At 35.1% G+C, this 144,179-nt stretch overlaps 7 protein-coding genes, 1 non-coding gene and 1 pseudogene across 10 annotated transcripts; 3 read left to right on the top strand and 6 right to left on the bottom strand.

Moving 5' to 3' along the window:
• Positions 1–25,590: 25,590 nt before the first annotated feature.
• Positions 25,591–27,622, top strand: LOC116116319 (probable cyclic nucleotide-gated ion channel 10). The gene is made up of 6 exons (XM_031402413.1): positions 25,591–25,667; positions 25,799–26,237; positions 26,324–26,458; positions 26,693–26,973; positions 27,359–27,470; positions 27,558–27,622. The coding sequence occupies exons 1-6, from the start codon at positions 25,591–25,593 to the stop codon at positions 27,573–27,575; spliced, it is 1,062 nt and encodes a 353-aa protein (XP_031258273.1). The 3' UTR covers positions 27,576–27,622.
• Positions 27,623–91,921: 64,299 nt separating this feature from the next.
• On the top strand, positions 91,922–93,862 carry LOC116116364 (protein ALUMINUM SENSITIVE 3-like). Of its 2 annotated transcripts, XM_031402451.1 has the most exons (4): positions 91,922–92,339; positions 92,857–93,102; positions 93,239–93,558; positions 93,647–93,862. In XM_031402451.1, the coding sequence occupies exons 1-3, from the start codon at positions 92,073–92,075 to the stop codon at positions 93,551–93,553; spliced, it is 828 nt and encodes a 275-aa protein (XP_031258311.1). In that variant the 5' UTR covers positions 91,922–92,072; the 3' UTR covers positions 93,554–93,558; positions 93,647–93,862. The 2 variants fall into 2 exon arrangements, with proteins under 2 accessions (XP_031258311.1, XP_031258310.1); XM_031402450.1 differs by lacking the exon at positions 93,647–93,862 and having other exon boundaries at positions 91,923–92,339; positions 93,239–93,627.
• Positions 93,863–97,769: 3,907 nt separating this feature from the next.
• Positions 97,770–98,291, bottom strand: LOC116116318 (pathogenesis-related protein 1A-like). The gene has a single exon (XM_031402412.1). It carries the CDS (start codon positions 98,289–98,291, stop codon positions 97,770–97,772), a length of 522 nt encoding a protein of 173 aa, XP_031258272.1.
• A 1,208-nt stretch (positions 98,292–99,499) lies between these two features.
• On the top strand, positions 99,500–101,698 carry LOC116116316. The gene is made up of 4 exons (XM_031402411.1): positions 99,500–99,773; positions 99,883–100,061; positions 100,382–100,580; positions 101,408–101,698. The coding sequence occupies exons 1-4, from the start codon at positions 99,677–99,679 to the stop codon at positions 101,611–101,613; spliced, it is 681 nt and encodes a 226-aa protein (XP_031258271.1). The 5' UTR covers positions 99,500–99,676; the 3' UTR covers positions 101,614–101,698.
• A 1,749-nt stretch (positions 101,699–103,447) lies between these two features.
• On the bottom strand, positions 103,448–105,795 carry LOC116116374. Of its 2 annotated transcripts, XR_004125798.1 has the most exons (5): positions 105,439–105,795; positions 105,258–105,336; positions 105,102–105,189; positions 104,863–105,026; positions 103,448–103,509 (listed from the first exon to the last, which is right to left on the bottom strand). XR_004125798.1 is itself a non-coding variant. In XM_031402458.1 (4 exons), the coding sequence occupies exons 1-4, from the start codon at positions 105,691–105,693 to the stop codon at positions 104,936–104,938; spliced, it is 513 nt and encodes a 170-aa protein (XP_031258318.1). In that variant the 5' UTR covers positions 105,694–105,795; the 3' UTR covers positions 104,807–104,935. The 2 variants fall into 2 exon arrangements, 1 of the variants encoding a protein (XP_031258318.1); XM_031402458.1 differs by lacking the exon at positions 103,448–103,509 and having other exon boundaries at positions 104,807–105,026.
• A 953-nt stretch (positions 105,796–106,748) lies between these two features.
• LOC116116315 (ABC transporter G family member 6-like) lies at positions 106,749–121,092 on the bottom strand. The gene is made up of 6 exons (XM_031402410.1): positions 119,851–121,092; positions 118,737–118,928; positions 118,415–118,484; positions 117,996–118,243; positions 113,503–113,791; positions 106,749–108,787 (listed from the first exon to the last, which is right to left on the bottom strand). The coding sequence occupies exons 1-6, from the start codon at positions 121,090–121,092 to the stop codon at positions 106,749–106,751; spliced, it is 4,080 nt and encodes a 1,359-aa protein (XP_031258270.1).
• On the bottom strand, positions 112,740–112,846 carry LOC116116390. The gene has a single exon (XR_004125806.1). It is a non-coding gene; the product is annotated as a small nucleolar RNA R71 (small nucleolar RNA).
• A 13,594-nt stretch (positions 121,093–134,686) lies between the features above and the next one.
• LOC116116314 lies at positions 134,687–135,385 on the bottom strand. The gene has a single exon (XM_031402409.1). It carries the CDS (start codon positions 135,383–135,385, stop codon positions 134,687–134,689), a length of 699 nt encoding a protein of 232 aa, XP_031258269.1.
• A 1,580-nt stretch (positions 135,386–136,965) lies between these two features.
• On the bottom strand, positions 136,966–137,791 carry LOC116116313 (annotated as a pseudogene).
• Positions 137,792–144,179: the final 6,388 nt, after the last annotated feature.

Genomic DNA, 144,179 nt, shown 5'->3' with positions numbered 1-144,179 from the left:
TTTTCGGGTTTATACTTAAATAAGAATGGCAGCATGGCGAGTACATCAATAATTTTCATAGATATTTCTTCTCACCAACTTTTATTCTCTCCATCTGCTGTTAGTCTGCAGTCAGATTAATAATTAAATCAGTCTATGCATCATCAAATGTCACCTTAATTGTTTGTCAATCGCATCAAATAACTTGATAACTGATTAATTATCTAGAGCACATCACAATGCCTCATCATACGAATATATCGATGCTTCTCTTATATTTGGATGATAGATATAATTTATATATAAACAGTGTCAAGTTTAGTTTTTCCGCATGGAATATTAAGAAGAGAGCTGGAAAATCTTGCAGAAAATGACATTAGCCAAAGAGATACAAAAGGAAAACTGTAGGTATGTAATGTGGGGTGGTGGGAAACTATGAAAAGTTTGAGCAGAAACCTCAACTCATATTAGTCTTATCCTTTGAATAAATGATTAGAATGTTATCTATGAATCAATGTTTGAAAGAATTAATCATTCATGATGTGGGTCCTTTTCTGATTGGACAATTTAGGGTTTAAACTCTCAGGAATAACATCAATGGATCAATCTTTGCGCACGCCTGAGAAAACATGTACATATTTATTAGAGCAAGAGCCTCGAATTTGGATTGCATTTAAAAACAAAAGTTTGACACTTAAAAAGAGTCGTAAAGTTGCTTGAAGGAAGATAATGTTATGATGCTGCTGCTGCTGCTGATGATGATCAAATTATTAATTTCCTCTTTAGACCCACATTTTTCATGCCGATGCAGACAAGATTCAAATTAATTAAATTTCTGTGATTATGATGTATGCCTAGTACTTTCTTTCTTCATCAGGGGGCCAGTGGATATATCTTGAGAATCAATGGGTGCTAGCATATGGTATGTAATACAAAATATTTCCTTATATTTCTAAAGTGATTGTGGTATTGGTATCTGTGCAATATCACGACTGATCGATCTTTCTAAGTGTGAGACTTTAGATATAGAATTTTGGAAACTTAAGTATATGCTTTAGATTGAAATGATGCATGCATGGTTTAGTCAATTCAATTTTCATAAATATTTGAAAGTAATAGGTTAACCTAACCTCCCAAATGTGTTCAAATTAACTTGATAATTCTGTATGAAATGACACATTCGAAAGAGCGGTTGATGTAGGAATACATATATTTACCCATCACCTTCAATTCCTTAGTTTGCCAATGAAGTTTATATATCTTCGATCAAGGAATTGAAACGATCAACTTATCATTCATACTTAATTAATCAATCATCTTGACTCTAGAGCAAGTCGATTTTTTTTTTTTTTTTTTTTTATCGAATCGGGATGAATAATGTAATGTCATTCTACGGTATCAATATTGACGTGTAAATGATAAGTTGATATGATAAAGGATGCATTAATACCGCATAAGATAACACATCTCTTGAACAATAAATTTGAAGTCTTATTTGATATGTATAGCATGACTTAATAATGATATATTTATCCACACACACGACATAAATTTTCTTTCTTACGTAATTGATCAAATCTTCTCTTATATTACTCATGACAACTCCATTCTTTCATTTGATATAATTTTTCTCCTAGATTGAAACGTGAACCAAATCCAGGCCAACCAAATCGGCCGACAATTTTGCTAATTATAAAGGCTATATAATTAGATTCACGTGCGAATACAATTACTATTGTGAGGAAGAGATGAATCAATTAAAAGATAAGCCAACAAGACGACTTGCATTCATATTGATGAACAAAATTATAAATACGAAGTGGATCGATCTACCAAGAAAATGAAAAAAAAAAAAAACCTATTTGGAAGGTGAGATTTCAGCATCATCACTGTTGTGCCTAAAAATAAGAGTTGACATGCATTTACGTCATCTCCACCAATCAGGATTCAATAGATCTCTCCACCAACCAGAATTCGACATGTACCCAAAAAAAAAAAAAAAAAAAATAATATTAGCTGTTAAAAATCACCTTAAGAATGAATTTGGTGTTTGAGTGAATTTGGTTCGCACACTTATCTAAAACCCATTTAATTTGAGGATATGCATGGAGGTTCTCAATGAATGGGAAGGCAGGAAAAATCTTCACGCCATTAGAACACTTGCAAAAACCATGTATTATCTTGAGCAAAACGGGTATAAATAGGCAACTCTCCTTCACAAAATAAAGGTTAGAGACACATAAATTACACAAAGCAAACAACAAACATATTATTAGAAAGAGACTGACTTAACATCATCTTAGAATACAAATACTTATAATCACATACCGCAAATCGTGACCCTATCGTAAACCTATGTAACGATTAAGAAAATAATACTTATAAATACAAATCACAATGGATGTAGGAGTCGTTTATAAGCATCCGAACCATTATACAAACTATCTAGCCAACTTTATTTTACGTACTTGTATACAACTGTTATCACAATACTTCATCCACTTTCTATAATCTATTCACGTATAATTTTTTGGCACTTTACATGTCCGAAATCGTTCATATCAAAATCAAACATCAACAATCACCAAAGTCTTCACCACCGATATTGAATCTCCATCTATTGGTAAGCAATATTCCAACGTTCATTTCTGCATGTTCACTGTCACACCGATTTGAAAATGTTTGCAGACTTTATTTTGTACTTTGAGAGTAACGAATAGGTAGTTCCCAGCGGCTTTTGGCTCACCTCCACCACTATTATCATACATTCTTTTCACATGAGCAGTAGCGTAGTGAGGAATTTTTCATAAAGATATATAGCACATGCATATATTACATGATATTTTATACATGTTTTATTGATCAAACACATATCGAATTATACATAAGAAGCAGTAGCGTGATCAAGAATTTTTTCGAACGATTTTTTTTGAAAAGCATTCAATTCAACGGTCGGTGTATCCTCTTGAGCAATATGTTTAAATTCAAAAGGCCATGAGTGTCAAATCAAATATGTAGCCTAACTTTCCTTCTTCAAGAAAGTGGTCTATCATTTACCAGAAATCGAAACTATGCAAAATATAAGACTAATAATAAGAAAAGTTTGAGCAGGAACCTGAACTAAATTTAGTCTTATCCTTTGAATAAATGATTAGATCGTGTTTGAAAATTTTAATCATTTGTGACGTGGGTCATTTTCTGATTGGAAAATTTAGGGTTTAAACTCTCAGGAATATCAATGTATGCAGTATGCCTAGCTCTTTCTCCAACAGGAGGCGAGTGGATATCTCTTGAGAGTCAATGGGTGCTAGGCTATAGGCTATATATAGCAAGGTTATGAAAATCGGACTAGGACTTGACTTGGTCAAGGGCGTGGTTCCCGGCTTAGCTAGTGTGGTTAGCTACAAAAATATTTTAAAAATTTTAATTAATCCCAAAAATTTTAATATATTACAAATTAGTCCATATAGGTTTGAAATCTAGTAGAAATCTCCTAGAATCAGAACCCCACTGGAGAGGCTGCGGTTCTCAGTCGGATCGGTCTGACCAACTGGTCTGGTCTGGGTTTTAGAACACTAATATATACTAGCTACGTTCTTCGCCAAAATATATATATTCATCTTTCTAATCGAGCCAATTCAAAATTTATAAGCTAATTCAATTTATGTTATTATTATTGTTTTCATAACATATAAAATCCCACAAGTTTTCGAACATTTCCATTTGCTTAGATAACAAGGAAAAATGATTTGAGATATCACATTTTTTACTTTTTATTTTAAAAATGGCCCGTCTAGCAAGTTCTTTTCGCTGTAAAAATCTAGAGTGTAAGCAGTTATTATATAATCACTTTATTCTTGCTTGTTTTCCACTGAACTATTTTCATCTGAAGTGCGTGCTTTGAGCGAGCTTGACTCCCCTTTGGGTTGATATGAGAACTCTAAAATGAAATCACCAATGCTGGCCTTTAATTGTTGTTCTTGGGAGTACTTAATGTCATGCTGACTTGTTCGTAGTCCACTGAATCAATCTCCTTGATGCTTCGGGCTTTTGCATTACCTTTTTTAGCAAAAAATTGGTGAGTACATGCACAACATCTATATCTGGAAGTAGGATTCAATTTCCAAGTGGCTATGATGATTGCATAAGCGCTCTTCCCATCTCTAGATGCCTTGTTTTAGCATCGAGTAACCACTTGCTCCACATAATAGACTGCCACTAAACTCCCCCTCCTCCTTACAAAAGTTGCATTGATCGCGACTTGAATACCGGTAAGTACAACAGGAGGGGCTCGCCTAGGATGGGCTTTAACAACAAATGAGGTTGCCCAAAGTGCCTCTTTAACTCCTAGAATGCTCTCTCGCACTCCTTGTCCATTTGAAACCCTTATTGCTTTTCAAGGTTCAAACAAGGGCAGACATCTATCAATTTCTCGGGAAACAAACCTGCTCAGTGCGGCCACTTGCCTTGTTAAACTCTAAAACTACATTATTTTGGTTGAACTCTACATGTTTAGTAGAGCTTGAATCTTATTTGGGTTGGCTTGAACCCTTGCTGGTTTACTAGGAAACCTAAGCACTTTCCCGAGCTTGCTCTGAAAGCACACTTCAAGGGATTCAGTTACGTTGATACTTTTTAAGGAACCAACATTTGTCCCAATGCTCGATGTTGTTTTAGGCGACCTTTGATTTGAGGAATATGTCATCAATATCAACCTCCATGATCTAGCACCAATTTGTCCAGGGAACATTTGATTTACCAAAAGTTGGTAGATCGCTTCAACATTCTTTAGTCCAAACACATAACCCTGTATTAGTAAATACCCCATTAGTATTAAAGGAAGTGTGTTTTTCATTGGGCTGATACATTAGGATTTGGTTGTTTCCCATATGCATCCATGAAGCTTAGTAGTGGTTTTCCCTACGTCACATCTTCTGCTGATCGATCTAGTATAGCGGAAAGTTGTCTTTGGGATAGCCTTCACTACAACAAAAATGGCCTACGGCAACACTGACAGTAGCACTTTTCCTTAAGTGTTATCGTAGACTATCTATGTAACAATTGATGTTAAAATGTTACGATAACAATTTTATATGTAATACTTTAACTCTTTGTAGCACATTTAATATCAATGGTAACTTTTCTTCTTAAATGTATGGAAACTATATCTACAGTAGCATTTTTAAAGTGTTACAATAAACCTATAATATAGTAACTTTTTTATAATGTTACCATATAATCAAAATACAATAACATTTTAAGTGTTACCATAAACCCAATTATTTAGCGGAAAACAAAATATTATTCCCGCCAATAAGAATGAGGTTAATTTTGTCTCATTTTTATTGTTTGGGGTCAAATTTACTATTTGGGCTTTACTTTGTTACATCTCATTCATGTAGGGACCAAACAAATGTTTTTACAAATAGTATAAAAGGAAGATGGAAGATTAATGCAAAGCCAAAAACGTCCCCCATCTTCATCCTTTTTCAGAGACCGTCCAACTTCCACCTTGGACGACCATTTTCCTTCTCCAATGGCTGGCCATCGTCACGTAACACCTCCTGGATTCTAACGACCATTAAGCTTCCTCCATCTGTGTCCATTCATCTCTTCAATGACTTTAATTTCATAGTTTTTTTAGCAACTTCTAGACATCCTAAGGCTGGTCCATACTCCCTAAGGTTAGATCCACATTCTGTAAGCTTGGTTGACTCGAAATCTCACTTGAAAAGCCATTTCACTGTCTTGACTCTTCACGTTAATTCTCGTGTGATTTCGTCACTTTTTGGTGTTGTTTCGTCTCCCAAGTGTTAGAGTTGTCCACCACTTCACAATAAGGGGTCACACATACGCACTCGGGAGTCTCATTGCCCAGTCAATGGGTAGAGGTGCAAGGGCAATGCGTCCCGGCCCGTAGGCAATTTGCGTGTATTGAATCATATTGATTTCATTAAATTAAAATTGTTAACACTAAAAGTGTTACAAATCAAAATATAATAACAAATTTATTTTTCTAAACTTTAACCTAGAAAAATTTTGTCTACCTGCCAAACAAATACCCCCAACCCACCCCCCATCCCCCCCCCCCCCCCCCCCCCCCCCCCGCCCAAAAAAAAAAAAAAACATACCTAATACCTTTATTCGCTCATCTTCCTCAATTCAGCCACTTTTTCATTTTACTTCTTTACTAAAATTTCAGCTCCAACCTTCTTTCTAACACAATTTTCGTTATGTCAATGAAGCCATTCTACCTTAAAGCATTCAACTCATCCAACCTACTCAGTCAAACAAAATACCCTACAGTTAATCATCTTCATTCAGAAAAATCTAGTAAAATCATTGGTTTCATCAAATTTTTAGCTTAAAATCTCCAATACCCATAACCTATTGAACCCTAAATGGAAGCCCTTATCCTTTAAGAGGCAAATCAATGAAGCTACAGTTCGAAAAATCATTTTCTTGCTTTTTTTTCTCTGCATTTTTGAGTAAGAGGGGAAAGAAAGCTGCTCAGTGAAGTAAGTAAATTATTAGTGTGATCTTAATTTTATTTTCTAATATTTCTAAGATGATCTCTTTCTTGCTTGTTATGTAAACATGCAAGGGGTCGCAGTTTTTAAGTTTTCTGTCTATGATTTGAATTCATTGTGTTAACTTTTACTATTGCTTGTGCAGAAATTTGATAATTTATTTGAGAGGAATGCCAAGATGGTAGCTTTTACCTTCAGTCAAAGGTTCCACAAAGCGGAATGTTTAGAAACGTGTATCAAGCAAAGTGGAGAATCCATCTTCAAGCTTAACCCACTGTGCGAACCATCCTCACCTTTGTACGATAAATGATTCTGGTATGGCAGATCTCCCTAAGCAAATGGCCTACGATCACCTGTTGGTGTGGTATGACTACAGTTTAGACTACATGTCATTACTCTTCATGCAGGAAATTCTGGGCAAGGTTAGACTACAGTTTGCAACTACAGCTAGTTGGCATACTGCAGTCTGCAATTTTCTTGCCACAATAATCCTTATGTTTCCTTCTATGGTTCTAACTTTGTCATCTTGCACTATGTAGTGAAGTAACTGCAGTTTCCAAGATAAAAAGCTTTTTGCTTTATACTCTTTCATTGGCTAGGAATGATTTTGTGATAACTTATTCTGAAGAACTAAAATTTGATGAGCCTCTGAACCTGGGGTTTGGTAAATGAACTTTGCTGTGGAAAACGTGTTAACTTTGTAATTTGTACCATTGTTTGTGCCATGATGACAGTATATCATTAACGGGCTTTAGGTTTGTTTCTTGTTTATTACAGTAAATATGTATTTCTCATGACCATTTTTTGTGCCTATGTTGACAATATTTCATTAACAAGGCTTTAGGTTTTTCTGCTGGAACTGTTATCATAGTATGTTCGTTATCATAGTATGCTTGTGAAGTTGGAGATTTAAGCTTGTTCTTTTCCTCTTGTGTTGTCATGTTTGAGAATATACATGGGATTTAAGATTTTTTTTTTTGTATTAATGGTTTTGTAGGTTTGTGAAAATGCAGAGTATTTTTTTTTGGTAAGCACAGTTTGGAATGAAAATGGTTTGCATGATGGTTTTTGTTTGTTAGAATTATTTTTAAATGATTGGAAGGTATTAACTATTGCTCATAGTTAATTTTCCAATCATCTAGTTATATAATGTAAAAATGATAGGTCATATTTGTTAGGCATATATAAAACTTTTTGTATATGAAGGTTTATATGTTACAAAATGTGATTGATGTATGAAGCATATTAGATTTTATGGATGTTGGGTGCCTATTTATTAGGCATATATGCAAACTTTTTGTATATGAAGGTTCACCATCATGAAATGTTCTTTGGAAAATTAGTGTATCTTGTTTATAATTTGTATTATTTAAATAACACTATAACAATTTTATATATGTTATAACAGACCACTTGTAACACTTTCAAAATATATGGAAAATAATTTTGTAACATTTACTAATGCAATGAATATACTTTGGTAGCACTTTTCATGTTATTAAAAAACTCTTATGTAGCATTTTAACAAATGTTACAGAAAACTAAACTATAATCGGTTAAGAATGTTACAAAAAACTTATTTAAATACTTTGAGATGTTACAAAAAACTAAACTGTAACATGTTAGAAAGTTACAGAAAACTTTATATATAGCATTTTGAGAATGTTACTTAAAACTAACCTGTAACAGGTTAAGAATGTTACAGAAAACTTATTTATACATTTTGAAATGTACAGAAAACTAACTGCAATAGGTTAAGAATGTTACAGAAAACTTATTTAAGCATTTTGAGAATGTTACAGAAAACTACTGTAACAGGTTGAGAATGTTACAGAAAACTTATTTATAGCATTTTGAGAATGTTACAGAAAACTAAACTGTAACAATTAGAATGTTACAGAGAACTTATTTATAGCATTTGTGCAATGTTACCAAAAATCATTCGTACTACGAATAAGTGCTACAATATACTTACAACAACATTTTATGACAGTTACTGAAATGATTAGTAACATGCAAAGTGTTACCAATGTCTGCTTTTAGTAACATGGCTATCATAGCATCCTTATAAATGCTATGAATTACCTATGGTAACACTTTTTGCATGTTACCATAGGCCATTTTTGTTGTAGTGTTGTTAGACCTATGAAATTGATGCAAGTCTGCCACTTGCCATTCGACTGCTCCACTAAGACCAAATTGGCAAGCCAATCCGAATACTTCACTTCCTTATAAAGTTGATGTTTAAGAGCTTATCAACTAATCTTTGAGTGCCCAGATTGCTCAGAGTTCTTAGGCCTTCTCTTATACCTTATCGGGGTGGGATTTTGGTTGACATTCATCTATGGCACATTACTTTGGGGCTAATCCCCATCATGTCCGTATGAACCCCAGTGAACACATCGAGGTTTTTCTTCAAAAACCTCACTAAAATGTCTGCCAACTCGCTGCTCAGATTACTCATGATTCTCAAACACGAGTTGGGTCTTTCTTATTGGCAGGCACTTCTCGTAGCTTTTTTGTTGGCCCCGCTGCGGGCTCCTCTTTATAAATACAAGGATCAATGGTATCTTTCAATAGTCTGGCTTTGGCTTGGACTTAGTAATGATCATGGTCTTCGGAGTGCCTATTTTTGTGTTCCATTTATTCCTCGTTGTAGCCCTCCCTTGAATATTTTTGCAACTCCTGATTACTTCGATTCCATTTGGAGTTGGGAATTTCATTGCCTAACATTGCACTGAAGTGACCACATCAGTCTTCCAAGAATGCCTTTTTAAGATGACGTTACAAGTGGTCAGGCAATCGCCACCAAGAACTTCTCCATCACTGTCATTATTAGAGGTTTCTCCCCAGAGTCCACAAGCAGCTCTATTGTTCCCTTAGGGACTAAGCTGTCTGTGGTGAATCCGTACAGTGGCAATGGGCATGATTTCAAATCCCGCTCGTGAACCTTATTTCTCGGATGCTCCCAGAAGATGATGTTTGTTGCACTCCATTGTCGACCCATTATCCGAGCCTTGGGCATTGCCAATCCTCGCTCGCAATTACAATCGTATCATGGTTGTGGTGAGAGAATTGGTCGCATTCTTCCTAGTGAAACTTGTCACCTTGCTTTCCATTTTGGGCTGCTTTGGTGGCTTTTCTTCGTAATTCATTACTCAGGGAACTACTTCGTCCTGGTTTCTTGTGCATATTGCCCGCGGCATGCCTAGAGCTTCCTACAACGTCGGTCCCCCATAGATCATACCCTTTAATACATCGTTGATCAACAGACTTGTTGGGTCTGATTATTATGTTCACTCGGATTGCACGAGCTTGATTTTCTCTTATGTCCTCTTTCAGATGCCCCTCTTTATCATGTCTTTAATGGAATCTTTCAAAGCGCGATACTCATTTGATTTGTGCTCGATATCCTTGTGGAACTTTTAGTATTTCTGGCGGTCCCTTCTCCTCGTTGCCCCTCTCATCCTCTCTGGTGGAGGTAGATTCCTACCCTCGTGGGAGACTTAGTAGATGTGAGCCACATCTTCTATCGGGGAATACCTTGCATACCAGGAAAAGGTTGTCTCTCCTAACGAGGACTTGTTTGTTGCCTTTTTTGGTACCTATTCTGATTCCTGTCACCTCGATCTTGGCCTCTCATTTTCTCTGATAGGTGGTCTTGTCGCTGGTCAGAGGCTCTTCTTGAGAGCTACCAACTAAGGCTGCCAGTGAGCTCTTAACTCGTTGATGTTTGGCCGCCATTGGTAAAATTTGACTAAACTTACATGGTCTCACTCTGGAGTTCTTTCTATAACTCTATCTACAAACTTATTTTAGTGATTTCATTCTAGAACCTTGTTAAATACAAGGTTAGAGATTCGTCTTTCTCTTGATGAATATTGCTCAGATAACTGATCGACATGGCGAACTATCTCCCGCTTGGAATTATTGAGATAAGCAAGGAGAAATGTCGCCCACGATTAGATTGAGTTCGCCTTCAGCCTTTTATACCACCTCTTGGCATCTACCACAAAAGTGACCACAAAACATCAGCACTTTGTCAAGTCGAGACTTGATGTAATTCCATCAAATTGTTGAAGGTATGCAAGTGGTCTCTAGGATCTCCTTTCCATCAACACTTATTCTCTAGCTCCCTAAATCCCTGGGGAAGCAATGCTGATAGCTTCCTCTATGAGGGAGACACTACTATCTCTTCTGCCGTTTTCTGGTGGCTCTTAGATCATCAAGCATTTTCTGCACATGATCCAAATTCCATTGTGAGGAATTCTAATTGCGAGCTCTGTTCATCCTTACCTTGAGTAGGTGAGACGAAGATAGTCCCTTGCGAGCCTACTTTATCTTGTGCACAGTGCGCAAGGTGAGTCATGGTGTTGGGATGGTAGGTATTATTATGCCCTCAATGTGTTGCTCCAACGTTGGTTAAAAGTAAAACATTGGTTATTGCCAGATTGGCGTGCATGGCTGATCTCGCGTGCTTACGAGGTTTGAGCTTGCCTTTGACATGGGTTAATTGGCATGTTGACGTTGGGCATTTCATGGATTAGGACGAGAATCCCTCTGGTGACCATTGTCTTCATTTCCCCCATGGGTTACCTGCTTAGTCGCCTTTGGATTAACCTGCCCCTCGGGATTCATGCTTGTGTACGGAATGTGCCCTACGATGTCAGGGGTGATGGTCGCTCTTTGCTTCTAACAAACCAGATTGGTCGTCAGTAAAGTTATGATTGTCCTGGTTGGTGTAACCTATGTAGTATGGTTGATCGAGGTTTTAGTTGGCCTACTGCTTGTTTCTCAATTCGGCCACATTCTGTTGCACTACCTGTACATCTAGCATTTTTTCATCTCCATCAGCTGACATTCTTGGGGTTAAGGGTCCTTGCCCTAGCTGATTTGCGACCTATTGCATTGTTTTACTGGGGTTCGGCCTTGAACAATGGTCTGATTCACCTCTTGGTGGGTGGCTTCCACTTGGTTGTGGTTTCTGGTGGGTGCTTTGGATCTCGTACGAGCCATTAGGAATCTGAGGTGATCGGTTGTTCACTGAAATTACTTGTTTCACACCGCAATAAGAAATAGGCGGAGGCCCTCCTTCTAGCGCCAAAATGTTGATACTAAATTTTGCACTAACTTGAGAGAATCGATTGACCTAGATGGAATCGAACGGATTTGTGCGTGATTTAATGAAAATCACCAATGGAATATAAAATACGGTAATAATGTAAAGAAAACACAAGGATTTTAAAGTGGTTCAACAAGTTAGAACTTGAGCTTATGTCCTTATTATCTTATTGCTTTTGAGAGCTATAATAACAATTATTTTATGCCTAAACAAATTGCTAACCTCTTCTCATCATTTGGTGGTTTTTATACAAGTTGTGATTAGTGGAAGAGAGATATTTTGGGATTGCAATCATAGTTGATTTACATCTCGTGATCTCGTGATTGAGCGTTGAGATTGCGCTGTCAGTGTGTTTATCTTATCCCTTCCGAAATATCCGAGATTGAACTTATTTTTATTTTGTTGAACATTTGTTTGGATGGGTCATGTGACAAGCTCACCTAGTGTGCTTACTCTGAGTTGAACTGATTTTGGGTCGAGTTGATTAATTGGGTCAAACTATCTCTCTACGAGCTTCCCAGATCTGCGAGCTATTATACAACTCCACACAACATAGGGAAATATCTTGAAAGATTTGAGGTTAATGTAATATTTATTTCCTTTTATTTTATAGTTTAAAGTGAGAAAATTAGAATTTCAAACAATCAAATATAAAAATTTAATTTTCAAGGAATTTTGACTTTTATTTCAGGCCGGACGGGCATGGGATTACCTTTATTTCGGGAAATTCTCGTAGGTCCTCGCTTAATGTTAAATGGGATATTCTATTTTAATAATTTTGATTTCATTATCTGAAAACAAAAACGAAAGATTTGAATGCTTTAAACCCAGCTGGTGTGCAAATAAAACCATGGCATCACCTTGGAATTGTGTCATTGATCACTTGGCTTCAATATTATCCATTTCTTTTGATAACATCTCTCCAACCTAAACTTTTTCCATTTAAATATTCTTCGCTTTTGTAACTATAATATAACACGAGTAAAGTGATTGACGGATATGGGGAATCACATAAAGACACTCATAATCACGTTTACTGTTGTGTACCGAAATGATATATAATTATCCCTTAAAAATAAAATTAATTGATGAACACAGCTCATGAAAGAGATAAATAGCTAGCAATTCATATTGGCTATATATACCAGTTGTCTGAAATTGGACCAGGACTTGAATTGGTCAAAGGCGGGCGTTCCGCCTTAATACAATATTTTAAAAATTTAATTAATAATCCCGAATTTTTCAATAATTATAAATACCCCTTAAAACTGCAATTAGTTCCTAAAATTATAAAACTGGTGCTCCAAACAAATACGAACAATACATATTGCAATAATAATGATTTACGCAATATAGAATAAAATGCCTTTTATTGATTAATGAACATTATTACAAAAAGTCAATTCTACAATAATTGATTGGCTCTAGGGCATCTACTCTAACAAAATCTAGCACTAGGTTAAACTTGATAGTGCCAGTCTTCTTGAATGTTGTTCTTTTTTTTTTTTTTTCCTTCTTTTTTGGTTTTTGTAATGTTCACCAATCAATCAATGAAAAGAAAAACTATCCAATCACTTTCTTCGATGTTTCGTTTACTGCTTTTATACTTCTTTCTGTGAAGTCATAGTAGTCTACCTTACCGAACTGGTTGATAAAGTCGAATTTTGCTCTTAAGTTATGAGTTGTCTGCTTTCTTAAGAACTTTTTGAACAGACTTTTTCTCGCAATGACGTCGAGCTAGGGTTAGTTAGTCGTCTCGATTTTTAGTCGACTAGTTATTTTGACTTTCCCTTTGACGTGCTTTTCTTAGTTGTTTTCTGAGTTGCTTTTCGTCAAGTTGGGAAATATACCCTTGAGCTCAAATTATGGCTCAGCTAGATAATTAGGCCATCTTTTTTAGCTTTAAACTTCGAATTTCTTCAATAGTAATTATTCTAACTATGATCTTAATGGACATAAAAATACAAAAAAGATACACTGAATAGTACTTATCATTTATTGGAAATTTTATCGACCATAAGTGGCCTTACAACTCATGATAATTAAAATAAAAAAGAAAACTTAAAATTAACAAACCAAAAATTCGAGCTATTCACCGATAGTACCTATGCAGGTGCTCGGCATTCCATGCTCACAAAACGGCTATGTCGTTTACATATTCCAGGTGAAAAGTTCCTTGTACAAGCTTTTCTAAGATCCAAAAAGGACCTTCCCACTTGGGCCCAAGTGCCCCCAAGTTTGTATTATGTGCTCCAGGAACGACCTTCCTTAGGACTAGATCGCCTACCCCAAAGTCCAATTTTTAACTTTTGAGTTGAAGTATCTCTTCACTTGCTGCTGGTTTAGGCTACTCCTAATTGAGACTTAGCCTAATATTCCTTGATCAAGTCTAGTTTTAACTGTAAGAGTTCTTCATTGTTATCTTTGTTGAAGATCTCTATCCGCTATGAACTTACTCTAACTTCAATTGGGGTCGTTGCTTTGCATCCATAGGCAAGTGAGAATGGGGTCTCGCCTGTCGAGCTTCTAGTCGTGGTTCTATATGACCATAGGACTTCCAGTAGCTTGTCTACCCGTCTCGCAGTCAAGCTTTTTCTTCATGGTATGCTTGATCACGTTGTTCACTGCTTCGACTTGTCTATTGTCTTGAGGTTGATAGACCGCTGAGAAACTCTTTTTCATGCTGAGCCTCTTGCAAAACGATTGGAAATCCTCACAAGCGAGCTACTTTCCATTATTAGTGATAATGGTATATGGGCTTCCAAACCTGCAGATGATGCTTTTGTAGACAAAATCCTTTAGCTTCTTTGATGTTATCATTGCCAAAGGTTCAGTTTCTGCTTATTTGGTGAAATAGTCCAAGGTGACCACTACAAACTTTACACCTCCCTTTCCTTGAGGTAACGGGCCTAGTAGATCGATCCCCTAGACTGCAAATGGCCACCGGCTTCTCAGAGTTGTTAATTCTTTAGGTAGAGCTCGTGAAATATATGTGAACCTCTGACACCTGTCATACTTCCGTACAAAGTCAGTCACATCATCAAAAACTATCGACCAATAATACCCCTGGCGGAGTACTTTGTACACCAAAGATCGGCCCCTAATGTTGTTTTCACAGATTCCCTCCTAGATTTCCCTCAGAATGTACTTTGCATCCTCATGATCTATGCACCGCAAAAGTGGAGTGCTATAGCCTCGCTTATACAACCTTTTGTTGATAGACGTATAGCGAGCTGATTTTGCTCGAAGGGTTTTAGCTTCATTTCTTCCCTAGGGGATTGTTCCATCTCTTAAGTATTCGTTATTGAGTCCATCCAACTAAATCTTTGCCTTTTTGCTAAACTGCTTCTTTAGATATGAGGATGCTTGGACTTGGCAGAAATTTGATTGGGATGGAGTCCATAGTTTCTTTGCTCATCGCTGAGGCCAAGCAAGCTAGAGCATCGACCACTGAATTCCATTCCTTAGGAATCTACTACACTGTATAAACTTTGAAATGTTCAAGCTCATATTTTACCTTCTAGAGATAGGATGTCATTCTCTCCTCTTTGGCTTGGTATTCCCCGAGACTTAATGGATGTCAAGCTAAGAATCACTGTAGATTCTGATTGATTCTGCCCCTATTTCTTTGGCCAGGCATATTCCTGCTAGCATGGCCTCATAGTCTGCCTCATAGTTCGAAACGGAAAAACTAAACCTAACTACAGCCTGGAATGGATCTCTCTTAGGACCTTTGAGCAGGAGCCTAACCTTTACCTTCTTTTCATTTGAGGACCTATCTACGTAAAAAGTCCATTGGCATAAGCTATTCAGCTTGTTTTCCACTGAACTATTTTCATCTGAAGTGCGTGCTTTGAGCGAGCTTGACTCCCCTTTGGGTTGATATGAGAACTCTAAAATGAAATCACCAATGCTTGGCCTTTAATTGTTGTTCTTGGGAAGTACTTAATGTCATGCTGACTTAGTTCTGTAGTCCACTGAATCAATCTCCTTGATGCTTCGGGCTTTTGCATTACCTTTTTTAGCAAAAAATTGGTGAGTACATGCACAAACTATATCTGGAAGTAGGATTCAATTTCCAAGTGGCTATGATGAGTGCATAAGCGAGCTTCTCCATCTCTAGATGCCTTGTTTTAGCATCGAGTAACCACTTGCTCACATAATAGACTGGCCACTAAACTCCCCCTTCCTCGCTTACAAAAGTTGCATTGATCGCAGACTTGAATACCGGTAAGTACAACAGGAGGGGCTCGCCTAGGATGGGCTTTAACAACAAATGAGGTTGCCCAAAGTGCCTCTTTAACTCCTAGAATGCTCTCTCGCACTCCTTTGTCCATTTGAAACCCTTATTGCTTTTCAAGGTTTCAAACAATGGCAGACATCTATCAATTTCTCGGGAAACAAACCTGCTCAGTGCGGCCACTTGCCTTGTTAAACTCTAAAACTACATTATTTTGGTTGAACTCTACATGTTTAGTAGAGCTTGAATCTTATTTGGGTTGGCTTGAACACCTTGCTGGTTTACTAGGAAACCTAAGCACTTTCCCGAGCTTGCTCTGAAAGCACACTTCAAGGGATTCAGTCACATCTGGTACTTCTTGAAGATAGTGAACATTTGTCCCAGATGCTCGATGTTGTTTTAGGCGACCTTTGATTTGACGAACATGTCATCAATATACACCTCCATGCTCTAGCCAATTTGTCCAGGGAACATTTGATTTACCAAAAGTTGGTAGATCGCTCCAGCATTCTTTAGTCCAAACAACATAATCCTGTAATAGTAAATACCCCAATTAGTATTAAAGGAAGTGTGTTTTTCATTGGGCTGATACATTAGGATTTGGTTGTTTCCCAAGTATGCATCCATGAAGCTTAGTAGTGTGTTCCCTACTGTCACATCTTCTAGCTGATCGATCCGGTATAGCGGAAAGTTGTCTTTGGGATAGGCTCTCACTACAACAAAAATGGCCTACGGCAACACTGGACAGTAGCACTTTTCCTTAAAGTGTTATCGTAGACTATCTATAGTAACAATTGATGTTAAAATGTTACGATAACAATTTTTATATGTAATACTTTAACTCTTTGTAGCACATTTTATATCAATGGTAACTTTTCTTCTTAAATGTTATGGAAACTATATCTACAGTAGCATTTTTAAAGTGTTACAATAAACCTAATAATATAGTAACTTTTTTATAATGTTACCATATAATCAAAATACAATAACATTTTATAAGTGTTACCATAAACCCAATTATTTAGCGGAAAACAAAATATTATTCCCGCCAATAAGAATGAGGTTAATTTTGTCTCATTTTTATTGTTTAGGGGTCAAATTTACTATTTGGGCTTTACTTTGTTACATCTCATTCATGTAGGGACCAAACAAATGTTTTTACAAATAGTATAAAAGGAAGATGGAAGATTAAATGCAAAGCCAAAAACGTCCACCCATCTTCATCCATTTTTCAGAGACCGTCCAACTTCCACCTTGGACGACCATTTTCCTTCTCCAATGGCTGGCCATCGTCACGTAACACCTTCCTGGATTCTAACGACCATTAAGCTTCCTCCATCTGTGTCCATTCATCTTCTCAATGACTTTAATTTCATAGTTTTTTTAGCAACTTCTAGACATCCTAAGGGCTGGTCCATACTCCCTAAGGTTAGATCCACATTCTGTAAGCTTGGTTGACTCGAAATCTCACTTGAAAAAGCCATTTCACTGTCTTGACTCTTCACGTTAATTCTCGGTGTGATTTCGTCACTTTTTGGTGTTGTTTCGTCTCCCAAGTGTTAGAGTTGTCCACCACTTCAACAATAAGGGGTCACACATACGCACTCGGGAGTCTCATTGCCCAGTCAATGGGTAGAGGTGCAAGGGGCAATGCGTCCCGGCCCGTAGGCAATTTGCGTGTATTGAAATCATATTGATTTCATTAAATTAAAATATTGTAACACTTAAAAGTGTTACTAAATCAAAATATAATAACAAATTTTATTTTTCTAAACTTTAACCTAGAAAAAAATTTGTCTACCTGCCAAACAAAATACCCCACCCCATCCCCCATCCCCCCTCCCCCCCCCCCCCCCCCCCCCCCCCGCCCAAAAAAAAAAAAAAAACATACCTAATACCTTTATTCGCTCATCTTCTCCAATTCACGCCACTTTTTCAATTTTACTTCTTTACTAAAATTTCAGCTCCAACCTTCTTTCTAACACAATTTTCGTTATGTCAATGAAGCCATTCTACACTTAAAGCATTTTCAACTCATCCAACCTACTCAGTCAAACAAAATACCCTACAGTTAATCATCTTCATTCAGAAAAATCTAGTGAAAATCATTGGTTTCATCAAATTTTTAGCTTAAAATCTCCAATACCCATAACCTATTGAACCCTAAATGGAAGCCCTTATCCTTTAAGAGGCAAATCAATGAAGCTACAGTTCAGAAAAATCATTTTCTTGCATTTTTTTCTCTGCATTTTTGAGTAAGAGGGGAAAGAAAGCTGCTCAAGTGAAGTAAGTAAATTATTAGTGTGATCTTAATTTTATTTTCTAATATTTCTAAGATGATCTCTTTCTTGCTTGTTATGTAAACATGCAAGGGGTCGCAGTTTTTAAGTGTTCTGTCTATGATTTGAATTCATTGTGTTAACTTTTACTATTGCTTGTGCAGAAATGTGATAATTTATTTGAGAGGAATGCCAAGAATGGTAGCTTTTACCTTCAGTCAAAGGTTCACAAAGCAAAGGAATGTTTAGAAGACGTGTATCGAAGCAAAGTGGAGAATCCATCTTCAAGCTTAACCCACTGTGCGAACCATCCTCACCTTTGTACGATAAATGATTCTGGTATGGCAGATCTCCCTAAGCAAATGGCCTACGATAACACTGTTGGTGTGGTATGACTACAGTTTAGACTACATGTCATTACTCTTCATGCAGGAAATTCTGGGCAAGGTTAGACTACAGTTTGCAAACTACAGCAGTTAGTTTGCATACTGCAGTCTGCAATTTTCTTGCCACAATAATCCTTATGTTTCCTTCTATGGTTCTAACTTTGGTCATCTTGCACTATGTAGTGAAGTAACTGCAGTTTCCAAAGATGAAAAAGCTTTTTGCTTTATACTCTTTCATTGGCTAGGAATGATTTTGTGATAACTTATTCTGAAGAACTAAAATTTGATGAGCCTCTGAACCTGGGGTTTGGTAAATGAGACTTTGCTGGTGGAGAAACGTGATTAACTTTGTAATTTGTACCATTGTTTGTGCCAATGATGACAGTATATCATTAACGAGGCTTTAGGTTTGTTTCTTGTTTATTACAGTAAAATATGTATTTCTCATGACCATTTTTTGTGCCTATGTTGACAATATTTCATTAACAAGGCTTTAGGTTTTTCTGCTGGAACTGTTATCATAGTATGTTCTGTTATCATAGTATGCTTGTGAAGTTGGAGATTTAAGCTTGTTCTTTTCCTCTTTGTGTTGTCATGTTTGAGAATATACATGGGATTTGAAGATTTTTTTTTTTTGTATTAATGGTTTTGTAGGTTGTGAAAATGCAAGAGTATTTTTTTTGGTAAAGCACAGTTTGGAATGAAAGATGGTTTGCATGATGGTTTTTGTTGTTAGAATTATTTTTAAATGATTGGAAGGTATTAACTATTGCTCATAGTTAATTTTCCAATCATCTAGGTATTATAATGTAAAAATGATAGGTGCATATTTGTTAGGCATATATAAAACTTTTTGTATATGAAGGTTTATATGTTACAAAATGTGATATGATGTATGAAGCATATTAGATTTTATGGATGTTGGGTGCCTATTTATTAGGCATATATGCAAACTTTTTGTATATGAAGGTTCACCATCAATGAAATGTTCTTTGGAAAATTAGTGTATCATTGTTTATAATTTGTATTATTTAAATAACAACTATAACAATTTTATATATGTTATAACAGACACATTGATAACACTTTCAAAATATTATGGAAAATAATTTTGTAACATTTACTAAATGCAATGAATGATACTTTGGTAGCACTTTTAACATGTTATTAAAAACTCTTATGTAGCATTTTAACAATGTTACAGAAAACTAAACTATAATCGGTTAAGAATGTTACAAAAAACTTATTTATAGCAATTTGAGATGTTACAAAAAACTAAACTGTAACATGTTAAGAAAGTTACAGAAAACTTATATATAGCATTTTGAGAATGTTACTTAAAACTAAACTGTAACAGGTTAAGAATGTTACAGAAAACTTATTTATAACATTTTGAGAATGTTACAGAAAACTAAACTGCAATAGGTTAAGAATGTTACAGAAAACTTATTTATAGCATTTTGAGAATGTTACAGAAAACTAAACTGTAACAGGTTGAGAATGTTACAGAAAACTTATTTATAGCATTTTGAGAATGTTACAGAAAACTAAACTGTAACAATTAAGAATGTTACAGAGAACTTATTTATAGCATTTGTGCAATGTTACCAAAAATCATTCGTAACTACGAATAAGTGCTACAATATACTTAACAACAACATTTTATGACAGTTACTGAAATGATTAGTAACATGCAAAAAGTGTTACCAATGTCTGCTTTTTAGTAACATGGGCTATCATAGCATCCTTATAAATGCTATGAATTACCTATGGTAACACTTTTTGCATGTTACCATAGGCCATTTTTGTTGTAGTGTTGTTGAGACCTATGAAATTGATGCAAGTCTGCCACTTGCCATTCGACTGCTCCACTAAGACCAAATTGGCAAGCCAATCCGAATACTTCACTTCTCTTATAAAGTTGATGTTTAAGAGCTTATCAACTAATCTTTGAGTGCTCCAGATTGCTCAGAGTTCTTAGGCCTTCTCTTATACCTTATCGGGTGGGATTTTGGGTTGACATTCAATCTATGGCACATTACTTTGGGGCTAATCCCCATCATGTCCGTATGAACCCAAGTGAACACATCGAGGTTTTTCTTCAAAAACCTCACTAAAATGTCTGCCAACTCGCTGCTCAGATTACTCATGATTCTCAAAACACGAGTTGGGTCTTTCTTATTGGCAGGCACTTCTCGTAGCTTTTTTGTTGGCCCCGCTGCGGGCTCCTCTTTATAAATACAAGGATCAATGGTATCTTTCAATAGTCTGGGCTTTGGCTTGGACTTAGTAATGATCATGGTCTTCGGGAGTGCCTATTTTTGTGTTGCATTTATTGCCTCGTTGTAGCCCTCCCTTGAATATTTTTGGCAACTCCTGATTACTTCGATTCCATTTGGAGTTGGGAATTTCATTGCCTAACATTGCACTGAAGTGACCACACTCAAGTCTTCCAAGAATGGCCTTTTTAAGATGACGTTACAAGTGGTCAGGCAATCGGCCACCAAGAACTTCTCCATCACTGTCATTATTAGAGGTTTCTCCCCAAGAGTCACAAGCAGCTCTATTGTTCCCTTAGGGACTAAGCTGTCTGTGGTGAATCCGTACAGTGGCAATGGGCATGATTTCAAATCCCGCTCGATGAACCTTATTTCTCGGATGCTCCCAAGAAGATGATGTTTGTTGCACTGCCATTGTCGACCATTATCCGAAGAACTTGGGCATTGCCAATCCTCGTCGCAATTACAATCGTATCATGGTTGTGGTGAGAGAATTGGTCGCATTCTTCCTTAGTGAAACTTGTCACCTTGCTTTCCATTTTGGGCTGCTTTGGTGGCTTTACTTCGTAATTCATTACTCAGGGAACTACGTCTGTCCTGGTTTCTTGTGCATATTGCCCGCGAGCATGCCTAGAGCTTCCTACAACGTCGAGTCCCCCATAGATCATACCCTTTAATACATCGTTGATCAACTAGACTTGTTGGGTCTGATTATTATGTTCACTCGGATTGTCACGAGCTTGATTTTCTCTTATGTCCTCTTTCAGATGCCCCCTCTTTATCATGTCTTTAATGGAATCTTTCAAAGCGCGATACTCATTTGAATTGTGCTCGATATCCTTGTGGAACTTGTAGTATTTCTGGCGGTCCCTTCTCCTCGTTGCCCCTCTCATCCTCTCTGGTGGAGGTAGATTCCTAGCCTCGTGGGAGACTTAGTAGATGTGAGCCACATCTTCTATCGGGGAATACCTTGCATACCAAGGAAAAGGTTGTCTCTCCTAACGAGGACTTGTTTGTTGCCTTTTTTGGTACCTATTCTGATTCCTGTCACCTCGATCTTGGCCTCTCATTTTCTCTGATAGGTGGTCTTGTCGCTGGTCAGAGGCTCTTCTTGAGGAGCTACCAACTAAGGCTGCCAGTGAGCTCTTAACTCGTTGATGTTTGGCCGCCATTTGGTAGAATTTGACTAAACTTACATGGTCTTCACTCTGGAGTTCTTTCTATAACTCTATCTACAAACTTATTTTAGTGATTTCATTCTAGAACCTTGTTAAATACAAGGTTAGAGATTCGTCTTTCTCTTGATGAATATTGCTCAGATAACTGATCGACATGGCGAACTATCTCCTCGCTTGGAATTATTGGAGATAGAGCAAGGAGAAATGCTGCCACGATTAGATTGAGTTCGCCTTCAGCCTTTTATACCACCTCTTGGCATCTACCACAAAAGTGACCACAAAACATCAGCACTTTGTCAAGTCGGAGACTTGATGTAATTCCATCAAATTGTTGAAGGTATGCAAGTGGTCTCTAGGATCTCCTTTCCTATCAAACTTATTCTCTAGCTCCCTAAATCCCTGGGGAAGCAATGCTGATAGACTTCCTCTATGAATGGAGAACTTACTATCTCTTCTGCCGAATTATTCTGGTGGGCTCTTAGATCATCAAGCATTTTCTGCACATGATCCAAATTCTCATTGTGAGGAGGATTCTAATTGCGAGCTCTGTTCATCCTTACCTTGAGTAGGTGAGACGAAGATTAGTCCCTTGCGAGCCTACTTTATCTTGTGCACTAGTGCGCAAGGTGGAGTCATGGTGGTTGGGATGGTAGGTATTATTATGCTCCTCAATGTGTTGCTCGCAACGTTGGTTAAAAGTAAAACATTGGTTATTGCCAGATTGGCGTGCATGGCTGATCTCGCGTGCTTACGAGGTTTGAGCTTGCCTTTGACATGGGTTAAATTGGCATGTTGACGTTGGGCATTTCATGGATTAGGACGAGAATCCCTCTGGTGACCATTGTCTTCATTTCCCCCATGGGTTACCTGCTTAGTCGCCTCTTAGGATTAACCTGCCCCTCGGGATTCATGCTTGTGTACGGAATGTGCCCTACGATGTCAGGGGTGATGGTCGCTCTTTGCTTCTAACAAACCAGATTGGTCGTCAGTAAAGTTATGATTTGCCTGGTTGGTGTAACCTATGTAAAGTATGGTTGATCGAGGTTTTAGTTGGCCTACTGCTTGTTTCTCAATTCGGCCACATTCTGTTGCACTACCTGTACATCTAGCATTTTTATCATCTCCATCAGCTGACCATTCTTGGGGTTAGAGGTCCTTGCCCCTAGCTGATTTGCGACCTATTGCATTGGTGGTACTGGTGGTCGGCCTTGAACAATGGTCTGATTCACCTCTTGGTGGGTGGCTTCCACTTGGTTGTGGTTTCTGGTGGGTGCTTTGGATCTCGTACGAGCCATTAGGAATCTGAGGTGATCGGTTGTTCACTGAAATTACTTGTTTTCACCGGCAATAAGAGAAATAGGCGGAGGCCCTCCTTCTAGCGCCAAAATGTTGATACTAAAATTTGCACTAACTTGAGAGAATCGATTGACCTAGATGGAATCGGAACGGATTTGTGCGTGATTTAATGAAAATCAGCAATGGAATATAAAATACGGTAATAATGTAAAGAAAACACAAGGATTTTTAAAGTGGTTCAACAAGTTAGAACTTGAGCTTATGTCCATTATTATCTTATTGCTTTTGAGAGCTTATAATAACAAGTATTTTATGCCTAAACAAATTTGCTAACCTCTTTCTCATCATTTGAGTGGTTTTTATACAAGTTGTGATTAGTGGAAAGAGAGATAATTTTGGGATTGCAATCATAGTTGATTTACAATCTCGTGATCTTCGTGATTGAGCGTTGAGATTGCGCTGTCAGTGGTGTTGATCTTATCCCTTCCGAAATATCCGAGATTGAAGCTTATTTTTTATTTGTTGAACAGTTGTTTGGATTGGTCATTGTGACAAGCTTCACCTAGGTTGAGCTTACTCTGAGTTGAACTGATTTTGGGTCGAGTTGATTAATTGGGTCAAACTATCTCTCTACGAGCTTCCCAGATCTGCGAGCTATTATGACAAACTCACACAACATAGGGAAATATCTTGAAAGATTTGAGGTTAATGTAATATTTATTTCCTTTTATGTTTATAGTTTAAAGTGAGAAAATTAGAATTTCAAAACAATCAAATATAAAAATTTAATTTTCAAGGAATTTTAGACTTTTAGTTCAGGCCGGGACGGGCATGGGATTACCTTTATTTTCGGGAAATTCTCGATTAGGTCCTCGCTTAATAGTTAAATTGGATATTTCTATTTTAATAATTTTGAGTTCATTATCTGAAAACAAAAACGAAAAGATTTTGAATGCTTTAAACCCAGCTGGTGTGCAAATAAAACCATGGCATCACCTTGGAATTGTGTCATTGATCACTTGGCTTCAATATTATCCATTTCTTTTGATAACATCTCTCCAACCTAAAACTTTTTCCATTTAAATATTCTTCTGCTTTTGTAACTTATAATATAACACGAGTAAAGATGATTGACGGATATGGGGAATCACATAAAGACACATCATAATCACGTGTTTACTGTTGTGTACCAGAAATGATATATAATTATCCCTTAAAAATAAAATTAATTGATGAACACAGCTCATGAAAGAGATAAATAGCTAGCAATTCATATTTGCTATATATACCAAGGTTCTGAAAATTGGACCAGGACTTGAATTGGTCAAAGGCGCGGTTCCGACTTAATACAAAAATATTTTAAAAAATTATAATTAATCCCGAAATTTTCAATATATTATAAAATACCCCTTAAAACTGCAAATTAGTTCCTAAAATTATAAGATACTGGTGCTCCAAACAAATTACGAACTAGTCCATATAGGTTTGAAATCTAGCAGAAATCCCCTGGAATCAGAACCCAACCAGAGAGGTCGTTGTTCCCGATTGGACCGATCTAACCGACCGGTCTAGTCTGGTCTGGGTTTTAGAACACTGATATATACTAGCTATGTTCTTCACCAAAATGTATATATTCATCTTTCTAATCGAGCCAATTTAAAATTTATAAGCTAATTTAATTTATGTTATTATAGTTGTTTTCATTACATATAAAATCCCACAAGTTTTCGAACATTTCCATTTGCTTAGACAACAAGGAAAAATGATTTGAGATATCACATTTTTTACCTTTTGTTTTAAAAATGGCCCGTCTAACAAGTTCTTTTTGCTGTAAAAATCTAGAGTCTAAGCAATTATTTTATGATCACTTTATTCTTGCTTTAATAATAATTGAATTGATTATAATAATAATATAGATCGAAAAGTAATAAGAGAAACAAACAAACAGTTATTCCTTTTGCCCGACTCATGCAATAAACAATAAATTCCAACAATCTTCTAAAGAGGTCCTACAAAAAGCATTAGTTTATCAAATTAAGGAAGTTCTCATATGCTGAGTTGTACCCTTTATTATACAGTGACTTCGGCTAAACATACAACATTTCTTTACTTTTCCTTTATACTATACTTCTTCCTAAAATTTCCGTTTCTTCTAGCTCAAATAACAAATAAAGCAACTAATTTAGCATCTATTTAATTGCATATAGTATAGTGAAAACATAAAGACAACTTTCGACTTTAATTAATGCTTCCGTCTAGGCTTCATATATATACTGACTCAGCATCCTCCAATCAATATTTATGTACTTACTGAATGGTCCAGTATTTGAAGAACAATTTCGCAAATCGAAATCCAAAGACTTTGCGTTATTCATCATGTAAGTGATGGTTGAGTATAATCTTTATATTGTCTTTGAAAACTTATCTAATTTAGTTTTACAACATTAAGTGCTTCTTTGCGGCTGGAACGTTTGAATTGTTTTGAACTACGTATTTATGTGTCGTTCAGGTCACACCAGTCTCAGCCCCAAGCTTCTGATCCAGAGATAGGGAGTGATCCAGACAGAGGGAGCATTTCGTATAAATTACGAGCTTGTTTACAAGCTTGTTATGACTGGCTACCCTCACCCTTGAAAAAAACTCTAAAATGGATGAGTAAGAAATTTGAAATAGGTTCCACTTGGGGATGCGGGCTATATATTGCGGCTTATATGATTGTTATCGTAATACATCCTTTGCATTACTACGCTTATGTGATCAAACAAGATCAAAATTGTCTCGAAATCGACAATGAATTATACGCCACGATTGCTCCTGTCCTCTTCTTTAATGCTTATATGCTGCTCTATACTCCCTATTTTTTTGAAAAAGTCATTGCACCTGGTAATTCTAAAACCGTGATCGGACATTTTATCTTTACTCAAATACTAGTATTGTTCATGACATTGGTAAGGTCATCAATTCTTCGACAGCGAATTTTGTTTTATAATCTCATCATAATTAGAGTTGTTTAAACTTGCTGTGGTTTGTGCAGACGGTACTTCCTGATTTGACAACGGGAACGGAAGACCGGATCTTTTTGACGACGGCTAACTTGTTTCTTTTCGGATATATCCTACTGGTTATTGGACTGTCGTTAACTATTAAAAATGCTACTGAGAGTAATGCCGTTATTGCCAAAGCTAAGTAGGTCAAAGCTGTATTCAATCTTTTTCTTTTCCTGCTTGGAGGTCATGTAGGTTACTTCAGTCACCACTTATTTTTGTTAATTTACTTGATGTCACGATTTATAAACAAAATTCAATATTTAATTTCTCATATTGTTGATGCGGTATTCCGTTGAAACTGTAATATTTAATGAATTAACAATCATTATGTCTTTATAATATGGTCCTGAATATAGGTATTTGGAGCGTTATGGTACTCTTTTGCTATCGATAGAATTTTGGCGTGTTGGAGGGAAGACTATTTTACAATGAATAACTTTAATCCTCATTCTTTCGTCTGTCGTGAAAAGCATAAGAATATAGAAGAGTTAAATTGTCATAAAATAAAAAAAATTGCTAGCGAGATCACAGAGTTTGGAATATTCAATGAAGCTCTTCGGTATCATATTGTGAGGAAGAAACGCCAATTTCTGAAGAAGATTTTATACTGTTTTAGATGGGGCCTGCAAGCTCTCAGGTTTGTGCATATGAGAATATAGTTACTTATCGTTTTTAATTTAACATTTTAAGCTATTTTTTAATAAATACAATTTAGAAGCTATTAACTTTTAATTCGATTTTTTAGTAATCTATTTTATAAAAAGACATTTTGAAAGTATCAGCTGATTTTTAAATGTATGATTCCTAAAATACCTTCATAAAATAATGTAAGTTAACCGAAAAAAAAAAATTATACTAATAATTAATTAATTAAATTAATAATTTAAGAAAAGAGCAAGTTTTTTATTTTTCTGACAATGCGATCTGATTTGGATATTAATTAGTTTTGAGTTGCTTGAAAGAGAACAGAAATTGCAAATTTTGAGCTTAATTGTTATATGGAATACAATCTTTGCTTGCAGTTGTTTCGGCCAAAACCTGACACCAAGTACATTTATCATGGAAAATATTTTTGTGGTTTCTGTAGTCATCTATTCCACGGTACTGTTTGTCTTTTTAATCGGAAATATGCAGGTTGGTACATGTTCTATTTATTCCAACATGCTTAAGATTGAAGCTCATTAAATTTAATTTCTACTAATGGTGCTTCCGGCAAAACAGGAATATCTGAAACCCTAAGATAAAAAGAAAGCAGAGTAGACGGAGCGTCAGAAAGAAGAAGAGATACCGTTTCTATTGCTTATTGATGAGGAGATGACGTCGTTTCAGGTACAAGAGCCGGAGCAGTCGACTTTAATATTGCAGAAACAAACGGCGGAGCAGTGCGTGTCCTTCCAGAAGCTCCCTCAAAAATTGCAAAAGGAGGTGATAAAAAATTTGCAGCTAAGCAGATGGCGAGAAATCAAAATTCTTCACAAAGAAACTCCTCAGAGACATAAAGATCGAACTTTGCTTACATCAGTTGAGGAATGTGAGTACCTTTGTTTCTATTGACTTTCAAATATTGAATATAAATCTTCCAGCTTTGGTTGGATAATGGATGTGTACTTCTCATCATGGTTTTAAGACGCGGACCGGCCCAGCCAGTTTAACCAGTTGGATCGAGACAAGGGCCTTCTCCAGGTTGGGTCATCTTTCAACTGTTTTTAAGTTTGAAATCTACAAACACACACCTGATTAATACGTCATAGTCCCTGAAGGTTTCAAATACAACAAACACACCCTCAAGCCAAATGCAAATTGGGGATGACCTCCCCTTTTCCGGCGACCTTCCACCTTCCCTTGCTATCAGAAACCACCTTCTCTTGCCGTTGCGCGATGTTTCATCGTCCAACAATTTTTCTTCTATTTTCTGGTGTTGATCAACCTTCTCCAACATCGATAGGCCTCCTCAACCACCGATCTACCTTCTCCCAAGCCCCCTTATCGTCGTTCATGAAGATCCACAGTCATCTCGCCAAAAAAAGCCACCGCAACCATTTGACTTCCACCATGGATCTACCATTTTTCGGCGATGCCTCAACTTGCCAATTGCCGATTCGTCCTCCCCATCACCTGATCTACCCTCCCTGGTGTGTCGTCACCGCTCTCCCAGTCAATCGCCGATTTGCATTTGGCTAGGGGTTGTGTTTGCTAGATTTCAAACCTATAGGGTCTGAGGGTATTTATCAGAGGTGTGTTTGCTAGATTTTAAACATATCAAACCATTGGTTAAACCCGTTAACCCGTGACCCAGTCACCTGAACCGGTCACCCTGGGGTCAGGTCTTAAAACCTTGCTTTTCATCCTTGTTTTTGAATGTATATCAAGGTAGAAGAGTTTCGAAACTTGGGGGAGCTAGCGTTGAAGGATCTGTGTTATTATGCCAAGCTAGTTTTCTGTCTTGACAGCACTCTGATTGTTCAGGAAGGAGACCCGATTAACGAGATGCTCTTCGTGCTACAAGGTGAACTACGGACACACAACTGCAGGGGCACTGATTATTTGAAAGATGGTGGATTCTTTGGGAAAGAACTTATCACCTGGGCTGAAGCCTACTCATCCAGCCTCCCAATCTCGCTAAGAACTTTTCAGGCGTTTACCAATGTGGAAGCCTTTGTTCTCATGGCTTATGCCTTGAAGAGAATATTTCTTAAGCACAATCAGCAGCAAGCAAATTAAATCCGGGATGATTTCAGAATGACAATAAATATATTGGTCAGATATTTTGATTAATTGATTTGTGATTTGTCAGGTATAAAATATAAAACATTCATCAACTGATCTTGTTTGAAAAGTTTTAGTAGTGGAGGCAGACATAAATGAATTACTGTTTGTGTTAAGTGCTATTTGTCTTTACAGTTCCTTGTTGACATGTGGAAATGTACTTTGTTGTGTAGCATTATTATAAGTTGTATTAATTTTATGTCACTTTAGGGCAATATCTCTAAAGATTTCACTTATACATAGTTGATGTGCATAAGGGCTGCAAATACATATATTTATTGCACTCGGCTGATCAGAGTAGCTTTCTTGGCAATCAATTTTATAATGTCATTGGAAGTATAATTGTTTCTCAGTTGGTCGTATGTGACCATAACAAGGCAACAAGTGATTAGCCGGTCTTTGAACATCAAGCTACATTTTGTTTTAGGCCATAGAAAGAGAAATTATTTGCTAGTAGAAACCTTTCGGAATTTACAGCACGGGTCATATTTGATTTTTCTTTTTGAATGTTATATTGATACAGATTGGGTTAGTAGTATTTAAGATTATAAGTATATCACTAGTTATTGTGTGTTCTTGGATTCTAATCTTATCAAATAAAGTTCTTGTAAGTAGAAAACTCGACCACATAAGCAAATATAGAACTCTAAGTCATGCTGATACAGTAAGTCTTTTATTGTATTACAATTAGTTCTTGTTGTCACACCAGTAATATGGTGTGATAATATTAGTGAAGTCTTACTAGCCACTAATCTTGTTAATCATGTTGGTATCAAACATAGATTGATGATTATTGAAGAGTTAAAAATCTGTTAAATCTGGTTTTGATTAGCTTTGACAGAAAATGTTACTTGAGTTTGTTAAAGTCAGTTTGTATTAACGGAATGCACTAAAAGTCGTTAAGTTAATGAGTTGAGCTTAAACGGTGCGTTTAGGAGCAAAGATAAAACTCTGCGTTTTGACTGAAGAAGAAGATTTCGCAATTGCAGAAGTTATGGTCTTCTTTTGTTTCTTAAATTCTACTTTTTTGTAAGCTAAATTTTATGTTTGTTTACATTCAATAATTTGTGTTTGTTTATGCTGATGTGTAAGAGTCACACGGATTGCCAAGCTGGCAATCAGCTTCATGTAAATAATCAATTGTTCTCTGGTTTGCAAGATAATGAAAATCAGTGATATTTTGCTTCCAATTCTAGTTTGCTCTTATTTCTCTCAAATTTCCTTCAAATCTCTTTAATGATCATTATGTTCGAGAGAAAGACACAGCTAAGAAGTTGCTTGTACAATACGTGCCTTCTGTTGTCCTCGGCTCAAATTCCAACACCTTCCATTGTTTAGTCTGAAGGGAAGTATAATTAATGAACCTAAGCAAGAGATGGTCTAAGATAGTTGGAGAATTCACCTTCCATTGTTTAGTCTGAAGGGAAGTATAATTAATGAACCTAAGCAAGAGATGGTCTAAGATAGTTGTAGAAATGATTTTGAAGAAATTGGAGCTACAGTAATGTAAATTGTGAAGAAGTTGGCATTACTGTAATGTAGTTTTTAAAAGAGGCCCATTGATTAATTCANACTGAATGCACTAAAAGTCGTTAAGTTAATGAGTTGAGCTTAAACGGTGCGTTTAGGAGCAAAGATAAAACTCTGCGTTTTGACTGAAGAAGAAGATTTCGCAATTGCAGAAGTTATGGTCTTCTTTTGTTTCTTAAATTCTACTTTTTTGTAAGCTAAATTTTATGTTTGTTTACATTCAATAATTTGTGTTTGTTTATGCTGATGTGTAAGAGTCACACGGATTGCCAAGCTGGCAATCAGCTTCATGTAAATAATCAATTGTTCTCTGGTTTGCAAGATAATGAAAATCTGTGGGTGCGTTTGTTTTATTATTTTGGATAGGATTTTAGGAATAATATTGGGTATTTAAATAATCAGCTTCATGTAAATAATCAATTGTTCTCTGGTTTGCAAGATAATGAAAATCAGTGATATTTTGCTTCCAATTCTAGTTTGCTCTTATTTCTCTCAAATTTCCTTCAAATCTCTTTAATGACCATTATGTTCGAGAGAAAGACACAGCTAAGAAGTTGCTTGTACAAATACGTGCCTTCTGTTGTCCTCGGCTCAAATTCCAACACCTTCCATTGTTTAGTCTGAAGGGAAGTATAATTAATGAACCTAAGCAAGAGATGGTCTAAGATAGTTGTAGAAATGATTGTGAAGAAATTGGAGCTACAGTAATGTAAATTGTGAAGAAGTTGGCATTACTGTAATGTAGTTTTTAAAAGAGGCTCATTGATTAATTCAGGGTGAAAATTAAACTTAGGATACATGAGCGTGTTTTCTTGTTTTTAACTTTTTATCTTCAGAATATATATATATATCCAGGGCATATTTTTGTTTAGTTGTTACTCCATTTCGTTTGATTTAAACTTTTCCTTCTTTTGTACAATCAATGTGTGATACACATGTCCAACTTAAAACCCTCTTTTTTTTTTTTTTTTTTTTGGTTCTTGACGTACATTGGTAAATAACTTATAAAAGAATAAAGACCTTACTTACAATTTTTTATTTAATTTTCTTATACACTCGATGGATATGGAGAATAAGAAAAGATACATCCAAGTGTTTAATTTGTACCAGGAGTGAAACGTGGTTTTCACTTACAACTAAAATTCATATAAACGTTTGATTAATTAATGAACTAAATATAGACCAACAGCAATTCATACAGTCTATATCCATTATCCTATATAGAAAGGCCTACAGTTAATTAATTAAGGAGGTATTTTGCTTAGATAACAAGAAAAATGATTTAAGAAATCACATTTTATGCTTTTTATTTTTAATATGGATTCTCCCTGGTTTACCTTCTTTTTGCTGTGGAAAACTAGAATCAGATCAATAATTATATAGCCACTTTAATAATAATGCTTTTACAGGGAATTTACCATATTTTTTCTTGTGAAAATAGGTTAAAAGGAAATTGAAGACTATGCACAGAAAGAGATTACGGGATATTTAATTAGATAATTAAAATTTTCAAAACAATTCAAACATTTTATAAATGTGATGAAAGTTGACCTGGAGCTGCAATGTCTAGCCCTATATGTAATATTGAACTCATTATAATAATGATAAAGATAAAAAGTGATAAGTGCAAATTACAAACACTTTGGTTCTTTAATTTTGCCCCATTCATGCAATAAATAATCAATTTTAACCATCTTCGAATTAAAGATTACCTAAGAAGGAAAAAAAGTATGAAATTAAAGTTCTCATAGGCTCAATTGTACTTTTAATTATTCGGTACCTTCGACTACACATGCAGCATTTGTTAATTTACTTTTCCTTCATACAATATATACTTATTTCTAAAGTTTCCGCTACTTCCAGCACAAAAAATGTAGAGAATAATTTCTGCAACTAATTAGCATCTAGGTGCAAAGTGTAAATGAAAAGATAAAGGCGGTTTTCGACTTTAAATTATGCTCCCCTCTAGGCTTTACATATTAACTTAGCATCCAGTATTTGAAGAACAATTTCGTAGATTGAAATCCAAAGACTTCCGCTTTGTTCATCATGTAAGTAATTGTTGAATGTAATTATTTTATTGTTTCTGAATTTCGCTACTTCTTTTTTAGAACATTACATGCTCTTTAATTTCCCAGAAGCGCTAACCAATTGAATAATAATTAATGACAAACCTTAGCTTGTAGTAATTATGTAATTATGTATTTTTCAGGCCGCCTCAGTCTCAGCCTCAGCCCCCCCATGGAGAGGAAGCTAATACAATAGTTCCAATTGAAAATAGAAATCCTCGACGCATTAAAAAATTATTTCGAGATTGTTGCGCTTGCTTCCCCGCTCCCTTGCGTGATTTTCTGGAATCGATGAGTGAAAAAAATTGACATAAAATCTCCCTGGGGGCGCTGGCTTTATATTGCCGCTTATCTAATTGTTATCTTTGTGCATCCTGTCTATTACTACGCTTACGTGATCAATCAAAAACTAAATTGCGTTGACATTATAAGCTGGGTTGAAGGGGACGATCTATATAGTCATTTTCTCTAACACTTATAAGCTGTTGTATTAGGGGGTGTTTGTCTGAACTTATGAAAATTAGCTTATAAGCATTTGAAATTTTAAGCAATTACGTATTTGGTTAAAGTATTTATAAGTGACTGATAAATAGATGACGTGTTTGATAGAATGTGACTTATAAATACATTTTATTATAAAATGATTAAAAAGGGTACTATATTAAGTAATGGTATACTATAGAATTTTAAAATTAAATAAGGATAATGTGGTAATACACTTAGTCAAACTAACTTATAAGCAGAGTTCTTATAAGCTAAAAAAAAAAAAAAAATTTTTTTTTTTTTTTTTGTTTATAAGCTCAACTTATAAGCTCAATATAAACAAACAGGTCAGCTTAATTTTAGAGTTTACAAATTAGTTTGACCAGCTTATAAGCTTAGAAAAACAGCCTCTAAATCCTTCCAAAAATTTCATCTAATTGATACGTAGTTAGTTTTTTTAAGTTCCTGCAGTTTTAGTCTACTTGCATTTAAGGACAATGGATTCCAATTTATTGAAAACTATTTTAGTCCTCTGACTTAATAAAAGGTTAATTGATTGTTAAATTTATCATGAAACTAGTCTTATAGCCCGCGCGTGTTGTGCACATCTTCTCTACCTTTTTACTTCTCCCAAACCCGTCAAAGTCCCTTTTCTTTCTTTCCCAAAATACCCTCATCACTTTTACAAAATACCTATCATGTCCCTCTCCCTCTCCCACTCCCACTCCCACTCCCACTCCCAATCCAATCTCCACTCTTTCGCCACCCCTCAATCTCTCTCTAATTGGCTCAATCCTCGCTTTCCCTCCAATTCCTTCGCCTCCTGAGGCATGAAACCTGACACTAAGAACATCCACAACCTCTGGCTCGAATTATCTGAAGGCAAGACTTGTCTTGCCGATTCCAACCCTCCAATTTGTATAGTTAACGTGGTTACTGTACGGATTCTTGAGAAGAATAATCAAATTCTGGTTGAATCCCGCCAAGAATTGTCTAATGGTAGTGAGGAATCAATGGCAACCCTTGACAGAGAAGATGAAGGCGAATGAAACCCATGAAGTGGTCATAGTTCATGCGGTGAAAGAAGAGTTAGGTTTTGATGGGAACACTGTGAGAATCGTTCTCATGTCGTATAATAAGAAGGTGGAGGAGGGGAGTTCGGCATTACCTTCGATAGCACATAATTCCCAATGACGGCAACAAATATTATGATTCGCCTAAAAGTATATACCTACATTATAGCAAAATAAAAATTTTAACAATATACTCGCAAAACCAAAAGAAAACAATTACAAATAACAATTAAAAAGTTGACTACCTCTCTTTCTTCAGAAAAATCACGTAACAAACTATTAACATATCCACATATATATGATTCAAAGTAACAAATCCTTTAAGTGATACAACACATCTCTTCAAATTCACGAAATTCAACAATACACCTTATCAATACACATTAATGTTTACATTTATTCATGCATATTAATGATAATGAATATTATCTGTATATCTACCCTTTCACATTCTGTATCCCTCCATATCCAATTAGACAAAAACAATGAAAGCTAACGTATAATCATAAAACATTTATCATGAATGTGAAGAGTTTCTCTTAATCTAATCTAATAATAATAAAACATTTAACATCCACAAAACATTGAATGCATCTGTTATTAATTATACAAAATAGTTTGAACTAATAACATGCATACACTTACAACAATTATAACCTAAACCAATAGCATGCTGACACTTACAACAATTATAAAGTCTTATGTAGCGTTCAAATAGCAAGTGCTTCAAGATTATATAGATATATAGATGACAAAAATAACACTAAATTAAATGAACACATTACACATTATATATCATGTTTATATAATTTTGATTTGCAAATGTGTTAGATATATACATATATATATTACACTTTCTTTAAAATACATTCTTATATCAAGGTCTAATCAATTTTAATTTAATTTTAAAAAAGGATATTTTTGTTATTTATATATAAATTTAACAGTGAATTAATCTCTTATTTAAGTCAAAGTACCAATTTTGTAGTATTTTGAAATGATAAGGACCAAAAATTAGTATTTGAAATGACTGCCCTTTAAAGTAGTAAACTGAAACCACAAGAACTAGCTTTTCTCTCAATAGTCTTGATAAAATTACAATATCTAATAATATATTTTTTTTTAATTTATTATATTTGCATAAAACAACTAATTGTATTCTTATACATTTAGGTAGAAACTTATCCCTCACTATAAATCTTTAGAATGTAAAAAATTAATAAATAAAAAATTAAGTAAGAGAGTTTGAATATGAATATATAAATAAATAAATTCTTTTAAGTATCCATAAAAACGTTATCGATCTATCAAAATTCTTTTATCTTCATGAACAGAATCAAATAATAAGATTATATTTATTTATTTCTTTATATATTTCATTTTTTTTTCATGCATATTAATCCTCTCCTTGTCAACCCCTTTCTTTATAATAATTAAAGAATATATATGCTAAAATCAACCACGAAAATTAAATAATTTGCATAGCAACTTCTTGTAATTACAAATGATCATAAAAATAGAGAAAAGGGAATTCTTATATAAGCAATGTCACATAGATCAGTATTAGCTCCCACCAAAATCCTCTTACTATCATTGATTGAAATTGAGTAAGCTTGACTGAAGGTAATGGAGACATCAAGAGTATCTAACTCCTCACCATCGAATATGTATCATTAAGCCCCATTAAGAACGCAATAGCCTTTTTGTTTAAGTGTTCAAGTATGCCTGGTTGATCACTATCTGGTGGTGGTAAACTGATCATAGAACTCAACTCATCCATAATGCTTCAGCTATTATAATAAATCGCCATTGACATAGTGCCTGTGTGAGATTGACAATCTCCTAGGCATTCCATAAATCCTAGTTCCACTCACCTTGTGGTATTGCTCCTACAAATCCGCCATACTTGATGTGCACTGGTGGAATACACAATTCCATAAAGATATCTTTCGAAACTATGTTAAAAAGCCAAGCTAAGACAAGAGAATTACATCTCTCCCATTAGCACCTAAAATCGAATCTGATGGCTTCTTGCTTGTTCCATACAAAACCTAATTTGTTTTTGGCTTGTAGTGAAGTGTCATAGCCTACTTCAGATACCATATTTTTGTACCTATGAGTTGCTCTGTCACTAGCATTGTACCAAGTGTGTCGAAGAGTGCATGTATAGTGGGGAATAGGATCATAAGAAAACTAGTATTTGCCATTTGAAGGAAAGAACCTTAAACTCACAATTTTAAGCTTCGGAAGAAACAAGAGGAGATTCCAATTGTAATTGACAATCAATTTGAAACAAAAAAACTTGCCGTAAAACAAATCCAACAAATTTGAATTGAAAACAAGCTATTTTACTTAGATTTCAACTTAATTTCAGCTTACTAACTTGGAGCATTTGATCAAAACAGATCGACCAAGATTGATGAACAAATTCAAACATCTTCTTCCTCTAATTTGAAGAAGAGCCATTCTTCCTTTGATTGAAGATCGAGACCTAGAGCTCTGATACCATATTAACTTCTATGGAGAGTTCAATGAAGAAGAATATCATTCAAGATCTGGAAAATAACAAATGAATGGAATACACTTTACTTAAGTACTAACTCAGCTCAACAACATATGGTTAACTGTAACAAACTATACACCGTAAGTAACACAACAACTTTAACCAATTCTACAAATACTAGGCTGAGCGGGAAGTCAAACTAATATGCTAGACTAGAGCTGACTGGAGCTGAAACTGATATATCTTCAATATATATACCTAGGTCTCTTCAAATTTTTTAAAATGAGAACTATTATACCTGCTTTGTGATTTATCTCCAAATTTTTTACTCTCTCTTCTCTCTCTCTTTCTCATTCAATTTGCTTTTAAAACTTTGAAGACTGAAATTGTTAAAGCTTTCTACTTAAGGTGCACAATTAGCTTCATTTTCTATTTTATCAGTTTAGGATTGTATATTGCTCATTTCAACTTAGTTTATTTTAGGGTGAATCATGTTCATTTTTTGGAGGTTTTTTATTCTAATTTGAGGGAAAAAAAACATAGATCTGTAAGTTATTTTGTGTTTTGTGTCTAAAAATGTTCCTAATTTCCCAAATTGAACTTACTATATTTAAATGACATTATTTTTCACTCTTCATCTACACTTCCTAAGTTCAAATGTCACTATCAACTACTCAAAATTATTAAAGAAATTGAGTATCTATTATATAAGAAAATTCTTCCCTTTTTTATTAATTCATATCAAAAGTCAACCTAATGTTGACTTAACTTAAATTTTGATTGACTTTAGCTTATTAGTTCTGATGAAGCGAATAGAGCTATGCCAAAAATAACAGTGAGATTGTCTGGATCCTTTGGTTACTAAGAAATTTGGAGGTACAAACAGGAAAACTTGTCAGCTTGTATGTGACAACAAAGCTGCCAATGACATTGTAGTAAACCCGTATTCATGAGAGCACGAAGTATATAGAGATTGACTATCATTTTGTTACAGAAAAAATTAGGAAGAGATCATCAAAACGTGCATTTTGGACTACAGAACAACTAGCAAACATCTTTACAAAACCATTATGCAGTCGTCAGCATTCATATTTACTTCACAAGCTTATAGTTTTTGACACTACAAACCATCAGTTGAGGGGGGAGTGATGAAATAGGAATATGGAATGCATATTGGAATCACGTCAGATTTATGCCTAATTGGAGATATTAGCATCATTGATCAACCGTGATTCAAGTAATGGATTGATGCTGAATCATGTATTGCTTTCCTTAATTGTATTTCCTTTGTTAACTCTTTAGTTTTTGTATAAATTCATCATTCGAAAAAGTTGACACAATTCATATACATAATACAATGAAAGTATTTCTTTAGTCTTTTCATTGGCATACTTCGGCAAATATTGCTCTCTCTTTCTGCCTGCTTCTTACAAAAAACAAAAGATTTTGATGCTTAAAGCAGCTGGTGTGCAGACAAAAACATTTTTTTTTTTTATTTTAACTTTTGCTTATTAGTAAATAAGGTGTGATAACACACTTCTCAACCTAAATATTTCTCCGTTTGTACATTATAATATAACACAAATAAAGATGATTGTGGATACGGAGAATCACATAAAGTCATTATAATCACGTGTTTTGTACCCGAAATGATATATAATTATCCCTTCAAAATAAAATTATAAGTGTCTAGTCACTAATAAATTGATGAACGTATCTCAAAGAGATGAATAGTTAGCAATTCATAGAGGCTATATTTCATACTCATTCTTCACCACAATAATATCATTATTATTTTCATAACATATTAAATCCCACATGTTTTCGTACATTTCCATTTGCTTAGATAACAAGGAAAAATGATTTGAGATATACATTTTTTACTTTTTGTTTTAAGTATGGCCCGTCCAACAAGTTCTTTTTGCTGTAAGAAATAGAATCGAAGCAATAATTATATAATCACTTTATTCTTGCTTACTATTACAATAGTAATAAAAATTGAAAAGTAATAGAGAAGAAACAAACAGTTTGGTAATCCTTTTGCCCCATTCAGCAATAAACAATGAATTCCAACAATCTTCCGAAAAGAGGTCCTACAAAAAACGTGTTTATCAAATTAAGGAAGTTCTCAATGCTCAGTTGTACCTTTATTATACAGTGACTTCGGCTAAACACACGTCTTTACTTTTCCTTATACTATACTTCTTCCTAAAATTTCCGTTACTCCGCTCAAATAACGAATAAAGCAACGATTTAGCATCTAATTAATTGCATATAGTGTAGTGAAAAGATAAAGGAGTTTTCGACTTTAATTATGCTTCTTAGGCTTATATGTATATTGACTCAGCATCCTCCAATCAGTTTTATATAACTTACTGAATGATCCATTATTTGAAGAACAATTTCGGATTATCGAATTCAAAGACTTTGCGTTATTCATCATGTAAGTGATTGTTGAGTGTAATCTTTATATTGTTTGAATTTTTTCTAGTTTAGGTTTACAAACTTAAGTGCTTGTTTGCGGCGGAACGTTTGAATTGTTTTGAACTATGTATTATGTGTCATTCAGGTCACAGCTGTCTCAGTCTCAGTCTCAGCTTCGAGCGTTTGATTCAGAGACAAGGAGTAATCCGGGCAAGGTGGAAATCGTCGAGCGTGTTGGATAAATTACGACTTGTTATGCCAGGCTACCCCTACCCTTGCAAAAAACTCTAAATGGATGAGTGAAAAATTTGAAATAGAATCCAACTTGGGACGCGGGCTATATTTTTCACTCTTCATCCACCACTTTCCTACATTCAAATGTCACTATCAAATACTCAAAATTATTAAAGAAATTTGAGGTATCTATGTTTATATAAGAATATTCTTCCCTTTTTTATTAATTCATACAAAAGTCAATATAGTTGACTTAACTTAATTTTGATTGACTTTAGCTTTATTAGTTCTGATGAAGCCGAATATAGAGCTATGCCAAAAATAACATGTGAGATTGTCTGGATCCTTGGGTACTAAGAATTTGGAGGTAAAAACAGGAAAACTTGTCAGCTTGTATTTTGACAACAAAGCTACCAATGACATGTAGTAAACCCTGGATTCAGAGAGCACGAAGATATAGAGATTGACTATCATTTTTTTACAGAAAAATAGGAAGAGATCATCCAAACCGTGCATATTTGGACTACAGAACAACTAGCAAACATCTTTACAAAACCATATGCAGTCGTCAGCATTCATATTACTCACAAGCTTATAGTTTTTGACATCTACAAACCATCAGCTTGAGGGCGGAGTGATGAAAATGGAATATGGAATGCATGCTGGAATCACGTCAGATTTATGACTAATTAGAGATATTTAGCATTATTGATCAACGCTGATTTCAAGTAATGGATGATGCTGAATTCATTTAATTGCTTTCCTTTTATGTATTTCCTTGTGTAACTCTTTAGTTTTTGTATAAATTCATCACTTGTAAAAAGTACGACACAGTTCAATATACAGAATACAATTGAAAGTATTTCTTTAGTCTTTTCCTTTGGATACTTCGGCAATTATATTGCCTCTCTTTCTGCCTTGCTTCTTACAAAAACACAAAAGATTTGATGCTTTAAAGCCAGTGGTGTGCAGACAAAACCATTTTTTTTTTAATTTAAACTTTTGCTTTATTAGTAAATTAAGGTGTGATAACACAACATCCTCCAACCTAAATATTCTTCGCTTTTAACTTATAATATAAACAAATAAAGATGATTGAGGATACGGAGGAATCACATAAAGTCGCATTATATCACGTGTTTGTTCCAGAAATGATATATAATTATCCCTTCAAAATAAATTTATAAGCTGTCGAGTCACTAATAAATTGATGAACGTATCTCAAAGATATGAATAGTTAGCAATTACTAGAGGCTATTTCCTAACTGCATTCTTACCACAATATATATTATATTATTTTCATAACATATTAAATCCCACATGTTTTGTACATTTCCATTGCTTAGATAACAAGGAAAAATGATTTGAGATATCACATTTTTTACTTTTGTTTTAAATATGGCCCGTCTAACAAGTTCTTTTTGCTGTAAGAATCTGAATCGAAGCAATAATTATATAATCACTTTATCTTGCTTTATTTACAATAGTAATAAAAATTGAAAAGTAATAAGAGAAGAAACAAACAGGTGGTTAATCCTTTTGCCCATTCATGCAATAAACAAGAATTCCAATAATCTTCCGAAAGAGGTCCTACAAAAAAGTGTAGTTTATCATATTAAGGAAGTTCTCATATGCTCAGTTGTAACCTTTATTATACAGTGACTTCGGCTAAAACACAGTCTTTACTTTTCCTTTATACTATACTTCTTCCTAAAATTTCCGTTACTTCTAGCTCAAATAACAAATAAAGCAACGAATTTGCATCTAATTAATTGCATATAGTGTAGTGAAAAGATAAAGGCAGTTTTCGACTTAATTTATGCTTCCCTCTAGGCTTTATATGTATATTGACTCAGCATCCTCAAATCAGTTTTTATATACTTACTGATGGTCCATTATTTGAAGAACAATTTCGGAATTATCGAAATTCAAAGACTTTGCGTTATTCATCATGTAAGTGATTGTTGGTGTAACTTTATATTGTCTTGAATTTTTTAGTTTAGGTTTCAAACATTAAGTGCTTGTTTGCCGCGGAACGTTGAATTGTTTTGAACTATGTATTATGTGTCGTTAGGTCACAACAGTCTCAGTCTCAACGCATTTTGGATAAATTACGACTTGTTATGCCAGGTACCCCTATCCTTGCAAAAAACTCTAAAAGGATGAGTAAAAATTTTGAAATAGAATCCAACTTGGGACGCGGGCTATATTGCGGCTTATATGATTGTTATCTTAATGTATCCTTTCCATTACTACGCTTATGTGATCAAACAAGATCAAAATTGTCTCGAAATCGACAATGAATTATACGCCACGATTGCTGCTGTCGTCTTCTTTAATGCTTATATGCTGCTCTATACTCCCAATTTTTTGAAAAAAGTCTTTGCACTGGTGATGGTCCTTATTCTAAAACCGCGATCCGACATTTTCTTTATCTCAATACCAGTATTGTGATGACATTGGTAAGGTCGTCAATTCTTCGACAGCTAATTTTGTTTTAATGTCATCATAATTAGAGTTGTTAAGTTAAACATGCTGTGTTTTGCAGACAGTATTCCTGATTTGACAACGGGAACGACAGACAAGATCTTTTGACGACAGCTAATTGTTTCTTTTCGGATATATTCTACTGGTTATTGGGTCATTAACTATTAAATATGCTTCTGAGGGGACTGGCTATCTTGCCCATGCTAAGTGGGCAATGCTGTATACAATCTTTTTCTTTACCACTTGGAGGCCACGTAAGTCATTCAGTCACCACCTATTTTGTAATTTACTGGGTACCGCAGATGTCACGATTTATCAACAAAATTCAACACATAAACACACATATGGTATTCAATTTAAAACTCATCGTATGATTCAGTCTGTTTGATATGGTTTTAAAACATCTAAAAAATGCATTTGATATTCTGTTTAAAAATTGTTTTCAAATTTAAAAATTTGGAAAATATGTTTGGCATGTATGGTATCTTAAAAGGTAAAACGGTGGAAAATTGTTTATCCTTTCTAATATGGTCTGTATAGGTATTTGGAGCGGTATGGTACTCTTTTGCTGTCGAAGAATTTTGGCGTGTTGGAGGGAAGACTATTTTGCAAGAATAAAGTAATCCTCGTTCTTTCGTCTGTCGTGATAAACATAAGAAATTAGGAGAGCTAAACTGTCTAGATTAACAAAAATTGTAGCGAGATCACAGAGTTTGGAATATTCAATGAGGCTCTTCGGTATCATATTGTGGAGAAGAACGCCAATTTCTGAAGAAGATTTTATACTGTTTTAGATGGGGCCTGCAAGCTCCAGGTTTGTGCATATGAAATATAATTACTTCGTTTTTAATTTAACATCTTAAGCTATTTTTTAATAAATACAATTTAGAAGCTATTAACTTTTAATTCGATTTTTAATAATCTATTTTATAAAAAGATATTTGAAAGATCAGCTGATTTTAAATGTATGATTCCTAAAATACCTTCATAAATAATGTAAGAACCGAAAAAAAAAAATTATACTAATAATTATAATTAAATTAATAATTTAAGAAAAGAGCAAGTTTTTATTTTCTGACAATGCGATTTGATTTGGAATAATTAGTTTTGAGTTGCTGAAAGAGACAGAAATTGCAAATTTTGAGCTTAATTGTTATATGGAATACAATCTTTGCTTGCAGTTGTTTCGGCCAAAACCTGACACCCAGACATTTATCATGGAAAATATTTTTGTGGTTTCTGTAGTCATCTATTCCACGGTACTGTTTGTCTTTTAATCGGAAATATGCAGGTTGGTACATGTTCTATTTATCCCAACATGCTTAAGATTGAAGCTCATTAAATTTAATTTACTAAATGGTGCTTCCGGCAAAACAGGAATATCTGAAACCCGAGATAAAAAAGAAAGCAGAGCAGACGGAGCGGCGAAGAAAGAAGAAGAGATACCGGTTCGAGTGCTGATTGATGAGGAGATGACGTCGTTTCAGGTACAAGAGCCGGAGCAGTCGACTTTAATATTGCAGAAACAACGGCGGAGCAGTGCGTGTCCTTCCAGAAGCTCCCTCAAAAATTGCAAAAGGAGGTGAGAAAAAATTTGCAGCTAAGCAGATGGCGAGAAACAAAATTCTTCACATAGAAACTTTGTTCAATATTCTTTCTGAAGATCTCCTCAGAGACATAAAGATCGAACTTTGCTTACATCAGTTGAGGAATGTGAGTACCTTTGTTTCTATTGACTTTCAAATATTGAATATAAATCTTCCAGCTTTGGTTGGATAATGGATGTGTACTTCTCATCATGGTTTTAAAGCAGACCGGCCCAGCCAGTTTAACCAGTTGGATAGAGACCGGGCCTTTCGGGTCGGGTTATTTTCAACTGTTTAAGTTTGAAATCTACAAACACACCCTTGAAATACGCAGTAGTCCCTGAAGGTTTCAAATCCAAACACACCCTCGGCCAAATGCAAATTGCGGATGACCTCCCTTTTCCGGGACCTTCCACTTCCCTTGTTGGAAACCATCTCTCTTGCGTTGGGCGATGTTTGTCGTCCAGCAATTTTCTTCTATTTCCGGCATCAATCGACCTTCTCGCATTGAGGCTCATCACCACCGATCTACCTTCTCCAAGCTCCCTTATCGTCCTTATGAAGATCCACAGTCATCTCCCAAAAAAAGCCATGCAACCATTTGACTCCACCACGGATCTGCCATTTTTCGGCGATGCCTCAACTTGCCAGTTGCAATTCGTCCTCCCCATCACTAATCTATCCTCCCTAGTGTGTCATCACTACCGTCCAATCAGCCATTTGCATTTGGCCAGGGGTGTGTTTGCTAGATTTCAAACCTATAGGGTCTGAGGGTATTTATCAGGGGTGTGTTTGCTAGATTTTAACTGTCAAACCATGGTTATTAAATGCGGTAAACGTTACCCGTGACCGGTCACCGAACGGGTCACCTCGGTCGGTTTTAAAACCTTGCTTTCATCCTTATTCTTGAATGTATATCAAGGTAGAAGAGTTTCGAAACTTGGGGGAACTAGCGTTGAAGGATCTGTGTTACAATGCCAAGCTAGTTTTCTATCTTGACGCACTCTAATTGTCGGGAAGGAGACCCATTAACGAGATGCTCTTCGTGCTACAAGGTGAACTACGGACATACAACTCCAGGGGCACTGTATTTGAAAGATGGTGGATTCTTTGGGAAAAACTTGTCACCTGGGCTGAAGCCTACTCATCCAGTCCCAATCTCGCTAAGAACTGTTCAGGCGTTTACCAATGTGGAAGCCTTTGTTCTCATGGCTTATGACTTGAAGAGAATATTTCTTAAGCACATCAGCAGCAAGCAAATTAAATCCGAGATGATTTCAGAATGACAATAAATATTGGTCAGATATTTTGATTAATTGATTTATGATTTGTCAGGTATAAAATATAAACATTCATCAACTATCTTGTTTGAAAAGTTTTAGTGCGGAGGCAGAAATAAATGAATTACTGTTGTGTTTAAGTGCTATTTGTCTTTACAGTTCTTGTTGACATGTGGACATGTACTTTGTTGTGTAGCATTATTATAAGTTGTATTAATTTCATGTCACTTAGAGCAATATCTCTAAAGATTTCACTTGTACATAGTTGTGAGCATAAGGGCTGCAAATACATATATTTATTGCACTCGGCTGATCAAAGTAGCTTTCTTGGCTATCAATTTTATAATGTCATTGGAAGTATATTGTTTCTCAATTGGTCATATGTGACCATAACAAGGCAACAAGTGATTAGCCGGTCTTTGAACATCAAGCTACATTTTGTTTTAGGCATAGAAGAGAATATTTTGCTAGAAGAAACCTTCGAATTTACAGCACGGGTCATATTTGATTTTTCTTTTTGAATGTTATATGATACAATTGAGTTAGTGTATTTAGATTGTAAGTCTACACTAGCTATTGTGTGTTCTTAGGTTCTAATCTTATCAAATAAAGTTCTTGTAAGCAGAAACTCGTTCACATAAGCAAAAATGGAACTCTCGGTCATGCTGATCATATGCTGTACAAGTCTTTTATTGAACAATTAGTTCTTCTTGTCACACCAGTAATATGATGTGATAATATTAGTGAAGTCTTACTAGCTACTAATCTTGTTAATCATGCTCGTATCAAACATATAAGATCGGTGATTATTGAAGAGTTAAAATCTGTTAAATCTGGTTTGATTAGCTTTGACAGAAAATGTTACTGGAGTTTGTTAAAGTCAGTTTTATTAACGGACTGCACTAAAAGTCGTTAAGTTAATGAGTTGAGCTTAAACGGTGCGTTTAGGAGCAAAGATAAACTCTGCGTTTTGACTGAAGAAGATTTTGGAATTGCAGAAGTTATCGTCTTCTTTGTTTCTTAATCTGCTAATTTGTAAGCTAAATTTTATGTTTGTTTACATTCAATAATTTGTGTTTGTTTATGCTGACGTGTAAGAGTCACACGGATTGCCAAGCTGGCAATCAGCTTCATGTAATAATCAATTGTTCTCTGGTTTGCAAGATAATGAAAATCACTGTGATATTTTGCTTCCAATTCTAGTTTGCTCTTATTTCTCTCAAATTTGCTTCAAATCTCTTATGATCATATGTTCGAGGAAAGACCAGCTAAGAAGTTGCTTGTGCAATACGTGCCTTCGTTGTCCTCGGCGCAATTCCAACACCTTCCATTGTTTAGTCTGAAGAGAAGTATAATTAACGAACCTAAGCAAGAGAGGTCTAAGATAGTGGAGAAATGATTGTGAAGAAATTGGAGCTACTGTAATGTAAATTGTGAAGAAGTTGGCATTACTGTAATGTAGTTTTTAAAAGAGGCTCTTGATTATTCAGGGTGCAAATTAAACTTAGGATACATGAGCGTGTTTTCTTGTTTTTAACTTTTATCTTCAGAATATAATATCCAGGGCATATTTTTGTTGTTGTTATCCCATTTCGTTTGATTTAAACTTTTCCTTCTTTGTAGAATCAATGTGTGATACACATGTCAACTTAAAACCTTTTTTTTTTTTTTTTTTTGTCTTGACGTACATTGGTAAATAACATAAAAGAATAAGACCTTACTTACAATTTTTCTTTAATTTTCTTATACACTCGATGGATATGGAGAATAAGAAAAGATACATCCAAGTGTTTAATTTACCAGGAGTGAAACGTGGTTTTCACTTACAAATAAAATTCATATAAACGTTTGATTAATTGATGAACTAAATATAGACCAACAGCAATCATACAGTCTATATCCATTATCTATATAGAAAGGCCTTCAATTAATTAATTAAGGAGGATTCTCACAAAAAAAAAAAAAAAAATCATCTCTAATTATTATTATTATTTTTCATTACATATAAATACTAAGAAGTCCTTGAAGATTCCCTTTGCAGATAACAAGAAAAATGATTTAAGAAATCACATTTTATGCTTTTATTTTTTAATATGGATTCTCCCTGGTTACCTTCTTTTTGCTGTGGAAAACTAGAATCAGATCAATAATTATATAGCCACTTAATAATAAGCTTTTACAGGGAATTTACCAATTTTTTCTTGTGAAAATAGGTTAAAAGGAAATTGAAGACTATGCAGAAAGAGATTACGGGATATTAATTAGATAATTAAAATTTTCAAAACAATTCAAACATTTTATAAATGTGATGAAAGTTGACCTGGAGCTGCAATGTCTAGCCCTATATGTAATATTGAACTCATTATAATAATGATAAAGATAAAAGTGATAAGTGCAAATTACAAACACTTTGGTTCTTTAATTTTGCCCCATTCATGCATAAATAATCAATTTAACCATTTCGAATTAAAGATTACTAAGAAGGAAAAAAGTATGAATTAAGTTCTCATAGGCTAATGTACTTTTAATTATTCGGTACCTTCGACTACACATGCAGCATTTCTTAATTTACTTTTCCTCATACAATATATACTTATTTAAAGTTTCCGCTACTTCAGCACAAAAAATGTAGAGAATAATTTCTGAACTAATTAGCATCTAGGTGCAAAGTGTAAATGAAAAGATAAAGCGGTTCGACTTTAAATTATGCTCCCTCTAGGCTTTACATATTAATAGCATCCAGTATTTGAAGAACAATTTCGTAGATTGAAATCCAAAGACTTCCGCTTTGTTCATCATGTAAGTAATTGTTGAATGTAATTATTTATTGTTTCTGAGTTTCGCTACTTCTTTTTTAGAACATTACATGCTCTTTAATTTCCCAGAAGCGCTAACCAATTGAATTAATTAATGACAAACCTTAGCTTGTAGTAATTATGTAATTATATATTTTCAGGCCGCCTCAGTCTCAGCCTCAGCCCCCCATGGAGAGGAAGCTAATACAATAGTTCCAATTGAAATAGAAATCCTCGACGCATTAAAAAATTATTTCGAGATTGTTACGCTTGCTTCCCCGCTCCCTGCGTGATTTTCTGGAATCGATGAGTGAAAAAATTGACAAAAATCTCCCTGGGGCGCTGGCTTTATATTGCCGCTTATCTATGTTATCTTTGTGCATCCTGTCTATTACTACGCTTACGTGATCAATCAAAAACTAAATTGCGTTGACATTATAAGCTGGGTTGAAGGGGACGATCTATATAGTCATTTTCTCAACATAAAGCTGTTGTATTAGGGGGTGTTTGTCTGAGCTTATGAAAATTAGCTTATAAGCATTTGAAATTTAAGTAATTACGTATTTGATTAAAGTATTTATAAATGACTGATAATAGATGTAAATGTCCTCAGTTAAATCCCGTTGTAAGAAAGCATTATCTATATCAAGATGATACAATGGCCAATAATATATGGAAGCAAGAGATAAAATAGTCCTCACTGTTACCATTTTCACAATAGGGGAAAATGTTTCCTCATAATCAATCCCTGCTTGTTGTGTATATCCTTTGGCTACTAATCTAGCCTTATACCTCTCTAAGGTTCCATCAGCATTGTATTTCAATTTGTACACCCATTTACATCCAATTGGATTCTTATCAAGAGGCAAAGGAACCAAGGACCAAGTGTGATTGTCTTCTAAGGCTTTGATCACCTTGGACATAGCTTCAATCCAATTAGGATCTTCGGAAGCCTAAAAAAAACTAGCAGGTTCAGTCAAAGTGGACATTTTGCGGAGATAAATGTGGTATTGAGTTGAAAGATGGTCATAGGAAAGGCAATCCGAAATTGGATACTTGACTATATGAGTTTGTGAGGAATAGGAAAGTGTAGGACAGTGAAAATCTGTAGTCCAAATGGGTGGTTTGGAGACTCCTTGTGATTTTCTTAAAGACATAGGAGGAGGTGCTCCTAGGTTGGTAGAATCAAGTGCAGGATTAGGGCTGGTTGGTGTAGCAGAGGAGTCTACTATAGGTGCAAAACTAGAGGACACATCTGGTTCTGTGATTGGAGTAGAGAACTGTCCAAATTGTGGATAGGGTTCAGATGAGTCAAGTTCTAAGAAAGTGTCTGATGAAAAAGCAATCTTATTAGTAGTGGGTAATTTGAATGGAAAGACATGCTCATAAAAGACAACATCTCTAGTAACTTGAATAGCATGTGTATCCAAATTGTATAGTAAATAACCTTTCTTTTCTAAAGAATATCCTACAAACACACATGGGATGGATCTTGGAGAAAATTTATCCTTAGGAGGAAGAATTGTAGAATAAGCTAAACAACCAAATACTTTCAAGTGTGCTAATGAAGGAGATTTGCCAACAAAAAAAAAAAAATTCAAAAGGAGAAAGACCTTGCAACACTGTGGTGGGAAATCTATTAATCAAATAAATGGTTGTTTTAACACAATGACCCCAAAGTGAATGTGGTAAATTTGATTGGAACTTCAATGCACTGGCCACTTGTAAGATATGTCTATGCTTTCTTTCCACAATACCATTTTGTTGTGGAGAGTAAGCACAAGAGCTTTGATGGTGAATACCTAACTTTTGCAACAACTCTTGGCAATTTTTATTGAAAAACTCTAACCCATTATATGATCTAAGACATTTGGGAGTCACATGATACTGATTTTGGACCATAGTTAAAAAATGTTCTAACACTTGAAAAAACAGCAGATTTGAACTGCATTAAAAACAACCAAGTAATCCTTGTGCAATCATCCACAATTGTGAAAAAGTATCTAGCATTGCCAAAAGTAGGTATTTTATAAGGTCCCCATACATCCAAATGTAAAAGATCAAAAGTATTGTTTGAAATATTTTTGCTTAATGGAAAAGGAATTTGAGTTTGTTTTGCTAATGGACAAACTGTACAATTAAAAGAATCATCAACTGGTAAGGTTTTCAACATTTGTTTAAAAACTAAATTTGGTACATGTCCCAACCTTTGATGCTAAACATGGAAATTTGTACATAAATTAAGAGAAACATTTTGCGAAGTAAAACTGGAAACATTATTCATTACTGAATTACAAACATTATTAGTAGAAATCATTTTGGCTAGTCTAGGACTGTCAGAGTTTTTTAGAATGGATTGTGTACAAGGAGCATAGAAATACAGGCCTTGGCTTTATTTACCAATCCTTTTCAACTTGCCACTCCAGAGGTCCTGGATTAAGCAAAAATCAGGGTAGAATGTAATAGCACAGTTATTAGAGGCAGTGAATTTGGAAACTGAAAACAGGTTATACTTGAAATTAGGCAAATGCGAAACATGATCCAAACTAATTTTTTCATCCAAATAAATAGAACCAATGTGCCTAATCCTAGTTTTTCTACCATTAGGTAGTCCAACATAAATGTGTGGGCTAGAATCCATGTCAACAGGAGATTTCAACCTACACAATCTACTAGTCATGTGGTTTATTGCCCCTGAGTCTATTATCCAATTTTTAGTTTCATTGTAACAAGAAAGAAGAGAAGTGGATGTGGCAATACCTGCTACATTTGCTGAGGTTGACACATTTTCTTTGTCGAGCAGCTGAAGAAGCTGTGAATATTGCTCAACTAAGAGGATTGTTCCAAGTGAATCCTTCTTAGAATCAGTAGAGACAGTAGGCACTTGGATAGTATACTGTGATTGTGCTTGATTAGCAGATGATTTTCCCTTAGATCCGTTCATCTTTCCTTTAAAGTCAGCTGGATACCCATGTATTTTATAATAGGTGTCTCGTTTGTGACTTGGCAAATGACAAAAGTCACATTCTATATAGGGTTTTTTGCCTTTGTACTTAGAATTCTTTTGTGTATGCTGTGCATATAAAACAGTTGTCAAATCTGATCCAGTATTAACTCCCACCAAAATCCTCTGACTCTCATCTTGATTGACAATCGAGTAAGCTTGTTTAACTAAAGGTAATGGAGACATCAAGAGTATCTGACTCCTCACCATCGAATATGTATCATTAAGCCCCATTAAGAACTGCAATAACCTTTTTTGTTTTAAGTGTTCCAAGTATGCCTTGGCTGATTCACTGTCCGGTGGTGGTAAACTGATCATAGAACTCAACTCATCCCATAATGCCTTCAACTTATTATAATAAATCGCCATTGACATAGTGCCCTGTGTGAGATTGACAATCTCCTAGTGAATTCCATAAATCCTAGTTCCACTCACCTTGTGGTATTGCTCCTACAAATCCTGCCATACTTGATTTGCACTGGTGGAATACACAATTCCATTGAAGATATCTTTCGAAACTATGTTAAAAAGCCAAGCTAAGACAAGAGAATTACATCTCTCCCATTATGCACCTAAAATCAAATCTGATGGCTTCTTGCTTGTTCCATCTACAAAACCTAATTTGTTTTTGACTTGTAGTGAAGCTGTCATAGCCCTACTCTAGATACCATAATTTTCTGTACCTATGAGTTGCTCTGTCACTAGCATTGTACCAGGTGTGTCTGAAGAGTGTATGTATAGTGGGCAATTTGGATCTATAAGAAAACTAGTATTTGCCATTTTGAAGAAAAGAACCTCTGTAACTCACAATTTTAAGCTTCGGAAGAAACAAGAGGAAGATTCCAATTTGTAATTGACAATCAATTTGAAACAAACAAAACTTACCGTAAAACAAATCCAACAAATTTCGACTTGAAAACAAGCTATTTTTGACTTAGATTTCAACTTAATTTCTAGCTTACTAACCTGGAGCATTTGAATCAAAACAAGGTCAACCAAGATTGATGAACAAATTCAACCATCTTTTTCCTCTGATTTGAAGATCAAGCCATCTTCTTCCTCTGATTTGAAGATCGAGACCTAGAGCTCTGATACCATATTAACTTTTCTACAGAGAGGTCAATGAAGAAGAATATCATTCAAGATCTGGAAAATAACAAATGAATGGAATACACTTTACTTAAGTACTAACTCAGCTCAACTAACTATGGTTAACCATAACAAACTATTACACCAGTAAACTAACACAACAACTTTAACCAATTCTACAAATTAGTATGTTGAGTTGGAAGTCAAACTGATGTGCTGGACTAGAGTTGACTGGAGCTGAAACTGATATATCTTCAATATATATACTTAGGTCTATTCTCAAATTTTTTAAAAATGAGAACTATTATACCTGCTTTGTGATTTTATCTCCAAAATTTTTTACTCTCTCATTCTCTCTCTCTTTCTCATTCTATTCGCTTTTAAAACTTTTGAAGACTGAAATTGTTAAAGCTTTCACTACTCAAGATGCCACAATTAGCTTCATTTTCTGTTTATCAGTTTTAGGTATGTATATTGCTCATTTCAACTTAGTTTATTTTAGGGTTGAATTATGTTCCTTTTTTGGAGGTTTTTTATTCTAATATGAGGGAAAAAGACAAAGATCTTGTAAGTTTATTTTATGTTTTGTGTCTAAAAATGTTCCTAATTTTCCCAAATTAGAACCTTAACTATATTTTAAATGACGTTATTTTTCACCCTTCATCCACCACTTTCTTACATTTCAAATGTCACTATTCAACTGCTCAAAATTATTAAAGAAATTTGAGTATCTATATTTATAACAAGAAAATTCCCCCATTTTTTATTAATTCATATTAAAAGCCAACGTAATGTTAACTTAACTTAAATTTTGATTGACTTTAGCTTATGTTAGTTCTGATTAAAGTCATGAAAATTTATATTATAATTTTTGAAAGCCAAAAAAAAAAAAAAAAAAAAAAAAAATTGAAAGGTTTTGCTCAAGGTTTACTCAAAACTTTGCTTCTCATAGATTTATTCAAATAAAAAAGTATTGCGTTATTACATTCTTTTTCCTTCAGGTTTTGATATTGTATTATTATTTTTGCTTAAGGTTTGGTATTTTTTTTTTAAATTTTCATTAGTTGTTTGGCAAACAATGACAGAGCTGCGGAGACCTCCCCTTGGCAAAAATCTTGGGTCCGCCATTTAGGAAATTTTTGTTAAAATTTTTAATCAAATATTTTATTTCCTTAAAGCTTTAAATGTTTATTAAGTTTTAGGGAAATATCTTGAAAGATTTGAGGTTTATGTAATATTTATTTCCTTTTAAGTTTACAATTTAAAGTAAGAAAATTAGAATTTCAAAACAATGAAATATATAATTTTAATTTTTAAGGGAATTTCAAGTCAGGCCAGGGCAGGCACGGGGATCGCCTTTATTTTGGAGGAATTCCCTACGGTGTCACAACTTAATAAAATCGAGAATTGGTCCAAGGGCGGGGCTGCCTAATTTGTTCAAGGAGAGGGACGGGGATGGCGATCCTTGGCGTGGTCTGTTGTCATTCCTACTCAAAGATTCTTCTTAAAGTTGGTTATTTCTAAAGTTGTAGACAAGATTGTCTTGTCCCAATAAAAAGTGAGAGCTTAATTTAACCAATAAAAATGAGGTGATAAGATCTCTCCAACCTTAACTTTATCTTTTCCATTTAAATAAAGATGATTGATGGATATGGAGAATCACAGAAAGACACATCATAATCACGTGTTTTGTTACTTTTGTACCAGAAATAATATATAATTATCCCTCAAAAATAAAATTTATAAGCCGTCTAATTACTAATTAATTGATGAACGTAAATCAAAGAGATGAATAGCTAGCAATTCATAGAGGCTGTAGATCCTAGCGACATTCTTCACCAAAATATATATATTCATCTTTCCAATCACATTTAAAATGTATAAGCTAATTCAAGTTATCTCCAGTACAAAATATATTATTATTATTTTCATAACATATAAAATCCCACAAGTTTTTCCTTTTCCCTAAATAACAAGGACACATTTTTTACCTTTTGTTTTAAATATTGTTATGCCTAAAAAGTCAGGGCTGACGTGGGCTCTTGTTAGCAAGAGCCAATCAGAATTTAAGGAGGATTTGTGTCATCTAGACGTTGTCATGTCGCGTAATGATGGAAGAGGTATGGTTCTCGTCAGTGCAGCAGGTGAGTGCCAGACTTGCGAGTGGCTAGGAATCGTCTACCTACCCAAGCCTTACGCAATTTAAGGATATCTCTCATATAGACAACCAATGAGAGGCAGGTTAGGAATTGTACCCCACCTGCCGGACTGCAGGCTCATGATTATTACCTTGAATCCTCCCACTATAAATAGAGGGCTCCTCTCTCATTTACAGGATTGACTTATCTTAGTCTAAACAGCATACACTCTCCCTCTCTCTCTATATATATATATTCTCTCTAGATTGTAACTCAGCTCACTATCTATGACTTGATTGTAACCATTTATTAATACAACAACAGTGGACGTAGGAACCACTTTTGAGTATCCAAACCACTTTAAAAACCGCTTTTTATTTACTCTCTTGCTACACGTTTCCATATCACATGTAACTTCTAAGCCCGCTTAGTATTTTGCACGTGCGAGTCGTTGGTGCTGAAATATAGCATCAATAGTTTGGCACTAGAATGAGGGCCCAATTTAGTATCTGCTCTTCATCAGAAACCTCTGACTAATTGGTCCTACCCATCAGCAAATGGCCCGCAGTTTCGAAACTGAGCGGACCGACTTTGACAATGAAGAAATCCCCCAAGTACAAGATGACACTTCTCCCAAAGTGCTGCTAGTCCAGTAGAGTATCATAGCGGATATTCCTTCAACCTCACAGCTCAACCCAGCCATGATAAGTTACTTGGAGAGGTTCAATAATACTCTCCAAACGGTTAGCCAAAGGCTAGACCGTTTGGATTGGGTCGTGCCGCCATAATCCAATGAAGCGATGCCAATGCTAAAGATACCTGCAAGTCGCGTGAAAAAGGGCAAAAGCCCGTACCGCGTGCACTACAGTGCGCAAAAGTAAGGGAAAACAAGTGGCGAGCAATGGATTGAAAGGCTCCGAGGGACTAGCGAACACCAGTCGTGCAACGGGTAGAATACCCATGGCATTGTGACTCGGCCACATGTTGCAGCATGAGCCGTCCCACACCACGTTGCATGGGCAATCCTACAAGAGTGCAACGCAGGGAGATTCCTAGTGTCGTCGAAATGACGACCTCAATCGTCGTCATATAGGAAACCCCCGTCATCCACGCGTTGGTTTGGACCACCATAGAGATAGAAAAAACTCCCCAAGCCATTCAATGCCTTCACACGGCCCTAACTAGCGTGTGTCAAGGTTCGCCAAAGCTTCCGGTCGAGTTGAGGAAGAGCCTGATTTGCGGTTTTTCCTTAACCGCAACCATGAGGGTCAAACCCACGTTGCGAAAAGTGATCCCCAGGTAGCTCTGCTGCCTTAGATTGAGGAACTATAACGAGCTTTAGATCAACTTAAGGCTCAACAGAATGAGCGTGGGAAGGTCGTAGAGGTGTCTCCCTTTTCTCCAGCAGTTTTAGATGCTCCTCTCCCATCGAGATTCAAAATGCCAAAATATGGGCATTCGATGGGAATTCAGATCCGCAGGATCACCTTTATGAGTTCAACGACCTCATGGAACTCCATCAAGTCTCCGACTTGGCCAAATGTCACTACTTAGCAGTAACCTTGACTACCCATGCCAAGCGTTGGTTCAGGTCGCTTCCGCGGGATCAATCAGCTCATGGTATCAAATGAGCTCATCACTCTTGAGACACTTCTAGGCGAATAGGAAGTTCTCAATGCCGTTGAGCTACCTGAGCAACATATGGTAGGAGATGGATGAATCCCTCCAGTCTTACATAGATAGATTCCACAGGGAACTCTACAAGGTAGATCATACTCCCAAGGAGTCCATTCAACTCTCATCATCGAGGGGGTCAGCCTACAGATAGATTTGTGGAAGGAACTGCAATCTGAGGATGATGTTTCCCTCACTCGCTTCTATAACCTTGATGAGAAATACCTTCGAATTGAAAATTCCATGGCTGCTCTCAATCGCCACGCCTTTGGTCCCTCGACCAGTGCTCTCGACTAGGACGAGAATATAGAAGGGTTGATTGCAAATGGGCTAATGACGATCAGCGGAAAGGAAAGAAGCAGCAATTTGAGCCCAAGAAATCTTATGCCCTAGTTCCTCATCGTGATCGCGACAAAAATCAGTACACTCCTTCGAATGCCTCAGTATCGACCATTTTAGATAAGTCAACGGAGGCCAGCTTGCTCGGAGAGCCAAAGCCCATGAAGAATCCCCCATCAGCCAAAAAAGCAAAAATTACTATTGCTATCATCGGGATAGTAGGCATCACACCGATGCGTGTCGGGCTCTCAATTAAGTAATCGAAGACCTCATCAAGTAAGGGTACTTCAAAGAGTATGTCGATGGTCTGACTCCCATTCGAGAAAAGGAGCAAGAGGAACCAGGGAAGAAGCACCGAGGTCGCAAGGGTCTCTACTGTGTAGGGATCATCTTTGGAGGACCACACCTCATAGAAAATTCTCGAGGTGCCTAGGAGAGGTATGCTCGAGAAGCCCATCATGACCCTATGAGTGTAATGAGCAAGACCCGCGACCCGTTAAGGTTCATAGAGAAAAGGAAATCACCTTCTTTGAGAAAGATGTGGTGCGATTGCATCATCCCCATAAGGATGCACTCGTCATCGCACTTGAAATAGGCCGGTGCGAAGTCCACTAAATGTTGGTGGACAATGGAAACGCTGTTGAAATCCTGTTTCAGCGAGCTTTTGAGAGAATGCAATTGGACAAGGCAGACCTGAAGCCTGCCTTCATCCCTCTCTATGGTTTTACCGGAGATCGTCTGATTTCTAGGGGGACGATCTCACTCCTAGTCACGTTGGGTGAAACCAATGAAATGACCAAAATGACTGAATTTTTTGTTGTAGACTGTCCGTCCACCTTCAATAGCATTTTGGGACTACCTCTATTGAGAAATTTCAAAGCATTCACCTCCATCTACCATCTGAAAATGAAGTTCCCCACCTCGATAGTGATCAGGGAAGTAAACGGATCTTAACGCGAATCTCGCGACTACTACAAAAGAGCAGTGCAGATGGCGTGCAAGGGAAAAGAAAGGCCAATAGGCATCCCCGAGCAGGCTATGGCGATCAGTAGGATCGAGCCACAGCCTAACCCAGTAGAGGATAACTTGGATCCTCACATCCAAGAGTGCCCTCACAGTGGGCCAGTTGAGGACTTATCTAAGGTATCAATTGATCAAAATGAGCCGACCTGAGTGTTGAGAATTGGGAATAATCTCAACTCTCAGCTTGCCAACAACCTGACAAGCTTCCTTAGAGAGAATATCGACATTTTTGCATGGACTCATGCTGACATGACCGGGATCAGCCCGAATGTTATATGTCATGCACTAAACGTTGACAGTGCGGTCAAGCCGGTTCGCCAGAAGAGAAGAGCAATGGACCCTAAATGCTATGCTGCCTTGAAAACTGAGGTAGATAAGCTCCTTTTGAACAGGTCCATTTGAGAAGCATTTTACCCGCGTTGGGTAGCAAATCCAATCTTGGCAAAGAAGCCCAATGGCAAGTGGCGAACCTATGTTGACTTCACCGACTTCAACAAAGCCTATCCGAAGGAAAGCTTTCCCTTGCCAAGGATCGACCAGCTCATCGGTGCCACCTCCAAGCACAAGCTATTGAGTTTTATGGACGCCTACTCGGGATATAATTAGATCCTGATGTACTTGTCGGACGAAGAGCATACCTCGTTCATTATAGATAGGGGACTGTATTGTTATAAGGTCATGCTCTTTGGCATAAAAAACATTGGGGCAACTTACCAATGGCTGGTTAACAGTATGTTTTTTAAGCAGATCGAAAAGTCAATGGAAGTCTATGTTGATGACATGCTGGTCAAGTCGTATGTCGCCTTAGATCACATAGCGCATCTCTTTGAGATGTTTGACATACTCCGAAGGTACAGAATGAAGCTCAATCCTCTTAAATGCTCATTTGGAATATCCTTGGAAAAATTCCTGGGGTATATGGTTAACCAGAGGGGTATCGAAATCAACCCCGAGAAGATCCAAGCTCTCCTTGATATGAAAAGTCCGACCAACCGAAAACAGGTTCAGAGCCTAAATGGGAGAAGGCCACCTCAGGTCGCTTATGTTATTCTTAAAGGTAGATGCTGCGACCTCCTCGCAGCTTGATTAGCTCGATCAAACGTCATTCGGGGCAAGTCAGGTCGTGGCATAATCATGAAGTTCTCAAGGTTCAATCCTTAAACCTTAAAAACTGGAGGGCTTCTGTTATGCCTAAAAAGTTAGGGCTAACGTGGGCTCTCGTCAGCAAGAGCCAATCAGAATTCAGAGAGGATCTGTGCCATCTAGACGTTGCCACATCACGCAATGATGAAAGAGGTATGGTTCTCGTTAGTGTAGCGGTGAGTGCTAGACTTGCGAGTGGCTATGAATCATCCAGCCCTACACAATTTATGGATATCTCTCATGCAGACAACCAATGAGAGGCGTGTTAGGAATTGTACCCCACCTGCCGGACTGTAGGCTCATGATTATTACCTTGAATCCTCCCAATATAAATAGAGGGCTCCTCTCTCATTTACGGGATTGGTTTATCTTAGTCTAAATAGCATACACACACACACACACACACACACTCTCTCTCTCTCTCTCTATTCTCTCTAGATTGTAACTCAACTCGCTATCTGCGACCTGATTGTAACCATCTATTAATACAACAACAGTGGACGTAGGAACCGCTTTTGAGCATCCCAACCACTTTAAAAACCGCATTTTCTTTACTCTCTTCTTACACATTTCCAGATCACGTGTAACTTCTAAGCCCACTTAGCATTTTGCACGTGTGAGTCATTGGTGCTGAAATCTACCATCAACAAATATGGTATGTCTAACAAGTTCTTTTTGCTACAAAAATCTAGAATCTACGCAATTATTATATAATCACTTTATTCTTGCTTTAATATTAATTGAACTGGTTACAATAATAATAAAAATTAAAAAGTAATAAGAGAAAGAAATAAACAGTTTGGTTATTCCTTTTGCCCCCTTCATGCAATAAACAATAAATTCCAACAATCTGCTAAAGAGGACCTACAAAAAGCATTAGTTTACCAAATTAAGGAAGTTGTCATATGCTCAGTTGTACCCTTTATTATTCAGTGACTTGGGCTAAACATAAAACATTTCTTTACTTTTCCTTTATACTATACTTCTTCCTAAAATTTCCGTTACTTCTAGCTCAAACAACAAATAAAGCAACTAATTTATGGTCCCCTCTAGGCTTTATATACTTACTGAAGGATCCAGTACTTGAAGAACAATTTCGCAAATCGAAATCCAAAGACTTTGCCTTATTCATCATGTAAGCGATGGTTGAGTGTAATCTTTATATTGTCTTTGAAAATTTTCTAGTTTAGTGTTACAGCATTAAGTGCTTGTTTGCGGCCGGAACGTTTGAATTGTTATAAACTACGTATTTATGTGTTGTTCAGGCCACAGGACTCTCAGTCTTAGCCTCAGGCTTCTGATCCAGAGAGTGAGAGTGATTCGACGCAACGTGAAAATCCTCAAGGCGTTCCGAATAAATTACTAGCTTGTTATGCCTGGCTACCCGGATCCTTGCGAAAAGCTCTAAATTAGATGAGTGACAAATTGATATAGAATCCAATTGGGGACGCGGGCTATATATTGCGGCTTATATGATTGTATCTTAATGCATCCTTTGCATTACTACGCTTATGAGATTAATTTCGACAAAATTGCCTCGAAATCGTCAATGAATTAAACGCTACGATTGTGCTGTCGTCTTCTTAATTTGTATATGTCGCCCAATTAAAAAAAAAAAAAAAAAAAAGCTCTTTTCATCTAATCGTAGTTCTAAAACCGCATCGGACATTTCTTCTTTATTCAATTCCAGTATTGTTCATGACATTGGTAAGCTCATCAATTCTTCGACGGCTAATTTTGTTTTATAATCTCATATATATAAAAGAGTTGTTTAAACTTGCTGTGGGTTGTGCAGACGGTACTTCCGATTTGACAACGGGAGAGAAAGACCAGATCTTTTTGGCGGCAGCTGATTGTTTCTTCGGATATTTCACTGGTTATTGGACTGTCATTAAATATTAGAAGAGCTACTGAGGATGTAATGGTTTTTGCCGAAGCTAAGTCGTGTCAAAGCTGTATTCAATCTTTTCTTTATCTGCTGGAGGTCATGTAGGTACTTCAGTCACCACTTATTTTTGCAATTTACTTGAGTATCACAGATGTCACGATTTATAAACAAAATTCAACACATAAACACTACATTGGTATTCTTAAAACTCATCATATGTATTCGGTCTGTTTGATTATTGGTTTTATAACAATCTAAAAATTGCATTTGATATTATGTTTGTCAAATTGTTTTCAAATTTAAGAGTTTCGAAAATGTGTTTGGCATGCATAAATAGTATCTTAAATAGTGAAAAATAGATAATTGGTGATAATGGGCCATTAATTTGTCATACTGTTGATGCGGTATTCCGTTGAGAGTGTAATATTTAAAGATTAACAATCATTATTAATTTTTTTTTCCTCAGTTGTTTATATCTTTCTAATTTGATCCTCAAATAGGTATTTGGAGAGCTATGGTACCCTTTTGCATATCGAAAAATTTGCAGTGTTGGAGGGAAGACTATTTTTTGAGGAAGAATTCTAACCTGATTCTTTCCTCTGTCGTGATATGCATAAGAATAAAAGAACATGTACGTTGTCCTAAAATAACACAAAATGTAGCGAGATCACAGCGTTTGGAATATTCAACGAAGCTATAAAGTCTGGTATTGTGGAAAGGAAACCCCAATTTCTGCGGAAGATTTTATACTGTTTTAGATGGGGCATGCAAGCTCTCAGGTTTGTGCATATGAAATAAATTACTTATCTTTTTTTTATTTAATATCTTAAATAATTTTATATAAATACAGTTTGGAAGTATTAATTTTTAATTCGATTTTTTGATAATCTATTTATTAAAAGGATATCTTGAAAGTATCAACTGATTTTAAATGTATGATTCCTAAAATAACTTCATAAAATATGTAAGTTAATAAATTTTGAGTTAATTGTTATATGGAATACTTCGCAGTTGTTTCGGCCAAAAACTGACACCAACTAAGATTACATGAAAATATTTGTGTGGTTTTCTGTAGTCATCTATTCCGGTGCTGTTTGCTTTCTAATCGGAAATATGCAGTGTGGTACATGTTCTACTTATCTCAACATGCTTAAGATTGAAGCTCATTGAATCTAATTTCCACTAATGTGCTCCCGGCAAAACAGACATATCTGACATCCGAAGAAAAATCAGTGAAACAAACGGTAAAGCAGTGGATGTCCCTCAAGAAGCTCTCCGAAAATCTGCAAAAGAAAGTGTAAAAAAATTTACAGCTAGACAAAGGACAAGAAACCAAAATTCTTCACATAGAAACTTTTTTTCAATGTTCTTCCTGAAAGCTCCACCGTGACATAAGATCGAGCTCTGCTTACCAAAGTTGAAGAAAGTGAGTACCTTGGTTATACTTCTATAGCTTGCTTGATGAACTTCAAATGTTTTCCTTCATTATTCCATATTTCTTCTCTTTGATCTTCTACAGAAATATACAAGTTGTGTATAATATATTGTCATTGATGCTCCATATTAAAATTTAATGAATCAATAATTATTAGAATACAAATAAGCACAGGAATATTTTAATTTTTCTACTGAAAAAATTAGCAATATAAACAAATTCATACCCAAGTACGAATCATTTATACCACAAGCCAACATAATTATTGTCGTTTTGAATTTTTTCTCTCTCACAAATTATTTGGATAACAAAGAAGTACTTTGTCAAGTAAGTTGTAATTTTTAAAATTTTATTCTAAATCCACTAGTATTGTTTAGATATTGCATGCACTCTCATCTTTATATGTTATAGTCAAGAGTCAAAGAGTTTACAAAACTGGGGACAACCAACGTTGAGACTATGTTATCGTATCAGGCCAACTTTCTATGTTGATGGCACTCTCGTTGTCCGGGAGGGAAGGACCCAAATAGCGAGAGATTCTCCTCTGCTTGTGGTGAACTATGAACATACACCTCTAGGGCACAGATCATTGCACAACAACGACAAGGATCTTTGGTAGATCGTGATTTTTGGGAAAGAACTTGTCACTTGGGTTCAGGGCCTCAGGCTGATTCCTACACTCCAGGCCCCAGCCTCAACCAAAATGTCAAGGCGCTTAAGAATTTGGAGGCCTTTCTTCTTACTGCCTATGACTTGAAGGAAATATCATTAAGCACAAGCAGCAGCCAGCAGAGCCTGAGATTAATCTGAAGGACAAAGATTAGTTAGTTGAGAGTTCTGATTTATGACATTTCAGGTGTGAGTATAATAAACATTTACAATTATACTGCTTATTTAAGTCTCTAAATGCCCTTATAAAGGTTTATGACGGCAGAGAAATAAATGAACTTAAGATTTCGTTTATTTAATAAAGAAGCCTAGTTGAGGTCATTAACTTAACCATGTGCATAACTGCCAGACCAGAGCATACGAAACTTTCTATTTTTGGTCACATAAAGAGAAATTATTTGCGGGAAGAAAGTTAAAAAAAATTACCCCACAGAAATGGCGCATACATAATTCTCACGACAGTTAAAAGACTGCAGATTTCTATATGACATTTTTAAGACACATTATACATACATAATTGAAGGTCAGTTTGGGTTATTATAGTTTTCCCCATATATAATCATTGTTCTATTTATTACTCCAAATGGTTTTTGTAAACACATTTCAAAAATTGATTATAGAACTTAAATATATATATTAATATATGTTTTTATTGAAGTACTTTAAAAGCAGATTTTGTAGCTTTTAGATTTCCAAGTTGCTTTTGGGGGAGCTAATTACACAAAAACACCCCAAAGTAAACTTAAATTATGAATTTCTTTATTAAAAATATTTAATATAAAATAAATAATAAAAATTTATTGAAAACTGAAAATTTTGAAAACTAACTAGCGGAGTCATCCGCTAGTATTACCAACGGCGGGTAGTTTTACAGGGTTGATACCTTTACACTTGCTGGCTGCCGATCAATGTGAGTGGCCGACAATGTTGTCAACCACGACGACATTTTGTCATAAGAAGAAATTTGTTACACGTTATGGCAAACACGTGCAGTATTTGATGATTGAATGGTTAGGTGTATGTTTCAATTCATAACTTGTTAGATATGAGATATAAAAACATTTACAGGGTTATTTTTTTATTCGAGTCTCTTAAATGTCTCATAAAGCTGTATCGTTGTGTCAAGACTGATTTTCGGATTGAATTGGCAATTCTATTTTAATTTCTTTTGGGTCAATGGTGGGTAATGCTTTTTTTTCTTGTACATAATATTTGGTTTATTACTAATAGTCTACTATTTAGCTTAGACCTTTAATAATGTTGAAGTGATACTGAAACGATATCGCTTTGGGGATTAATGAAACGCTGCATTTGAGACAACATGTGTAACGCCCACTTGAGTCGGTACCTTAAGATTTCTGTTTTGCTTAAATGTTTATTTGATTCAGCTTAATTGAGTTTGTATTGTGAGTTGGTTGGAGTGTGTGTCTTGAAATTGGTTGAGATTTGAGATTTATGATTTAGATTGCAATCTTCGCCGGGAGCGAAGAATAGTCATCGCCGTGGCGACGTTGGCTTTGAGTAAGGCAGTGTAGGCTCTGTCTCTTGCCAGGGCAACGGAAGTTTTTCGCCGCGGCGACGAGCCCACTAAAATGTGATTGAGAGTTTAGATATTTTTCATAAGGGTTGAATGACTATTACCCCTAATTAGCATAGGAGAACAAGTGGGGAGTAAAATGTAAGAATTTCATGTGGAGAAGGGTTAGTGTATAGGGGTGTGTGATGTGAGTGTAATGAATCAAAGGATATAGATGGAATTTTCAAAGAAGATCAAGGGCAAAGTTGGGAAGTGTTGATTTTCTCATGAACTAAAAGGGCTAAGTGTAATAAACCCTTCATTTCATTCTTCTCACGCCAATCCATTCTTCAATTCTCTCCATTGTTTTCAATTGTTCCAGATTTAAGGGATTTAAGATATTTTTAAAGGGTTTTTTAGCAGGTTTTTGAGTAATTTTGAGTACAGAAATATCATCTAAAACCTCCTAAGGTAAGGATTTACGTGCTGTAGATGTAGTTGGCGTATAGTCGGTGCACCTTATAGTTATTTATATGAAAGTCTAATGGTTGTTGTTGTTGTTGTTTTGAGTTGTAGAGAGAAGACAAGACAATAAGGGAAAGGAAAAGTGCTAGAGAAGTCACTTTTTCACAAGGTAAGTAAATTCAACCAAGTTGAGATTTGAATAAGTTTTTGAGTAGAAATTGAGTAGAGATATATGCATGTATGAGTTTGTATTATGCTTGTTGATGAATTGAATTGAGATGAGTATTCATGTTGAATTGTTGGAAGTATTTCCTTTATGAGAAGTGTTAAGATTTTATGATGTTGAGTGAGTTTTGATTGAAGTTGAAGGAAGATTTGAGTAAACTTTATAGAAGTGTTTTCCTTTGATAGGGATTTAGAGAGTATGAGGGAGTTTTCTCCCATTTTGGTTGATTAAAAAGAAGAGAAAAGTTATTGTTAAAGTAGAGCTTTATAAGCACATAAGTTGTATGATAAAATGCTCAAGAGAAGCATGAGTAGGAGTAGAAAGCCTTAATTTTTGCTACATGGCATAATTGCATCTCATAAGTGCATTAATGAGCATGAGGCATCCATATGTATTAAATATGCATTAATTATGCATTAGAGAAAGAGAGTAGAGAAAGAGTAGAGAAATTGAGTTTGAGCTACTCTAAGAATAGAGAGAAAGAGAAATTGAGCACTAGAGCATAAAGAGAAAGTAGTGCTAATCAAGAGAATAGAGTAGGTTGTGCGATTGGGAACCTGTGAGTAAGGGTAGAGTATTCCCGCATGTACGCCGCATTGAGAGAGCGGCATGAGTATAAGAGAGAGAAGTGGTGTAGCCCGTGAGAGTGCATGAGGATGAGGGCTATACCCGAGAGTTACGGAGAGATAGATTATATACTCACATGGCCAAAGGTTTCGAATCCATGCATAACCGAGTCCGATCGGCTAGAATGAGTACAAGTCACGTAGAGTGGGAGTGAGTCCCAGCCTTGCCTCCGATCAGATGGGGCCGTGACTTACTAAAGAGAGTCAGTAGAAAAGAGTTACGAGAAAGAGAAAACAGAAAGATTATAAAAGAGGGAGTAAACGAGAATTGTAAGGAAAGAATCAGAGAGAGAGTTACGGGGATAGATGAGTAGAGGATTTACTTACTGAGCCTTAGTTGTGCTCACCCCATTGTTCTCTATGTTTTTGCAAGACCTAGGTAAGGACACAGTCGGATAGGCGTCGGCAAGTGAAGGGAAATGGCTCCACTGTCCACCTTGCTTTTGATGTTTTTGTACCATGATATAGCTTTTGTATAACGAATGTATATGTTTAATAAAAGAAAAATTTGGGCCCAACTTTTATGCTATTTTACATGTATTTTACTCTGCATATTTTATGAGAATACGAGTAGAAAACAGTTGTTACAACATGAGTTGGATCCTGATCGTTGAACAAATTCAGATCTAACGGCTGAGGATTGTCAAAAAGGTCAACGGTATATAAGTGTATGAATAGTTAGAATCCTCACTTTTACACTCGGGTTGTCATCTCTGCTAAAATAGATTCAGATTGCTCTCATTTTAGGGAGTTATTCAAGTTCTGAAAATCTTTGTAACTTGGGTTGATTGGTTAAGTGGTTAGCTAATCAGAAGAGTTTTTGCTCTTGTGCTTAAGGATTCTTGGTGAGTTGCTCTAGGGTTAGTTACTGAGAGATTTTCGTGTAATTTGGTGAGGGTTTGATCTTGGTTTGTACTTGTTCTTTTTTGGACCTTGTTCTAATAAGTAGTGCAATGAGCTCTCCCATTTTCGGAGCTTAACGTGGACGTAGCTTATCCAATCTGGATAAGTGAACCACGGTAAAACTCGTGTTGTGATTGTTCTTAATTTTTTGTGTTTGTGTGTTCAGTGTTTATTTGTGTTAATCGGTTTGTTACAATAGTGGTATCAGAGCCAATAGACGTTAGGATTGATTGATTTGTTAAATCATCGATTGATCTAGGGTTTTCTGGAAGTCCTAGGGTTTGTCAAGATTTGGGGCTTTTCAAATTGGGTCATTCCTTGGTGATCTAGAGTTCTACGGTTAAAGATTCTAGTTGTCAAATCATCGTTTAAGGAGGTTCTTTGAAGATCTAGGTTCTTAGCAATCTTTCAAGAATCAATTTATCGATACTGTCTACGGTTTCAATTAGGGCTTCTTGAAACAAACACAATCTCTAAACGCAAACACCTATATCATGACAACCACACGACTGGAAATCACACAATACGATGGAAAGATTGATTTCGGCAGTTGGAAGAAAAAGATGAAGGCGCTACTTTCTCACAACAAGGTGAGGATTGCCATGGAGAAGGACACATCCAAGTGGCCTACTAGAAGAGAAACTGAGAAAGAAGGATGAGATCAATGAGGAGGCATATAATCTCATAGTGATGAACCTGTCAAACAATGTCCTGTGGAAGGTAGATGGGCTAGAAACTCCTCTAGCCCTATGGGGTAAACTCAAAACCTTATACTCTTTACAGTCTGCACCCAATCTTGCGTTTTCAAAGGGTGCCCTATTTTTATACAAAATGGATAGTGCTAAGTCAATTGAAGACAACCTAGATGAGTTTTTAAAAATGACTCTAATCCTTAAAGGAACTGACCAAGAACTAGGGGACACCAGGTTAGCAATGATCTTACTGAATTCGTTAACCGATGAATACCTAGTAGTAAAGAATGCTCTACAGTATTTAGGGACTGTGCCTAGTCTAGACTTGACAGTTGCAGGACTCAAAGCTAGGGAACTAGAGCTAAAAGTCCAGAAAAGATCAGGTAGCAATCTGTTTGTAAGAAGTAGGCCAGAATCTAGCCAAGCAAGAAAAAATAACCAGTATCAGCAGGGGTCTAAGAACAAGAAAACATGGACGGGTAATAATAAAACAAAATCAGACACAAGAAAGTGTTTTTTTCTACAATAAACCCGGTCATATCAAGAGGAACTGTTTTGATTGGTTAAAGAAACAAAAACAACGAAACACTAAAAGCAGCCTGGCCTCTAGTAAGAACCAACTGGATGAGCATGAGGTCTTGACAGTGTCAACATCTGACACTGCTAAGGAATGGGTCTTGGACTTAGGCTGTTCCTTCCATATGAGCCCAAATAAGAACTGGTTTTAGGACCTAAAATCACATGAAAATGAGACTGTCGATGTGGGTAACAATCAGGCTTTTAGTGTTAAGGAATAGGCAATGTAACCCTTAAACTAATTGATGGAAAACTTGTAAAATTAACCAAAGTTAGGTATATCCCTGATTTAAAAAGGAATCTCTTCTCCTTAGGGACCCCAGATGAGGCTGGATATTCCTATAAGGCTAACAATGGATGCTTGTATGTGTATAAAAATTAGAACTTGGTTCTTAAAAGGGAAAAGAGAAATGGTCTATATATACTCTGTGGAGACTTTCATCCTAAATGTTTCAATACTGTATTGCCTCCTACTAAACAATCTGTAACTAAAAAATGGCACCTTAGGTTGGGGCATATGAGTCAGAAGGGTATGAATACCCTTAACAGTCAGGGAATGTTTGGCAAGGACAATATCTCTAACCTAGAATTCTGTGAAAACTGTGTGTTAGGAAAACAACACAGACTGAGTTTCTCAAAGGGAACTCACCTACCCACAAATTGCCTAGAATACCTATATTTTGACCTTTGGGGACCTCATGATGGAAATAGTTACTTCTTATCAATAGTTGATGCTTACAATAGAAAAGTGTGGACATTTCTTTTGAAGACCAATGACCAAGCTTTGACTAAGTTTACGGAGTGGAAATTGCTAGTAGAAAACCAACTAGGTAAGAAACAAAGGCTTACGAACTGATAATGGGCTAGAATTTTGCAACACTGAGTTTGATAATTTCTGTAGAGAGCATGGCATTCTAACGCATAGAACTGTTGCTAGGACCCGTCAACAGAATGGGGTGGCAAAAAGAATGAATAGAACCTTACTTGAAAAGGTTAAGTGCCTTTTATTTACCTCAAGGCTACCAAACACATATTGGGGGGGAAGCTCTTGCTACTACAGCCTACCTTGTAAATAGAAGCTCATCCACTACCATCAATAGGAAATGCCCCGAAGAGATCTGGTCTAGGAGGAGACCAGACTTAAGCCACCAAAGAATATTTGGGTATGCTGTTTATGCACATATTGTGGGAGGGAAACTTGAGCCTAGGTCTACCAAATGCATATTCCTAGGTTACCAAGAAGGCACAAAAGGGTACAGATGTAACAACTACTTTCTTTCTACCAAATTCGTAATATCGATTAACAAAAAGATAGCATATTTATCCAAAATAGGTTGGGCCCAAAAAATTTCTTTACTTAATAATCACATTCTTTACAAAACAAAACATCATAAGTACAAGGACTTTCAAAACAAAACGAAACAAGGGACAGTGAAGCCAAGTCTCCCCGCTTGCCGACGTCCATCCGACCAAGTCCTCACCTAGTTCCTGTACAACAAAGAAAACAACGGAGTGAGCACAAAGATGCCCAGTAAGTAAAACAGTCTCTTANAACATGCATACATAATTGCTATTAAATCTCTACTCAAGAATGTTCTCAAATCTCAACTTGGGTGGGGATTTACTTACCTTGTAATGGAGAACTCTCACTAGTATTTTCTTTTCCTTTGCTTGCTTGACTTTTCTCTACCCTTTAACAATAAAACCATACAACTTTAATATACAAATATACACAAAACCTCACATCCAAAGCAAGAATCCTTACCTTAGGATGCCTTAGCTTGATTTTCTTCTCCAATCACTCCTAAAAGCCCTCTAAAAATCCTTGAGCTAATGAAAGAGGATTTGAGAGGAAGTAGGAAAGGAGAATGGCGGTGGAGAAGAAGAATGAAAGGTTTGTAATGACTTAAATCCTTTTAACTCAACTTATGGGCAAGCATTCCCATATTGCCCTTACTCTTCCTTGAGAATTCCATATATATCCTTTAATTCATCACAGTCACACCCCCATACCAACATATTTTCCATGAAATTTTCTTACATTTTACTCCCCAAATTTCCCACTAATTAAGGTAGAATGGTCAAATTGCCCTTAGGGAAGAAAATATCTAAACTTCCATAAATTTTTCAGCTGACCCGTCACCGCGGTGAAACACTCTAGCAACTCACCGCGGGCCAAAACACCTCTTCGCCATGGTGAAGCTTCTTCTTCGCCCCAGTAAAGCCCGTAACCGTAAAATTTCGCCAATTCTTCATAATTTCCCGGGCAAACACTTAACCAAACCAATATCTCCATTCAACTAAGGGCCAACCAAACAATACTAATAATAAACAGACTCAAGTAAGAGCAAAATAAGAAACATTAGCTACATACCTCAAGTGGGGCATTACAATTCTCCCCCCTTAAAAGAATTTCATCCCCGAAATTCATACAAACAACTTTGGGAAGCGATTCTGCATGTCTTGTTCTACCTCCCAAGTTGCCTCTTCGACCTTGTGATTTCTCCAAAGGACCTTCACTAATGGAATACTCTTATCCTGGAGCTCTTTAATTCGTTGGTCTAAAATCTGAACTGGGCGTTCCTCGTACACAAGGTTCTCTGCTAACTCAATAACCTCTACACTCAGAATATGGGAGGGGTCACTTACATACTTCCGCAGCATCGAGATATGGAAAACATCATGCACCTTGTCCATACTAGGTGGTAGTGCCAATCTGTAAGCTACCTTTCCCACTCGCTGTAAAATCTCAAATGGACCTATGTATCTTGGTGCTAACTTCCCTTTATTCCTGAAGCGCGTTACTCGCTTGTAGGGGGGAACTTTCAGAAACACTTTATCACCCACTTGGAACTCAATTTCTTTCCTCTTCAAATCGAAATAACTTTTCTGTCGATCTTGGGCTTGCTTTATTCTGTTTCTGATTAGCTTGACATCCTCTATCATTTTTTGAGTCACCTCTGGCCCAATAGCTGTATTCAACTTATCCTTTTCGCCCATCTCATCCCAATGTAGTGGACACCTACATCGTCTACCATATAAAGCCTCGTAATGCGCCATTTTAATTGTAGACTGATAACTGTTGTTGTAGGCAAACTCCACTAAGGGTAACATCTAATGACAGGATACTTTATAATCCATATAGCAAGCTCTCAACATATCTTCAATCACCTGGTTCGTTCTCTCTGTTTGGCCATCCGTCTGAGGATGATAGGCCGTACTGAATGCTAAACGGGTACCCAAATTCCTCTGTAAACTCATCCAGAAAGCTGAAACAAACCTGGAATCTCTATCTGACACTATTGTCTTGGGCACACCATGCAATCTGACTATCTCCTTTTTATAAATTTGATCCAATTGATCTGTAGTGGTGCTTTTCTTTACTGGAAGGAAATAGGCTGACTTGGTTAACCTATCCACAATCACCCATATAGCAGTATACCCTTTCTGAACTCTAGTGTGATGAAATCCATCGAAATACTCTCCCATTTCCACTATGGAATACTAAGCGGCTGAAGCAACCCTGACGGCCGTTGGTGTTCTACTTTCACCTACTGACAAACTAGACATTTAGCTACAAACTGTACAATGTCTCTCTTCATACCTGACCACCAATAGCCTTTTTTTATGTCTTGATACATCTTGGTTGCTCCAGGATGAGCGGTGTATGGTGTGTCATGAGCTTCTGTAAGGATTCTGTTTCTCAAATCATCATTTGAAGGAATACACAACCGATTTCTGAAATAGAGGACTCCATCTATTACTTGAAACTCTAATATCTTACCCTCATGCCCTTGCTGAACTGTTTTTTGACACCACCCATCCGCCACTTGCTTTTCTCTGACTTCCTCCAGTAAAGTAAACTGAACCTCTAAACTAGCAATCTTTCCTGGAAACACTTCAATATGTTCTCTACACAGTTCTTCTAGCAACTCTTTTTGCTTAGTGAGCCAGAACAGATAAAATTTTCTACTCAAGGCATCGACTACTACATTGGCTTTCCCCGGTTGATACTTGATCTCACATTCATAATCCTCAACTAGCTCTAACCACCTTCTCTGTCTCATATTCAACTCTTTCTGAGTAAAGAAATACTTTAAACTCTTATGATCAGTGTAGATATTACTCTTTACACCATAAAGGTAATGCCTCCAAATCTTTAAGGCAAAGACCACAGCTGCCAACTCTAGGTCATGCGTAGGGTATCTTGTCTTGTACTCTTTCAGTTGACGAGATGCATAAGCTATAACCCTACCTAACTGCATCAATACGTCGTCAAGTCCCTGCAAAGAGGCATTTGTATAAATATCATAATCTACACCCTCCTGTGGTAACACTAACACAAGAGTTGTTGTTAATCTCTTCTTCAACTCCTGAAAGCTTTCCTCACATGCTGCTGACCATACAAAAGGAGTTTTCTGTTTGGTAAGAGCTGTCAATGGTTTAGCCAACTGGGAAAATCCTACTACAAATCGCCGATAGTAACCTGCTAGGCCTAAGAAACTCTTGACTTCTTTTACTGTCCTCGGCCTCTGCCATTCAAGGATTGCCTGAACTTTACTCGGATCCAATGAAACCCTTCCTTAGACACAGTATGGCCTAGAAATATCACCTGATTAAGCCAAAACTCACACTTAGAAAATTTAGCATACAACTTCTTTTCTCTCAATCACTGCAATACTAATTTCAAGTGTTCCTTATGTTCTTCCCTTGATTTAGAATAAATCAGGATATCGTCAATGAAAACAACAATAAACTGATCCAAATACTCATGGAATATCCGGTTCATCAAGTCCATAAAAACTGCTAGGGCATTAGTCAAGCCAAAAGGCATCACTACAAACTCATAATGCCCATACCTTGAACGGAAAGCAGTTTTAGCTACATCTTTCTCAACCACTCTTACCTGATGATACCCTGACCTCAAATCAATTTTAAAGAATGCTGCAGCGACTTTCAACTGATCGAACAAATCATCTATGCGAGGTAGCGGGTATTTATTCTTCATTGACACTTTATTCAACTCTCTGTAATTGATACACATCTGTAGTGACCCGTCTTTCTTTTTCACAAACAGGATTGGGGCTCCCCAGGGAGAATGACTCGGTCGGATAAAGCCTTTATCTAAAAGCTCTTGGAGTTGCTTCTTTAATTCTTGAAGCTCAGCTGGGGCCATTCTATAAGGGGCTTTAGATATTGGTGCTGTTCCGGGTGCTAGTTCAATACTAAACTCAACCTCCCTTTCTGGAGGCAAACCCGGTAACTCTACCGGAAACACATCGAGAAAATCTCGAACTACTGGCACCCTCTGAATCTCTGGCTGTGGAACATCACCACTCTGCACTACATGGGCAATATATCCTGAATACCCCTTTCTCAACATCTTTCTAGCCTTCACACTGCTAATCAGCATACTCAATTGATGACCCTCTCCAAAACTAAACTTGTCTCCACTATCGAGGTTGAATCTCACTTTCTTTTTCCGACAGTCAATTTCTACCCCATACCTCCCTAGGAAATCCATGCCCAATATCACATCAAAGTTGGGCATATCAAAAACTATTAGATCAACTGTTAAGTCTCTACCTTGGATCACCACAGACTCTCTGACAACATCTCTTGCGTAAGAACATTAACCCCATCGGGTAACTCCATCTTAATGGGTTGAGTCACTCTAATAGGTTTCAAATCTAACCTCTCAATCATCCTATACGATATAAAGGAATGAGTGGCTCCTAAATTAATTAAAGCATATAAAGGAACTGAATGAAATAATAACTGACCAGTGACGATTGATGAACTAGCTTCTGCTTCACCCTGTGCCACTGTAAACACCCTGACATTCGTAGTACCTCCAAAACTCTGTATGGGTGGTGGAAGTGAAGCTTTACATTCGTAGAATCTCCGGCTTCAACCTGTGCACAAACTTATCTCTTCTCAATGCCGGAGTACTAATTATTCCGGGGGCAAACCTTGCAAGAGAGTTGAATTTCACCGAATACTCCTTCACGGTACCCGATCCTTGCTGTAAGCTAATAAATTCTTGGACCTTCTCATGAACGTGGTCCTCTGATCTATACTCGGCCTCAAACTCTTTCTTGGACTCTTCCCAAGTCATCGTTGCCACATCATGGGTTTCTTCCATTAATTCCCACCAAATTCGGGCATCACCCCGAAACAAGAAACTTGCATACCAGATCTTCTCCCGGTCTGTCATGGGGAATAAACCTGTGGTACGTTCTACGGACCTAAACCATTCTTCTGCTGTTACTGGATCCGTAGTACCCTTAAACTCTGAGGGTTGATATTGATTGAAAAGACCGTAAATTGGTTCAACTCTGTTCTGTACTGGGGAGGTACCGGTTGCCCTCTTTCGACATTTGTAGTTGGTGGCACCTGCATGGGGGTTACAACTCTCCCTTGGGTTTCTGCCATAACTTGCTGTATGATTCCCCGAACTCTAACTTCATCCAAGGGAGGGGGCGTAGACTCTGGTAGGTTAGAAGGTTCTCCTTCATTCACCACACCCTTACCACGTTTTCGGTAACTACGCCTCATCTACAAAATAATCACATTAATCAACTCGAGAAACAATTAGAGTGAGGAAAGAATTAACTCACATAGTCGGTCAGTAGACGTCGTGGCGATGAAAATAGTACACTGTCCAATCCCAAAATCTTTGCTCTGATACCAAAAATGTAATAACTGTTGTATACTAATAAAATACATGTACAATAATAAAAGTAAATGGGCCCAAAAATTTTCTTGTATTATGTATATACATTCTTTGTACTTAATAGTATCATTTACAAAATGTCATTCAAAACAGGGGACAGTGTGGCTATTGCTCCTCGCTTGCCGACGCCCAACCGACTGCAACATCACCTAGATCCTGCAACCACAAAGGAAAAATAATGGGGTGAGCACAAAATAATGCTCAGTAAGTAAGTCCTCTACTTGTCCATCCCCGTAACTATTTCTCTCAATACTTTCCATACACTATTTCTTTTTCTGTTTCTCTTTCACACAGCTTTCTTTTTATTAATCTCTACTATATGTCATGGCCTCATCTTGCTAGAGGCACGGCCGGGTGGAGTTCACACAGCACCAACCCACTCTTCGTGACTTTTGGGTGGAGATCACAAAGCATCAACCTATTTCTCATAACTATCGGGTGGAGATCACAAAGCGTCAACCCGTTTTCTCATAACTATCGGGTGGAGATCACAAAGCGTCAACCCGTTTTCTCATACCTCTCGGGTGGAGATCACAAAGCGTCAACCCGTTTCTCATAGCTATCAGGTGGAGATCACAAAGCACCTACCCATTTTTAGTGCTCTTCTCATTCACTGTACTCTAGAACTAGCACTTCTCATTCTCTTTACTCTTAGAGTAGTTCATTCACAAAGTTTTCTACTCTTTCTTAAGTCACTCCTCAATGCACAATTAATGCATATGGATGGTTCATTTCCCCTATTGCACTTATGAGATGCCAACATGCAATATTGCAAGAATTTAGGCTTGCTACTCATACTCAAACCTCTCTTAGGCATTTCATCAAACAACTCAAGTGCATATAAAGACTTTACTATAACAATAGCTCTATTCCTTTCTCTAACCATCCCAAATGGGAGACAACTCCCTCACATAGCTATAAATCCTGCTAAGGAATAACACTTCTAAAAAGGTTTACTCAAAACCTTCCAAACCTCATCTCAACTACATCTTCTCAACACATATCAACACTTCTCTTAAATGAAGTGTATTCAATCACAACATGGATAATTAATCTCAATTTCATAGCATATAACATGCATATAACATGCATACATAATTGCTATTAAATCTCTACTCAAGAACGTTCTCAAATCTCAACTTGGGTGGGGATTTACTTACCTTGTAATGGAGAACTCTCACTAGTATTTTCTTTTCCTTTGCTTGCTTGACTTTTCTCTACCCTTTAACAATAAAACCATACAACTTTAATATACAAATATACACAAAGCCTCACATCCAAAGCAAGAATCCTTACCTTAGGATGCCTTAGCTTGATTTTCTACTCCAATCACTCCAAAAAGCCCTCTAAAAATCCTTGAACTAATGAAAGAGGAGTTGAGAGGAAGTAGGAAAGGAGAATGGCGGTGGAGAAGAAGAATGAAAGGTTTGTAATGACTTAAATCCTTTTAACTCAACTTATAGGCAAGCATTCTTATATTGCCCTTACTCTTCCTTGGGAATTCCATCTATATCCTTTAATTCATCACAATCACACCCCCATACCAACATATTTTCCATGAAATTTCCTTACATTTTACTCCCCACTTTTCCCACTAATTAGGGGTGGAATGGTCAAATTGCCCTTAAGGAAGAAAATATCTAAACTTCCATAAATTTTTCAGCCGACCCGTTGCCGCGGCGAAACACTCCAGCAACTCACCGTGGGCCAAAACACCTCTTCGCCGCGGCGAAGCTTCTTCTTCACCCCGGCGAAGCCTGTAACCCTAAAATTTCGCCAATTCTTCTTAATTTCTAGGGCAAACACTTAACCAAACCAATATCTCCATTCAACTAAGGCCAACCAAACAATATTAATAATAAACCGACTCAAATAAGAGCAAAATAAGAAACATTAGCTACATACCTCAAGTGGGGCATTACAAAGGAATAGTAAACTTTCTGAATATCTTAATTCAGGTGGTAGTTTCTTTTGAAGCAATGCACTATACTGCTCGGTAAGCATGACTTTCTCGTGTTCTTGAAACTTCTTTTTTGTGAGTGAGGATCTCCTTTAGAAACTTCATGCACTTTAGAATTTGCTCCAGCATGTCTACAAAAGGAATATTAATATGTAAGCTCATAAACATGTCAATGAACTTACCAAATTGCTTGTTTAGCTTCTACTTCTTCAATTCATACGGGTATGGAAGGGTAGGTTCCACTTTTGTGTTGGAATGAGAAGATTCTGAAAAATTCCCAAATTCTATTGGTTCGTTGTGTCAAAGATTATTGTCGCCATAGCAGTCGTCCTTTCCCAGATCTCCCATCTTCATTTGTTCTTCTTCATTGCAGTGGTCATCCTCTTCTTCTAGTTTCGTATCTGCCTCTTTTCCTTCAATTGTTTCATCCTTTCTTGGCTTTTCCAATTGCTTACCACTCCTTAAGGTGATGACATTGACTTGTTCCTTAGGGTTCTTCTTCGTATCACTTGGCAATGATCCTTGAACTCTTCCTGCTAAATTTTATGAATTTACCCCATTTGATTTTCAAGATTTCTAATGGATGCTGCTTGGTTTTGGAGAACAACTTCATATTTTTTGAGTTAAGTTTCATTCTTGCAAAATCTCTTGCTTGAGTCATCAATAAATTTGCTAAGCATGTTCTCCAAATTTGGTTTCTTCTCTACAGCTTGAAAACTGAGTGGTGGCTTATAATCATTGTTGTTACTTCAAGAGAAGTTATTGTGATTCCACCATGCCGAAGTATAAGTGATGGAGTATGGATTTCCTTGCCCTCTTTGGAAATTATTAACATAATTCATTTGTTCTAGTTAAGCAAACAAACTTCCTGCTTGGCACTCTCTTGTCAAGTGATTTCCTCCACAAAATTTGCAAATTGAAATAGGATACTCGATATTAATCATAAGAGCAACACCAAATGCTTATAAATAATTGAAAGTCGAACGACCACAGTGGTGTAACCATCTACTTCATGCACTCCCGCAACTTTCATTGGACAAATCTGTTCCGAAGGCTTCATGTAATTATTGCTAACTATCACTCGAGTTAAATTGTAAGCTTCCTCTAGTGTTTTATTATTTAGAGCACCCGCACTTGTTGCATCAATCATAACTTGCTTATTTGGAAGCAAACCATTGTAAAATGTTTGCAATAGTAACCACATTGGCAAACCATGGTAAGGAATAAAGACACTTACTTAAGAGCCCTCTATGTCTCTCCTAAGTTTTATAGAGTGACTCAAAATTTTGTTGGACAAAATTGGTTATGTCACTTCTCGTATTCACATACTTAATATATGGGAAATACTTTCCAAGGAATGCTTGAACCAACTCATTCCAAGTGGTAATTCCTCCAGTGGTTGTGAAATTAATCATGCCTTAGCTTTATCCTGAAGAGAGAATAAGAAAAGCCTAAGCCTAATTGCATCATCAGATACCTCATTGTGCTTGAAAGTGTCACAAAGCTCCAAGAAATTTGTAATATGCAAATCAGGATAACCACTTGGCAAACCTCCAAATTGGATTGATTGTTGTATCATTTGAATAATGGTAGGCTTGATCTCAAAGTTATTCACTTGAATTGGTGGTCTCCTAATGCTAGAAGCACACCCCTCAATAGTAAGGCTAGAGTAATCCCTTAATACTCTTTGAACTTCTCTGCCTCTTTGATTACCCCCTTAGACTTCCTCTTTCTCATTCTTTTGATTATTTGCTTGATTATTCACTCATTGATTAATGACACCCCTTTCAGCCATCGAAATCGATTTTGTGTGTTTGCTTGTCTCTTTACTTTTCTCAACCTTCGGATTGTTCTTTCAATTTCAGAATCAAAAGGAACAAGATTTTGACCCCTAGAATGTAAATGCTCCAGGATAAAACAAGAAAACTAAAACTTAAAATTAAAACAAATCAAATTAGCAATTAAATAGCATGTATTGATATTGGTAAATAAAATTAGTAATTCCTCAAATTAAAAGAAAACTAAAAACTAAAAGGAAGCAGAATTTAAATAACACGTTGGTTGTAAGGCAATATGACTAAACCTAGGGCATATATTTCTGTAATGACTTCTTTCTACTAGTATACTTTAGAACATATACAATAAAAACATACATGCTTAGCATATGAAAAATAGTTGGGCCCAAATTTTCTTTACTTATAAAATATAATTCTTTACATATACCAAAATAACAAGTACAAAAACTTTAGCAACGGTGGACAGTAATGCCAATTCTCTCCACTTGTCGACTTCCTTCCGACCGCTGCTCACCTATTTCCTGCAAAACATGGAAAGACAACGGGGTGAGCACAAAAATGCCCAGTAAGTAAATCCCTTATCTCTTCTCCTTCTTTGGTTCTTTCCTTACTTAATTCTCTTCTTCTTTCTTTCATTCCTAGTTCTTTCTCTGTTTCTAATTCTTACTGTTCTTTCTTTCTTCCTAATTTTCGTTGTTCTTTCCTTCTCTCTGTTCTTTCTTTCTATTTTTTCTATTCTTCCTATTCTTTCTAACCATGATGGAATTCATGGTAATATACATGAATGATATGCATATGCAATAAAGCATAAAAATGCATTTATCTTTCTTCTTTCTATTCTTTTCTTTTCTTTCTTGTCTTGCTTACTCAAGCTTCTCTTTTCTTTCTTTTTCTTGTTCTTTCTTATTCCTTCTTTTCTTATTCTTGTTCTTTCTTATTCCTTCTTTTCTTATTCTTATTCTTTCTTTTCTTATTCTTATTCTTATTCTTTCTTTTCTTATTCTTTGCAGATCGGACTCGGTTGATGCATGGATTCGGAACCTCGGCCGTGTAAGTGAGTACAGTCCTCATCTACATGCACTCTTGCGGACCGTACAAATTCTTTCTTTCTTCTTAGGCCACTCAATTAAGGTGGTGTGCATGTAGGAATTCTTCTTGGTACAACCCTCATCCACATACACTCTTACGGGTCGTACAATTCTTTTTCTTCTTATGCCACTCAATTAAGGTGGCATGTATGTGGGAATTTCTTCTTAGCACTCATGGTTCCCCATCACAACAACCTATTCTTTTCTCTTCTTTAACACTTTTTCTTTCTTTAATTCTTTAGTGCTTTTTCCTTCTTTCTCTTTATTCTTAAAATTCTTTATTCTTTCTTAAGTACTACATCTATACAAATATATGCATATGAATGGCTCATGCTTAGAATTCTTACTTAAATGCACTCATGAAATGCAAATATGCAATGTTGCATAAAATTAAGGTTTCTACTCATACTCATGCTTCTCTGAGGCGTTTCATCAAACAATAAATGTGTATATACAAACTCTACTTTAACTATAATTCTATTTGTTTCTTAAACCATCCAAAATGAGAGTAAAACTCTCTTGTATCATCACAATCCCTATCACGGCAAAACGCTCCCAAAACTTTCTTAAACTCTTCCAATTTCAACCAAACTTCAATCTATCATCATACAATCAAAAACACTTCTCATACTCACATATATCAAACAACAAGCATAAATAATCACCAATCTCATCTCAATTTCCCAACAATCATAACATATACATGCTTAAAGAAATCTCTACTCAATTGATTTCTAAAACTTTAACTTGAGTTGGATTTACTTACCTTATACTTGTGTAGTCTCCACTAAAGCTCTCTACTCTTGTTGGACTCAAATTTCCCCTTAACCCTAAGCATAAACTTCATAAGAATTCAACTTCCACACAAGTAAATCTTATATATAGAGCAAGAATTCTTACCTCTTGTTGCCTAGTGATGAACATGATGAGATTGAGAAATAATTCATGTTAGGCTTCTTGGGTAATCACCATTATAGTATTGGATGCTAGAGATAGATTCAAGAATTAATGAAATCAATTTAGGATTCTTGTGCTTAATGAATTTAGAATTATTAACCTTCAATTTGTTGGGTGCGGAATGTTAATAAGGATGAATAGGAAAACATAGCCCGAGAGGGTATGTTTAACATATTAGTGAATCCGATTTACAACCACTGCGCATGAATGTGAAAATAGTTAACTCTTAGGTTTAACCCATAAAAGTCCAAACGAAGTCAAAACCCTACCCGTTTTAATTGAATTGATATTCTGTGTTTCATGTCGCTGTCTTAGTTAAGATTTAATTCTTTGTTTAATTTCATTTTTTTGTTTTCTTTTTCATTACAATTTGCTCCCACCAATCCAAAGAATTCGATTACTTCAACTTGATAACGTTAGGAAACTTATGGCTTTGCTACAGTCAAAACTTGACGCTTGTTTATTATAACTGCAAAACTAGCAATGCACTAGTCGCTCAAGTAATAAAGTGATGGGTAGGATCGTTCCCACGAGGACTGTCAAAAGCACTAAGTTTCCTAACGTTATCAAGTTGAAGTAATCGAATTCTTTGGTTGGTGGAGCAAATTGATGAAAAAGAAAACAAAAAAATGAAATTAACAAAGAATTAAATCTTACTAAGATAGCGACATGAAACACGAATATCAATTCAATTAAAACGGGTAGGGTTTTGACTTCGTTTGGACTTTATGGGTTAAACCTAAGAGTTACGCTATTTCACATTCATCGCCATGGTTGTAAATCGGATTCACTATATGTTACATACCCTCTCGGGCTATGTTTTCCTATTCACCTTATTAGCATTCCGCACCCACAAATTGAAGGTTAATAATTCTAAATTCATTAAGCACAAGAATCCTATTGATTTCATTAATTCTTGAATCTACTCTAGCATCCAATACTATAATGGTGATTACCCAAGAAGCCTAACATGAATTATTTCTCAATCTCATCATGTTCATCACATACAGCAATTAATTTCAGAGTAATACACACCAAAGCTTATTCACATGGAAATACACAATCAAATACTTAACCCATTTCAAATCCAAACTAGAATCAAAACCCTAACCCTAGAAGATTAGTTCATAGCTAAAACACTACAAAAACGAAAATTAGGAATAAACACATTAAACATAATGAAACTGAGATGAAAGATAAGAAATCTTCCCAAAAGATGAATCTTCTAGTCAAAATCTGAATATTCCCTTCAACAATCCGAAAAACTAAAAGCTTTACTCTCAGAAAAGTGTAAAAACGGCTAAACCTAAAAAGCTGAAGATCCTGGACCAAAAGGTTAAGTTTTTCTTTTATACTTAGTCCAAAAACCCAGCCAAAAACACGCACAACACGAAACTGTGCGTTTACAAAATTGAATAAGTTGACTGTCGCCGCGGCGAAGAAGAATTCTTCGCCGCGGCAAAGAGTGAAGAAATCCCACATCGTCTCTGGCCTACTTCGCCGCGGCGAAGACAATTTCTTCGCTGGGGCGAAGCTCCTTCAAAGGTTTTGAAATTTACAGAACTGCCACTCTGCTTGCTTCTTCGTTCGATTCTTCGATTTTCGGCTCTCTTCCTTGGAAACAAGCTTCATCGTGCTTTGTCCTGCTCCGGAACTCTCCTATCTTCTGAGATCTGCTCATTTCTGAGTCAAAACTATCCAATTTTGTCTTTATTCGCTTAAAAAGTCCATTTTAACCTGAAACACGAAAAGTAAAGAATTAAGCACCAATTCAGGTAAAAATGCACTAGAAAGTACCTGAAATCTGACAAAAAGATCAAATAAAAACTGTATAATTTACGGATTATCACCTAGGATCAAAGCCTTGTCAAAATCCACTCAAAAGCCCTAAAAATCCTTGGAAAATTGAGTGAAAAGTTGAGAGAAAATGGAGAAGGAAAGTGGCGGTGGAAGAAGAGAAATAAGGGGGTTTGTAATACGAAACCCTTAATATCTTATTTTATAAACATATTTTCCCATTTTGCCCTTACACTTTCTTAAAAATTCCATCTTTGTCCCTTAGTCAATTACCATAATGCCCTCATTTTTATTGCATTCTCCATGAAATTCTATCTTTTTTCACTCCCCACAATTTCAACTAATTTTGAGTGAAAAGACCATTTTACCCTTACTACAAGTTTAAGGCATTTTCTTCACATTCTCTCAAAATAACTTTAACGAAAATCAACTAAGGGCTATAAAAACATAAGTTAAATTACATACCTCCGTGTGGGCGTTACAATTTCACACCAATTTACTCCTATGTATTGACAATTATGCTAACATCAGTAAGCTTTTTTCTAAAGGTCAAACTCCCCAAAATTCCAATAAAATTTTCTCAAATAGTTACCAGATTAACTCTTTATTACCAACCGAAGATATCTCTAAATTGGATTTAGGTCTTAAGAGATCATTACGTTCTGTGGAGTTTATCAAAGCCTCATCGGATCATGGTAACCTATCTCTAGTGTTCGCTCAATCTACAGTTTTATTACAGTAGACTAACTAGATTTCATCTCTCGATCTCAACCTAGTCCATTAGCTCAATTAGCTCTCAAGCCTAAAAGAATTGAAGCATTAAGAACCATAATGAAACTTAGAAAAGATATGCTTAATAAATATTAACAATAACTAATCAACACATATTCATAAATTTGGGTTATATCTTAGCCCTAGAAAATGTTATTAGTTCATAATTGAATTAAAAGAAACAACCATTGTAAATATAATAGACATAAGTTCAGGAAAATGATAAAAGAAAGTTTCTCTAATTGGTGATCCAAAATTGCGGCCAGCCTCCTCTCTCTCTTCTCTCCCTCTCTGAAAATAGCTAAAGACATCTATTTATAGTGCTAGGGTTTTAGGAGTGTAGTTGGAACAATTCTATTCAAGTTAGGGTAATGAAATTCGGCCAAAGACTTAGCAAAATTAGAGTGAAATTGGGACTCTAGGATATCCACTGCAGCCAAACATTTGTTTGCTGTAGCAAGCACACAATTGTATTACTTCCATCTCAACCAGAGACAAGTTCACTACAGCAAAGATTTTGAATGTCGTGGCGAGTGAAGATGTGGAAAATTGAGCATAATAACATCTTAATTTGGAAAATTCTTAAACATAGGAGTTGTAGCCTTTAGACATGGATTTCCAATGGTTTAATAATGATCAAAATCCAAGGTCTACAGCTCAAATTATCATCAAAATACTAAAGCACATTCCAGGCTCAAGCATGTTCCAGGATTTTCAACTCATACTCAAAATGCCACAACTTTCTCGTTCCAACTCTGATTCTTGATCTGTTTGTTTCCAATCATCACAAGTTTTATCGCCAACATTATTCTTCATCTGAATAACATTTTTAAGAATTTATGACCTGAAACACACAAAACATACCTGTGATCCCAAAAAATACATTTATGAAATAATTAAGTCAAATCACACAACTTAAACATAATTTCCCACAAATAATATTGATAAATCACTAAGTAAAAGTGCATTTTCAAGCACTCATCAGAAGGCATAAAGACAATTTTTCCCTTAATGACTAATTCGTTAAATTTGAGTAAATATACAATACTTATAACAAATAAAAATTATTAACATGAAATTAAATAATTTATTTTATAATTAACTTTTTTTAAGGGATTAGGGATGGGGTAGGGCAGTCCATATCCCTATCACAAAAGTAATTCTAAGATATGATCAATTATGTGGGAAGTAATTAAAACATATGCTTACTTGAATAAGTTAGACACGTGGTTTTATAAGGTGGTATGTGATTGCATTTTAGGTTTTCCCAATTTTTTTTATGGCTAGCATTTTGATTGACTCTTAGCTGTTTCAACAAAAATGATTAAGAATCCAAAACCTCTCATCATTTCAAACCTCCTTCTATTGTCTTTTTGACACACAAATCCTAGCTCCCGCTCTTCTTAATCTTAAAATCCACACCTCTTCATGTCCATTTTGCAAAATTCTAATAATCAAATGAAATGATTTGAGATCGAGGAAGAATTTTGATTCCCATTAATTTGTTCAAGATGTCAAAAAGCTTCAGCTTCACCGCATCCCTGGATTGGATCTACCGTTACATGTTTTCAAACGCTAGCCTTCACTCGATTTCCATAAACCTTAGCAATGGCATTGTCATGCATTGTTGGATCCCCAAAACTTCCACCAACTCATACCTAATCTTCTTCTTGTCCACAATTTTGGAGCCAATGCAATGTGGCAATATGGGGAACATCTCTGTCATTTCACCGCCCGGTTCAATGTGTATGTCCTAGATCTCACGTTCATCAGTGATGTTAGTGTTTTTGTCATCTTATGATCTTGTTTTGAGTTTTGCACTATCTTTTCCTTTCTACCAATTAGGGCACACTCTCTGATAATCCATAAATTATACATGTTTTATTTGATCTTTTTGTCGGATTTCAGGTACTTTCTAGTGCATTTTTACCTGAATTGGTGCTTAATTCTGTACTTTTCGTGTTTCAGGTTAAAATGGACTTTTTGTTCGAATAAAGACAAAATTGGATAGTTTTGACTCAGAAATGAGCGGATTTCAGAAGATAGGAGAGTTCTGGAGCAGGACAAAGCACGATGAAGCTTGTTTCCAAGGAAGAGAGCCGAAAATCAAAGAATCGAACGAAGAAGCAAGCAGAGTGGCAGTTCTGTAAATTTTAGAACTTTTGAAGGAGCTTCGCCCCGGCGAAGAAATTGTCTTCGCCACGGCGAAGTAAGACAGAGACGATGTGGAATTTCTTCATTCTTCGCCGCGGTGATAGTCAACTTATTNGGCTGGTTTGCTTGAATTGATTCATGGAGAGAGTGACCCTTTTTCTTATTCTGGTACATATTAATTTTTTCATAAATGTTTGGTAATGCATGGTGTAATTGTTTGTTTGTTTGTTTATGTTTTGATTTTGGCATGATCTGCTTGGGTAAATTTGAGCTACTTGTTTTTGGTGGTTAGATTTTGACCTTATTTGTTTGAGTAGGCAGCAGTTGTGCATGGTAGATTTGTTTGTGTTTTTATTACTTGTTTTTGGTGGTTGGATTTTGGTCTTATTTGTTTGGGTAGGCTGCAATTGTGCATGATAGATTTGTTTGTGTTATTTGTTTTTGTTCTTCATCGTAATTTTTATCTGCTGTAGCTATATTTCTAATTTATGATCACCTTTTTGTTTTTTTATTGAAAACCATGGTGTATCTCTTTGTCTATCTATACTTTTTCGGAAATCAGAATGGCGAACCCCAAGGAGGAAATTGTTGAAGATGTAACTCAACAAATACAATGGAAGATTTATGCAACATTTAAGAGTTGGTAACAGAAGCATCTTGAAAATTGCTTCTGCCTTTTTTGTATATCTTCCTTGTAAACAAATTTTGCTGTACTGAATTCGTAATTTCTGTTTATTTGTAACTTTGGAAGAATTTCATTACAAATTATGTTCTTTTGTATGAATGATTTCCTTTAAATCATGAAAATTTTCATTACACATTGCTTCGGCCATAAATGAGCAATTTTATTCTACTGCCTTTTTTTTTTTTATATTCACTTTGAAAATTTGCCACCAAAATAGGGATAAATTGGTCATTTTTTATCTCATTTTCTACAAACTCATAAGGACAAACTGGTCATTTCAATAACTCATAATAATTTGATGGTATAATCATAATTCAACAAATGATGTGGGTATTTATTTAATTGAATGAGTTGAATGACCATAAATTAATAAAAACTAAAATATTAAACTTCCAAGGGCATTTCAGTCTTTTCAATCATTTTTGTCTTTTAACAAATAGAACTCCTTAACCGCACATGACGGAATGTGTTTATTTATCTTTTCCAAACCTTTTGAGTACCGATTTGTCTTTACAAAAAACTTTGGGTAAGTGTAAGTCGTTCTCCCTTATTATTATTATTTATGAAGAAAGAAAGGGTGAGACGTAATTATGCTTAAATTAAACAAGATAAATGTCATTAACCTTTTGATAATCAATACAACTTATATCATATGGGAGAAGCCATGTCTTTAGCCCTACAAATCCATCTACTGGAATCTCAATCTTTAATATTGAAAGAGTTAAAAAAAGAATGAAAAGACAAAGACATAAAGTATGAAGTGATTCTCAATTATCCATTCCCTTTTTTGTCTTGGTCAGTTACCCTACTGTATCACATGTCGTCTTTTACTTGCACCAAATAATTTGCTATATTAAAACCATATAATAAAACATGTAAAATGGACAGGATCGATTTGGAACATGTATATTATATATAAGCTGAAATAAAAATTAAACCAGATCAATTTTTACCAATATAATACAAAACATAATTTGCCGTATGATATCTTCACATCCGACTGCACTATAGACTAGTTAAACCTGATAAGATGTAGGTTCAACTAGACTGTAGTATTGTACGTATATGATTCATATGAACGGTGGTTCACCTTCACATGTGAATGTCCACATTAAGTACCTTTTTATTATTATTCTTTGTTTCTTGTTTTGGACCAACTATAACCAGATACCAGTACCACCTTTCACGGATTTCCTTCCTTAATCTAATATTTTCTGTTTGTGATTATTGTGGGTGTTTGGATCAGTTTACACATATCTCAAGTAATCATTTGAGACTTTAGAATTATCAATCAGGTAAGAGTTTTAGTGACTATCCTGATTAACAACTGGGGAGGGACTCCAACTTGTGATCTCTTGAATAATACACCCAATAATCTATATCGAACCACTTAACTATCCAGATATAGTTTAATCTAATCATAACACCGGCTATTACCTCCAAATATATCACAATCTTCATACCGATTGAACATTAAATTTATCCTATTATTTGAAAATAATATTAATTCATAGACAACTCTAATATTCAATATAGTCGACTGCAAGAATTAATCGGGTTTCAAGATTTGATTAGTTAATAATAATAATAATAATAATAATTTTTTTTTTTTTTTTTGTATAAAATATGAGATAACGAAAATAAATATTAGGTAAACAGTACAATCAAATATTCATTAATTCATAGAAGTATATTTTTTATTGGCTTATTAAAAGAATAATATTTATTAATTTTTTTTGTAAAAAATATGAAATAACAAAAATAAATACAGTATTAGGTAAACAGTACAATCAAATATTCATTAATTCATATTAGTATGTTTTTTAACTGAGTAATACTAGCCTTACAAAGAGACATACAAAGAGGCATACAAAGAGTCAAATCCAGCCCTTGAAATTCATGATTGCCTCTTTCTCTCTCTCTTTTTCCCTTCTTTTAAGGGTTAGATTTGACTTTTTGTACTACTCTTTGTATGGCTCTTTATAAGGCTAGTATTACTCTTTTTAACTAGACATGAGGCTTGCGCGTTGTGCAGGTATGTTTAATCAATGTTTTTGAAACAAATTGTAAACAAATTTATTCTAACAAAATAAACTAATTAGATTAAGACATAATAATTGTTAAATTATACAATTTTTAAAGTAAATATAAATTTTATATATATACAAAGTTGTGTTAAGATAAAATTAATAATTGTACATATATAATTATTAATATCAATTATAGGTTGATGTCATTAAATCACTCATCCAACTTGAGAAGATCACATGAATATTATATGGTTTAATTATATTTTCTGGATCATCATCTTGTACAATTGATATTATTTTTGCAAACATGTCTTTAATATTCGTTGTCAGTATTTTATAGTGAATCGTGTATAATATTTAAGATCGCCTAAATATTATCAAGATCAACTATTTAAATTTAAAATTTATACTGACCTTCCGCAATTTCTATAACTTATATTCATTTTCAAGTTGCGTTACGCGGGTATGTTTATTATATATTTTTTTTTTACATTATTATTGGGTTTTTGTGTTTTAAATATATATTTTCTATATTGAAGTTCATTTTATATTGAATTGATAATTAAAAAATCAATAAATAAAATATCTACAAATTGAACTCAAAGTCTATATCATCATAGTTCTTCTTAAATATGTCACCATTTGAAATCGCAACCAAAGTTTAAAACTTTGTCAAGAAAAGCAAAAAAAATTGCAGGATAACCCATGGGGTATTATTGATAAGTCTATAAATCAATCAGAGATAGAGAAACATTGTTGAAAAATGTGAACTTTTAAGCAAGAGACTTGCAGAGCCAAAGGAAAAAAAACTGATTTTGATTATTGAGAAGATAAAATGAATTATTATTATTATTATTATTTTAGAAATTAAAAAAAAAATTAAGAATATTGAGAAGAGAACTCACATAGAAAGCAACAACTCCAACAGTATAATCTGAACGCAACTTAATTGAAGCATTGAAGCAGCCTTGAAGATAAATGTTCTATGATACAAATCTATTTGCTGCAATTAGAATTGACCACCACCTATAGCAAAAAAAGCATTTGATGATAGCATCCTAAAGAAAGACGATAATTGTAAAACCATAAAACCCACAAATCAAACAATAAAATCAATCCAAAAATCAACAAAAAGAGATAGAACAAATACAATTAAAACTACATATCAATATTCGTTTTCCTTTGTCATCACTAAAATTGAATTTGTTTTATGTGTGTGATGATAAAATGAATGGTTCGGCAGCAGGTCTATAGTTATCCTAAGTTATCATATAATATATCAAATTAAAATCCTATCTTTCTAGTTTACAAAGATTCAAACCGCTCATCAATTGGATTTTTATTGAGCAAGTTATGACTAATTTACTATTGACTGTTTAGTGGAAATCGAGAACAAGGAAAATCGAAATGTGTGATATAATAAAAGGAATGGTTTGAAGTGGTGCTACAGTTATCCAAATTAAGCGTATAATATATTAAATTAAAGCTCTGTCTGTCTAGTTTCTAAAGATTCAAACCTCTCATCAATTAGATTTGTATTGAGCAAGTTATGGTCAATTTACTACTGACTATTCAGTGAAAACCGAAATGTGTGTGATGATAAAACGAATATTTCGGCAGTGGGACTACAATTATCAACATCAAGCTTACAATATATCAAATTAAAGCCCTACATGTCTAGTTTTTAAATATTCAAATCTCTCATCAATTGGATTTTTATTGAGAAAGTAATTCAATTTACTATTGACTGTTCAGTGAAAAGCCGAAATATATGTGTTGATAAAAGGAATTGTTTGACAGTGATGCTACAGTTATCCAAATTAAGCGTATAATATATCAAATTAAAGTCATATCTGTCTAGTTTCTAAAGATTCAAACCTCTCATAATTGTAGTTTTATTGAGCAAGTTATGGTCAATTAACTATTGAGTAAGTTATGACTAATTTACTACTTATTGTTCAGTGGAAATCGAGAAACAGGGAAAACCAAAATGTGTGTGATAATAAAAGGAATGGTTTGGAAGTGGAGCTATAGTTAGTTTCTAAATATTTAAACCTCTCATCAATTGAAGTTTTATTGAGAAAGTTATGGTCAATTTACTACTGACTGTTCAATAAAAACCGAAATGTGTGTGATGATAAAATGAATAGTTCAGATGTGGGGCTACAGTTATCTAAATTAAGCGTATAATATATAAAATTAAAGCCCCGTTTTTCTAGTTTCTAAATATTCAAACCTCTCATCAATTAAAGTTTTATTAAGCAAGTTATGGTCAGTTGACTACTGTCTGTTCAGTGGAAACCGAAATGTGTATGATGATAAAATGAATGGTTCAGATGTGGGGCTACAGCGTATAATATATCAAATTAAAGCCCCGTTTTTCTAGTTTCTAAATATTTAAACCTCTCATCAATTGAAGTTTTATTAAGCAAGTTATGGTCAATTGACTACTGTCTGTTCAATGGAAACCGAAATGTGTGTGATAATAAAATGAATGGTTCAGCAGTGGGGCTATAGTTACCCAAATTAAGCGTATAATATATCAATTTAAATCCCTGTCTATCTAGTTTCTAAAGATGCAAACCTCTCATCAATTTGATTTTTATTGAGCAAGTTGTGATCAATTTACTACTGATTGTTTAGTGGAAACCGAAATGCGTGTGATGATTAAATGAATGGTTTACTTGACCCAAATTTAAGGGATTATTATATTAGGACTGATAAGAAATATTTCAAATAACACCTATGTATTGGAAAGCGGAATTAGCCAAAATTAATTCATTTAACATATATACTCGCACATCAGCAGGACATAAACAATTAATCATTCATATAACAAATTAAAATACACGAATGTTTTTATAGAAAATATATTCAACACAAATGAACTGTTTCTACTAATATAGATATGACATATATTCACAGTTCGACTGACAATAGGATCATCCTCGATTTGATCTTAGTAAAGTACATGAACATTTCCTTGAAAACAAACATAAAATTTAATCGATCTTTATGTTAAGATTATTAAGGAACAATTATTCATTCGTATAACAATTGTTACTTGAAAACGAAATCAACAAAAGTTAATTAATCTTCATATTAAAATTGTTAAGGAATATACTTACCATTCGGTAAGACTAACACAATTAATCATTTAAACAGATTGATCGAACAAAAATGATCATTCAACAAAATAATAACTGTTAAAATAGTTAGGAGATATACTTACACTTTCGTATTAAAATAGTTAGAAGATATACTTACAGTTTAGAAGAACGAATTAAAATAACAACTCATTTGACAATGTCAATTGGACATCGTTCCTTGATTCCATGCCAATTCATGAATCTTTGACTTGTAAACAAAAACAAAAACATAAATAAATAAAAATCATCAATTCACAAAATCATGAAGAACAGATGTATTTTTGACACAAATTAACATGACCTATAAACAATTAACAAAAGACCAGAGGTATTGTTGACATCAACTAACATATTGCGATAATACACAACTGAACATACGCCCCTTTTATAACTCCTTATTTAGACCTTTCGAATGCCAACACAATTAAATATGAATTGAATATGAAAAAAGGTTCGCAATGTCAATACAATGCACTTATATAATTATTAATAAACAAGTATGCTTTTACTACCAATGCAATGCACCTATGTAATCCAATCTTTATGTCTATTTATTTAGACTTTAGAATACTAATGTAGCAATTAATATTGTCTACATCATTACCAATAAAATTCAACCACATGGCAATCACAAATCCAATGTGTCATTATGATTAGACCTTTAGAATGCTAATGTAATGCACCTATATAATTAGTATTATTATTAATTATTAATATAACCAATGCAATGCACCTATATAATCCAATATTTATGTCTATTTATTTAGACTTTGAAATACCAATGTAGCAATTAATACTGTCTACATTATCACCGATAAAATTCAACCATATAGCAATCACAAATTCAAGGTGTCATTATGGTTAGATCTTTAGAATGCTAATGCAATGTACCTGTATTATTATTAATTATTAATATAGATCTCATTTTTTTAATTAATTAATAATTATATATGGAGCAATAAATATCAATCGAATGAGTCAAGATAGAGTAATTTGATTGGCTTGTCAATTCAATGTATCAAAATAGAGCAATTTCAAAGCTTCTAAAATATGTCATATGGTGAACAACTTGTATGAGTATTCAACTTTATATATATAAAGTTTATTAACAGAATAATATTTATTATTTCAAAAATCTTACATTAAAATTCCGTACCAAAATTTTTGCACCTAAAGAAAATAAACCTCTAAGAGCATTTCCAAATGACTCTTTATATGATCCAAACTTTTTATTATAAAGAGTTTATCCATAAAAACAAGAGTCCAATAGACTCTTTATCTTTAAAATATAAATTAGAAAATAAGTTTGACTCTCTATATTTAGAGAGTTAAATTTTACTCTTTATCCTAATTTTAATTAATAAACTATAAGTTTCTATATATTTTATTTATTAATTATCTCTCTCATTAGGTCTCTTTCTTAAAAATAAAAAATATCTTTATTAAATTTAAAAAATTTATTAGATTTAAATAAAAATTATATTATTTATATTTTAAAACTAATAAAAATACACATTATTTATATAAAAGATACTGTTCATAACGAATAACGAAGAGCGTCGTTAGAAATGTTCTAGTTACGAAATCAGTTGATGGTGGCGCCCACGATCACTCTGCCACGTCAATTTTATTCATGTGGCCCCACTTGATTAAAACATTTCGAAACTCCACGCGCGCGTGGAACAGGACTCTTTCGTATAGTTCGTACGTACGTCGTTACTTTCCGCGTCGTATAGCGGATTGTTTATTAAATCACTCACCCTCTGCCACGTGGTAGCTTAAACTCAGCTTTTTGTTCTTCTCGTCTATGATTCAAATAGTAACTCCACGAGATGGCAATTACTGATCTAAGGCAGGTCGTTTCTCCTTCAACTTCGCTACCACCACAACCTGTCTCTCTTATCTCCACATCCACTCGAAACGATAGTGCGTCTCTTTCATTATTTATGCAAAAGCTCGGTGCCCAGCAGCTTGTATATGCATTTTGTCAGTGGTTTTGTCATTGGGAATATGGATTTTTTGTGGATACTTGATTTTTTCCAGGGTATGATAAAGCCGGCGGCAGCCACGGCGGTGGTGCTAATGGCTGTGCTGTTGTCCATCTTTCAAAAGCTTGGATTGGAGGGTGAAATGATTTATTCCATTTTCAGGGCTTTTCTTCAACTCTCTGTTATTGGCTTTGTTCTTCAGTTCATTTTTACCCAAGAAAACAGTGGTTGGATCATTCTTGCTTACCTTTTCATGGTTCGTTCTTAATTCTTATCGTTTCTTTTTTTCCTGCTTTGTTTTTTCGTGGTTGGATTTTTCTTGCATATGTTATCAGAATCATAAATAAGTTTTGCAGTCAAAGAGCTGAAAGAGTTTGTTGTCAAAGAACCGAAAGAAAACATCTAATACAGATATAATCAAGCTCTCAGGTTGGAATTTTCTTATATATATACGGAGATCCGATGTTCTAACCCAGCTTAATTACCTGAAATGAGAAGAAACAGAGAGGGTCCATGCTTTATTTTCTATCTGTCATGTCGAGTAAAGAGTATGCAATTTTGATCTGTTCATATTGTCCACAAGTGTCACCGAATTATTCCTCCTCTGTTTCAGCCTAATTAATAAATATGAACTGGACAAGTAAAGTTTAAATTCTGGAGATGCAGGGCCTTTTTATTCCAATTTTAAGCTAGCCCTTTTGCAGTTGACATGTTTCTGGGTGCTGCTGTTACTCGTGTCTTCGTTCTTGACATTGTTTCACTGTTTCCTGTAGGTCACAGTTGCTGGTTATACGGCCGGTCAACGGGCGAAACATGTACCCCGTGGGAAGTACGTTGCTGGAGCTTCCATCCTGGCCGGAACTGCAGTGACCATGTTTTTGCTTGTTATACTAAGGGTCTTCCCTTTCACTCCAAGATACATCATTCCTGTTGCGGGAATGATGGTTGGAAATGCAATGACAGTAACCGGAGTAACAATGAAAAGACTTCGAGATGATATCAAGACACAATTGAACTTGGTAAGTTCTAATTTTTAGGAAAAATTAACGAATGATGTTTTGAAATCTTTTGGAAACTAGAATTTGACAAAATTCTAGTGAATATTCCCAATTCAGGTGTCAATGGCTTCATCTGATGGATGGTTTTGTTTAACAGGTGGAGACAGCATTAGCTCTGGGTGCAACGCCACGGCAAGCAACACTTCTGCAAGTGAAGAGGGCTCTGGTTATTGCACTCTCTCCGGTATTGGACAACGCCAAAACCGTGGGTCTAATTTCACTCCCTGGGGCAATGACTGGACTGATAATGGGAGGAGCTTCGCCCCTGGAGGCCATTCAACTGCAGATTGTTGTAATGAACATGCTTATTGGTGCATCTACAGTTAGCAGCATCATGTCAACTTACCTCTGTTGGCCTGCCTTCTTCACCACAGCATATCAGCTGGAAACTAAAGTCTTCAGTTCTGAATGAGACTGGTAAGATTGAATTTGAGTATTCTATTAATTATCACATATATGAAATTTATTCATGTTTAGTATAATCAATCTGTGTTTGCTGTTGCAGAAAAGTTCCATGAATGTTTTAGAAATTCTAGATTTTTTCTTTGCTAGGCTGGTGCATGAACCTTCTGTGGCATTTGAAAATTTGATCTGGTAATAGCTATCTTATATGTTTAGTGCATGGTTGATTTTATTTTGAGGTCATGTCTGGGGATGCTAATATCCTTCGCTTAAAGGGATTCCCAATTTCCCACTTTCTACTTATAAAAGATATAATAACATCACCCTTCAGGGAGCAAAGATGCCAAAAGAACTTCTACCAATGCAAGTAGAGCAGCAAGCAGAATCATTTTCTATCACAATACAACCTCAATCAAAACCAACATCCCTGACCCTGTTAATGTGTATTTACTTTCAATATAAATCTTTACACATCGAGCTGAAATTCAGTACATTGGGCTATAAATATTTTAACTGATACGACAGCCAATAATCTGTTTTGCTGGGCTGAGCTCTATTTGATGACAGCAGTCTCAAGGGGATTCAGTAAATTTCTTCTTGATCCACATTACGAAGTTACAAACTGATATGCCGAAAAATACACTGACATGACATCAGCACCACCAATCAAAATGAGTTGAGAATCCCATCAATTAAATCAGCACCACCAACCAAAATGAGTTGACAATCCCATCCATTAAAGTTTAACGAGAGCTAAAGGATAAAATAATATTAGTGTCAAAACCAAATGGACCTAAGTTGCTATTAAACTAATTTATATCAATCATATATCATTTTAAGATAGGGATTAGAGGGGGGTCTTCATAACTTGCAAAGATAGTTATTACATTGAACTCAAATATATAAATAGACATCTCTTTTCATGAAAGAAGGGGCTGAATGTATGAGAACAAATTCGAGCTTCAACCATTATTTTTCTTTATAAACAAAGCATTATTCCATCTTTGTATGCCTTATAGGCGATATCAGAAAAATAGTCAGAGAATAATAAAATCACAGTGGATGTAAGATTTGCTTTAAGTATCCGAACCGCTATAAAAATCTCTTTTGTCAATCTTTTATTTTTGTTTCTTTAAACATATATTATCACTGCATCGTAAACACTCCCATAATCTATTCACATGTGATTTCTAAGCACTTTACACGTGTGAAATCATTAGTGTCAAAATCAAGCATCAACAGGTTGACACTAGAAGGAGGGCATGATTCACATAAGCTCTCCATGTTTTTCCAGCAAATCTCAACTTCTTTCAGCAAGTTTCGACTTCTTCAGCAAATTTCAACTTCTTTTTCTAGAATCACGTTATTAGATGTGAAAATTTGAGCATGATAAAGTCTGAATCTGAAGAAGCCACAAACATAAGAATTGTAGCCATTCGAGTTATCTTTTCGATGGTCTAAGAATCATCCAAATCCAAGGTTTACAGCTCAAGTTATGGTCAAAATACTGAAGCCTATTTTGTATCAGAGCTCTCAGATCAGGTGCATCAAAGCTCTCAGATCATGTGCATGAGAGCTTTTAGATCACACTCATTAGATCTATTAGATTCCATGCTTCCAAACACCTAGATTGTGTGCTTTGGAGTGCCTATACCGTGATTTTGAGTACCTAGATCGCGCTTTTGAGTGGCCAGATCACGCGCTTCTGAGAGTCCAGATCACTAAGATCCTTCAAATCTTGTGTTCTCAGATCAAGCCCCTCGCTTTTTGATAGAACTTCTTGTGTTCTCAGATCAAGCCCCTCGCTTTTTGATAGAACTTCTTGTGTTCTCAGATCAAGCCCCTTGCTTTTTGATAGAACTTCTTGTGTTCTCAGATCAAGCCCTGTGCTTTCTGATTGAACTTCTTGTGTTCTCAGATCAAGCCCCGCATTTTCTGATCGAACTTCTTGTGTTCTCAGATCAAGCCTCAAGCTTTTTGATTGAATTTCTCGTGTTCTCAGATAAAGCTCCGTACTTTCTAATCGAACTCCTTGTGTTCTATGTTTTCTGATCGAACTCTTTATGCTCTCAGATCGCAAAGAGTTCTTAAGCTCTCAGATCACAAAGAGCTCTTGAGTTTTCAAATCAAAGCTCTTTATACTCTCTAATTGAGCTCATAAGCTCACTCATTCACTTGAGATCGTGCTCCTTAGATCGTGCAAATCACATGGTCCAGATCAAGCTTCTTATCCCGAGATTGTGCGTTGTAGATCGTTCAGATTGCGCACCTCCAACTCTCAAATCGAGTGCTTGTCACATCGCGCTCAGCTCCTAGCTCTCAAATCGTAATCAACTCTCAGCTCTGAGATTGCGAACAACCTCAGATCGTGTTCTCAGCTCTCAGATTGCGATCAATTCTTAGTTCTCAGATCGCGATCAGCTGTTAACATAAAAAAACACGTAAAAAACTTAAAATAGCCCCGAAACAGTGGATTTTGGCCTTGAAATTGACCCTCAATTGCCATGACGTAGAGCTCAAAACGAGCTTTCTGTTGATATATTACATGCTCCAAAACTTCTTTCGGATAAAAAGTTATGGCTGTTTTAAGTTTGCATGTCTGTTTAGGACCTTTGAATCATGCGTTTGGGCTTTTGACTCTTTGCTCTCACCAGAGATTTATTTTCTTCTAGATGTTTTACGTCAGTGATCAGATTGCGATCAGCTCCCAATTCTCATATTGCAATCAACTTTTAGCGATCAGGGTGCTCCTAGCTCTTAGAGTGCAGTCCTAGATCTCAGATCATCATAATAAATCAAGATCCCAACACCCGATCATGCTAGGCATAATTCAAGCTCTTTATCCGATTTTAAGATAAGGATTGGGGACACGTGGATAAGGATTGGGGAGGCGTCTCCATGTGTCCCCACAATTTATAAAATCACTCATTACATTGAGTTCAAAGATATAAATAGACACATTTCTCCATGCAATGGGGGGCTGGACATATGAGAGCTGGGCACAAATTCGAGCTTCAACCATTATTTTTCTCTGTAAACAAAACATTACTTAATCTTTGTATGTTTTACAAACGATATCAAACAATAGTCAGAGAATAATAGAATTACAGTGGGTGTAGGATTTGCTTCAAGCATCCAAACCACTATAAAAATCTCTCTCGTCAATATTTTATTTATGTTTTTTCAAACATATATTATCACTACATCATAAACACTTCCATAATTTTTGCACATGTGATTTCTTAACACTTTATATATAAGAAGTCATTAGTGTTAAAATCAAGCATCAATACAAACTGTTCAAATATTTAACTATTACGATCAATGAGAGATGGAAATTGAGCCCTAAAAGGCTAAAACGTGAACAATGCAAACACGAAGAATTTGAGTCCATCTAAGGCAGGCTTTTCCCAATTTCAAAGGGGTTGACACCAGAGAAGTTATATCATATTGCACACATCACATTGCTNAGCATCTAAACCACTATAAAAATCTCTCTCGTCAATCTTTTATTTATATTTTTTCAAACATATATTATCACTGTATCATAAACACTTCCATAATCTACTTACAAGTGATTTCTTAACACTTTACATATGCAAAGTCGTTGGTGTTAAAATCAAACATCAATACAAATGGTTCAAATATTTAACTATTATGATCAATGAGAGATGGAAATTGAGCCCTAAAAGGCTAAAACGTGAACAATGCAAACACGAAGAATTTGAGTCCATCTAAGGCAGGCTTTTCCCAATTTCAAAGGGGTTGACACCAGAGAAGTTATATCATATTGCACACATCACATTGCTCTGCCGATTTGCAGCCCCACGTTGAACCAAAACTGTTAAAAAATTATTAGAATAACAACATGGATACAGATATGAGAAATATCATAAACCAGACTTACCCTTGCCTATATTTCCGGGTTTAAAATGAACAGGAAAAGCTAATATTCTACACAAAAATGAAATTACAAAATATCAATGATCAAGCGAAAATTCCAGAAGTATTATGGTCTTATAATTAAACATTGAAAATATGGTTGAAGGGAGACATATAGGCTATAGCCAGACCAGGTGTTTCACATTATTACAATTAAACCTTACTGTCATAATATGAAAAAATGAAAAAACAATTAATGAATGAAAGAGTTTTCCGTATTATTAAAACAAACCCAACCCATCATTGAACTCTCTTCTTGATTGTAGTAAGAGCTCCTTTACTGGTTAATTTGTTTCATATAATGGATTTTCATGTTCATAATTGCCAGGTGGATCATAGTTGCAGACGACAATCAAACCTCCATTGTTGCACTTCTGACGTGCACAGCCAATCCTACAAGTTTTTCTCCATATGACCTGCGTGTAATGTCCGCACATTTGGCCTTCGCTGCATGTATTTCCTTTATCATCAAAATACTGCGACTCACTGGCCCATGACTGCACCACTTCTGTAGGTGTCCAATGGTCATACCCTCCCCAGAACAAGTTCTCTCCGTAGGGTCCATAAGAATGTATCATGTTGCAGTCCCCCGAGAGACCGTTGGCCCAATTTTGTGCACACTTAGCTAACTCCTCGTCCCAATTCAAAGGTGGCTCGCCCATGTGTTCCCTGATTTTGTTGTGCGCGTCGAGAAACTCTTGTTTCATTAGCTCCTCATCTTCGTGTGCCTTGGTGGCGACGGTGAAGACGAGGAGATATAATATGAAGGTGGATATTATAATATTTTGGAATGTTAGCGACGACATTGGTGGCTTGAACGATAGTTGTAATGAAATGATTTTGATTGGTGATGGTTTTGCGACTTCAGTTAGCCACTGTCAGGATCCGAGAGCAGCGGCATGGTGGAGAATGAGGTTGAAGAAGGGATTTAATCCTAACACAGCTTCTATATGTACTCCATGGAGCACCGCAATTTGAGGGAAGCCACATGTATTGAAAGGTGAAAAACTTACATGAAATTGGTTTTTCACCTCATCTATTTAATGTGGGACAATGTATTGTTAGGTGATCAACAATATTTTTTTTAACTATAATTTTTTTTTTACCGATTCATATATATATATTTTTTTATCACCCAATAAATTTATATTTCATCTTCGTGGATTTTACTCGATCTTTAAGAATAAAATCATATCATTCTTTAGTGATTTAATATAAGAAAAAAAATATAGAAATTGGGTTAATAAAACAAATATGTGAAATAAAGAAAGAGGGGTAAGTAATACTAAGCTAATAAACTCTTCTCACAAACACAGTGACAGCTCGCAATAACTTAAATATAATATCATTGAAAAAAAAAATATTTATATCTGATTTTTTAATTTAATTCTTAACATTATTACTAAAATTTGTTTCATAAACCCTCAATCAAACATATCTTTGAGCGAAAGTTTACTTTTAATTTCTTAAAAACATTATATATAGTTGTCCGTTTTGGGCAATGCGGTCCCTACTTAATCAGTTAATTGGACTCTAAATGCACAACTTTCGAATTTAGCCTATCCCTATACTTGTCGGTCGACCTGGCCGAATAAAAATTACAAAAAAATTGGTTCAGACTTCAGACAGCTCGAGAAAATGGGCTTCATCTCGACTCTGGAGTAGTTTTGTATTTAAATATAAATGCTTGAGTTTTATTTTATGTAAATTTAGAAACATCTTCTTCTTATAAAAAATGCATTATTATTTATTCAATTATTAAAAAAATAAAAATATGTTTCACATGTTGATTATGTTGTCAGAGACTAAGCCGTTCCCTAACTGCCAACTGTGCTTGGCAACACGTCACTCATATTTCAAGTCCCGCACGACGTGGCAAGACCTTTTAACCACTGCGTAATGCGCACCCTGCGTCTCACAGGCGCCACCCTGTCCATTAACTCGCATCGCGAACCGGTCAGCCCTCCCATCACCCTTTCCCTCTCTCACGAAACAAAAGAATAAAAAAAAAAAAAAGAAAAAAAAGAAAAAAAGAAAAAGAAAAAAACCCGCCATAGCTTCCTGAAGCCGCTTCTTCGTAATTGGATGAAACAGAGAACGGAAAGGTGCGTAGTGTGCACTCCCTGTTTAATTCTCCGATCGATCTGAGCAGGCTTATGATATCCGTCAATTAAAATTGATTAGCTAGTGAATGGTGACACAGCTCGTTATGTCGATTCGGAGTTCGCTGAATTCCAAAGCTTCTTGTGTTTTCCTTGTCTTTTTTATTTTCCTCAACTGCTTTCCCGGTAATTTTCTCGAGAAACAAACAGATATTGAACGACTTCGGTTTCAATTTGAAAATTGATCATTTTCCTTTACCTAATATTATTATTATTATTATTTTTTTTTTGGTAGGTTTCGTATTAACAGCAGTAGTAACGCTTGATTCGATTGAAATATATACTACTCACGAATGGATGCCAGACTCTAAACCAACGGTTTATTTCCAGTGTAAAGGAGAGAAAAAGACGATTTTGCCTGATGTCAAGCGCGCAGATTATATGTATTCTTTCAAGAATGAAGAATCTTGGCAGGTTAGTATTTCACTACGGTTATGTTAAAACTTTTAATTCTGTTTTAAAACTATCTGTCATAAAAATGTAAAAGCTTGGTAGAAATTATCACAAGTGGTCAACAAGCATATTTTTGTCTAGGAAATTGAAAACTAAGACTGGCACTGGAATAGTTATAGGATTATATTGTGTAGGTTTTTCTATGATACTAGACTGTATTAGAGAGGCTGGGGCCTTTGGATTTTACTGTGTTTTATTTGTATTTCGGATTGTATAACACCCATTACTATTAAGTGTGGTAATTGTTGGTGAAGCTTAAACATGGTTGTTCATGTCTGCAGCCGCTAACAGATTTTTCGGGCCAGAAATGCAAGCGATGTGGGTTTTATGAGAAGGATATGATTAAGTCAGATGATGTATTTGATGAGTGGGAGTTTTGTCCTTCTGATTTTAAAGCTAATAAGGGGAAATATGTTCGAGACAAGAAAAAGGAATTTAAGGCTACTTTCCTGTGTCCGGAGTGCAAGTCTGAAGCAAGCTGTGAGTTTCTTGCTTTTTAACTTACTAGTTAGTGTTCTCTTTTATAGTTTTGCTCTATTTCGACATGGTGATCTATGTTGGACATTTACAGCTCATATGCCATATCAATTTGTTTGTTTAAGAGCATGCAGTTTCTTTTATTTGCATACAAAGGAGTTATTCTGCCTTATGCCAGTGTACCTTGAAATTTCAATCTCTCTTTTTCCCATCTTGGACTATGACTCTTTAAGAAGTCCTGTGAGTACCTAGATATAAATGGACTATTGTCTTTTGGCAGAAGTTGACAATAGATTTGAACAACAGTCTGAAAAGACTAAAGCTGCGCAGATAAAATGTTTCAGAAGAAGAATAAGCATAAATTTAGAAGGACCTGATAAACATGGAGTGTTCTTAGTGCAAGAAAAAAGTTCACTTGAGTTTTCACTGAGGGGACACTTGTGGTTGAATGAATTTTGAAGACATAAAAAACGAATGGTTATGGATCTTAAAGTGGTTTCGGGAAGCATAATTTTTAGTTGTTTCAGACTTTAATAGCTTTGCTAAGTGCAATGGTTTACTGGTTGATCTGGATAGATAGCTGATCATCCTGGCTATTACATTTTTGGTTTCATATTCATTTTTCTTGGAAATTTGTAGATGCATTTGATCCTTAAATAAATTGCTTAAAAGATTTATCAAAATACAAATTAAATGTCTTTTTGTCTGAAAATCCCATAATTCATGACTTGTTCCCTAAATTGGATGGATAAGTAGGCATATGATGGCTATTTTTCTTTTTGAAATGATTATCATCATTTTGTTTGATGTGTTTATCGCTTCCAATTCAGCCTCTAGCACACTGCATGGAGAAGAGGGGTGGAATGTCGGTATAATAATACTTATCACAGTACTTGCTTCAACTGTACTGATAGTCGGAGGGGTGGCAGCATATAGGTACTGGCAAAAGAAGAGGAGAGAAAAAGAACAAGCTCGGTTTTTGAAGCTGTTTGAAGATGGGGATGACATTGAGGATGAATTGGGCCTTGGTATGTAATATGATAAATTACAATAACTTGAATATCTCCTGTACAGTGAGTTGATCTTACATAAATTTTGCTAGTGTGAGTAAAAAATCAAAAAAGTTATTCTACTTTGTGTAATTTTGCACGATGCATGTATGTAACCATATGTTCTAAGGTAGTGAATGATTTGCTCAGGCTGATACACATTTATATGCTATCACTGGTAGCCTTGTAGTTTGGCAGGTACTGGGTTAAGGATCCGAAACTATTAGGATTGTATTGTTGGTGACGATGCAGAGTATATTGCTGTTAATGATGATAGTAGATTCATTCCGATCAAGAACTCATGAGGGAACTTGAGGTTGAAAGTTTGAAGCAAAATGTAGGAACGTGGGGTTTAAATTTCCGAAGCAAAATGAAAACTCTGAAAACTCAAGCTTTAGTTTATAGGAGTGAGATAGGCTGTCACTTATGTGAATGCCAAGGTCTATTATGAAATTTTGACAAATCAAGTTGTGGATGGCGATAATGAATCCATGAAAAGATAGATTTTAAATGTTTTTCTTCCAAGTTCCCTGGTGGTTCAGGTAGTTATCTCGTCTATAATAAGTTAATTATGTTAATTAAAATCCAGCTAATGTGATTAATTAGGAGAGCAGAAAATAAAACAATTAGGTCTTCATAGATGAAATAGTGTAAACGGAAAGACGTCCAGAATCACGTCCTTGGACTATTATTACAGCTATCAGTCAGAAATTCATGCCTGGGCTCACTCTTAAATCTTAATGACACTAATGAGAAGAAAGAAAAAGAAATTTGGGGGAGAAGGCTCCTCTTTTCTTCGTTAATTGAAGTATATAAAGGATGTTCACACCTTTGCCTATTAGTTCATTGTTCAACATAGGCTGCTTGTCGCTGAGCTTCCTGGTACAAGCAAGGCCTGTAACTCAAAATTCCTTCACAAAATCCCATTTCATCTTGGCCGAAGCTATATGTTGGTCTCGCTTCCTGCTCATTATACTGGTAATAAAGCTCCTCTATGTAATGAGAACAAAGTTTATATTCCGTTAATACCCAAAGCGTATTTCACTTTCTCAGTTGGCGTTTGAAAGTCAGGGTAAGAGGAGTTTTGTATAATGAAGGCCGATGGATCGAATGGTGGTGACCAATTGAATATTCGCCTCTAGAAATTAGTTAAAAACTTGAAACCTTAGCTTTGTAATGGTCGACGATCGACAAGAAATCAGGTGTCGAAGTAAGAGGGATTTTGTAAAGAAAATACTGAAGATTCAAATGGTGGTGATAGAGAGAATTTTTGCCATTGGAATTGGCTTTGAGTAATAACAGAATATATGGAAAGCGGTATTTTGAAGCTTTGTGGATGGGAAATGTCATTGAGGCAAACCTTGGGTGGTAAAAAGTCGTTCACTCTTGAAGATTCTTACTGATCATACGAATTGGAACGTTCAGAACTTCAAATGTCAAGGTTCTTTTCAATGGCATAAAATGCCTATCATGTTAACGAAATCATAGCATCATGGAATGATTTCTTGAATAACACACAATAAAAATTAAGATTTTAATCTAATTATGAATGATGAATGGATAACATTATCAAAATAGTTAACATAATCACGTTTCTAGAGTGACAAGAACTTATTGGTATGCCTAATAGGATTTAGGCCACTAACAAGATGGCAAGAACTTGTTACGCTCAGTAGGATTAGGCCATTACCCACTATACCCACTGCCAACTACCCACTTACTTGTGGATTTTAGTGCTAGCCATCAATACAAATTATACAATCATCGCAAGATGAACAGAAAAAAGGTACACATGTCTGCAATCGAACACCACCGGAAAAGAAATGCCCTGACGCAGCAACGGCGCCAGAAAAGAGGAAAACCGTATCGGGGCAACTCAACCCCTGCACAATAATTTGAAGTTGCCATTGATGTCATGCATCTATTGAAACAAATATATTTTCACGATACGGGGATTTTGAAGCCTTAAGTTTTATCGAGGTCCATTAGCCATAATCTATTTAGGGACTCCATCAAGATCCTATGTAGCATATCGAGTCGCAATACAATATGGTTAGGGGCTAGGGAGAATACTACATTCGAAAGAAAGTACTTAATATTTTCCAGATCATACAGAGCCAACATTTACTTTCAAAACACTGATCTTCATCCTAGCTGATCCAAATCCCAAACAAAAGACACAAAGGACACGTTAACAGGGCAGACTGGTCACATCAAACATGATTCAGCGAGTGCTACCAGGTTCCCCATTCTCATCAAGATGAGTTGGACCATTTGCTTGGTGAATGAATCGAGCATACTCTTCAAATGTTCCACTTAACGTCCTGAGGACACTGGAGATGACTTAGTCTCCATTCTTGCCTTTGCAAAGTCTTGATGAACCATGGATGATGATAGTGGTCTTTCAACACCATGAACAATGCAGGACCCATTAATGTAAAGATTGGTGCAATAAGAAGAAACATCTTTGAAAGAAACCCTTTCACTGTTAGTCTCAACAAGGAGAGTGGTGTTGCAGAGGGTAGGCAGGGTGGTGTTGTCAGGGATAGTGAGGAGGGACTGGTAATAGAAGGCTCCAGCATTTGGCACCAGGCCGCGGACAGAGTATGCATCAAGGGGAAGGTTAATTAGGGCATTGTCTGGTAGTGCAAGGTAGGTCAGCCGTGCGGTGTTGGCCGCGGAGTTGGTGGTTAGGTTGTACTGTTGAAGGGCATGAGCGAAGAGGGTGAAACCACTAGAAGAGAGTGGCGGCCATGGTTTCAGAGCATAAGGATTCAGCTGTAGGAGTGATTGCAAAGAAGGCTAAAAGGAGCAGCAGCATGGTGGTGGTTAAAATATGAGAGACTGAATTATCCATTTGGATAAGAAGAAGAGAGATCAAAAGAGAGAAATCAAGATCCAAGATTGTGTAAAAGAAATCTATCTTGTATTTTGTAAGTCCCGCTAAATTATATTGAATGACGGTTCATTATATTGAATGACGGTTCTAACAGAATTGGTACACTAGTACCATGTTTAAGATGGTAACTACATGTGGCTGTCTTACGCTTCAAGCACTCTTTTAAAGCTATGACCACCAAACCATCTATTTAGATTCATATTAAGGTTATATAGAACTAAATAAAATTGGACATGACATTGTAAAAACTAATTTGAATTGCGAATGAAAGAAGACTTAATATTATTGCAGAATCTCATTTTTGGTACACTATCATTTGCAAAGAATTAACATATACCTTTTTGACTAAGCTCGTATTCTTAATTACAATTAAGCAGGTACCAGCTTCAAGAACAGCAAATCAAACTAACTCAAGCATCACAGCTGCGTATTGAGCGATTGAAGTTAGCTAATTCCTCGGAATGGGTACCATAAACTTCCTTGATGGTGTCCCTGCAGCAACTGCAAGCAACACAAGCATGAAGAGAAGAGTAATCTAGGCAACATAAGATAACATTTAGGATAAGAAGGTGTCACCTGCATGCCGCCTGATTAAACTTCTTCTTGCCAATTCCATATAATGACTCGAACACGCCCGCCTCCACGCGACAAAAATATGGACGTTCTGAAATATAAAAAAAATTAATAGAATATGAATGTAAACGCTAGTGAAGAACAAAGGGAAATGCGTACCAGGATAAACAGAGCATTTGCGTGTGTTTTTCTCATAATTTATACACCACCCATCGGGACCAATCAAGCTTCTGTACAACTGAAAAAGTACAATTAACAACCATATTGAAGTGGGTCTTGAGGGTTCACATTCATATTCTCAAACAGAAAGGGTGCATGGGTGTGAAAAATGAAAAGAAACCTTAACATCTTCTGGGTTATCGAAAATTTCTTCCGGAGTGGGGAAGGCAGGACCCTTGTCAAGCTTACAGCATGCACCACAACCTTCGACGCATCGCCACAATGGTTCCTTTTTCTCGATGCCAAACCCCGCATTCCTGCTGCTCTGCTTTTCTTTTGTCCTCACCTGCTTCATCTTCTTTGCTTTACTACGCTGCGGCCGTTGTGCCGCAAAACTAACCATGTTGCAACTGAGTAGAGCTATGACGTGGGGCATTGTTAATTTGCGCCTGAGAATTGAAATCAAATAATCAACAGAATTGAATTTTGTGTGTGGAAAATGGGGAACGGGGTGAGAGACCAGTGAGTTTGTAGTAAAAGCAATAGAAAGTATTTGTTCTATAGCATCCCTAAATTTTTCTTTAAATACTTTGGCCTCACAAGTATTTACTTTTTTTCACCAATCACCCTTACTGGTACTGGTTCGCTGGTTGTTAATCTATGGCTCTAAATGCAATTTTCTAAAGTATTTGCCGCCCTTATAATTAAGTCCTACACTTTGATCCTCCAAATATAATCTCCTGATATTGCTCTTGCTTTGAGAAAAACTTGCCTTCGAAACAAGGAATGGGTTAATTTAATTACTTAAACCGTGATCATACAAAAGAGCACAAGGTAGAAGAAGAAAAAGAAATGGGTGTTTAAGAGTAAACGATTTTTTTCCCATCTAAATAATAGCTTAATGATACTTTCCACCCACATACTTTTAAAATACTAGTTTATTACCCAAATTTATACTTTGTTTCGGATTCTGGCATCGTTGCAACCTCATACCATAACCATTCTCTTTCCCAATTATCACTCCTCAAACCCTACTCCCATCGACCTTACCAATCGTCGGCAATCGAACAATTAGGGTTTGCATAACTGCCCCTCCTAAGTCAAATTACGATCAATCTCAACCATCAAAATCCAAAATTTCACCACCAAAAGACTCATTGGCCTCCCATTTTCAAAAACCCCAACAGCCTGAACTGAGTTTTTATTTGTTCGCTATTGAAATATAAATTTGGATAATAAGATGATATTTTAAAAGTTTGTGGGTGGAAAAGTGTCACTAAACCATTATTTGGATGAGAAAAAGTAAGTTAGCTCTTAATTTAACTTATAAGATTACAAACATCTAAAAGTCAAATTGTGCTTCTAATTAATTTTATCAAAAACAAAGATTATATACACTTAAATATATCATTATGAAGCTTTCAATAAATCCCATTTGGGAAAAAAGTTTCATATAAGGAAAATTCCTTGCGCCATACACAAAAAAATTATTCACCTCCTCTTGTTCTTGCTTCCAAACAGCAAAGAGAGAAAAAACAGAACCCTAAATAGGATTCCAAAGGCAATAGTAATCAAAATACAATTCCATTTATTGAAATCTGATGCCCCAATTTGCTTCAGTATTTGCACCCCAGTGCTCAGACAGGTTGAGCTCGATAATTTATCTTTGCCCAACACACTGCTCATGCTTTCCAATAGCTTCATCTTCGTGGCCACAGTGAGTTCCACGAATGGCGTATTATCAAAAAGTTGAATTCCTTTCGCAAAGCACTTCCTTGTATCGCTATATTCATTTTGCAAAACAGCTTCATATGGATACTTCACTAGAGAAACATAATGCAACCATTTCCAATAGAAAGGTATTTGGCGAGGACAGATATAGAATCCACTAAAGATTAGAAAGTAACCCAGAATTGCTGCCACACTGGTGAAACCCACGATCAAATTAGTGACGAGTCCAGAGAAAAATGCCATAAATGAACTCCCAGCCCAAAATGTCGCAAAGATTGTGATGAAGAAGAAGAAGAATCCGGAGAACCCGCCAGCAAGACCAACCGCCCAAAAGGTTGATGCAGAAAAGGCAAAAGAGAGGATGATCATTGAAGGAATGGAGACTAGAGAGTGAGCGAGGACGTAGGATGAGTGGCGGTAAGCATTATAAGCAGTTTCTCTTATGAAAATGTATCGTTCTTGATGATATGCAGGGATTTCGTGCGCACAAATGTAGAGTATGGTGGTCATTGCAGAAGCTAAGAACCCTAATCTTCCTTCGGTGCCTTGTGGGGAATTGCTGAGTCGCCAGTAAAGGGTGCCCAAGATAAATGCTGTAAAAAAAACTACACCTAACCGAATCTTAAATAGTTCAGGCATTCTTCTAGAGTTAATTAGCAATCTTTTGGAAATGACTATAATTTCAATCCAAAAAGGATTAGCAAAGGTTTGAACTGAAGATGTTTGATTTGAGTCATTTGTGGATGTACCAGCGGAGACTAGTTTCCCTTTCGCAATGCTTGTCTTCATTGCATCTTTGAGTGAAACTTTGGGTTGATCATCGACCTTATTTGCATGTTTCATGAGGGTTTGCCATGCCTTGTTGAAATTAACGAGGCTGGTAATTCCGCCTGGAATTTCTTCAAGTTCGCGAATCAAATCAAGAGCAAACTCGGTTTCGTTCCCGTTCTCAGGAACTGGATGCCCGAAGTTTGAAAAGAAGTGGGAAAGACCAGCTAATGCTCCGCTGTACACAGTCTGTCCACGTGAGAGAAAGACAGAACGGTCCAGTAAGCTCAAAATTCTGTAACTGGGTTGGTGTATGGACATGATCACAATGCTTCCACTCTTTGCAATCCGCTTCAAGACCTTAACAATCATAAATGCGCTGGTGGAATCTAGCCCTGATATGGGCTCATCCAGGAACAAGAGGATGGGGTCGTGAACTATATCAACTCCGATTGAAACGCGCCTCCGCTCGCCTCCTGATATGCCTCTATGCTTTTCATCACCGATGATAGTATTCCCCGCACTTCGTAGTCCTAGTTGATCGATTAGAGCCTGAATTCTTGCTTGTTTCATTTTCTTCGTGAAATATCGAGGAAGTTTGAACTCTGCTGAGAACATTAGCGTCTCTTGTACAGTTAACATTGGAAACAAAAGATCATCTTGCATCACATAAGCAGATATTACCTTCAAAAGTCGAGACTCCAACACTTCTCCATTCAAACTTATGGTTCCTTTCAAGCTCTCTTTCCCTATGCGGCCTGCAAGAGCATCTATCAAAGTTGATTTACCAGATCCACTAGCACCAAGAATGGCCATAATTTCACCTTCTCGTGCTTCACCCGAAATATTATCTAGTAAAACTTTGTTGTTGTTACACTCTTGTAAGCCGCGTCTGCCCCTTCCCAAAAATGAAAATGCCAATTTTTGATGAACTTTGACACTATATGATAATTTGTTAAATGAAAGAATGAAGGGATAAGCCTCTTCTGTAGCTCTGCAAGTATTGGCGAGGTTGATGAGATGATGCTTAACTACAGTTTTATTAAAGGAAACATTTTCATGATTTGCGAAGTTTCCATTGTGTTTTTGCCTTTGGTGCTCTAAATTTTGAGCGTGGTCGAAGGAGGAGTTCTCGTGGGCAATTGATGTTGATGTTGTTGAGGACATGTTTGAAGAAGCCGAATGGCGATTGATTGTGCCATAATTTGAAATTTGAATGGTATTTAAAAGAAATGTCGAAGAGAGACACAAGGTGACATTCATGACATGTTGTAGATAAGAGTAATTATTAAATATTAATACAATCCTTTTACTAATAATATTGATATTAAACATGCAATAGAAAACAGTCTTTTGCTCCTATAATTTTCAAAATCGACAGACTACCTAAATCTAGAATTGCCATGAATTTATGATCAGTTTGACATGACTTCTGAATCACTATATTAATATATATTTTGAGAAGATAGGGTTAAATCTAAAACAAATGATATTTTCAATGCACATTAATCTTGAATGGCAATTATAAATTAAGCAATTGTTCAAAATGATATCAATTTAATGATTTAAAAATTTACTTAATGAATAATATTACTTATAAAATCAATAACACCACTAATGCTAACTCTTGAATATGCATATTCTTCACTCAAATTTGTAAACATGTACGGTCGTATTTTAAGAAATTAATTTTATTAATGTTGAGATATTTACACATGTGGACACACATACCTTGGGATCCCAGGAGTATAATCGCTTGTTCAGTTGGTAATAATCTGTTTATAAAGAGAAATTATTAGAAACTCCGACGGTCCACCCGTTAAAGGATTGAGTCGATATATGTTTTGGATTCCTCACCAGCTCCTACTGTGAAACTGTCGACTAAAGTTCAAAGAAAAACTGTAACCTTTGCTAATATGTTTAATAATATTATTATATAACAATTAGTTGTAATATTCGATACCAACAAAAAATGTCCTTAAAGGCATGTATATGATAATATGAACAACCAAAAGGCTCTAATTGCGAAGGATTTCTCAAGATCATCAATTGTAATGATGGAAACTAGGTAACACATTTCATCTTGTTTAACTAGCTTTTTTTAATTGGTATATGCTTTAAATTGTCTGTTTTAATCTCTCTTCTTTTACTAACAGAAACTCTGAAAGGGCCACGCTTTGCAGCCCCCGCCAATGTAGAAGTTCGACGTAAAACAGCAAGCATTTTGGATCATCGGTTGTGGACTATTCGTTTGTCTTCCAGTGATCACATACCATATTCTGCGAATTCGGTTAATACTTTCATTACCCCTCAAACTCCACTTCTACTTTGATTCACACTGCAGTTCTTTGGTATGAAGTATAAACAATGTGTCATTGGCTAGTTGGAAGATAGGCCATTACAGTGTGACAACTTGTCGTTCACATGTTTTTATTGACGGCGAAATTTTCATATACGGCTGTTGTCATTAATACGTAGACAACCCAAGTTCGTCTAAACATGCAAAAAGACAGGCATGTCGTTCAGTTATTCATGTGAAATGTGGCTATTGTGTTGATCAACAACAGTTCAATTAATCTATTTCTCTCACTGATTCTGAAGTTTATGCATGCATTTTATTCTACCGTACGTCTTTTATGTTTAGGGATAATTTCCGTGCATATTTCTACCACGACTTGATCATAATCTTATCAGATCTTTGATGTAACTGGTAACTTGCTTTTTTAATTTACCCCAATATATGACAAGAGCTTAAAAATACACATTTACTTAGTGGGTTATGAAGATTATTTGTGAGAAATTAGATTTAATTTGGTAAAGTTGTTTAATATTTTCATAATTGTTTTTTATAGGATCATAGGTGTGTTTGAGTGTTTTTCAGGTTATTAGAGCTAAATGTTATGCTCGGATAAAAAATCATGTCGACAACGAAAAGAGTGACAAGTAGAAACAAAAGGATCGAGAATCAAAGTTGAATTGAAGAAGTTATGGAGCTTTGAAGTAAATAGGAGATTTTAGATTACGCTTTAGTTTAAGCACGCCTTGGTGTTTTGACAATAGCTCAATCTGTAGATCTCGGATTAAGATGGTTCTTTGACTGTTGGAAATCTGATTCAAAGGGGTACATTTCATATGTTTACCACTTCTCTAGATTTCATTGTTATCATGCTTAAAAATCACTATCTCTAGAGTATTGAGGAATGATGTGAGATTTGAACTAAAGAAGAGGAAGTTATCATTGTACTGCAGCACACTCTGTCCAGAATCAACCACGCCATAGCACAGTATCGGGGCATAGTCACGACAGTTAGGAATTTTTCTTCCGTTTTTTTATTAGAAAAATAGGGGTAGGAGTCCTAAACTAAATAAAATTAAGGAAAATAAACCCAAATCCTTATAAATAGAAGTCTTTTAGCATTATTTTGGGGAGAATTAGGGGAGGCTAATGCAAGAGAAGATCAAAGTGGCATAATTTCTAGAGATTTTGATTTGCGATATAGAGAAGTCTTCTTATTTCTTTCTTGAACTCATGTTTCTTATTTTAATAAAGATGATTGTTTATTTCATGTTGATTATGAACTAAATTTATTCTCTAGGGCTAAGATGTAGCTCAATCTCTTGATTATGTGTTGAATAATTTATGTTAATTTTTATTAAGATTTCTTAAGTTTTATTATTATGCCTAATGCTTTTGATTCTTAAGGGCCAAAGAATTGAAGGAATTAATGGACTAAGTTGAGATCGAGAGATGATACTTAGTTGGTCTACGGTAGTAAAACCATAGATTGAGCGAACGCTAGAGATAGGTTACTGCGACTTGTGAGGTTCTGGTAAACTCCATAGAGAATTGCTTAAATCTGATTAGAGATAATTCGGGTTAGTAATTAGGAGTTAATTTGATAATTGTTTGAGAGAAAATTATTAGAAATTTAGGGAGTTTGACCTGTAGGAAGAGCTTAATGAAATTAGCATAAGTGATCAATACATATGAATAAGAGTTAGCGTAAAATTTATGCCCTAAGTCTAGTCATCTTGCTTTAAACCCAAAGATTTATTTTAGTTGTTTTCTTTTAATTTCAATTGTTTATTTTTAATTTAGATTTTTGTTGATAAAATTTGGATTAATCAAAAGTAATAGGATGGTTTATTTTGGTAATTGATAGTAGTAATTTCCTTGGATTCGACATCCATATACTTACACTTTATTACTTGCAAAATTTGTACACTTGAGGATTTCACAAGAAGTTTTTGGTGCCGTTGCTAAGGAATTATTTATTTTCAATATCACTACGAATTATTTAGTTGCTAGTTTGATTTGTTTTATCTTTGTTTTAAAATTAATTTTTATTTTGTTGTTTTGGTCTTTTTTTGTTTTTTTTTTTTTTTTGTTTTTTTTTGTTTTAGATCTTGGATAGCTTACGTTCAAAAGGCAGTGGCGATCTTAATCCTTTCAATTCTGAGATAAATAGAATAGTGAGATAGTTGAGAAAGGAAAAGAGGCAAGCCAACTTAGAAAAAGCATTAGCTGACAAGGGAAGTATAAATTGAAATATGAGTAATCAAGAGAATGATGAAATCCCAGGGGGCAATGTAACTGGTGGAGTGGTAGTGGTCCAAAGAGCATTGAAGGACTACTTTAGTCCTACTGTTGAAGGGTGCTATTCTAGCATCATGAGGCCACCAGTTCAAGTGAATACTTTTGAAATAAAGCCAGCAATTATTCAATTGATACAACATTTGGTTCAATTTGCAGGGTTTCCTAATGATGATCCCAACCTGCACATTGCCAACTTTTTGGAGCTATGCGACACATTCAGACATAATGGAGTATCTGATGATGCAATTAGGCTTAGAATTTTCCCATTCTCTTTTTGGGATAAAGTTAAGCCTTGGTTGATTTCTTTGTCATCAGGAAATATTACTACATGGTATGAGTTAGCTCAAGTATTCCTTACAAAATATTTCTCACCTGTCAATTCTGCTAAGATGAGGAGTGACATCACTAATTTTTTCCAACAAGATATGGAGTCACTCTATGAAGCTTGGGAGAGATATAAAGATCTCTTACAGAGATGTCATCACCATGGGCTGCCAATATGGTCACAAGTGCAGACGTTTTACAATAGGTTGCTGCCAAATATACAAGTGATGATTGATGCTATACGTGGGGGAGCTTTGAATAACAAAACACGAAGGAGGCTTATAATCTAATTGAAGTAATGGCGAGCAATAATTACATGAGGCCTTTAGAGAGAAATTCAACAAGGAAAGTAGCGGGAGTGCACGAAGTTGATGGTTACACCGCATTGGCCACTCAACTCTCAACCATCCAAAAGCAATTGGGAGTTTCCCTAAAGGTAAATGCTATTGAATCGTCTTCTCTAACTTGTGAACTTTGTGTAAGAAGTCATTCATCTAAGGATTGTCAAGAAGGAAATCCATTTGCTCAACCGGAACAGGCTAACTATGTCAACAACTTTCAACGAGGGCAAGGGAATCCGTATTCTGGCACATACACTCCAGCATGGAGAAACAATAATGAGTACAAACCACCACCGGGCTTCCAACCTCAAGAGAAGAGATCTAATATGGAGAGTGTGATCACTAAATCCATGGAGGAGTCTAGAATGAAGCTTAACTCCAAAAGTATGAAGTTTTGTTGCAAAACCAATTCGCTTCCATAAAAAATCTTGAAACTCAAATGGGGAAAATCCACATTATTTTAGCGGGAAGAGTTCAAGGAAACATTGCCGAGTGATATTGAGAAGAATTCGAAGGAGAGTCAATGCTATCATGCTGAGAAGTGGTAAGGAGTAGAAGGAAGCAAGCAAAGAAGGAGAAACAAGGGAAAAACTCGAAGATGAAAAATAAGGCAGAACCAAGTATGTTGCAGCACAGTAGAAGACAAAAGCAAGTGTGTCACAGCACAATGCCGCGACATAGGAGAGGGTAGAAGCGAGTGTGTCGCAACACAGGGGTAGAAAATGATGAAAATGCCCATGCTGTGACAAACGATGACATGACCCTCCCGTATCCTCAGAGAGTGTAGAAAAAGAGATTAGACAAGCAATTCGGTAAGTTCATGGACATGTTTAGAATTTTACACATTAACATTTCTTTTGTAGGCATGTTGGAGCAAATGCCGAAGTACGCAAAGTTTTTAAATGAGATTCTCACCAAGAAGATAAGGTTTGAAAAACATGAGATGATGATACTTACAAAAGAGTGTAGTGCACTGATATTGAAAAAACTCCCATAGAAGCTTAGAGATCCAGGGAGTTTCACAATTCCTTGCACAATAGGTAATATTCATTTTGATAAGGTTTTATGTGACCTTGGTGCTAGTGTAAATTTGATGCTCTTTTCAATTTATAAGAAACTAGGCCTAGGGGAAGTAAAACCAACCACTGTTCATCTTCAATTAGCAGATAAGTCTATAAAATATCCTAGGGAAGTAGTAAAGGATGTCTTAATAAAAGTAGATAAACTAATTTTCCCAGTGGATTTTATTGTATTAGATATGGAAGAAAATCGGGAGGTGCCTCTAATTTTAGGAAGACCTTTTCTAGCTACGGGTAGAACATTGATAGATGTTCATCAAGATAAACTAATCTTGAGGGTAGAGGATGAACAAGTTGAATTTAATTTTTTGATACTGTGAAATGTCCACCCAAGTTAGATACTTGCTTTAAGATTAGCATCCTTGATGATAAAGTAGCTGAGACCTTAGAAGAAAATACCCTCGTTTACCCCTAAAAACATGTGTTGTACATTTTAGAACTTTAGAGGAGGAAATTGAGAATAAGACGGAAAGAGAGCAATTGAAGCTTTATGTCGATGGTGGCGTTAAGGATAGAAGGGTTTGGATTTTCCTAGATGATCCAAATTGAAGAAGTAAAAAAGTCGAGCTTTATGACTCTAATAAAGCGTCTCTTGGGAGGCAACCCAAGCTCTTTACTTTAATTTTGATTTTTGTTTTGAATTTATTTTAGATTTTTGTTTAATGTGTTAAGTTGTGATAACTTTGATTTGGTTTGATATGTTAGTTGTTTATGTTTCACCCATAATTTCTTTTATGCACACTAAATTGGCCAAGAAATGTGCATAGTTTGTTTTCTTTTGACTAGATTCCTGATGGCTATTGGATACAACAAACAATATGCATGCCTTCACAAGACTATCTCCACATAATTGTTGTGCACGAAAGGTATTGTAGTTGTTCTCTTTGCACATTGAGGACAATGTCCATCTCTAACGTTGGGGGTAAGAAATAATTTTTTTTTCTTTTTATGGCCAAATTTAGTTTTGTTTGATGGACATATTTGAATATCTTTTTATTTTTTATTTTGTTTATCTCTTTAAAAGTTCTTGAGTGGAATTGTTTTAGGTGTGTTGTAGGGTCAAAGAGTCAATGTATTTTGTTTTGTTTTGGAACTCATGCATAAGTCAATGATAAGACCATGATTGTGAATTTGTGACATGAAGATTTTATTAACTTCGCGTAGTGTAAAGATGATAGTAGATGACAATTGCATTTAGTTATGACTCTCTTGGGAATGTGTTTGATTGGTTGAATAATTCGAAAACTTGGAGACGTTTTATTTGTGCTTTTATGGGTAATAAATTTTTGTGAAAATTGTGCATAAATTCTAGAACTCATTTGATAACCACTTGAGGCGAAATCCTAGAATCCGCATTGCTTAGGATATGATTTAGACAATTTTCTTTGGAACGATTGAGCCTTTCAAGCCAACCTATATTACTTTATCGCTAGTTAACCCTTTGAGCCTATTATATACACTTGGTAAGCCTTACTTTTTTTTGTTTTAAACTCACTATATCTCACCTTGATGATGAAACCTAAAACACTTTCTGACCCATCTTATCGTGAGAGACTTAATTTGGAGTGACCTTAGAAGAAAAACTCATGAAAAAAGAGTGTGATTTAAAAAAAATAAATAAAAAAATGTATCATTTGTACCCCAACCTGAGTATGTGCAATGAGATAGGTTAGGGGTTGAAAAAAAAATAATAGTAGAAGCAAGGTGGGGTAGACGATTGTTTTTATAATTTACAATCTTCCTATGAAAAAAAAAGTGCAAAAGAAAAAAAGATTTGAAAAAAAAATGAAATTTCTTTTTTGCAGAAAAATAGGAAGAAGTAGCAAGTGAGAAGAACATGGAATGAGGTTTACATTATATGAGGGTTGGTGCTAATGTTGGAAGGAAGAGTTCAATCAATGTGAAAGGGTAGAGGGTGAATGAGAAGGGAAGCAAAGAAGAGATTGTTCATGGTCATTTACTATAAAATATTAAGTTTTTTACATTTTGTTAAAAATTCCTTTCCGTTCTTTCATAAACCATTACCCTAGCCTAACGTTACAACCATGATAAAGACCTAATGATCTGAGGTAGTGATTGGATTCTACATTAGTGGAGAGTGGTTTGAAAAATGAGCCTATGGAGTTTGATTGTACATTTGTTTTATTTTCTTACTTCGCCCATGAATGCCATGCATAAAATCATCCGGCTTTTTGGATGAAGGTTTGTGAATGATCATGAGAGAGTCAATAACAAAAGTATAGTTGAAATTCACTTATTTTTTTCATTTGCGTGTTATTAATTATTCTTTTTGTTCACATTGACACAATTTTTGAGATGATTATTTGTATGGATCCTGAAATGTTTGTTTGAGTCTTTAGTTTTAAGTCTAGGTGGGGTTAGGTTTGGATGTTTGTGGGTATCATCATTGAAAACCCTCACGAGACTACAACTCATCCAACTAGGGCCGCCTAGGGGTTTAAAGGCTTGTTGCATATACTAAATGAAACCATGACAATCTACGGAAGTGATTTAGGATAGTTTAGATATAGATTATTATTATTATTATTATTTTGTTTTAAAGCTAAAAGACTTGTTTTATTGCTTAGCTTGCTCGGGACTAGCAAGAGGCTGGTTGAGGGTTATGATAAGAGCTTGAAAATTCACATTTACTTAGTGGTTAATGGGGATTATTTGTGAGCAATTAGACTTAATTTGGTAAAGTTGCTTAATATTTTCATAATTGTCTTTTATGGGATCGCGAGTGTGTTTGAATGTTTTTTAGGTTATTAGTGCTAAATGTTATACTTGGATGAAGAATCATGTTGACAATAGAAAGAGTGACAAGTAGAAACAAACGGATTGAGAATCAGAGTTGAATTGAAGAAGTTATGGAGCTTTGAAGTAAAGAGGAGATTCTAGATTACGCTCCAGTTTAAGCATGCCCTGATGTTTTAACAATAACTCAATCTATAGACCTCATATTAAGATGATTATTTGACTTTTGGAAAGTTGATTCAAAGGGGTACATTTCATATGTTTACCACTTCTCCAAATTTCATCGTTATCGTGCTAAAAAATCACCATCTCTAGAGTACTGAGGAATGATGCGAGATTTGAACTAAAGAAGAGGAAGTTATCACTATGCCACACAGCCACATAACACTTTGTCTAGAATCAACCATGCTGCAGCACAGTGCCAGGGCACAGTCACCACATTTAGGAATTTTTCTTCCGTTTTTAATTAGGAAAATAGGGGTAACAGTCCTAAACTAAATGGAATTAAGGAAAATAAAACCCTACCCCTTATGGGATATAAATAGAAGTCTTTTAGCATTGTTTTGAGGATTCTTTAGGAAGAATTAGAGGAGGCTAATGCAAGTGTTAGAATTGGAAGCAAAAATAAACAAAGAATGCAGAAAAGACAGATGAACTTTTTTATTAAAAGAAGAGTTTCATTAAAAATCAACTACATTAAAAACTTTCAAACTAATTCAACGTTACACACATATATAGTTTATCTAAGAGTTAAGATAATGATAAATAACTAAACAATCAGTTTAGAAATAGGAAGTCATAACTTCTCCAACAGTTATCGAAAAGAACTTGAACGTCTCTATCTTCATGAAGTAATGCTCGCTGCAGCGATCGTCAATTGCCCAACGTTCGTGTCAATTTCCCAACGCTTGTTGCAGCGACAATTCTTGTCGCCGCAATGATCGTTCTTTGATCTATTTCAGAGAACATCATCATGCTTGCCGCAACATCCTTTTTACACCGCTGCGGCGACCGCTCCTTCAACCGAAAATGGTTTATCATTTAACACTCCTCCTTGAACCATTTTGGTATTAATCCCAAGCAAGTCTTTTAACATCTCAAATCTGGATTTTGTTAAACATTTGGTAAAGATATCAGCAACTTGAAATTTTGATTTGCAAAACATCATCTTGATTTCCTTCATCTTCTCAGCTTCATGAACAACATGGTACTTTATATTGATGTGCTTTGTTCTTCCATGGTGGACTGGATTTTCAGCAGTGGAGATGGTTGATTTGTTATCACACATAATTGAAGTGTCTTCCTCCTGCTCTATTCCTAAATCTTTCATCAGTTTCCTTATCCACAAGGCTTGGTTTGTAGCTGCTGCTACTACAACATATTCAGCCTCTGCAGTACTCTGACCCACAATCTCTTACTTTCTTGAACACCAACAAAACACCCCAGACCCAAGAGTGAAACAAACACCAGTGGTGCTCTTCATGTCGTCTGCACTTCCAGCCTAATCACTATCAACATAACCTATCAGCTTCTCCTCCTCAACTCTTTTAAACCAAATACCTTGGTCCTTTGTCCCCTTCAAGTATCTTAAAACTCTTTTTCCTACTGTGAAATGTTCTTCACTTGGTTCCTACATAAATCTAGACAAAAGGTTAGTGGAAAACATAATATCTAGCCTTGTTGCCGTCAAGTACATTAAACTTCCAACAAGGCTTCTATAATTTTTTCCATCCGCCTTCTTTTTTCCATCAACTTTCACAAGCTTCAAATTTAATGGCAGGGGAATTGTTGTAGGTTTACAATCCTCCATTTTAATTTTCTTCAAAATCCCTTGAGCATATTTCTTTTGACATATGAAAATGCCATCCTTCTATTCACTTACTTCAAGACCTAGGAAATAATTCGTTTTCCCCAAGTCACTCATTTCAAACTCCTTCATCACACTTCTCTTAAAGTCTTCAATTTTCTTTTTAACATCACCCGTAATCAACAAATCATCAACATACAGAGAGACAATCATACTTCCTTCATCTTCCTTTACATACAATGTTGCATCATTTGGCTCCTCATGAATCTTTAAGCCACAAACCAGGAATCAATCCTGTTGTACCAAGCCCTTGGTGCTTGTTTCAACCCATAAAAGGGCTTTATGCAACTTGTAAACTTTTTCTTCACTTCCCTGTACCTCAAATCCTTCCGGTTGACCAATATACTAACCCGCCATTTGAGCATACCCTTTAACCACTAATCTAGCCTTTAATTTTTGAATGGTTCCATTAGGATTCAACTTAGTTCTATAAACCCATTTTACACCAATTATTTTCTTACCTTCCGGTACATCTACAAGCTCCCATGTCTTGTTTTTTTTTCTATCATTGCTATTTCAATTTCCATTGCATCTCTCCAGTCCTCTATCTTACTTGCTTCTTCATATGACGTTGGTTTTAACACTGTACTACTATACCTTTGATAAACATCTTCAAGAGACCTAGTACCCCTCACGGCTACTTCATCTATTCTTATTTTCTACACATTCTTCTTTCAAGGAAGTCACAACATTATTTTCATCTTCAGTCTTCCAATTCCAGGATGCTCCTTTATCAAACACAACATCCCTACTAATTGATTTTTTTTTTTTCAAAATCGGGTCATAGACTCTATAGCCCTTAGCTTGGCTATTATACCTGATAAACACTTCTTTCTTTGCCTTTTCATCAAGTTTACTTCTTTTCACATCTGTTACTTTCACATAACACACACAACCAAACACTCTTGTATGTTTTAGTGTTGGTTTCATCCCACACCAAGCTTCAAATGGGGTCATCTCCCTTACAGCCTCGATTGGTAACCTATTCAACAAATATACAACTGTACCTGCGGCTTCAGCCCAAAACTCTTTAGGCATTTTCTTCTCAGCCAACAAAAATCTCGTTATCTCCATTACGGTTATATTCTTTCGCTCAACTACTCCTTTTTTTTTGTGGAGAGTAGCTTACTATAAATTGATGTTGGACTCCAAAATCTGCACAAAACAAATCAAACTTGGCAGAGGAATACTCCTTGCTATTGTCAATTCTCAAACTCCTCAAAGGCACACCACTTTGAGTTTCAACCATTGCCTTAAAATTCTCAAACACTCCAAACACATCAGACTTCAATTTCAAAAAATAAATCCATGTCATCCTTGTTGCATCATCAATAAACAAAAGGAAGTATCTATTTCCATTTAGGGAAGGTGTCTTCATTGGTCCACACAAATCAGAATGAACCAATTGCAATTTCTCCTTGGGTTTCCAAGATGAAAAGTTAGGAAAAGGCATTCTATTTTGCTTTCCTAATTGACAACTCTCACATATTACATCACTAACTTCTATGGTTAGTAAATCAATCACCATTTTCTTTTCTTCAGCCAATTTAATGGAGTTGAAGTTGTAATGTCCCAACCTCTTATGGCATAACCAAGATTCACTTTCTAATCTACTACTCAAGGCATTTTTATCACTAGAATTCCAATTCACTACAAAACTTATGTTCTTCATAGGCACGTACATGAACTCCACACCATTTGAATCCTTTATTTTACATACATCATTTGCAAATTCAAGCATATAACCCCTTTGCATTAATTGACCAACACTTAATAAGTTTTGATCTAAATTAGGCACAAAGAGAACTTGAAGAATCGATTTAATACCTTTAATTGTTGGAATGGCTACGGTACCTTTCCCTTTGATTGAAACTCGCTTTTCATTTCCCAACCTCACCATACCTTTCATATCCTCCAAGTTAGTGAATAACTCCAATATGCTGGTCATGTGCTGGGTACATCTACTATCAATAAACCAAGAATCAAATTGATCCTTGGTATCCGCTAAGAAGGCAGTAAATAATTGCTCTTCATTCTCATCATCCTCAGAAACATTTGCTTGTTGTTGTTGCTGAACAAGTTGATATTGCATCTGTTGATTCTTCTTGCGGTAGCAATCCTTCTCAAAATGACCTGGACGGTTGCAATAACAACATGTTTTTGGTGATGTTTTCTTTTTGTACCCACACTCATCTTTCGAATGATGAAGTTTCTTGCAACGATTACAATAGAACTGACCTCTTCCTTTCTTTTTGGCATCAAATCTGCCTTTCCCAAAACTAAATCTAGGCTTTTTTCCATCTATCTGAATATGAGACAAAATTTTTGCCTTTGATTGTAGAGCAGTCTCCAAACCACTATGACTTCTCATCTTCTTCCTTTGTTCTTATGCTTTAAGAGCACTCATCAATTTAGCCACTGTCATGGACTTAATGTCCCTTGAAACATCAAGCGATGAAATTTTGGATTCGAACTTCTCTGGCACACTTACCAGAACTTTCTCCACTATCTTCTCTTCAAAAAGATCTTCTCCCAAGATCTTATTTGATTCACAGTCTTCATCAATCTGTCTGAATACTGTGAAACACTTTCTGTCTCCTCCATATTTAAATTCTCAAGCTACCTCTTTAGAGTTATTATCTTCATGTTCCGTGTCTTCTCGGAACCTTTATATTCCTCCTATAACTTATCCCAAATTTCCTTGGTGGTAGTACAAGCCACAATCTTCATAAAGATTGAATCGGAACAGCCAAAAGCAAATATAAAAAAACCCTTGCTCTTTTCCTACTCTCTGCTTTATACAACCGCAATTGAGAAACCGTTGGAAACTTAGGCTCTTCAAGAAATTCTCCACCTGTTTCGGTGACTTCCCATAAATCCGTAGCTTGCAAAAATCCCTTCATCTTCACCACCCATATGTGGTAAAGAACTTTTATAAAGACCGGAACTAGAGGCAATGATATACTTGATGATACCATTACACAACTCAAGCTTTTCCACAAATTTCTTTTTCTACTTCACAGATCCCTTAAGAACACCGCTCTAATTCCAATTGTTAGAATTGGAAGCAAAATAAACAAAGAACGCAGAAAAGACAGATGAACTTTTTGATTAAAGGAAGAGTTTCATTAAAAATCAACTACATAAAAAACTTGCAAAATAATTCAACGTTACACAAATATATAGTTTATCTAAGAGATAAGATAATGATAAATAACTGAACAATCAGTTTAGAAATAGGAAGTCATAACTTCTCCAACAGTTATCTAAAAGAACCTGAATGTCTCTATCTTCATGAAGTAACGCTCGCTGTAGCGATAGAAACTTTCGCTGCAGCGATCATCAATTGCCCAACGTTCGCGTCAATTTTCCAACGCTCACTGTAGCGACAGTTCTTGTCGCCATAGCGATCGTTCTTTGATCTGTTTCAAAGAACATCATCATGCTCGCTGCAACGTCCTTTTTCCACCGCTGCGGCGACCGCTCCTTCAATCGAAAATGGGTCATTGTTTAACAGAAGATCAAATGACAGAATTTCTAGAGCTTTTGATTTGCAAGAAGTTTTCTTATTTCTTTCTTGAACTCATGTTTCTTATTTTAATAAAGATGATTGTTTCTTTCATGTTGATTATGAACTAAATTTGTTCTTTAGGGCTAAGATGTAGCCCAATCTCTTGATTATGTGTTGATTTATTTATGTTGCTTTTTTATTAAGATTTCTTCCTAAGTTTTATTATTATGCCTAATGCTTTTGATTCTTAAGGGCCCACGAATTGAATGAATTAATGGACTAAGTTGAGATCGAGAGATGATACTTAGTTGGTCTACGGTAGTAAAACCATAGGTTGAGTGAACGCTAGAGATAGGTTACCGCGACTTGTGAGGTTCTGGNGAGCTCGAGTAGTCAAATACTCAACTCGACTCAACTCGATTTCTCCCCTATGTGAGATCACTGAGATGGCGCTAAAGCTTGCCGAAAACCATTTAAGGATGTAGAATCAAATGGTCATTTTTCATAAAGTTATAAATGGTATGGCTAAATGGTTATTTTTATAAGTTAGACGGTCAAGGTCAAGTGGTCATTCAATCAAATTATAACCCTCAGTACAAATAGTTAAATCCATTTCGGTTCCTGAGGTATGGCCTAACCATATAAGCAGGGGCGGACCCAGGCCCCTTGATGGTAGGCCTAGGCCTACCCTAAACTTTAAAAAAAAAATTGAAAGGTTTTTTTAGAAGGTAAAAAAAAAAGTAAAATTAGGTTTTGTCTTTTTTATATTCAAGTTTTTCTTCCCCAATTCCCAACTTCCCTTTTACATGCAGATCTGATTTGGAGTTATTGTAATCCATATTTTTGTAAATCTTTGTGTATTTTATTTTTGTTAGAGTTGTGACTGAGCTCTAAATTTGTGTAGAATATTTTTGGTGGATTTGTGGCTGTTGTAAATGATAGTCCTATTTTTTCCTATGATTTTGCATTGAATTTCGATAGGATTTAGGATAATTCTCATACAATTTGGGCCATAATTGCTACATAATTCTATTAATTTGTCTTTGCAGGCCTAAACGATGATTTTGAGCATAAATGACAGTTTTGAGCGTAAATTGCGTAACTCGAGCTTGGAAACTCAAAATGACCTATTTTAGAAGCTTTGGAAAGCTAAGAAGTAGAGTTACAACTTTCATGTTTTGGGTTTTTCCTAATTCTGACTGGACAAGGGTGAAAACTTGGCTTGAAGTCGTGAACAGTATGTTATTGTTAAAAGTGGAAGCCTGAAATAGCGTCGTTTTAAGTAAAAAGAATACGACGTCATTTTAGGCATAATGACCGGAACAATTTTAGACCGCAGGATGCACTCCAGAACTAACGGCCAGGATCAACCACGAAGTCAAACCATATATAAACGCACTTTCGTTCAGATTTACAATAACACACATATTTTAGGGGTTTTCTGGGTTTGCACTTCTCTGTGTTAGGGTTTAGATTATTATTCCAGATTGTGGTGAAATCAGTTGAGTGGTTAGGGAGTTTAATCATTCAGGTGAGAGTGTTGTTCTCTCGGGTAAGGGATATTCAGAGAGTATCTTGTAAGGCTGATTGCAGTTGTATTTGGGTAGATCTGGTGAGTGTTGAATCTGTGTAATCTTGATTGTTCTTGATAATAGAAGTGTAGTGAGCTCATACCGTTCTTAAGCTCAACGTGGATGTAGCTTATCCATAAAAGGATAAGTGAACCACGGTAAATCGTGGCTTGTTTGTGTGTCTGTTTTGTTCTTGTTTCTTGTTTCTTGNAGGGCATCTACTCTAACATGCATTTCTTTTCATCATACTTGTGCTTTATGTGAATCCTTATGATGTGTTTGAGTGTGATGATTTTATCTCTTTTTGTTTTATGACAAAAAGAGGGAGAAGATTGAGTTGTGATGATAATAGTTTTATAGTATGATGAGTTCTGGAAGATTAAGGATGATTTACATAATAAAATGTGTTAATTATGCTTGTGCTTATTACGTATGGAATGCTTAATGTGAGGGGGAGCTTTTGCTCTCAATTTTTAGTTCATTTTCTCAATTTTTAGTTCATTTTGGTTGAAAGGATATGCTTTTTGCAAGGGGGAGAGTTTTGCATTTTTCTTAACTTTTATGGAACTCTATTTTGCTTAGTTTTGTCATCAATAAAAAAGGGGCAGATTGTTGAGCCCTAATGTGTTTTTATGTGCTAAGATTTATAAAAAAATAGTGATTAATGAACTAACAATGTGCAAAGGTATGACAAAAGTCGTAACCAAAACAAAAATGCAAATTTTCCAAATGGAATGATCGTTCCATTCAGATTTTTTGGTAAATAATCTCTAATCAAGCTGTTCCATTTTGCAATACAAGAATTTAGGTTTTTCGCAACAAAATAATGTCACTATAAATATCAAAACTGTGACCATTTCACTAATGTCAGGAATTATATTAGTCACCAAGTTGGTCACATTAAGCTTGTGCTCTTAAGTGTATGGTGACGAAAAAGTGTTTGGTCACCATAGCTTAATTATTTATTGTGACAATAATAATTTGTCGTTGTAAACTAATTTATTGTGATAAATTATTTGTGACAATAGAAGACAATTTTTATCACTCTAAGTAATATTTTATCACAATTGATTTACATTTAAAGACCAAATGATAAGCTTTATGGTGAGAATATAATATATGATGACAGAAATTGATTTTGTCAAAATTATGACAATAATGACTAAATTGTTTTCTCATAATTTTAATAGTGATTGGAATTTATTTGTCATTGACTTTATTGTGATAACATTTATTTTGTCACATGTTTGTTTATATAATAATATTATTTGTCAAAGATTGCATAGTGATGGAAATAATTTTGTAAAAAATTTAATAGCATGACAAATAATTTTTAATACAAATATTTTTACATAACAAATTTTTTATTGTCAAAATAATATAGGCGTGACAAATATTTTTTGTCGTCTCAATATACTTTGTTTCTCTATCTTTGCATAACCCTGCTTGCATATTTTTTTGGTAAAAGGTAATTATATAAAGAATAAAAGAATGAGTCCCAAAAAGAAGACCCCTACAAAGTCAAGTTCCCTAGACAAGCCCAAGCAACCAAGCCAAAAAAACAAAAAAAGGTGGCATGGATTTACATTCCAAAAAAGCCACCAAGCAAGCATCAAAGAGGACTCTACAAAATGACCAGCAACACAAAAACAATGTCAGACTTTGGTATACAAAAGCCAACTACACATGCTATACACAAAAGAACCATCCACCCAAAGAACCCAAAAATTCTGCACAACAACTACTAAAATCCTGCTTATATACGCAACCAAAACAAGAAGAAAAGCAGGGAGCAGCAACCTGCAATTTGTAAATAATTCCCCAGTGAAAACAGCTCCAGAAAAGGTTATGGTCAATGGCGAGAAAAGTCTTCTTCCAAGCCTCCAAGGTTTCAACATAGAAATATCTACAGCCCAAACAGTAATACTCACCTAGCACACACGAATAAGTAAGCAAGAATGCAGCAGCTCCCTTGGAGGAAGAGACTTGGCGGCATCCAAAACCTGAAGAGTTAAAAAAACAAAAACAAAAAAAGGGAAAAATATGGTCAATACAATAGAAACAATGTTTATAGCATTAAAAGAATTTGGAAAAGCATAAAGTGGTAACATTCTGAAGAGAGAATGGAACTGTAAGGTAATACAAAGTAGCTACTATTGGGTGTTACAGGTGAGCCCATCGAGGTTGGAACTAGTCAATACTGAGTAAAATACTCAAGAAAAACCAACATTATAACTATCTCCATTGACTTAAAGCTAGGAGTATTTGGCACATAAGGGTTAACCATTACTTCAAACGAGGGCAACATCTTACAAATTATTTGCATTGGGAAACTAAAGATGATAAACTAACAAAATGATTTCCTGAATAAGTAGTTTGGTTGAAGGAATAAAAGCTACTAATTCATCAACACCAGCAGTACTCCCACATCAAAAACATAAACCAAGATGCTCAAGAATTAATTATATCTGTAGAACTTGATCATAGTTGTATCCTTTAACAGAACACACTTATCTTCTTATTACTTAATTGCATCCTTCAACAGAACACACTTATCTTCTTATTACTTAATTAAGGGATAATAGAATATATGAAGTGATAAAATGATACATCCTCAAAGAAGTTACAATTCTAGATTATTCTAGATTTCAACATTCATCATCCAACCAAGTGCATATCATACAAAAGTCATGCTGTTTCATGAGATGCACCAAATGCTTGTAGTTTGATCCTCACGCTAAACATCCAACATATCATATCACAAAATAATGGAAAGTAATCTTACCCATAAGTGACATATGGCTCCACCTTCTGCAGTTGTTCTTATATGCCTTCACTAGCCATGGTAAAAACACCGCTAAAGATTTTCGTCAATCTCAGTTTGTACAAGATCTTCCTAGTTTTGGGGTGCATGTCATTTTGCCTGAATAAAATGACAGTGAGATATCATAACCCAAAACAATACAAAGCAAAAAACTTTAGGAAAATCACCAAAGAATGCAATGTACCTTGTATGCGTATGATAAAAAGCAGCTTAGATTTTGGCTCCACCAGAGCTGATTTTGCCCTTTTCCCTCTCTGTTTCATTTAGATAAGGTCTAATTCCTTTGTAGAGACATAGGTCAGTAATTGCTAATATCATACCATGTTTACACAAAACTATAACCATTAAGGATAATGGTCAAACACAAAAATTAATGTGTATCACAAACAAATTATCATCAAATAAATAATATTGAATGAAAGTTGAATCCAAGAACAATGGATTCAACAAGTAATATGATTTTGATTACAGTAAATCATAATAAAAAGACCAACAAACATGTTGAAATTTTGTCTCTATATTTCCACAATTATATATTACTGCTCAATAAATTCCATCTTCCATTAATTTCTCCCACATAACCAACACAATGCGCCATATAATCAATTTAAACGCAATATGCCAACTCAAATGAAAAAATTTTAAGTTGAAAACACCAGAGATTTAGTATATAACCTTAAAAATCAAACCTTCAAACGAAATTCGACGCCGCTGCCTCCCTGGTGACAATCCCTAGCCAGATGACTATTCTGTTCACAGTTGTAACAAGCCGTTACGCTGCCGCCCCTTCATCTTCTGCCTCTCTACCCACCGTCGTCACCTTAGCCTCCACCATCGTCCAGTTCACACCAGGCCTGGAATAGCATGGTGCGATTTCGACAACCAATGCACCCTTAAACCATAACTGCAACAAACAAAAACCTCCAAACTACGCGTTATATTAACCCAACACAAGCAACCAGTGCACCCCAAACAACCATCAAATTCACCTTGAAAATGAAAAAATCCATGAAAACATTAAACAAATTATTAAAATTGGGGCTGTTGGAGGGAAGTCAGTGGGGATGAGGGAATGTGAGCAGCAGACATTAAAGAAAATTGGGGGGTGGAGATTTTGGGGTCGTGTGGTGGGGAAAATAGATAAAAAGGGGTTGGGCAATTTTTTCTATTTATTTGAAATTTAATTTTTTTCTTAATTATTAAAATTGGATTTATTAATTTATATTTTATATATTTTTTTCTTTTGTTTAAAAAAGTTAATTTTTTTTAATAGACTAATTTTTAACAAAAATAAAAATGTTTATCTTTAGTATATAAAATATATATTATTATTCATCATATCCAACACAATTTATATTATTCGACCCTTCATAATTTTTATAGATTTAATGAACTAAACTTTTCAATTGAGCTTTTTTCAGGTTTTTATATATGTTTAATTAATCAATTACTTATGCTTATAAAAAAAAATAAAAAATGTCTATCGTTAATATATAAAATATATATTATTATTTGTCATAACTGTAAATATTGTAATTGATTTTTTGTTATAATTTCAAGTTAATACATATTCATCATTTACATGCATATATATTCTCATTCACCCTATAAAATTAGAAGTTTAAATCAATCACTCAATCGAGTCCTTGCTACAATAAATTAGAAATTACACATTAAATTAAATAGAGTATTAACTAAACCACATATCAAACACCCACCTCAAGGGTAGCTTGAATTGTATAATTTACCTCAATCTTCTAATTTCATATGATCATATACTGTATATACTTTAGTACATGACAACAAAAAAGAATGGAAGTTTTTCAAAGAGGACGAGACAACCGCCTTTATGGTCTAAAGATTTTGTTATTTATTAATCAAAATACTGGTTATAGGGTCTTTTTCTGATATTAATTAATTTAGTCAAGTTTTATTAGTCTAGAGTTATTATTAGAAGTTGAAGTAGTATTAGGATTAAGCATTGCTACATATGATTAGGAATATTACTCATTACAAAATTAAGATATTATGCCATTAGAATCCTTTTAGGATTAGGAATTATGATAACTTATAGGTCTATATAAAAAGCCTAAACCCATGGACTATCATTGTATTTTTATTGGATTAGGATATATTCTAATATACTAAAATGGGTTCTTTTTTTTTTTTCTTTTCTTTTTCCAAATTAAGAGTAAATTGTGTGCAAAGTAATGTTTTAAAACCCGGCCCGGACCAGCCGGTCTAACTAGTTCAACTGGGACCCGGCCGGTGACCTAGGCTGGTTGATGCAAAGAACTAGGGATTTTAATTCATCCAATTCAGCTCGTGGTTGGACCGGAGGCACTGTATCGACTTGCTAGTCCAACCGTTTTTTTCAATAGACCAAGTCAACTTTAAAAAAAAAAACTTTTATTCCCTAAACCCAAATTGCAGCATTTTCACCCAATTTTCAGCATTTCCCTTTAACATTTTCCTCTGAAAATCTTCCATCGTGACTCCCATTTGCCCGATTTTGTCTCTTCATCATCGTTCTCCTCCCAAATTCCAGCGATTTTCACCCATTTTACACTATTTCCCTTCGACATTTTGCTTGGAAAATCTTCCACCGTGACTCCAGTTGCCTGATTTCCTCTCTTCATTGTCGATCTCTTGCTCTTCGTCATCAGTTGAAGCTTATCTTCGCCAGGTACCGTCGTCTCTTCCTTTCAATGCTTACATCTCTCTTTAACTTCTGCATTTCATCTCTCATCGATTTCCTCCTTCAATGACAGCAACTCATCTTCGGCAACCTTGTTTCATCAGAGGTGGAGGCTTGCTTTCATCCTCGGTAGCAGCTCATCTTCGTCGTCAACTCCAATTCATCTTCTCTGGTTTGTCGATCTCTTCCTTTCTTTTGAGAACTTGACTGGGGTTTGTGTTTTTGGTTCGAAGTAAATGAATGGAGGCGTTGACTGTTGATTATGGTTGTGTTTATCTGGATGTCTCTTTTGGCAACAAATGTCGTGGTTTATAAAAAGTTCTGCTATAAGCCTGTATCATAATGCTTTAGAATGTGCTTTAGAATGGGCCTTAAGGTAAAAGCAAATAATAAGCAAACAAACTAATTTGTTTTAACTTCTTCTGCTTATGGGATCTATGGCTGCTGCGGTCCCCTCTTTCGTGCCAGATATTTGCTTGGCCGGTGTGTTTTTGGTTGCTACAGTCCCTTGTGGTGTGGGCTAAGGTTTTCTGGGTTTTCGGTTTTGCTTGGCTGGTGTGTTAAAAAGCAATTTGAATTTGGTAGCTAGTTTAAATTCAATTAGTTTAAATTTTAAAATGAGAAGTTTTAACTTATGGTTTTCATTTTTTGATGAATTTTTTTGTAGATGATGTTGATAATGATATAATGATATGTGACCTGACATATGGTGAATTGAGGATGGATTGAAGAATGAAGATCATTGTGTGAAGAAGACCATGTTTTGCTAAAATGTGTATTAAACTATTAATTATTATGTGATTTCTTTATGAATTTTGTTATTTTGAACCCTAATTAGTTGTAACATGGATTATATTGATGTTACTTTATGTTTTGTTAATAAATTTCTCGCAGGGAACTTAAATTTTGAAATCTTTTTTTTTTCCTTGATGTCACTATGCTGACGTCATGGTTGATCCGGTTCAATCGATCGACCCGGGACCCAGCCAGCTTGCCAGGTTTTGCCTCGGGTCGGTTTTTAAAACATTAGTGCAAAGATCATTGGTAGAGCTGCTAAACATTAATGAAATAAATTAAAAAAAAAAAAAAGACCAATGAAAAAACCAGTTTTTAAAAAAATGGATACTGCAAGATTCGAACCTATGCACTCTTCTCTCAACTCTTCCCTTTAACCACTTATGCAAACCTACTCATTTGTTTTTTTCCTTACTCTCTCTATATATATTATCTATCTAAAAATACAAACTCACAACTAAAGTGTGAGGGAAACAATTGTGTTTTAGAGTATGTTTGTCCTTTCTCCCTACTTCTTCTCCTTCTTGCATTTTATTTTTCCTCTTTCAGGATTTGGTAGTTCCAATTCAATTTTACAAAAAATAGAAGAGATCAAAGACGGCTCACTTCACCCAATTCAATTTTTCCCTTCTTCGCTCAATCCAAATTTTCTCTTTTTCATTGTAACACCAAAGAAAATTAGGAGAATCAAAGGAGAGTTCATAAGGAAATTCCCTTTCTCCCTTTTTCGCCCAATTCAATTTTTCCCTTTTTCCCTTTTTGTAACCATGACTGAATCGATTTATTTTTGTAATTTCATCTTTGATGTGAACGTGTAAAACAAAAATTAATATTTAACATGTGATCCAAATATTAAGTCTATAACATTAAAGCCGAAAATGTAAATATTTGTATTCATATTAAATTTGATTTGTATTTTTTTATCATTAAAGCTAAAAATGGTACATAATATTTACTTTTTTAAAATTATTAATGATTTTGTATTTTTTACAATTTTTTGGCTTTTTCGAGTTTTTAAAAATAAAAATTAAAGGAGACCATATTATATGTTTTTTTAGCAAATTTTTGTCACAAAATATCATGTTCAATCTAGCTCAAATATTTTGTCACCAATACCTCCATTATAACATTTATAAATGACAATTTTTTTTTTTTTTTTTGTAATGATAAATATTCTTTTGTGACAAATGAGTTTGTAATTATAGCATGTATTATTAAATATAGTGACTAAAGTTTTTGATGACAAATATGTTTGTCACGATAAACAATATATCTCGACGCTTAAATTTTGACTCAAACATTTTATCATTAATACCTCTATTTCAGCATATATTATGAAAAAAAATTTAATAATAAATAAATTCTTTCTGTGGTAAAATAATTTATAGTTATAGCATGTATAACTAAATATAGTGACTAAAATGTTTTATGACAAAATATGTTTGTCACAACAAACAATTTACCTAGGCACAAAAAATTTGTGACGAAATATTATGATAAAAAAGTTTTTCTTCACTACATTTATTATGTGTTTCTTTATTGTGATAAAATATTATGACAATATTTTTTTTAGTCACTGTATATTCTCTTTGTCATACTTAATGTGATGTTTCTTTATTTTGTCATAATAACTATATTACTCGTGACAAAATAACATTTGACAAAATTAATTTTGTTACAATATAATATATTTCTTGTAGTGTTGGAATGACATCGTTCCTCATCCTCGTTCATAGTTTTGTCCAAAATGAATCAAACATTCATTCAAGCTGAAACTTAAGTCTAAAAAGGAACGACCAAATTGAACGATCGTTCCAACAAGCCGTTCCAAACGTCTCAAGATCTTATCCAAAAAGGCTAACACACATCTACGAGCTGGACTTCCTTTGCGATCTAAGAAGGAACGACAGAGAAGAACGACCATTCATCCAGCCCGTTCCACATGAACAATGTTGTTCAATCACCTCATTCATAACTCTAGAACCTTGACACGTTTTGCAATCTGAAGAAGAACGCCCGTTCCATAAGAAGAATGCCCGTTCCAAGCTAGAGTCAAGATTTTGGACTTAGAATTTTCGAGCTCAAGTCAAGGTTGTGGAAACTTCAAGTCAAACAAGAACGACCTCGACGAACGCCCATTCCCAGAATTCTTCAAGCCATTCTAGGAAGGAATGAAACTATTCAAAGAAGTCATTTAAGGTTCTAGAATTTCTGGACATCAAGAGATCCAAGATGAAATGCCCATTTGCGATAGGAGAATGACCATTCCTTGTAAGAGAATGATCATTCCAAACCCTACATTTCAAAGAAGAGTGACCGTTGGTGTCAGGAACGCCTGTTCCTTTGGGTTCTACAGCTTTATAGAAGTGCATTAAATACAACGACTCTAATTTAATAAGGGTTAGTGAAGACTTTAAAAAGGGCGATTTATTGCACGAGAGAGAGAGAGAGAGAGAGAGAGAGAGAGAGAGAGAGAGAACAATGCATTAGCCAACATTCAATCTTGCAAACCCTAGAGCTCACTCTTGATCAAAATCAATCTCTCATTTGTACTAAACTAATATCTTTAAAGAGGAACTTTGAAACCATTGTGTATTAGCCTAGCTTAGAGGCAAGCATTCACAAAAGTTTTTATCGCATATATTTGGGTGAAGTCTTGTAAATCTAGAGGCGAAATCCTGTGAAAACTATTGTATTGGTGAAATCCGATTCTAGTGGAACTCCAAGGAGGTTGCCTTGAAGAAGTGGATGTAAGAGGTTTGTGATCAAAGCTCCGAACAACTATAAACTCTCTGAGCATTTCTCTTCTCTCTACTCACTTATTAGTTATTGTTTACTTGTTGTTCATTTATTACTTATCATTGAAGTCATTTATTGTTCATTGCATTTAGGTAGTTGGAGGTTTTGTTATTCCGCATTTTTTTTTTTTAATCTCCTATTCCCCCAACCCCCCCTTTCCTATAGGAGCATTTGCCATATTAGGATTTTACAATCCTAAAGAAGATGGCAAAAAGATACTTGGTCTTGAAGAACCATATTTGAAGGTATTAAGTGCACTACTATATTTAGCACAATGTACAAGACCGAACATAACATTTTCGGTAAATTTGTTGGCAATATTTAGCTCTAAACCAACTGGCTGATAGTAGAATGGGACCAAACATATAATTTGCTACCTTAATAAAATGAAAGGCTTGGGATTATTTATCCAAAAAAATTTGTTAATGATTCTAAATTAGTTGGCTATATAGATGTTGAGTACCTTTCTGATCCCACAAAGCCCGCTTGTAGGGAAGGATATGTTTTTGCTTACAATAGCACTTCAAAATCATGGTGCTATACAAAACAAATATTGGTTGCTACTTCTTCTAATCGTTTCGAGATTCTTGCGCTTCATGAAGCCAATCGAGAATGCGTATGGTTACTATTTGTCATCCATCATATCGAAAATACATGCAAGTTATCATGTACCTCAAATACTCCTACAATTATAAATGAAGACAGTGCAACATGTATTACTCAAGTTAGAGGAGGATGTATCAAAGGAGACAAAACTAAACATATTTCATCTAAGTTCTTTTACACTTACGAACTCCAGCAAAGTCGAAAGATTGATGTCAAACAAATACGCTCTAGCGATAATCTTGAAAATTTATTCACTAAGATCTTACTAACATCAACATTTGAAAAGTTATTGTATGGCATTGGTATGCAGCAGCTTAATAAGTAACTAAGTCAATTTTGCCACTATGAGGGGGAGCGTTGACTAGAAGGAGCGTCGATTAGGGTGAGTATGAAAAAGACTATTGTGCTGGACATATGTGCACTGTACTCTTTTTTCCTTGACTAGATTTTGTCTAATTGGGTTTTTCTAGCAAGGTTTTTAAATAAGACAGTATGAAGCACGTCTAACACCACTTTACAGCTTCATTATAAAATTGTATTTCTTTACTTGGGTTTTTGTCCGACCATGGCTTTTTTTTTTTTTTTTGAGTAAGGTAAATGCAATTACCTATAAATGGTGGATGTCCAATGGGGCGTGTTGTAAGTGCACTTCCACCAATTTGGCACATGGCTCTTGCAACGTCACTTGAAAACACATGTACTATGATTAGCTATTGTGTAATTGGTCCTTATGGGAGGTTGGTCGGTGAAGAATTGATATAAATTCAGCCCGTTTCAAAATTTGGACGCAACACTTGAAAAGAGTTAATAAGATCTATTACTCTTAAGTCTCTTTATCCTGCTCATTTACTTTTTAGTCCTTCTTAGTTTATTTTTTCTTGCAATTACAGCATTAAAATTATCATAGAACCCAAATTTTTCCGGATCCAGAAATATATATAAATATATATATATTGAATTTCAATATTCATGCCCTTGTTGATTTGAATAATTAATAAATAAATGAAGTTTACGGATTTACTATTACTCAAGAAATAATATAATGGTTAAAACAGCCTGCAACACGAACAAGTTTTCTTCTTTTAAGTCCAATTAATAAGAATTATTTAAAAAAAAAATTAAATATAGAATAATTAAACTACCTAATATATATACATATGCTTACTGTAACGAACGCAGACAAATACATCTAAACTGATCCAGTTCTTCTCGGAGCTCTTCTATCATCTTATCTTTCTCACCGATCGCCTCTTTAAGTTTGATATTCTCATCTTTAAGAGCTTCAAATTGGCACAAAATACCTTCAATTTGTGCCTCAATTGCCTCGTCACTCAACTCAAATGCACTCTCTACCAATCTCAGAACTCGCCACAAACTCACCACTACAATCAACCCACCTCCTTTTTCCTTCAAAAATATTTCCAAAATTATTGCTCCAATTACAACAACTCCATCAATCACATAGCCCGGACGTCTAAAGAATGAGCTGCCTAGTCCTATTGCTAAACCAACTATTTTAACCGAAAGTAGAATTAATATACCAATCTCTACCCAATGGTACCAAACATGTTCTAGATGGTACTTTTTTTTAGGTGTGCACGACAATAATGAAGAAGAAAGTTGAAGAATACTGACAATGAGATCGACAATAAGCAGTATGATTGTGAGTACGCGAACAATGATTGATTCTAAAAAATCGACTAGGCGACTTCTCCATGGCGCTGTGTTAGGATTTAAGATGTTTTGCCATTCAAGCTTTCTGTGGCAATTTTTGATTAGTTTTGTGATGGATAATTCAACGGATTCAATAGAGGTTGAATTGGTGGGAGCTTTGGAAGAGGCAACATCTGGGGGGTTCATTTGTAAGAATATGAGTTTTTGAGCTTAATGGGATTGTAAATTTGGCATATATTTAATGAGGATGATTATAAAATGGAGTTATTTCAAAGGCACCTAAAATGCAATAAGTTTAAGATTTACATGCTTTGGGGTCACATTACAGTCATTGATGATATCGTCAATGAAAGACGCGTCAAGAATTATAAAGATTTGTCGTACCTAACCAACTCAATTAATTATATAAAATAAATCAAACCAAAATATGTCATTTTATGATATAAGAATAAATCTTATGAATCCTATCCTCAGCGAGGGATACAATCCCAGATTTTAGAATTAAAAGTAGCATGGCAATGGGCGGGGCGCGGGGATCTCATTCACTGTACCCTTCCCACCCTCAAAATCATTTCCCACCGCTGCCCCATCCCCGTTACGGGGATGACAGAATTCCCCTTCCCCGTCCCGTTAATTTTTATATAAACATAAATTAATTTGATATTATCAACACAATAATTAATTCTCATCCACATGACAAACACTTATATCGTTTAAACATAATTAATTATACATAAATATGGGTCAGGTTTTTTCTTGTTCAATTTTTAGGGTGAGGGAAATTAGGAAAATATGGGTTTATATAGGTAGGATAATTGTGTATTAGGTGAAATATAGGGATATTAGTGAAAAGTAAATAATATATATATATAACATTTTTTTAATTTATATATTAATACGGGGCGGACCGGGGGAAAGGCATCACCCACCCCCGCCCCATCCCCGAGGACGGGGATTAAAACACCCCCCCCCCCACCCCTATCCCCAAAAAAAACCGGGGCTTCCCGCCCCATAGGGGGTGGGGCGGGACGGGTCCCTGAAATCCCGGGGAACATTGCCATGCCTAATTAAAAGTTAGAAGTGCTATACTATCTTTGGTTTTAATTTCTAAATGAATTAAAGAGGAGAGAACATGTTGGAGAAATGATTTGAAATCTCCTTTAATTGCTGAGTTTATATTAAAAAAAGAGCCAATTAAAGATATATGCTGGACATATACATTCTAGAAGATTATAAAGCAATATATATGTATGTGATTTAATTTTTTATCTGGTGAACTGTTCATCTTTTTCAATCTAACGGTGATAGTGATGTTGAATTAATATTAAATGTACTAATTTAGACCTTTCACTTATTACCATTGAATCAAAAAGATGAATGGTTCACAAAGAATAAAAAAATTAAGTTATAGGATCTTAACAAATTGGGTTAATATATATTTCACATACTCTTACAGTAACACATGTTTTTAAGATTCGGACGGTAAATAAGCAACTGCAAATGCATTGCAAATTAATGCACTATAAATAATATTTCTTCATGAATTTCCTATTTATTCTTAAATCGAACTAAATCATGCTCTTCAAATGTCCAACTGTTCTCTTCTGCAAATCCAATGCTTGGACTTTCCCATCTTTCAATTTTTTCCTAACTTTCTCTACCCTCTTAAGAATTCCTCTAACTGCAATGGAAAATGCATCTTCAACCTCCTCCTTCATATTCCCCCTCGGATCTCCATACACTAATTTTGGAATTAGTTCATTACCTCATTTCTCATGCTGAATTTCTTCTTCTGTAATTCCAACCAAAGTATCGTTAATACCAACTTTCCTATCTTTTATGTTCATTGGTATAAACACAGAATATTTTGTGTAGTTCTTGGGAAAATACCATATATTAATCAAAAGCAGAAGCTGGATGAAAAAACTGGAATGCATCCCGCTAGAATTGAATCGAACAATGATCGCCTCGTGTATAATCTCGGGTGGCTGTAAGCAAAATACTGAGTCTTGAAATACCTTCATCACTTCAACTGGATTGTCGCCTACTTTTTTATCAGAAGAACAATCAAGAAACTTGCAAACCCTCCTTGAGCTAACATTGACTAATGATCCCACTTCTAATTGAATCTTTAATTGTAGGCCGTGACGCCCAACAAAAGAGACAAATAGTTCCCTCTACGATTTCTTTTATTGTTTTGCCATTGGAGCACTTCACTTTCACTAGAAGGATGAAATATTTGGGGTATGGGATAGCAAATTCATTGCTCCATGAACTTGATTCAATTGTCAACATTGTCATGTTCATAGATTCAGGCAAAGACATAAGCTTGTTACCCCAATCAGAATCGATCTCTCTTCGTCTTCGAAAATCCCAAGCAATTCTACCGGCAACAAAGAAATGATCTCTACCCCCACATTCGCTTCCATTCAGGTTTCGCTTTAAGCCACTTCACCATATCAAAAGCCGAAGATCTCTCACAGAAGTGTTGAAACCCCAAAGGTGGCGACCGACGTTAAGACCAGCATAGAAAGGTACATAAATGGCGGATGCTAACGATGAATTACTCGTTAAGCACTTATACTCTTCATCCTATTATGAAATATTACTTCTAATAGAATTGATTCGTCGAAAACCAACTATTGCTAGCAAAAATTCTTTAAGATTCTTCATTCGGGACCAAGACCTGAGTTCTTCATAGCGGGCACATATTGGACCATTTTTTAGTGATCGACAATCTTGAGATTTCATTGTTTCTCGGCTTGGAAGATCATGTATATAAATGTATTGACCTAAGCATGAATCCGCTACATGTGATGATATATGTTTTTTTCATTCTCCCTTCATTATTCTCTGGAGCTGATTCATTTCATTGTTAACAAATTATTGACACTGCCAGTAGCTAATGTGAGTACTCGTGCCATTAGCAAAGTTGTTAACTAAATTTGTATAGCCATTTTTTGCACCAATTACAACCAAATAATCGATGCAAAACAACACCAAGCAAAAAAAAAAGTGAAAAAAGGATATACTAAACAAGTCAGTTTTGGCCCTTTTCGACGATCTTTTTCTCCATTTGCCCTTACCAGTCTCTCTGGCTCCCAGAAAATGTACTCTTAGTAGGATCAATGAAGAGATTATCACACAAAAAGAAATGAAAGAGAAATAAAAATCAAATTAAGCCTTAGTTGCATTTTAAAAGAGAAGAATACAACAGATGGAGTGATTTTTTCATTAGAGAAAGACAGATATGTACAAGCTTGGTTTTAGGAGTCCTTAAAGGTATATGGGTACTTGATATTCTTCACGCTTATTTGAAAAATTAACTTAAAGGATGTATGTTTTATGCCAAAAAGAGAGAGATACGTTTAAAAAGAAATTACCGACATACAGCAATTTAAGGTAAGGCTTGTGAATTTTATGAAATCTTGTAACTGCAAATGCCCATGCCTTATTTGCGGTTGGAATAATTAAAAGGTTTACCATTAAGTCAAAATTACTATTCAAATTAAGATAGACTTCCCATGTTACTTAACATGAAATTTGTACTTAAATGTAAAATCTTTAGAATGAATATATTACGGCAGCGCTAGCTTCAAGTCAATAAAAGTGACCAGAAAATATATTATTAAAATTCTTTAGAAAAAAAAAAAATTATTATTTAGACTTTCTTATTCCTAAATTTCTATTTTATTTAATAGTTCTAATTAAATTAGATTTTTTGCTTTAGACGTTTTCCATATTAGAATAAGATTTGTTTTAATTATTAGGTTATTTTTTTCCGAACTAGTTATAGTTATTTCTAGTAAATAAAGGTCTTTGTACCCTTAAAGGAATAGTTTTTTTTTATTATATGAATGAAATATTAAGATCTTGAGTGGTTTCTTACCCAATCCACTATCCTATTCTTGATACAATTTGGTATTTTTTATCATACCTTATTTCATACGTTTAGTCATCTCTTGATTGTTTTGACATCAAAAAGTGATTGGCCATTGAATTTTATTTTTTATTATTTTAATTATATTAATATTACCGTTAACAACAAGCAAGGATAAAGAGATATCTAATTAAGTATGAGTAGAATCAAAATTTATTTTCAGTTTGAAATAATATTAATTGAGTCAAATATATTTTGGGGTGGTTTCCATGGTAAAAATGATAGTAATTAAAAATAAATAAATAAGGACATCATGTAAGATTAGAAATTATCTTTGTAGGAAGTGATGAAATAGATTTTTTTTTTTTTTCAAAGTTAAATAACAATGTATAATAACAAATTTTCATATTTTTAATTTGTTCTACGTAACTAAATTAAAGGTTAATTTACAATTTGCTTCATTGAAAATAATTCACATACACAAACAAATGTAAATATGTTAGTAATAACAATCAAAATCTATTTCAAAACCATCACATAACTAAATAAGACATTTTAGTCCTGCCATCATCAGTCTCATAGAAATTTTATATCAATACCTATAATAATAAACAAATAAGTTCACAATCAAATCAAAGATTATAAGTACAATCATGTAGCTAAATACGTCCAAAATCCAATCAAAGATTACAAGTACATATGACCAAATAAGTCTAAAACCCAATCGGAGTTTCAAATCTTTCCAAGTAAAAATCTATAATTGGTTTAATTTGAGACTTTGTATTTAAAAAATAATCTTTTAGTCCTTAAGCTGCCAGCTAAAAAGCATCTAGTAAAATCATGTGAAAATGATTATACTAAAAGTTGATTATGAAAACAATCTGTATTATAAAAATTTATAATAGTAAAGGTGACTTTAAAAATCAAAGTTGTTTATGGAATGTTCATTACAAAAATACCCTAACTATTAACATATTTTTATTTTTTTTCTATAAAATGACTATTTAATTAATTCTATGTTTTTATAAATAATTTTAAATAATAACTAGTTGATGGGGTTGTTGTTTGATGTTTGCCATTGTCGGCACTATCAAGTAGATCTCCGTGGTGCTGATAAGAGGTAAATGTCTCAATAGGCCATAAAGATTGGTCAAATCAGGGATGGACAGGGAATTGGGGGAATCCTCGAATTAGGCCTTGTAATACCCACATTCAATATGATAGAGATTATTTTTATGTCTTAGTGAATATATTTAACTAGTTTTATAGATGAATTCCATAAAACTAATAGAAACAAATTAAAGAATAAGGGTAAAATGATTTTTTTCACTCACAACTAGATGAAGAGTGGCGAGTGAAAATGACCAAGAACATGTGTTAACACCATTGAAAGTGGGGTATATTGGTAAATGCATGTATGACATAATTGGAATTATCATAAAATGCAAGGGCAAATGGGAATGTATTATATGTTATTAGTTAAAGGCTTCAATTGACAAAACCGTAGCCATTCTCACCCTTGAGCACGCCACCTCTCATCCATTTTCTCTCAGCTTTTTCCATCAAATTTAAGAGAAATCATAGGGTTTAGCTTAAATTTTTGTAGATTTAATCCTAAAGCCTCAAAAGTCCAAGAGGAAAAGAATTTTAGCAAAGGAATGTTGAATCATTAGTGTTGTACAAATTCAAGGTAAGTAAACCCAATCTAAGCTTTAATTTGAGTAGTATATGTAATTAATTCTTGAGTGTTTGTGCATGATGTATGATAAGAAGTATTGGTTGTTTAGATACTTGTTTGATGGAGAATAATGTGTAGAAATTCAGCCAAGATGAGTAGCTAGTTAGATGTGATGTTTTGGTTGAACTTTGGATAAATTTTGATGAGTTGATGTTGTAATTTGGAAGTGTTGAATCCGGCCATTTTGAAGTTAAGTTTGTGTGAGTTTTTTGCTCCAATTTTGGTGGATTTGGAGAGATGTGGAAGTGTGTGCCAACCAAGTATTTGCATGTGCATGTGAATTGTTTGATGAAAATTCAAAGAGAAATGCATGCATGAGTTTGTTAAATATTGTTGAAGAAATTGTTTGAGAAAGGAAAGAATTTGAGTTGAAAGGTATGTTAGGCTTACACAAGTGTAAGTTTTAGTATTCAAGAGTGCAATTTGTTGTGCAAAATTTAGAATATCACTTGGGCATGCTAGTTCATGAGATAAATGGTCTTTATGCATGTGTTCAAGTTATTTGAACTTTTAGCATTAGTTAGAATGACATATTTTATTTAGTCATTGAATTATGAGTTTTAAAACTTATGACTTTGAAAAATGATGGCAAGAATTGCATATTAAATTGTTGCAGTAGTGTAGTATTGATGATAGTAAAAGATGGGTGATTATATTATAATCTTATAATAGGCCACCATAAATTGTCAAACTTGTCATTCTTGAAATTAGAAAGATCATTCAAAGAATGGCTTGGCCAAATGAGTATATTGTTGTTTCTTGTTTTGAGATTAGTTATAAATAATATGTAATAAGTGATTTTATTTTATAAAGAATAGAAAAGCTTTCCCAAGTATAAATATCAAAGAAACATCAAAGAAATAGAAGGTTAGTTTATGTATTAAATACATGACCATTTTAGAAATTGATTGGTATCATTATAGTTTTCATGTCTTATTATATATTACAAGCCATAGAATTTGCTAAAAGATCTTGAGAATATTTTGTATTGGCCAAAAGTTTAGTTAAGAATGCTAAAAAAGGAAATTATAATTTAGCCAAATTATATATGTTGTGCCATATGTTAAATTGAATTTACAATGATTAATATGGAAATATAGATTAATATATAGAATGTAGCCAAAAGAAAAGAAGAAAGAAGGGCATGTATAACAATTGAAGTTGATGGTCATGTCAGAGAATGTAAATTTATGGCATTAAGATTTGTATTTAGAAAGTTGTACAAGACATGTTTGTTACATTAGAAAATATTAGAGAGTAGAATTTGTGAGAGATAATTAATGTAATTGTGTACATGTACATTTTACATAGCATGATAGAATTGAAGAATTACAGAATTATGTAGAAATTATAGAATCGCGTACGTATACACGATGCATAGAATTCAGAAATAAAGAATAAAATAGAAAATGTTTAAGCTAAGCGAGTTATTAGAATAGAACTTTGTGCTTTCCAAAAAAAATATAGAAATAAAAGCCTTAGAATTAATAGAATACATGCTAGATTTAGATACGTATTTTGGGATCATGCATAGACAGCATATAAATACATGACATAGCATAGCATATATTTAAGAAATTTTAAAATTATTGGAAAATGTCTAGCTAGTTATTTTGCAGATTTACAGAGCATATTTTCAGAAGGCTATTGCAATAAGGAACCTATGAGCATTTGTTGCGTTAGTTAGTGGCAACAGAGATACAAAAGTTTCTCACATGCACGCCGCCATCAGTGAGTGGCATCAGAATAGAAAAAAAGAATTTGTACAGTCTGATAAAAGTGCATGTGGATAAGGACTGTACCCAGAAAGAATTTCAAAATACGCTCACATGGCCAGGGTTCCAAATCCATACCTTAGCCTAGTCCGATCGACAAACCAGAACAGAAAACAAAAAGAATTTCAAAAAGAAAGAAAAATAGAATAAGAAATAGAAAACAGAAAGAATTAGAAAAGAATTTTCAAAAAGAATACAAACATGATCATTTGCATATGCATCAAACATTTTATGTGCATTGCATCTTATGCATTTATGTGTAGATTAAAGAGTTTATTTTATTATTGCCTGTCTGACCAGCCAAGAAAAAAAAAATAGAAGCCCATAAAAATAGAGAAGAAAATAAAATAGAAGCCTACGAGAGAGAATAGAAAAGAAATTAGAGATATACGAGAAAGGAACATAAATTAGATATATACTAGAAAAGAACAGAAATTAGAAACATAACAAATAGCACGGAAACTTAGCGATTTGTTGAGTAGAGAAAGAAACAAAAAGTTATAATTTAGTAGAGAAGAGAAATAAAATAATAAAGAATAGCACAACACTAGAAAGATTTAAAAAGATTTAAGAAAAATAGAAGATTGCTAAGTAGTACGCCTGAGAATAAAGAGAGAGAGCAAGTAGAAATTTAGAAGTAGTACAGCAAAAACGGGGATAGCAGAGTAAGAGCATAGTTAGATTTGATTTACTTACTAAGTATTTATAGCTCATCCCGTTGCTTTCTTTACTTTTGTAGGTATTAGATTGTAGCAGTCGGGAGATGTCAAGCTGGCGAGAGGATTATACACACTGTCTCAGTGAAGGAATTAATGTGAATTTATGTATGTATTTTTGGTAGTAATAATATTTAGAGAACATCTTCACGCTCTTTGGTTCATTAGAAAATGATTCTTATTAGTTTTATATATGTGAGAAATAGTCATTGTGTAATAGTATTTTATAACTGGATTAAGGATAAAAATTTTAAACGAACACCCTTTTTAAACTAGCAATTCTCTAGATTCTCTCTATAGAATACTTAGTGAATACTTGCCTAGTGAGAGACTACAGGCCTGATCCCCAAATAGGGGGAATTCAGGGAATCTCCGAAATCCCTATTTGGGGGTTTTGCATCTTTGAGCCTATCTTATCATTTTCTTTAAATTATAATATATATCATCAAAAAAGAAATTAAATTTATAATGTACAAAATAATACATATACATCATACATTATACATATATATATTATGTATATCAAATGATATATTATGCATATATAACATATATATTATGTATATCAAATGATACATTATACATATATAACATATTAATTATGTGTTACAAATATTTATAATGATTTATTATATTTAATCTATTATTATTTATTATCCATTTGTATATGGTTTCATAAAATTCTTACACAATTATAATTTGTTCTTGTATAATTTATGGTTTCATTGATTAATTTTCAACTATTCAAATTAATATAGGATTAAATGGTTAAAATTAAACCTTACTATAATAATAATAATAATAATAATAATAATAATAATAATAATAATAATTATTATTATTATTATTATTATAATTATTATTATTATTA

Source organism: Pistacia vera, unplaced genomic scaffold (genome assembly GCF_008641045.1).
Source record: "Pistacia vera cultivar Batoury unplaced genomic scaffold, PisVer_v2 Contig77, whole genome shotgun sequence".
Classification (NCBI taxonomy): Eukaryota; Viridiplantae; Streptophyta; class Magnoliopsida; order Sapindales; family Anacardiaceae; genus Pistacia; species Pistacia vera.
This window is presented reverse-complemented; position numbering and strand designations above follow the sequence as displayed.

Bases quoted from the DNA above. Each gene is read 5' to 3' on its own strand.
- LOC116116315 (XM_031402410.1), bottom strand. From the start codon at position 121,092: ATGAGAAGTCATAGTGGTTTGGAGACTGCTCTACAATCAAAGGCAAAA. The intron at 118,244-118,414 runs GTATTTGGTTTA...AGAGTACTGCAG, and splicing joins GAAGGGGACAAAGGACCAAG to AGGCTGAATATGTTGTAGTA. The intron at 108,788-113,502 runs GTTTCCTTGAAC...ATAAAACTGTAG, and splicing joins TCTCAATATCACTCGGCAAT to TTAAGCATCATCTCATCAAC.
- LOC116116316 (XM_031402411.1), top strand. From the start codon at position 99,677: ATGGTGACACAGCTCGTTATGTCGATTCGGAGTTCGCTGAATTCCAAA. The intron at 99,774-99,882 runs GTAATTTTCTCG...TTTTTTTGGTAG, and splicing joins TTTCCTCAACTGCTTTCCCG to GTTTCGTATTAACAGCAGTA. The intron at 100,581-101,407 runs GTGAGTTTCTTG...CTTCCAATTCAG, and splicing joins GTGCAAGTCTGAAGCAAGCT to CCTCTAGCACACTGCATGGA.
- LOC116116314 (XM_031402409.1), bottom strand. From the start codon at position 135,385: ATGAACCCCCCAGATGTTGCCTCTTCCAAAGCTCCCACCAATTCAACC.
- LOC116116364 (XM_031402451.1), top strand. From the start codon at position 92,073: ATGCATTTTGTCAGTGGTTTTGTCATTGGGAATATGGATTTTTTGTGG. The intron at 92,340-92,856 runs GTTCGTTCTTAA...TGTTTCCTGTAG, and splicing joins TTCTTGCTTACCTTTTCATG to GTCACAGTTGCTGGTTATAC. The intron at 93,103-93,238 runs GTAAGTTCTAAT...TTTGTTTAACAG, and splicing joins TCAAGACACAATTGAACTTG to GTGGAGACAGCATTAGCTCT.
- LOC116116318 (XM_031402412.1), bottom strand. From the start codon at position 98,291: ATGTCGTCGCTAACATTCCAAAATATTATAATATCCACCTTCATATTA.
- LOC116116319 (XM_031402413.1), top strand. From the start codon at position 25,591: ATGTACTTACTGAATGGTCCAGTATTTGAAGAACAATTTCGCAAATCG. The intron at 26,238-26,323 runs GTAAGGTCATCA...TGGTTTGTGCAG, and splicing joins TAGTATTGTTCATGACATTG to ACGGTACTTCCTGATTTGAC. The intron at 26,459-26,692 runs GTTATTGCCAAA...TCCTGAATATAG, and splicing joins ATGCTACTGAGAGTAATGCC to GTATTTGGAGCGTTATGGTA.
- LOC116116374 (XM_031402458.1), bottom strand. From the start codon at position 105,693: ATGCCCCACGTCATAGCTCTACTCAGTTGCAACATGGTTAGTTTTGCG. The intron at 105,337-105,438 runs GTTTCTTTTCAT...GTACTTTTTCAG, and splicing joins ATAACCCAGAAGATGTTAAG to TTGTACAGAAGCTTGATTGG. The intron at 105,190-105,257 runs GTACGCATTTCC...TTTATATTTCAG, and splicing joins CAAATGCTCTGTTTATCCTG to AACGTCCATATTTTTGTCGC.